Genomic DNA, 144,179 nt, shown 5'->3' on the forward strand with positions numbered 1-144,179 from the left:
CATATCTAGTGCAACTCAGTATTGGAAACTAAGTAAAACAGGAGCTTCTCTTAAGTCCAATACACTGTACTTGCTGGGAACAGACGCGAATGCTATTTGCACTGAGTATGGCCAGAATAGCATAACGGTGGTGTTCTTACCCTGAATGAACACTTGCTGTTAGAACTTGAAACTGAACATGATTCAACTGCATATAGGAAGTTTAACTGAAACATAGTGTGCCACACACGGAATACAATCTGCTTTTGAGAAACGGTCATTCTTGCACTCTCCTGTGTTTCCTTGAGGGCCAGTAGAGTGAGCTAGCTCAGAACAAAAGAACTGTATTTCCAACTCAAACGGGGCATATCTAGTTCAACTTAGTATTGGAAACTAAGTAAAACAGGAGCTTCTCTTCAGTCCAATACACTGTACTAGATGGGAACAGACGTGAAAGCTATTGGCACTGTGTATGGGCAGAATAGCACAAGAGTGGTGTTCCTACACTGAATGGACACTTTCTGCTAGAACTTCAAACTGAACATGATTCAAGTCTGTTGAGGAAGTTTAATAGATCCCAAGTGACACACAAGGAAAACACTCTGCTTTTGAGAACCGGGCATTCTTGAACTCTCCTGTGTTTCCTATTTGGCCAGTAGAGTGAGCTAGCTCAGAACAAAAGAATTGTGCTTGCTACACAAACGCGGCATATCTAATTCAACTCAGTATTGGAAACTAAGTCAAACAGGAGCTTCTCTTCAGTCCAATACACTGTACTTCCTGGGAACAGACGCGAATACTATTTGCACTGTATGGCCAGAATAGCACAAGAGTGGTGTTGTTACGCTGAATGGACACTTGCTCCTAGGACTTGAAGCTGAACGTGATTCAACTCCATTTTGGAAGTTTAATTGAACCCTAGTGTGCCACACAAGGAAAACACTCTTCTTTTGAGAAACGGGCATTCTTGCACTCTCCTGTGTTTCCTATTTGGCCAGTAGAGTGAGCTAGCTCAGAAAAAAATAACTGTGCTTTCTACACAAACGGGGCATATCTAGTTCAACTCATTATTGGAAACTAAGTAAAACAGGAGCTTCTCTTCAGTCCAATACACTGTACTTGCTGAGAACAGACGCGAATGCTATTGGCACTGTGTATGGGCAGAATAGCACAAGAGTGGTGTTCTTACCGTGAATGGACACTTGCTGCTAGAACTTGAAACTGAACGCGACTCAACTCCGTTTAGGAAGTTTAATTGAACCCTAGTGTGCCACACAAGGAGCTTGTGCCACTTTCCTTGTGTGGCACAAGTGTGGTGTTCTTACCCTGAATTAACACTTGCTGCTAGGACTTGAACCTGAACGTGAATCAACTCCCTTTAAGAAGTTTAATAGAACCCTAGTGTGCCCCACAAGGAAAACACTCTGTTTTTGAGAAACGGGAATTCTTGCACTCTCCTGTGTTTCCTATAGGGCCAGTAGAGTGAGATAGCTCAGAACAAAAGAACTGTGCTTCCTACCCAAATGGGGCATATCTAGTTCAACTCAGTATTGGAAATTAAGTAAAACAGGAGCTTCTTTTCAGTCCAATACACTGTACTTGCTGGGAACAGACGCGAATGCTATTTGCACTCAGTGGCGTTCTTACCCTGAATTTCCACGTAGTTGCTAGAATTTGAAATAGACGTGATTCAACTCACTTTAGGAAGTTTAATTGAACCCTAGTGTGTCTTGCTGGGAACAGACAGGAATGCTATTAGCACTGTGTATGGCCAGAATAGCACAAGAGTGGTGTTCTTACCCTGAATGAACACTTGCTGCTAGAACTTGAACCTGAACATGATTCAACTCCGTTAAGGAAGTTTAATTGAACCCTAGTGTGCCAAAAAGGAAAACACTCTGCTTTTGAGAAACGGGCATTCTTGCATTCTCCTGTGTTTCCTATAGTGTAAGTAGAGTGTGCTAGCTCAGAACAAAAGAACTGTGAGTCCTACACAAACGGGGCATATCTAGTTCAACTCAGTAGTGGAAACTATGTCAAACAGGAGCTTCTCTTCAGTCCAATACACTGTACTTGCTGGGAACAGACATGAATGCTATTTGCAGTGTGTGTTGCCAGAATAGCACAAGAGTGGTGTTCTTACCCTGAATGAACACTTGCTGCTAGAACTTGAAACTGAAAGTGATTCAACTCAGTTTAGGAAGTTGAATTGAAAACTAGTGTGCCACACAAGGAAAATACTCTGCTTTTCAGAAAAGGGCATTCTTGCACTCTCATGTGTTTCCTATAGGGCCAGTAGAGTAAGCTAGCTCAGAACAAAAGAACTGTGAGTCCTCACAAATGGGGCATATCTAGTTCAACTCAGTATTGGAAACTAAGTCAAACAGGAGCTTCTCTTCAGTCCAATATACTATACTTGCTGGGAACAGACAGGAATGCTATTGGAACTGTGTATGGCCAGAATAGCACACGAGTGGTGATCTTACCTGAACGAACACTTGCTGCCTGTTCTTAAACTGAACAGGATTCAACTCGGTTTAGGAAGTTTAATTGAACCCTAGTGTGCGACACAAGGAAAACACTCTGATTTTGAGAAACGGTCATTCTTGTACTCTATTGTGTTTCTTATAGGGCCAGTACAGTGAGCTAGCTCAAAACAAAAGAACTGTGCTTTCGAAACAAACGGGGCCTATCTAGTTCAACTCAGTATTGGAAACTAAGTAAAACAGGAGCTTCTCTTCAGTCCAATACACTGTACTTGCTGGGAACAGACTCGAATGCTATTAGCACTGTGTATGGCCAGAATAGCACACGACTGGTGTTCTTACCCTGAATGAACACGTGTTGCTAGAACTTGAAACTGATCGTGATTCAACTGCGTTTAGAAGTTTAATTGAACCCAAGTGTGCCACACAAGGAAAACACTCTGCTTTTGAGAAACGGGCATTCTTGCACTCTCCTGTGTTTCCTATAGGGCAAGTAGAGTGTGCTAGCTCAGAACAAAAGAACTGTGAGTCCTACACAAATGGGACATATCTAGTTCAACTCAGTACTGGAAACTAAGTCAAACAGGAGCTTCTCTTCAGTCCAATACACTGTACTTGCAGGGAACAGACATGAATGCTATTTGCACAGTGTATGGCCAGAATAGTACAAGAGTCATGTTCGTACCCTGAATGAACACTTGCTGCTAGAACTTGAAACTGAATGTGATTCAACTCCGTTTATGAAGTTTAATTGAACCCTTGTGTTCCACTAAAGAAAGCACTCTGTTATTGAAAACGGGTATTCTTGCACTCTCCTGTGTTTCCTATATGGCAGTAGAGTGAGCTAGATAAGAACAAAAGAACTGTGCTTCCTACACACACGGGGCTTATCGAGTTAAACTCAGTATTGGAAACTAAGTAAAACAGGAGATTCTCTTCAGTCCATTATACTGTACTTGCTCGGAACACAAGCAAATGGTATTTGCACTGTGTATGGCCAGAATAGCACAAGAGTGGTGTTCTTACCCTGAATGAACACTTTTGCTAGAACGTGAAACTGAACGTGATTCAACTCCTTTTAGGAAGTTTAACTGAACCCTAGTGTGCCACTCAAGGAAAACACTGTTTTTGAGAAACGGGCATTCTTCCACTCTCCTGTGTTTCCTATAGGGCCAGTATAGTGAACTAGCTCAGAACACACGTACTGTGCTTCCTACACAAACGGGGCATATCTAGTTCAACTCAGTATTGGAAACTAAGTAAAACAGGAGCTTCTCTTAAGTCCAATACACTGTACTTGTTGGGAAGAGACACGAATGCTAATGGCACTGTGTATGTCCAGAATAGTACAAGAGTGGTGTTCTTACCCTGAATGAACACTTGCTGCTAGAACTTGAAACTGAACGTGATTCAACTCCATTGAGGAAGTTTAATTGAACCCTAGTGTGCCACACAAGGAACCAATCTGCTTTTGAGAAACGGGCATTCTTGCACTCTCCTGTGTTTACTATAGTGCCAGTAGAGTGAGCTAGCTCATAATAACAGAACTGTGCTTCCTACACAAACGGGGCATATGTAGTTCAACTCAGTATTGGAAACTAGGTTAAACAGGAGCTTCTCTTCATTCCAATACACTGTACTTGCTGGGAACACACCTGAATGCTCTTGGCAATGTTTATGGCCAGAAGAGCATAAGAGTGGTGTTCTTACCCTGAATTTCCACTTAGTGCTAGAACTTGAAATAGACGTGATTCAACTCACTTTAGGAAGTTTAATTGAACCCTAGTGTGTCTTGCTGGGAACAGACAGGAATGCTATTTGCACTGTGTATGGCCAGAATAGCACAAGAGTCATGTTCTTACCTTGAATGAACACTTGCTGCTAGAACTTGAAACTGAATGTGATTCAACTCCGTTTATGAAGTTTAATTGAACCCTAGTGTGCCACTAAAGAAAGCACTCTGTTATTGAGAAACGGGTATTCTTGCACTCTCTTGTGTTTCCTATAGGGCTGTAGAGTGAGCTAGATAGGAACAAAAGAACTGTGCTTCCTACACACACGGGACATATCTAGATCAACTCAGTATTGGAAACTAAGTAAAACAGGAGATTCTCTTCAGTCCAATATACTGTACTTGCTCGGAACACACACAAATGCTATTTGCACTGTGTATGGTCAGAATAGCACAAGAGTGGTGTTCTTACCCTGAATGAACACTTTTGCTAGAACATGAAACTGAACGTGATTCAATTCCTTTTAGGAAGTTTAACTGAACCCTAGTGTGCCACTCAAGGAAAACACTGTTTTTGAGAAACGGGCATTCTTCCACGCTCCTGTGTTTCCTAAAGGGCCAGTAGAGTGAACTAGCTCAGAACACACGTACTGTGCTTCCTACACAAACGGGGCATATCTAGTTCAACTCAGTTTTGGAAACTAAGTAAAACAGGAGATTCTCTTAAGTCCAATACACTGTACTTGCTGGGAACACACGTGAATGCTCTTGGCAATGTGTATGGCCAGAAGAGCACAAGAGTGGTGTTCTTACCCTGAATGAACACTTGCTGCTAGAACTTGAACCTGAACATGATTCAACTCCGTTAAGGAAGTTTAATTGAACCCTATTGTGTCTTGCTGGGAACAGACAGGAATGCTATTAGCACTGTGTATGGCCAGAATAGCACAAGAGTGGTGTTCTTACCCTGAATGAACACTTGCTGCTAGAACTTGAACCTGAACATGATTCAACTCCGTTAAGGAAGTTTAATTGAACCCTAGTGTGCCACAAAAGAAAAAAAACACTCTGCTTTTGAGAAACGGGCATTCTTGCATTCTCCTGTGTTTCCTATAGTGTAAGTAGAGTGTGCTAGCTCAGAACAAAAGAACTGTGAGTCCTACACAAACGGGGCATATCTAGTTCAACTCAGTAGTGGAAACTATGTCAAACAGGAGCTTCTCTTCATTCCAATACACTGTACTTGCTGGGAACAGACATGAATGCTATTTGCAGTATGTGTTGCCAGAATAGCACAAGAGTGGTGTTCTTACCCTGAATGAACACTTGCTGCTAGAACTTGAAACTGAAAGTGATTCAACTCAGTTTAGGAAGTTTAATTGAACCCTAGTGTGCCACACAATGAAAACACTCTCATTTTGAGAAACGGGCATTCTTGCACTCTCCCGTGTTTTCTATAGGGCCAGTAGAGTGAGCTAGCTCAGAACAAAGAACTGTGCTTTCTACACAAAGGGGCATATCTAGTTCAACTCAGTATTGGAAACTAAGTAAAACAGGAGCTTCTCTTCAGTCCATTATACTGTACTTGCTCGGAACAGACGCAAATTCTATTTGCACTGTGTATGGCCAGAATAGCACAAGAGTGGTGTTCTTACCCTGAATGAACACTTGCTGCTAGAACATGAACCTGAACGTGATTCAACTCCGTTTAGGAAGTTTAATTGAAAACTAGTGTGCCACACAAGGAAAACACTCTGTTTTCAGAAACGGGCATTCTTGCACTCTCATGAGTTTCCTATAGGGCCAGTAGAGTAAGCTAGCTCAGAAAAAAAGAACTGTGAGTCCTCACAAATGGGGCATATCTAGTTCAACTCAGTATTGGAAACTAAGTCAAACATGAGCTTCTCTTCAGTCCAATATACTGTACTTGCTGGGAACAGACAGGAATGCTATTGGAACTGTGTATGGCCAGAATAGCACACGAGTGGTGATCTTACCTGAACGAACACTTGCTGCCTGTTCTTAAACTGAACAGGATTCAACTCGGTTTAGGAAGTTTAATTCAAGCCTAGTGTGCCACACAAGGAAAACACTCTGCTATTGAGAAATGTGCACTCTTGCACTCTCCTGTGTTTCCTAGAGGGCCAGTACAGTGATCTCGCTCAGAAAAAAAGAACTCTGCTTCATACACAAACGGGACCTATCTAGTTCAACTCAGTATTGGAAACTAAGTAAAACAGGAGCTTCTCTTCAGTCCAATACACTGTATTTGCTGGGAACAGACGCGAGTGCTATTTGCACTGTTTATGGCCAGAAGAGCACAAGAGTGGTGTTCTTACCCTGAATGAACACTTGTTGCTAGAACTTGAAACTGAACGTGATTCAACTCCGTTTAGGAAGTTTAATTGAACCCAAGTGTGCCACACAAGGAAAACACTCTGCTTTTGAGAAACGGGCATTCTTGCATTCTCCTGTGTTTCCTATAGGGCAAGTAGAGTGTGCTAGCTCAGAACAAAAGAACTGTGAGTCCTAAACAAATGGGACATATCTAGTTCACCTCAGTACTGGAAACTAAGTCAAACAGGAGTTTCTCTTCAGTCCAATACACTGTACTTGCAGGGAACAGACATGAATGCTATTTGCACTGTGTATGGCCAGAATAGCACAAGAGTCCTGTTCTTACCTTGAATGAACACTTGCTCCTAGAACTTGAAACTGAATGTGATTCAACTCCTTTATGAAGTTTAATTGAACCCTAGTGTGCCACTAAAGAAAGCACTCTGTTATTGAGAAACGGGTATTCTAGCACTCTCCTGTGTTTCCTATAGGGCAGTAGAGTGAGCTAGATAAGAACAAAAGAACTGTGCTTCCTACACACACGGGGCATATCTAGTTCAACTCAGTATTGGAAACTAAGTAAAACAGGAGATTCCCTTCAGTCCAATATACTGTACTTGCTCGGAACACACGCAAATGCTATTTGCACTGTGTATGGCCAGAATAGCACAAGAGTGGTGTTCTTACCCTGAATGAACACTTTTTCTAGAACATGAAACTGAACGTGATTCAACTCCTTTTAGGAAGTTTAACTGAACCCTAGTGTGCCACTCAAGGAAAACACTGTTTTTGAGAAACGGGCATTCTTCCATGCTCCTGTGTTTCCTAAAGGGCCAGTAGAGTGAACTAGCTCAGAACACAGGTACTGTGCTTCCTACACAAACGGGGCATATCTAGTTCAACTCAGTATTGGAAACTAAGTAAAACAGGAGATTCTCTTAATTCCAATACACTGTACTTGTTGGGAAGAGACACAAATGCTAATGGCACTGTGTATGTCCAGAATAGTACAAGAGTGGTGTTCTTACCCTGAATGAACACTTGCTGCTAGAACTTGAAACTGAACGTGATTCAAACCCATTGAGGAAGTTTAATTGAACCCTAGTGTGCCACACAAGGAACCAATCTGCTTTTGAGAAACGGGCATTCTTGCACTCTCCTGTGTTTCCTATAGGGCCAGTAGAGTGAGCTAGCTCATAATAAAAGAACTGTGCTTCCTACACAAACGGGGCATATGTAGTTCATCTCAGTATTGGAAACTAGGTAAAACACGAGCTTCTCTTCAGTCCAATACACTGTACTTGCTGGGAACCGACTCGAATGCAATTCGCAATGTGTATGGCCATAATAGCACAATAGTGGTGTTCTTACCCTGAATGAACACTTGCTGCTAGTTCTTGAAACTGAACATGATTCACCTCGGTTTAGGAAGTTTAATTGAACCCTAGTGTGTCACACAAGGAAAACACTCTGCTTTTAAGAAACGGGAATTCTTGCACTCTCCTGTGTTTCCTATAGGGCCAGTACAGTAAGCTACCTCAGAACAAAAGAACTGTGCTTCCTACACAAATGGGGCCTATCTAGTTCAACTCAGAATTGGAAACTAAGTAAAACAGGAGCTTCTCTTCAGTCCAATACACTGTACTTGCTGGGAACACACGTGAATGCTCTTGACAATGTGTATGGCCAGAAGAGCACAAGAGTGGTGTTCTTACCCTGAATTTCCACTTGGTGCTAGAACTTGAAATAGACGTGATTCAACTCACTTTAGGAAGTTTAATTGAACCCTAGTGTGTCTTGCTGGGAACAGACAGGAATGCTATTAGCACTGTGTATGGCCAGAATAGCACAAGAGTGGAGTTCTTACCCTGAATGAACACTTGCTGCTAGAACTGGAACCTGAACATGATTCAACTCCGTTAACGAAGTTTAATTGAACCCTAGTGTGCCACAAAAGGAAAACACTCTGCTTTTGAGAAACGGGCATTCTTGCATTCTCCTGTGTTTCCTATAGTGTAAGTAGAGTGTGCTAGCTCAAAACAAAAGAACTGTGAGTCATACACAAACGGGGCATATCTAGTTCAACTCAGTAGTGGAAACTATGTCTAACAGGAGCTTCTCTTCAGTCCAATACACTGTACTTGCTGGGAACAGACATGAATGCTATTTGCAGGATGTGTTGCCAGAATAGCACAAGAGTGGTGTTCTTACCCTGAATGAACACTTGCTCCTAGAACTTGAAACTGAAAGTGATTCAACTCAGTTTAGGAAGTTTAATTGCACCCTAGTGTGCCACACAAGGAAAACACTCTCATTTTGAGAAACCGGCATTCTTGCACTCTCCCGTGTTTTCTATAGGGCCAGTAGAGTGAGCTAGCTCAGAACAAAGAACTGTGCTTTCTACACAAAGGGCCATATCTAGGCAACTCAGTACTGGAAACTAAGTAAAACAGGAGCTTCTCTTCAGTCCAATATACTGTACTTGCTCGGAACAGACGCAAATTCTATTTGCACTGTGTATGGCCAGAATAGCACAAGAGTGGTGTTCTTACCCTGAATGAACACTTGCTGCTAGAACATGAAACTGAACGTGATTCAACTCCGTTTAGGAAGTTGAATTTAAAACTAGTGTGCCACACAAGGAAAACACTCTGCTTTTCAGAAACGGGCATTCTTGCACTCTCATGTGTTTCCTATAGGGCCAGTAGAGTAAGCTAGCTCAGAGCAAAAGAACTGTGAGTCCTCACAATTGGGGCATATCTAGTTCAACTCAGTATTGGAAACTAAGTCAAACAGGAGCTTCTCTTCAGTCCAATATACTGTACTTGCTGGGAACAGACAGGAATGCTATTGGAACTGTGTATGGCCAGAATAGCACACGAGTGGTGATCTTACCTGAACGAACACTTGCTGCCTGTTCTTAAACTGAACAGGATTCAACTCGGTTTAGGAAGTTTAATTCAACCCTAGTGTGCCACACAAGGAAAACACTCTGCTTTTGAGAAATGGGCACTCTTGCACTCTCCTGTGTTTCCTAGAGGGCCAGTACAGTGATCTAGCTCAGAACAAAAGAACTCTGCTTCATATACAAATGGGGCCTATCTAGTTCAACTCAGTATTGGAAACTAAGTAAAACAGGAGCTTGTCTTCAGTCCAATACACTGTACTTGCTGAGAACAGACGCGAATGCTATTGGCACTGTGTATGGCCAGAAGAGCACAAGAGTGGTGTTCTTACCCTGAATGAACACTTGTTGCTAGAACTTGAAACTGAACATGATTCAACTCCGTTTAGGAAGTTTAATTGAACCCTAGTGTGCCACACATGGAAAACACTCTGCTTTTGAGAAACGGGCATTCTTGCACTCTCCTGTGTTTATTATAGGGCAAGTAGAGTGTGCTAGCTCAGTACAAAAGAACTGTGAGTCCTACATAAATGGGACATATCTAGTTCAACTCAGTACTGGAAACTAAGTCAAACAGGAGCTTCTCTTCAGTCCAATACACTGTACTTGCAGGGAACAGACGTGAATGCTATTTGCACTGTGTATGGCCAGAATAGCACAAGAGTCATGTTCTTACCTTGAATGAACACTTGCTGCTAGAACTTGAAACTGAACGTGATTCAACTCCGTTTAGGAAGTTTATTTGAACCCTAGTGTACCACACAAGGAAAACACTCTGCTTTAGAGAAACGTGCTTTCTTGCACTCTCCTGTGTTTCCTATAGGGCCTGTAGAGTGAGCTAGCTCAGAAATACAGAACAGTGTTTCTTCCACAAAAGGTGCATATCTATTTCAACTCAATATTAGAAACTATGTAAAACAGGAGTTTCTCTTCAGTCCAATACACTGTACTTGAAGGGAACAGACGCGAATGCTATTTGCACTGAGTATGGCCAGAATAGCACAAGAGTGTTGTTCTTACCCTGAATGATCAATTGCAGCTAGGACTTGAAACTGAACGTGATTCAACTCCGTTTAGGAAGTTTAATTTTACCCTAGTGTGCCACACAATGAAAACACTCTGCTTTTGAGAAACGGGCATTCTTGCACTCTCCTGTGTTTCCTATAGGGCCAGTAGAGTGAGCTAGCTGAGAACAAAAGAACTGTGCTTCCTACACAAACGGGGCATATCTAGTTCAATTCAATATTGGAAACTAATTAAAACCGGAGCTTCTCTTCAGTCCAATACACTGTACTTGCTGGGAACAGTCGCCAATGATATTGGAACTGTGTATGGCCAGAATAGCACAAGAGTGGTATTCTAACCCTGAATGAACACTTGCTGCTAGAACATGAAACTGTACGTGATTCAACTCCGTTTAGGATGTTTAATTGAACCCTCGTGTGCCACACAAGTAAAACACTCTGCTTTTGAGAATCGGGCGTTCTTGCACTCTCCTGTGTTATCTATAGGGCCAGTACAGTGAGCTAGCTCAGAACAAAAGAACTGTGCTTACTACACTAACGGGGCATATCTATTTCAACTCAGTATTGGAAACTAAGTAAAACAGGAGCCTCTCTTCATTCCACTGTACTTTCTGGGAACAGATAAGAATGCTATTGGCCCTGTGTATGGCCAGAATAGCACGAGAGTTGTGTTCTTACTCTGAATGAACATTTGCTGCTACAACTTGAAACTGAACGTGATTCAACACTGTTTAGGAAGTTTAATTGAACCCTAGTTTGCCACACAAGTTAAACACTCCGCTTTTGAGAAACGGGCATTCTTGCACTCTCCTGTGTTTCCGATAGGGCCAGTAGAGTGATCTAGCTCAGAATAAAAGAACTGTGCTTCCTACACAAACGAGGCATATCTAGTTCAACTCAGTATTGGAAACTAAGTCAAAGGGAGCTTCTCTTCAGTCCAATACACTGTATTTTCTGGGAACAGATAAGAATGCTATTTGCACTGTGTATGGCCAGAATGGCACAAGAGGGGTGTTCTTTCCCTGAATGAACACGTGCGGCTAGAACCTGAAACTGAACGTGATTCAACTCCGTTTAGGAAGTTTAATTCAACCCTAGTGTGCCACACAAGAAAAAAATCTGCTTTTGAGAAACAGGCATTTTTGCACTCCTCTGTGTTTCCTATAGGGCCAGTAGAATGAGCTAGCTCAGAACGACAGAACAGTGTTTCTTCCACAAAAGGGGCATATCTATTTCAACTCAATTTTAGAAACTATATAAAACGGGAGTTTCTCTTCAGTCCAATACAGTGTACTTGCTGGGAACAGACGTGAATGCTATTCGCACTGAGTATGGCCAGAATAGCACAAGAGTGTTGTTCTTACCCTGAATGATCAATTGCAGTTGGACTTGAAACTGAACGTGATTCAACTCCGTTTAGGAATTTTAATTGTACCCTAGTGTGCCACAAAATGAAAACACTCTGCTTTTGAGAAACAGGCATTCTTCCACTCTCCTGTGTTTCCTATAGGGCCAGTAATGTGAGCTAGCTCAGAACAAAAGAACTGTGCTTCCTACACAAACGGGGCATATCTATTTCAACTCAATATTGGAAACTAAGTAAAACAGGAGTCTCTTCAGTCCAATACAATGTACTTGCTGGGAACAGACACGAATGCTATTTGCACTGTATCTGGCCAGAATAGCACAAGAGTTATGTTCTTACCCTGAATGCGCACTAGCTGCTAGAACATGAAACTGAACGTGATTCAATTCCACTTAGAAGTTTAATTGAACATTATAGTGCCACACAAGGAAAACACTCTGATTTGAGAAACGGGCATTCTTGTACTCTCCTATGTTTCCTATAGGGCCAGTACAGTGAGCTACCTCAGAACAAAAGAACTGTGCTTCCTACACAAACGGGGCATATCTAGTTAAACTTAGTATTGGAAACTAAGTAAAATAGGAGCTTCTCTTCAATCCAATACACTGTATTTGCTGGGAACAGACGCGTATGCTATTGGTACTGTATATGGACAGAATAGCACAAGAGTGGTGTTCTTACCCTGACTGAACACTTCCTTATAGAACTTGAAACTGAACGTGATTCAACTCCGTTTAGGAAGTAAAACTGAACCCTAGTGTGCCACACAAGGAAAACACTCTGCTTTTGAGAAACGGTCATTCTTGTACTCTCCAGTGTTTCCTATAGGGCCAGTAGAAAAAGCTAGCTCAGAACAATAGAACTGTGCATCCTACACAAACGGGACATATCTAGTTTAACTCAGTATTGGAAACTAAGTAAAACAGGAGCTTCTCTTCAGTCCAATACACTGTACTTGCTGGGAAGAGACGCGAAAGCTATTGGAACTCTGTATGGCCAGAATAGCACAAGAGTGGTATTCTTACCCTGAATGAACACTTGCTGTTAGAACTTGAAACTGAACGTGATTCAACTCCGTTTAGCATGTTTAATTGAACAATAGTGTGCCACACAAGGAAAACACTCTGCTTTTGAGAAAAGTTCATTCTTGATCTCTCCTGTGTTTCCTTTAGGGCTAGTTGATAGAGCTAGCTCAGAACTAAAGAACTGGGTTTTCCACAAAAGGGGTATATCTATTTCAACTCAGTCGTAGAAACTATGTAAAACAGGAGCTTCTCTTCAGTCCAAAACAATGTACTTGCTGGCTAGAGACACGAATGCTATTTGCACTGAGTATGGCCAGAATAGCACAGGAGGGTTGTTCTTAAACTGAATGAACACTTGCAGCTAGGACTTGAAACTGAACATGATTCAATTACTTTTAGGATGTTTAATTGTACCCTTCTGTGCCACACAAAAAAAAAACACTCTCCTTTTGAGAAACGGGCATTCTTGCACTCTCCTGTGTTTCTAAAGGGCGAGTAGAGTGAGCTAGCTCAGAACAAAGAACTGTTCTGAGAACACAAACGGGGAATATCTAGTTCAACTCAGTATGGGAAACTAAGTAAAACAGGAGCTTCTCTTCAGTCCAATACACTGTACTTGCTGGGAAGAGATGCGAATGCTATTTGCACTGTGTATGTCCAGAATAGCACGAGAGTAGTGTTCTTACCCTGAATGAACACTTGCTGCTAGAACTTGAAACTGAACGTGATTCAACACCGTTTAGGAAGTTTAATTGAACCCTAGTGTGCCACACAAGGAAAAAACTCTACTTTTGCAAAAAGGGAATTCTTGCTCTCTCCTGTGTTTCCTATAGGATGAGTAGAGTGAGCTAGCTCAGAACAAAGAACTGTGCTTCCTCCACAAACGGGGCATATCTAATTCAACTCAGTTTTGTAAACTAAGTAAAACAGGAGCTTCTCTTCAGTCCAATACACTCTACTTGCTGGGAAGAGGTGCGAATGCTATTTGCACTGTGTATGGCCAGAATAGCACAAGAGTGTGTTCTTACCCTGAATGAACACGTGCTCCTAGAACTTGAAACTGAACGTGATTCAACACCGTTTAGGAAGTTTAATTGAACCCTAGTGTGCCTCACAAGGTAAACACTCTGCTTTTGAGAATCGGGCATTCTTGCACTCTCCTGTGTTATCTATAGGGCCAATAGAGTGATCTAGCTCAGAACAAAGAACTGTGCTTACTACACAAACGGGGCATATCTATTTCAACTCAGTATTGGAAACTAAGTAAAACAGGAGGCTCTCTTCATTCCACTGTACTTTCTGGGAACAGATAAGAAAGCTATTGGCCCTGTGTATGGCCAGAATAGCACGAGAGTTGTGTTCTTACACTGAATGAACATTTGCTGCTACAACTTGAAACTGAACGAGATTCAACCCTGTTTAGGAAGTTTAATTGAACCCTAGTTTGCCACACAAGTTAAACACTCCGCTTTTGAGAAACGGGCATTCTTGCACTCTCCTGTGTTTCCGATAGGGCCACTAGAGTGATCTAGCTCAGAATAAAAGAACTGTGCTTCCTACACAAACTGTGCATATCTAGTTTAACTCAGTATTGGAAACTAAGTCAAAGGGAGCTTCTCTTCAGTCCAATACACTGTATTTGCTGGGAACAGATACGAATGCTATTTGCACTGTGTATGGCCAGAATAGCACAAGAGTGGTGTTCTTTCCCTGAATGAACACGTGTGGCTAGAACCTGAAAATGAACCTGATTCAACTCCGTTTAGGGAGTTTAATTCAACCGTAGTGGGCCACACAAGAAAAAACTCTGCTTTTGAGAAACAGGCATTTTTGCACTCTCCTGTGTTTCCTATAGGGCCAGTAGAATGATCTAGCACAGAACAAAGAACTGTGTTTCTGACACAAACGCAGCATATATAGTTCAACTCAGTATTGGAAACTAAGTAAAACAGAAGCTTCACTTTGTTCCAATACACTGTATTTGCTGGGAACAGACGCTAATGCTATTGGTACTGTATATGTCCAGAATAGCCCAAGAGTGGTGTTCTAACCCTGAATGAACACTTGCTGCTAGAACTTGAAACTGAACGTGATTCAACTCCGTTTAGGAAGTTTAATTGAACCCTAGTGTACCACACAAGGAAAACACTCTGCTTTAGAGAAACGTGCTTTCTTGCACTCTCCTGTGTTTCCTATAGGGCCAGTACAGTGAGCTAGCTCAGAAATACAGAACAGTGTTTCTTCCACAAAAGGGGCATATCTATTTCTAATCAATATTAGAAACTATGTAAAACGGGAGTTTCTCTTCAGTCCAAAACACGGTACTTGCTGGGAACAGACGCGAATGCTATTGGCACTGTGTATGACCAGAAATAGCATGAGAGTTGTGTTCTTACTCTGAATGAACATTTGCTGCTACAACTTGAAAATGAACGTGATTCAATTCTGTTAGGAAGTTTAATTGAACCCTAGTTTGCCACACAAGTTAAACACTCCGCTTTTGAGAAACGGGCATTCTAGCTCTCTCCTGTGTTTCCGATAGGGCCAGTAGAGTGATCTAGCTCAGAACAAAAGAACTGTGCTTCCTACACAAACGGTGCATATCTAGTTCAACTCAGTATTGGAAACTAAGTCAAAGGGAGCTTTTCTTCAGTCCAATACACTGTATTTGCTGGGAACAGATACGAATGGTATTTGCACTGTGTATGGCCAGAATAGCACAAGAGTGTGTTCTTACCCTGAATTAACACTTGCTGCTAGAACTTGAAACTGAACGTGATTTAACTCCGTTTAGGAAGTTTAATTGAACCCTAGTGTGCCAAAAGGAAAACAATCTTCCTTTGAGAAACGGGTATTCTTGCACTCTCCTGTGTTTTCTATACGGCAAGTAGAGTTAGCTAGATCAGAACAAAGAACTGTGCTTACTACACAACGAGGCATATCAAGTTGAACTCTGTATTGGAAACTAAGTAAAACAGGAATGTCTCTTCAGTCCAATAAACTGTACTTGCTGCAAACAGGCACGATTGCTATTTGCCCTGTGTATGAGCAGAATAGGACAAGAGTGGTGTTCTTACCCTGAATGAACACTTGCTGCTAGGACTTGAAACTGAACAAGATTCAATTCCGTTTAGGAAGTTTAATTGTACCCTACTGTGCCACACAATGAAAACACTCTGCTTTTGAGAATCAGGCATTCTTGCACTCTCCTGTGTTTCCTATAGGGCGAGTAGAGTGAGCTAGCTCAGAACAAAAGAACTGTGCTTCCTACACAAACGGGGCATATCTAGTTCAACTCAGTATTGGAAACTAAGTAAAACAGGAGCTTCTCTTCAACACAAGGAAAACACTCTGCTTTTGAGAAACGGGCATTCTTGCACTCTCCTGTGTTTCCTATAGGGCAAGTACAGTGAGCTAGCTCAGAACAAAGAACTGTGCTTACTACACAAACTATGTATGGCCAGAATAGCACAAGAGTTGTGTTCTTACCATGAATGAACACTTGCTGCTAGAACTTGAAACTGAACGTGATTCAACTCCGTTTAGGAAGTTTTATTGAAGCCTAGTGCACCACACAAGGAAAACATTCTGATTTTGAGAAACGGGCATTATTGCACTTTCCTGTGTTTCTTATAGGGCCAGAAATGTGAGCTGGCTCAAAACAAAAGAACTGTGCTTACAACACAAACGGGGGATATCTAGTTCAACTCAGTATTGGAAATGAAGTAAAACAGGAGTTTCTCTTCAGTCCAATGCACTGTACTTGTTGGGAACAGATGTGAATGCTATTAGCACTGAGTATGGTCAGAATAGCACAAGAGTGGTGTTCTTACCCTGAATGAACACTTGCTGCCAAAACCTGAAACTGAACGTGATTCAACTCCGTTTAGGAAGTTTAATTGAACCCTAGTGTGCCATTCAAGGAAAACACTCTGCTTTTGAGAAACGGGCATTCTTGCACTCTCATGTGTTTCCTATATGGCCAGTAGAGTGAACTAGCTCAGAAAAAAGAACTGTGCTTACTACAAAAACAGGGCATATCTACTTCAACTCAGTATTGGAAACTAAGTCAAACAGGAGTTTCTCTTCAGTCCAATACACTGTACTTGCTGGGAACAGACACGAATGCTATTTGAACTGTGTATGGCCAGAATAGCACAAGAGTTGTTTTCTTACCCTCAATGAACACTTGCTGCTAGAACTTGAAACTGAACGTGATTCAACTCTGTTTAGGAAGTTTAATTAAACCCTAGTGTGCCACAAAAGGAAAACATTCTTTTGAGAAACGGGTATTATTGCACTCTCCTGTGTTTCCTATAGGGCCAGTAGAGTGACCTAACTCAGAAAAAAAGAACTGTGCTTTCTAAAAAACGGGGCATATCTAGTTCAACTCAGTATTGTAACCTAAGTAAAACAGGAGATTCTCTTCAGTCCAATACACTGTACTTGCTGGGAACAGAGATAAATGCTATGTGCACTGAGTATGGCCAGAATAGCACAGAGTGGTGTTCTTACCCTGAATGCACACTTGCTGCTAGGATTTCAAAATTAACGTGATTCAACTCCGTTTAGGAAGTTTAATTGAACCCTAGTGTGCAATGCAATTAAAACACTCTGCTTTTGAGAAACAGGCATTCTTGTACTCTCCTGTGTTTCGTATAGGGCCAGTAGAGTGTGCTAGCTCAGAATAAAAGAATTGTGTGATCAACACAAACTGGGAATAACTAGTTCAATTCAGTAGATGATATTAAGTAAAACAGGAGGTTCTCTTCAGTCCAATACACTGTACTTGCTGGGAACAGACGCGAATGCTATTTGTACTGTGTATTGCCAGAATAGCACAAGAGTGGTATTCTTACCCTGAATGCACACTTGCTGCTAGGACTTGAAACTGAACGTGTTTCAACTCCGTTTATGAAGTTTAATTGAACCCTAGTATGCCACACAAAAAAAACACTCTGCTTTTGAGAAAAGGGCATTCTTGAACTCTCCTGTGTTTCCTCGAGGGCCAGTAGAGTGAGCTAGCTCAGACCAAAAGAACTGTTCTTCGTACACACACGGGGCATATATAGTTCAACTCAGTATTTGAAACTAAGCAAAACAGGAGCTTCTATTCATTCCAATACACTGTCCTTGCTGTGAACAGACAGGAATGCTATTTGCAATGTGTATGGCCAGAATGGCACAAGAGTGGTGTTCTTACCCTGAATTACCACTTAGTGCTAGAACTTGAAACTAAACATGATTCAACTCCATTTAGGAAGTTCATTTGAACCTTAGTGTGCCACATCATGCAAACACTCTGATTTTGAGAAACGGGCATTCTTGCACTATCCTGTGTTTCCTATAGGGCCAGTAGTGTGAGCTAGCTCAGCAGAAAAGAACTGTGCTTCCAACACAAAGGGGGCATATCTAGTTCATCTCAGTATTGGAAATTAAGAGAAACAGGAGTTTCTCTTCAGTCCAATGCACTGTACTTGCTGGGAACAGACGTGAATGCAATTAGCACTGAGTATGACCAGAATAGCACAAGAGTGGTGTTCTTACCCTGAATGAACACTTGCTGCTAGAACTTGAAACCTAACGTGATTCAACTCAGTTTAGGAATTTTAATTGAACACTAGTGTGCCACACAAGGAAAACACTCTACTTTTGAGAATTGGGCCTTCTTGCACTCTCCTGTGTTTCCTACAGGGTCAGTAGAGTGACCTCGGTCAGAAAAAAAGACTGTGCTTCCTACACAAACGGGACGAATCTCGTTCAACTCAGTATTGGAAACTAAGTCAAACAGGAGCTTCTCTTCAGTCCAATAACTGTATAGGCTGGGAACAGACACGAAAGCTGTTGGTACTGTATATGGCTTGAATAGCCCAAGAGTGCTGTTCTTACCCTGAATGAACACTTACTGCTTGAACTTGAAACTGAACGTGATTCAACTCCGTTTAGGAAGTTTAATTGAACCCTAGTGTGCCATACAAGGAAAACACTCTGCTTTTGAGAAATGGCATTCTTTCTCCTCCTGTGTTTCCTATAGGGCCAGTAGAGTGACCTAGCTCAGAACAAAAGAACTATGCTTCCTACACAAACGCGGCATATCTAATTCAACTCAGTATTGTAAACTAAGTAAAAGAGGAGCTTCTCTTCAGTCCAATACACTGTACTTGCTCCGAACAGACGCGAGTGCTATTGGCACTGTGTATGACCAGAATACCACAGAGTTGTGTTCTTACCCTGAATGAACACTTGCTGCTAGAACTTGAATCTGAATGTGATTCAACTCCTTTAAGGATGTTTAATTGAACCCTAGTGTGCCACACAAGGAAAACATTCCTTTTTTGAGAAACGGGCATTAATGCACTCTCCTGTGTTTCCTATAGGGCCAGGAGAGTGAAGTAGCTCAGAACAAAAGAACTGTGCTTCCTACACAAACGGGGCATATCTAATTAAACTCAGTATTGGAAACTATAAAACAGGAGCTTCTCTTCAGTCCAATACACTGTACTTGCTGGGAACAGAGATAAATGCTATTTGTACTGAGTATGGCCAGAATAGCACGAGAGTTGTGTTCTTACCCTGAATGAAAACTTGGTGCTAGACTTGAAATTGAACGTGATTCAACTCCGTTTAGGAAGTTGAATTGAACCCTAGTGTGCCACACAAGGAAAACACTCTGCTTTTTGGAAACGGGCATTCTTGCCCTCTCCTGTATTTCCTATAGTGCCAGTACAGTGAGCTAGCTCAGAACAAACAAACGTTGCTTCCTACACAAACGGGCAATATCTAGTTCAAATAAGTATTGTAAACTATAAAACAGGACCTTCTCTTCAGTCAAATACACTGTACTTTCTGGGAACAGACACGAATGCTATTGGCACTGTGTATGGCCAGAATACCACAAGAGTGGTGTTCTTACTCTGAATGAACACTTGCTGAAGGAACTTAAAACTGAACGTGATTCAACTCCGTTTAGGAAGTTTCATTGAAAGCCAATATGTCACACACGAAAACACTCTGCTTTTGAGAAACGGGCCTATTTATATTCTCGTGTTTCCTATAGGCCAGTAGAATGTGCTAGCTCAGAACAAAAGAACTGTGCTTCCTACAAAAACGGGGCATATCTAGTTCAACTCAGTATTGGAAACTAAGTAAAACAGGAGCTTCTCTTCAGTCCAATACACTGTACTTGCTGGGAACAGACGCGAATGGTACTGACACTGTGTATGGCCAGAATAGCACAAGAGTGGTGTTCTTACACTTAATGAACACTTGCTGCTAGAACTTGAAACTGACCGTGATTCAACTCCGTTTAGGAAGTTTAATTGAACCCTAGTGTGACACACAAAGAAAACACCCTGCATTTGACAAATGTGCATTCTTGCACTCTCATGCGTTTCCTATTGGGCCAGTACAGTGAGCTAGCTCAGAACAAAAGAACTGTGCTTCCTACACAAACAGGGCATATCTAGTTCAACTCAGTATTGGAAAGTAAGTAAAACAGGAGGTTCTCTTCAGTCCAATACACTGTACTTGCTGGGAACAGACGCGAATCCTATTGGCACTGTGTAGGCCGCGAATAGCACAAGAGTGCTGTTCTTAAAATGAATGAACACTTGCTGCTATAACTTGAAATTGAACGTGATTCCACTCTGTTTAGGAAGTTTAATTGAACCCTAGTGTGCCACAAAAGGAAAACACTCTGCTTTTGAGAAACGGGCATTCTTGCACTCTCCTGTGTTTCCAATAGGGACAGTAAAGGGAGCTAGCTCAGAATAAAAGAACTGTGCTTCCTAAAAAAACGGGGCATATCTAGTTTAACTCAGTATTGTAAACTAAGTAAAACAGGCCCTTCTCTTCAGTCCAATACACTGTACTTTCTAGGAACAGACACGTATGCTATTGGCAGTGTGTATATCCAGAATAGCACAAGAGTGGTGTTCTTACCCTGTGAACACTTGCTGCTAGAACTTGATACTGAACGTGATTCAATTCCGATTAGGAAGTTTAATTGAACCCTAGTGTGCCACACAAGGAAAACACTCTGCTTTTGAGAAACGGGCATTCTTGCACTCTCCTGTGTTTCCTATTTTGCCCGTAGGGTGAGCTAGCTCACAACAAAAGAACTGTGCTTTCTACACTAACGCGGCATATCTAGTTCAACTCAGTATTGGAAACTAAATAAAACAGGAGCTTCTCTTCAGTCCAATACACTGTACTTGCTGAGAACAGACGCGAATTCTATTGGTTCTGTGTATGTGCAGAATAGCACAAGAGTGGTGTTCTTACCCTGAATGGACACGTGCTGTTAGAAATTGAAACTGAACGTGACTCAACTCCGTTTAGGAAGTTTAATTGAACCCTAGTGTGCAACACAAGGAGATTGTGCCACTTTCCTCGTGTGGCACAAGAGTGGTGTTCTTACAATGAATGATCACTTTCTGCTAGTACGTGAACCTGAACGTGATTCAACTCCGTTTAGGAAGTTTTATTGACCTCTATGTGCCTCCCAAGGAAAACACTCTGCTTTTGAGAAACGTGCTTTCTTGGTCTCTCCTGTGTTTCCTTGATGGCCAGTACAGTGAGCTAGCTCAGAACAAAATAACTGCGTTTTCTACCAAAACGGGGCATATCTAGTTCAACTCAGTATTGGAAACTAAGGAAAACAGGAGGTTCTCTTCAGTCCAATACACTGTACCTGCTGGGAACAGACACGAATGCTATCTGCACTGTGTATATCCAGAATAGCACAAGAGTGGTGTTCTTACTCTGAATGAACACTTGCTGCTAGATCTTGAAACTGAACGTGATTCAATTCCGATTAGGAAGTTTACTTGAATCCGACTGTGCCACAAAAGGAAAACACTCTGCTTTTGAGAAATGGGCATTCATGTACTCTCCTGTGTTTCCTATAGTGCCAGTAGAGTATGGTATCTCAGAACAAAAGAACTGTGAGTCCTACACAAACAGGGCCAATCTAATTCAACTCAGTATTGGAAACTAAGTCAAACAGGAGCTTCTCTTCAGTCCAATACACTGTACTTGCAGAGAACAGACGCGAAATCTATTGGCACTGTGTATGGGCAGAATAGCACAAGAGTGGTGTTCTTACCCTGAATGGACACTTGCTGTTAGAACTTTTAACTGAATGTGACTCAACTCCGTTTAGGAAGTTTAATTGAACCCTATTGTGCCAAACAAGGAAAACACTCTGCTTTTGAGAAACGGACTTTCTTGCACTCTCCTGTGTTTCCTTGAGGGCCAGTACAGTGACCTAGCTCAGAACAAAAGAATTGTGTTTCCTACACAAACGGGGCATATCTAGTTCAACTCAGTATTGGAAACTAAGTACAACCGGAGGTTCTCTTCAGTCCAATACACAGTACTTGCTGGGAAAAGACGTGAACGCTATTGGCACTGAGTAAGACCAGAATAGCACTACAGTGGTGTTCTTACCCTGAATGAACACTTGCTGCTAGGACATGAAAATGAAGGTGATTCAACACCGTTTAGGAAGTTGAATTGAACCCTAGTGTGCCACACAAGGAAAACACTCTGCTTTTGAGAAACGGGCAATCTTGCACTCTCCTGTGTTTCCTATTGGGCCGGTAGAGTGAGATAGCTCAGAACAAAAGAACTGTGCTTCCTAAACAAACGGGGCATATCTAGTTCAAGTCAATATTGGAAACTAAGTTAAACAGGAGCTTCTCTTAATTCCAATACACTGTACTTGTTGGGAATAGACATGAATGCTATTTGCACTGAGTATGTACAGAATAGCACAAGAGTGGTGTTCCTACCCTGAACGAACACTACCTGGTAGAACTTGAAACTGAACATGATTCACCTCCGTTTAGGAAGTTTAATTGAACCCGAGTGTGCCACACAAGGAAAACACTCTGCTTTTGAGAACCGTGCTTTCTTGCACTCTCTTGTGTTTCCTTGAGGGCCAGTACAGTGAGCTAGCTCATAACAAAATAACTGTGTTTCCTACACAAACGGGGCATATCTAGTTCAAGTCAGTATTGGAAACTAAGTAAAACAGGAGGTTCTCTTCAGTCCAATACACTGTATTGCTGGGAACAGACACGAATGCTATTGGCACTGTGTATATCCAGAATAGCACAAGAGTGGTGTTCTTACCCTGTGAACACTTGCTGCTAGAACGTGAAACTGAACGTGATTCAATTACGATTAGGAAGTTTAATTGAACCCTAGTGTGCCACACAAGGAAACTACTTGCTTTTGAGAAACGGGCTTTCTTGCACTCTCCTGTGTTTCCTGGAGGGCCAAAACAGTGAGCTATCTCAGAACAAACGAATTGTGTTTTGTACTCAAACGGGGCATATCTAGTTCAACTCAGTATTGGAAACTAAGTCAAACAGTAGTATCTCTGCAGTCTAATACATTGTACTTGCTGGGAACAGACGTGAAAGCTATTGGCACTGTGTATGACCAGAATAGTACAAGAGTGGTGTTCTTACACTGAATGGACACTTTCTGCTAGTACTTGAAACTGAACGTGATTCAACTCCTTTGAGGAAGTTTTATTGAAACCTAGTGTGCCACATAAGTAAAACACTGTGCTTTTGAGAAAAGGGCATTCTTGCACTCTCCTGTGTTTCTTATTTGGCCAGTAGAGTGAGCTAGCTCACAACAAAAGAACTGTGCTTTCTACACAAACGGGGCATATCTAGGTCAACTCAGTATTGGAAACTAAGTAAAACAGGAGCTTCTCTTCAGTCCAATACACTGTACTTGCTGAGAACAGACGCGAAAGCTATTGTCACTGTGTATGGGCAGAATAGCACAAGAGTGGTGTTCTTACCCTGAATGGACACTTGCTGCTAGAACTTGAAACTGAACGTGACTCAACTCCGTTTAGGAAGTTTAATTGAACCCTAGTGTGCAACACAAGGAGATTGTGCCACTTTCCTTGTGTGGCACAAGAGTGGTATTCTTACCCTGAATGAACACTTTCTGCTAGGACTTGAACCTGAACTTGATTCAACTCCGTTTAGGAGGTTTTATTGAATTCTATGTGCCACACAAGGAAAACACTCTGCTTTTGAGAAACGTGCTTTCTTGCACTCTCCTGTGTTTCCTTGAGGGCCAGTACAGTGAGCTAGCTCAGAAAAAAATAACTGTGTTTTCTACACAAACGGGGCATATCTAGTTCAACTCAGTATTGGAAACTAAGGAAAACAGGAGGTACTCTTCAGTCCAATACACTGTACCTGCTGGGAACAGACACGAATGCTATTGGCACTGTGTATATCCAGAATAGCACAAGAGTGGTGTTCTTACCCTGAATGAACACTTGCTGTTAGAACTTGAAACTGAACGTGATTCAATTCCAATTAGGAAGTTTACTTGAATCCTAGTGTACCACACAAGGAAAACACTCTGCTTTGGAGAAATGGGCATTCATGCACTCTCCTGTGTTTCCTATAGGGCCAGTAGAGTATGGTAGCTCAGAAAAAAAGAACTGTGAGTCCTACACAAACAGGGCCTATCTAATTCAACTCAGTATTTGAAACTAAGTCAAACAGGAGCTTCTCTTCAGTCCAATACACTGTACTTGCTGGGAAAAAACGCGAATGCTATTAGCACTGTGTATGACCAGAATAGCACAAGAGTGGTGTTCTTACCTTGAATGAACACTGGCTGCTAGAACTTGAAACTGAACGTGATTCAACTCCGATTATGAAGTTTAATTGAACCCTAGTGTGCCACACAAGGGAAACACTCTGCTTTTGAGAAACGGACATTCTTGCACTTTCCTGTGTTTCCTATAGGGCCAGTAGAGTGAGATAGCTCAGAACGAAAGAACTGTGCTTCCTACACAAACGTGGCATATCTAGTTCAACTCAGTATTGGAAACTAAGTAAAACAGGAGCTTCTCTTCAGTCCAATAGACTGTATTTGGGGGGAACATACGCGAATGCAATTTGCACTGAGTATGGCCAGACTATCACAAGAGTGGTGTTCTTACCCTGAATGAACACTTGCTTCTAGAACTTGAAACTGAACGTGATTCAACTCCTTTGAGGAAATTTAAATGAACCCTAGTGTGCTGCATAAGTAAAACACTCTGCTTTTGAGAAACGGGCTTTCATGCACTCCCCTGTGTTTCCTATTTGGCCAGTAGAGTGAGCTAGCTCAGAACAAAAGAACTGTGCTTGCTACACAAACGCGGCATATCTAATTCAACTCAGTATTGGAAACTAAGTCAAACAAGAGCTTCTCTTCAGTCAAATACACTGTACTTCCTGGGAACAGACGCGAATGCTATGTGTACTGTGTATGGCCAGAATAGCACAAGAGTGGTGTTCTGACACTGAATGGACACTTGCTGCTAGGCCTTGAACTCTGTTTAGGGAGTTTAATTGAAGCCTAGTGTGCCACAAAGGAAAACACTCTGCTTTTGAGAAACGGGCATTCTTGCTCTCTCCTGTGTTTCCTATAGGGCCAGTAGAGTGAGCTAGCTCAGAACAAAAGAACTGTGCGTCCTACACAAACGGGGCATATCTAGTTCAAGTCAGTATTGGAAATTAAGTAAAACAGGAGGTTCTCTTCAGTCCTATACACAGTACTTGCTGGGAACAGACACGAATGCTATTGGCACTGTGTATATGCAGAATAGCACAAGAGTTGTGTTATTGCCCTGAATGGACACTTGCTAGAACTTGAAACTGAACGTGATTCAACTCCAATTAGGAAGTTTAATTGAATCCTAGTGTGCCACAAAGTAAAACACTCATTTTGAGAAACGGGCATTCTTGCACACTCCTGTGTTTCCTATTTGGCCAGTAGAGTTGGCTAGCTCAGACAAAAAGAACTGTGCTTTCTACACAAACGGGGCATATCTAGTTCAACTCAGTATTGGAAACTAAGTAAAACAGGCGCTTCTCCTCAGTCCAATACACTGTACTTGCTGAGAACAGACGAGAATGCTATTGGCACTGTGTATGGCCAGAATAGCACACGAGTGGTGTTCTTACCCTGAATGGACACTTGCTGCTAGAACTTGAAACTCAACATGACTCCACTCGGTTTAGGAAGTTTAATTGAACCCTAGTGTGCCACACAAGGAGCTTGTTCCACTTTCCTTGTGTGGCACAAGAGTGGTGTTGTTACCCTGAATGAACACTTGCTGCTAGGACTTGAACCTGAACGTGTTTCAACTCCGTTTAAGAAGTTTAATTGAGGCAGGGCGGTGGTGGCGCACGCCTTTAATCCCAGCACTCGGTAGGAAGAGCCAGGCTGATCTCTGTGAGTTCGAGGCCAGCCTGGGCTACCAAGTGAGCTCCAGGAAAGGCACAAAGCTACGCAGAGAAACCCTGTCTCGAAAAAACAAACAAAAAAAAAGAAGTTTAATTGAACCCTAGTGTGTCTCACAAGGAAAACACTCTGCTTTTGAGAAACGGGCATTCTTGCACTCTCCTGTGTTTCCCATAGGGCCAATAGAGTGAGATAGCCAGAACAAAAGAACTGTGCTTCCTATACAAACGGGGCATATCTAGTGCAACTCAGTATTGGAAACTAAGTAAAACAGGAGCTTCTCTTAAGTCCAATACACTGTACTTGCTGGGAACAGACGCGAATGCTATTTGCACTGAGTATGGCCAGAATAGCATAACGGTAGTGTTCTTACCCTGAATGAACACTTGCTGTTAGAACTTGAAACTGAACATGATTCAACTGCATATAGGAAGTTTAACTGAAACATAGTGTGCCACACACGGAATACAATCTGCTTTTGAGAAACGGTCATTCTTGCACTCTCCTGTGTTTCCTTGAGGGCCAGTAGAGTGAGCTAGCTCAGAACAAAAGAACTGTATTTCCAACTCAAACGGGGCATATCTAGTTCAACTTAGTATTGGAAACTAAATAAAACAGGAGCTTCTCTTCAGTCCAATACACTGTACTAGATGGGAACAGACGTGAAAGCTTTTGGCACTGTGCATGGCCAGAATAGCACAAGAGTGGTGTTCCTACACTGAATGGACACTTTCTGCTAGAACTTCAAACTGAACATGATTCAAGTCTGTTGAGGAAGTTTAATAGATCCCTAGTGACACACAAGGAAAACACTCTGCTTTTGAGAACCGGGCATTCTTGAACTCTCCTGTGTTTCCTATTTGGCCAGTAGAGTGAGCTAGCTCAGAACAAAAGAATTGTGCTTGCTACACAAACGCGGCATATCTAATTCAACTCAGTATTGGAAAAGGAGTCAAACAGGAGCTTCTCTTCAGTCCAATACACTGTACTTCCTGGGAACAGACGCGAATACTATTTGCACTGTATGGCCAGAATAGCACAAGAGTGGTGTTCTTACGCTGAATGGACACTTGCCTCTAGGACTTGAAGCTGAACGTGATTCAACTCCGTTTTGGAAGTTTAATTGAACCCTAGTGTGCCACACAAGGAAAACACTCTGCTTTTGAGAAACGGGCATTCTTGCACTCTCCTGTGTTTCCTATTTGGCCAGTAGAGTGAGCTAGCTCAGAAAAAAATAACTGTGCTTTCTACACAAACGGGGCATATCTAGTTCAACTCATTATTGGAAACTAAGTAAAACAGGAGCTTCTCTTCAGTCCAATACACTGTACTTGCTGGGAACAGACGCGAATGCTATTTGCACTCAGTGGTGTTCTTACCCTGAATTTCCACTTAGTGCTAGAAGTTGAAATAGACGTGATTCAACTCACTTTAGGAAGTTTAATTGAACCCTAGTGTGTCTTGCTGGGAACATACAGGAATGCTATTAGCACTGTGTATGTCCAGAATAGCACAAGAGTGGTGTTCTTACCCTGAATGTACACTTGCTGCTAGAACTTGAACCTGAACATGATTCAACTCCGTTAAGGAAGTTTAATTGAACCCTAGTGTGCCACAAAAGGAAAACACTCTGCTTTTGAGAAACGGGCATTCTTGCATTCTCCTGTGTTTCCTATAGTGTAAGTAGAGTGTGCTAGCTCAGAACAAAAGAACTGTGAGTCCTACACAAACGGGGCATATCTAGTTCAACTCAGTCATGGAAACTATGTCAAACAGGAGCTTCTCTTCAGTCCAATACACTGTACTTGCTGGGAACAGACATGAATGCTATTTGCAGTGTGTGTTGCCAGAATAGCACAAGAGTGGTGTTTTTACCCTGAATGAACACTTGCTGCTAGAACTTGAAACTGAAAGTGATTCAACTCAGTTTAGGAAGTTGAATTGAAAACTAGTGTGCCACACAAGGAAAATACTCTGCTTTTCAGAAAAGGGCATTCTTGCACTCTCATGTGTTTCCTATAGGGCCAGTAGAGTAAGCTAGCTCAGAACAAAAGAACTGTGAGTCCTCACAAATGGGGCATATCTAGTTCAACTCAGTATTGGAAACTAAGTCAAACAGGAGCTTCTCTTCAGTCCAATATACTGTACTTGCTGGGAACAGACAGGAATGCTATTGGAACTGTGTATGGCCAGAATAGCACACGAGTGGTGATCTTACCTGAACGAACACTTGCTGCCTGTTCTTAAACTGAACAGGATTCAACTCGGTTTAGGAAGTTTAATTCAACCCTAGTGTGCGACACAAGGAAAACACTCTGATTTTGAGAAACTGGCATTCTTGTACTCTATTGTGTTTCTTAGAGGGCCAGTACAGTGAGCTAGCTCAAAACAAAGAACAGTGCTTTCGACACAAACGGGGCCTATCTAGTTCAACTCAGTATTGGAAACTAAGTAAAACAGGAGCTTCTCTTCAGTCCAATACACTGTACTTTCTGGGAACAGACTCGAATGCTATTAGCACTGTGTATGGCCAGAATAGCACACGACTGGTGTTCTTACCCTGAATGAACATTGTTGCTAGAACTTGAAACTGATCGTGATTCAACTCTGTTTAGGAAGTTTAATTGAACCCAAGTGTGCCACACAAGGAAAACACTCTGCTTTTGAGAAACGGGCATTGTTGCACTCTCCTGTGTTTCCTATAGGGCAAGTAGAGTGTGCTAGCTCAGAACAAAAGAACTGTGAGTCCTACACAAATGGGACATATCTAGTTCAACTCAGTACTGGAAACTAAGTCAAACAGGATTTTCTCTTCAGTCCAATACACTGTACTTGCAGGGAACAGACGTGAATGCTATTTGCACAGTGTATGGCCAGAATAGTACAAGAGTCATGTTCGTACCCTGAATGAACACTTGCTGCTAGAACTTGAAACTGAATGTGATTCAACTCCGTTTATGAAGTTTAATTGAACCCTTGTGTGCCACTAAAGAAAGCACTCTGTTATTGAAAACGGGTATTCTTGCACTCTCCTGTGTTTCCTATAGGGCAGTAGAGTGAGCTAGATAAGAACAAAAGAACTGTGCTTCCTACACACACGGGGCTTATCTAGTTCAACTCAGTATTGGAAACTAAGTAAAACAGGAGCTTCTCTTCAGTCCAATATACTGTACTTGCTCGGAACACACGCAAATGCTATTTGTACTGTGTATGGCCAGAATCGCACAAGAGTGGTGTTCTTACCCTGAATGAACACTTTTGCTAGAACATGAAACTGAACGTGATTCAACTCCTTTTAGGAAGTTTAACTGAACCCTAGTGTGTCACTCAAGGAAAACACTGTTTTTGAGAAACGGGCATTCTTCCACTCTCCTGTGTTTCCTATAGGGCCAGTATAGTGAACTAGCTCAGAACACACGTACTGTGCTTCCTACACAAACGGGGCATATCTAGTTCAACTCAGTATTGGAAACTAAGTAAAACAGGAGCTTCTCTTAAGTCCAATACACTGTACTTGTTGGGAAGAGACACGAATGCTAATGGCACTGTGTATGTCCAGAATAGTACAAGAGTGGTGTTCTTACCCTGAATGAACACTTGCTGCTAGAACTTGAAACTGAACGTGATTCAACTCTATTGAGGAACTTTAATTGAACCCTAGTGTGCCACACAAGGAACCAATCTCCTTTTGATAAACGGGCATTCTTGCACTCTCCTGTATTTACTATAGGGCCAGTAGAGTGAGCTAGCTCATCATAACAGAACTGTGCTTCCTACACAAACGGGGCATATGTAGTTCAACTCAGTATTGGAAACTAGGTTAAACAGGAGCTTCTCTTCATTCCAATACACTGTACTTGCTGGGAACACACGTGAATGCTCTTGGCAATGTGTATGGCCAGAAGAGCACAAGAGTGGTGTTCTTACCCTGAATTTCCACTTAGTGCTAGAACTTGAAATAGACGTGATTCAACTCACTTTAGGAAGTTTAATTGAACCCTAGTGTGTCTTGCTGGGAACAGACAGGAATGCTATTTGCGCTGTGTATGGCCAGAATAGCACAAGAGTCATGTTCTTACCATGAATGAACACTTGCTGCTAGAACATGAAACTGAATGTGATTCAACTCCGTTTATGAAGTTTAATTGAACCCTAGTGTGCCACTAAAGAAAGCACTCTGTTATTGAGAAACGGGTATTCTTGCACTCTCTTGTGTTTCCTATAGAGCTGTAGAGTGAGCTAGATAGGAACAAAAGAACTGTGCTTCCTACACACACGGGACATATCTAGTTCAACTCAGTATTGGAAACTAAGTAAAACAGGAGATTCTCTTCAGTCCAATATACTGTACTTGCTCGGAACACACGCAAATGCTATTTGCACTGTGTATGGCCAGAATAGCACAAGAGTGGTGTTCTTACCCTGAATGAACACTTTTGCTAGAACATGAAACTGAACGTGATTCAACTCCTTTTAGGAAGTTTAACTGAACCCTAGTGTGCCACTCAAGGAAAACACTGTTTTTGAGAAACGGGCATTCTTCCACGCTCCTGTGTTTCCTAAAGGGCCAATAGAGTGAACTAGCTCAGAACACACGTACTGTGCTTCCTACACAAACGGGGCATATCTAGTGCAACTCATTATTGGAAACTAAGTAAAACAGGAGCTTCTCTTAAGTCCAATACACTGTACTTGCTGGGAACAGACGCGAATGCTATTTGCACTGAGTATGGCCAGAATAGCATAACGGTAGTGTTCTTACCCTGAATGAACACTTGCTGTTAGAACTTGAAACTGAACATGATTCAACTGCATATAGGAAGTTTAACTGAAACATAGTGTGCCACACAAGGAAAACACTCTGCTTTTGAGACACGGGCATTCTTGCATTCTCCTGTGTTTCCTATTTGGCCAGTAGAGTGAGCTAGCTCAGAAAAAAATAACTGTGCTTTCTACACAAACGGGGCATATCTAGTTCAACTCATAATTGGAAACTCAGTAAAACAGGAGCTTCTCTTCAGTCCAATACACTGTACTAGATGGGAACAGATGTGAAACATATTGGCATTGTGTATGGCCAGAATAGCACAAGAGTGGTGTTCCTACACTGAATGGACACTTTCTGCTAGAACTTCAAACTGAACATGATTCAAGTCTGTTGAGGAAGTTTAATAGATCCCTAGTGACACACAAGGAAAACACTCTGCTTTTGAGAACCGGGCATTCTTGAACTCTCCTGTGTTTCCTATTTGGCCAGTAGAGTGAGCTAGCTCAGAACAAAAGAATTGTGCTTCCTACACAAACGCGGCATATCTAATTCAACTCAGTATTGGAAAAGAAGTCAAACAGGAGCTTCTCTTCAGTCCAATACACTGTACTTCCTGGGAACAGACGCGAATACTATTTGCACTGTATGGCCAGAATAGCACAAGAGTGGTGTTCTTATGCTGAATGGACACTTGCTCCTAGGACTTGAAGCTGAACGTGATTCAACTCCGTTTTGGAAGTTTAATTGAACCCTAGTGTGCCACACAAGGAAAACACTCTGCTTTTGAGAAACGGGCATTCTTGCACTCTCCTGTGTTTCCTATTTGGCCAGTAGAGTGAGCTAGCTCAGAAAAAAATAACTGTGCTTTCTACACATACGGGGCATATCTAGTTCAACTCAGTAGTGGAAACTAAGTAAAACAGGAGCTTCTCTTCAGTCCAATACACTTCATGAAGAAGGTAGAGGCGTGTGTAGAGGAAAAGACAAGAAAATTGGAAGAACGCTGTAAACAACTAGAGGAAAGGGCAAACAAATTAGAAGAAAACAATAAAGCCCTCCAAGAAAACAATAAAGTCCTGGAAGAAAACATTAAAATCCTGGAAGAAAACAATAAAGCACTGAAAGAAAACCATGAAAAAGCAATGAAACAAACAAAGGAAACAGTCCAAGATCTGAAAAGGGAAATTGAAAAAATGAAAAAGACACAAACAGAGGGAATGCTGGAAATAGAAAACCTGAGTAAAAGATCAGAAACTTCGGATGCAAGTATAACCAACAGAATGCAAGAGATGGAAGAGAGGATTTCTGGCATTGAAGATACAGTAGAAGAAATAGTTCCATCAGTCGAAGGAAACACTAAAGCCAACAAAGTCATGAACCAAAATGTCCAAGAAATCTGGGACACCATAAAAAGACCAAACTTACGAATTATAGGGATAGAAGAAGGTGAAGAATACCAACTCAAAGGCACAGAAAATATATTCAACAAAATTATAGAAGAAAACTTTCCCAACTTAAAGAAGGAAATGCCTATGAAGATACAAGAAGCCTATAGAACACCAAACAGACTAGACCCCCAAAAAAAGTCCCCTCGACACATAATAATTAAACAACTAAATGTACAGAATAAAGAAAGAATATTAAGAGCAGCCAAGGAAAAAGGCCAAGTGACCTATAAAGGTAAACCCATCAGAATAACACCCGATTTCTCAATGGAGACTTTGAAAGCCAGAAGGACCTGGACAGATGTAATCCAGACACTAAGAGACCATGGATGTCAGCCCAGACTAATATACCCAGCAAAACTTTCAATCATCATAGACGGAAGGAACAAGACATTCGAAGACAAAACCAGATTTAAACAATACCTATCCACAAACCCAGCCCTACAGAAAGCACTAGAAGGAAAATTCCAACCGAGGGAAGTCAGATACACACTTGAAAACACAGGCAATAGATAAAGCCACAACAGTAAACCCCAAAGAAGAGAAGTACACACACACTACCACCAAAAATAACAGAGATGAAGAATCACTGGTCATTAATATCCCTTAATATCAACGGACTTAATTCACCTATAAAAAGACATAGACTTACAGAATGGATACGAAAGCAGGACCCATCCTTCTGCTGCATACAAGAAACACATCTCAAATTCAAAGATAGACACTACCTAAGAATAAAAGGCTGGGAAAAGACTTTTCAATCAAATGGTCTTAAGAAACAAGCAGGGGTAGCCATCCTGATATCCAACAAAATAGACTTCAAACTAAAATCAATCAAAAGAGATCAAGAAGGACATTACATCCTCGTCACAGGAAAGATCGACCAAGATGAAGTTTCAATTCTGAACATATATGCCCCAAACATAAGAGCACCCACATATGTAAAAGAAACATTACTAAAGCTTAAACCACATATAAAACCCCACACATTAATAGTGGGAGATCTCAACACCCCACTTTCACCACTGGACAGATCTCCCAAATCGAAACTTAACAGAGAAATAAAGGACTTAACTGATGTCATGACCCAATTGGACCTAATAGATATCTACAGAACATTCCATCCTAACAAGAAAGAATATACTTTCTTCTCAGCACCCCATGGAACTTTCTCTAAAATCGACCACATACTTGGCCACAAAGCAAATCTCAACAGATACAAAACAATTAGAATAACCTCCTGTGTTCTATCAGATCACCATGGTTTAAAGCTAGATTTCAACAACAACAAAAACTACAGAAAACCTACAACCTCATGGAAACTGAATAATGCTCAACTGAATCACCAATGGGTTAAGGAAGAAATAAAGAAAGAAATTAAAGACTTCCTAGAGATCAATGAAAATGAAGACACCACATACCCAAACTTATGGGACACTATGAAAGCAGTGCTAAGAGGGAAATTCATAGCACTAAATGCCCACATAAAGAAGTTGGAGAAATCGCACACTAGTGAATTAACAGCACGTCTGAAAGCTCTAGAACAAGAAGAAGCAAAGTCTCCCAGGAAGAATAGACGCCAGGAAATTATCAAAGTGAGAGGTGAAATTAATAAATTAGAAACTAAGAGCATAATACAAAAAATTAATGAAACAAAGAGTTGGTTCTTTGAGAAAATCAACAAGATAGACAAGCCCTTATCCAAACTAACCAAAAGACAGAGAGAGAGAATCCAAATCAACAAAATCAGAAATGAAAAGGGGGACATAACAACAGACATTGAGGAAATCCAGAGAATTATAAGGTCATATTTCAAAAACCTCTACTCCACAAAACTGGAAAACCTAAAAGAAATGGACATTCTTCTGGATAGATACCACATACCTAAGTTTAATCAAGACCAGATAAACTATTTAAATAGTCCAATAACCCCTAAGGAAATAGAAACAGTCATTAAAGGTCTCCCACCAAAAAAAGCCCAGGACCAGATGGTTTCAGTGCAGAATTCTACCAGATCTTCAAAGAAGAGTTAATACCAATACTCTCTAAATTGTTCCACATAATAGAAACAGAAGGAACATTACCAAACTCCTTCTATGAGGCTACAATTACCCTGATTCCTAAACCAAACAAGGATGCAACAAAGAAAGAGAACTACAGACCGATCTCCCTCATGAACATTGATGCAAAAATACTCAATAAAATACTGGCAAACAGACTCCAAGAACACATCAGAACGATTATCCACCATGATCAAGTAGGCTTCATCCCAGGGATGCAAGGGTGGTTCAACATACGAAAGTTCATTAATGTAATACACCATATAAACAAACTCAAAGAAAAAAACCACATGATCATCTCACTAGATGCAGAAAAGGCATTTGACAAAATCCAACACCCCTTCATGATAAAAGTCTTGGAGCGATCAGGAATACAGGGAACATACCTAAACATAATAAAGGCAATATATAGCAAACCAACAGCCAACATCAAATTAAATGGAGAGAAACTCAAAGCAATTCCACTAAAATCAGGAACGAGACAAGGCTGTCCACTCTCCCCATACTTATTCAATATAGTACTTAAAGTTCTAGCCAGAGCAATAAGACAACATAAGGAGATTAAGGGGATTCAAATTGGAAAGGAAGAAGTCAAGCTTTCCCTATTTGCAGACGACATGATAGTATACTTGAGTGACCCCAAAGATTCCACCCAGGAATTGATAAAGCTTATAAACACCTTCAGCAACATAGCAGGATACAAAATCAACTCAAAAAAATCAGTAGCCCTCCTATATACAATGGACAAAGAAGCTGAGAAGGCAATTAGAGATACATCACCCTTCACAATAGCCAAAAATGACATAAAATACCTTGGGGTAACACTAACCAAGCAAGTGAAGGACCTATATGACAAGAACTTTAAGTCCCTGAAAAAAGAAATTGAAGAAGATCTCAGAAAATGGAAAGATCTTCCATGCTCATGGATAGGCAGGGTTAACATAGTAAAAATGGCAATCTTACCAAAAGCAATTTACAGATTCAATGCAATCCCCATCAAAATACCAACACAATTCTTCACAGATCTGGAAAGAACAATACTCAACTTCATATGGAAAAACAAAAAACCCAGGATAGCTAAAAGAAACCTGTACAATAAAACAACTTCTGGAGGCATCACAATCCCCGACTTCAAGCTCTACTATAGAGCTACAGTAATAAAAACAGCCTGGTATTGGCATAAAAACCGACATGTGGACCAATGGAATCGAATTGAAGACCCTGACATTAACCCACACACCTATGGACATATAATTTTTGACAAAGAAGCCAAAAGTGTACAATGGAAAAAAGAAAGCATCTTCAACAAATGGTGCTGGCATAACTGGATATCAGCGTGTAGAAGGCTGCAAATAGATCCATATCTGTCACCGTGCACAAAACTTAAGTCCAAGTGGATCAAAGACCTCAACATAAATCCAGCTACTCTGAACCTGCTAGAAGAAAAAGTAGGAAATAGTCTTGAACGCCTTGGCATAGGAGATCACTTCCTAAATATAACACCAGTAGCGCAGACACTGAGACAAACAATCAATCAATGGGACCTCTTGAAACTGAGAAGCTTTTGTAGAGCAAAGGATACGGTCAACAAGGCAAAGCGACAGCCTACAGAATGGGAAAAGATCTTCACCAACCCCACATCTGACAGAGGACTGATATCCAGAATATATAAGGAACTCAAGAAATTAGACATCAAAAGGACCAACAGTCCAATTGAGAAATGGGCTTTAGAACTAAACAGAGAATTCTCAACAGAGGAATCCCAAATGGCTGAAAGACATTTAAGGAATTGCTCAACTTCCCTAATCATCAGGGAAATGCAAATCAAGACAACTCTGAGATACCACCTTACGCCTGTCAGAGTGGCTAAGATCAAAAACACTGAAGACACTTTATGCTGGAGAGGATGTGGAACTAGGGGAACTCTCCTCCACTGCTGGTGGGAATGCAAGCTTGTACAACCACTTTGGAAATCAATATGGCGCTTTCTTAGAAAATTGGGAATCAATCTCCCCCAAGATCCAGCTATACCACTCCTGGGCATATACCCAAGAAATGCTCAATCATACCACAAGAGCACTTGCTCAGCTATGTTCATATCAGCATTGTTTGTAATAGCCAAAATCTGGAAACAACCTAGATGCCCTTCAACTGAAGAATGGATAAATAAATTGTGGCACATATACACAATGGAATACTACTCAGCAGAGAAAAACAACGACATCACACGGTTTGCAGGCAAATGGATGGATCTAGAAAAAATCATCCTGAGTGAGGTAACCCAGACTCAGAAAGACAAATATGGTATGTACTCACTCATAGGAAGATGCTAGATGTGGAACAAGGATGACTAGACTGCTACTCACATCACCAGTGAGGCTACCTGGAAAACGGGACCCCAAAAAAGACACGGAGAAATGGACAAGATCTACATGAATAGCCTGGTCATGAGTGGGAACAATGAAGGGCGACAGTCGAGGGAAAGAGTGGGAGATCCTAGCTGGATCAAGAAAAGAGAGGGAGAACAAGGAATAGGAGACCATGGTAAATGAAGACCACATGGGAAGGTGAGAAGGGGAGGAAGCAGAGAGCTAGGGAGGCCCACGGAGATCCACAAAGATACCCCCTCAAAAGACTGCTGGCAATGGTCGCGAGACGGCAGGAACTGACCTACTCTGGTGATGGAATGGCCAGACACCCAAATAGTGATGCCATAAACCCCATCCAAGGACTGAGGAATCTGAAGGCAGACATCCACGGCTGGGCCCCTGGTGGAGCACTGGGAGTCTAATTAGTGAGTATGAAGAGGATTTATATGAGCGAGAATTGTTGAAGCCAAGGTTGGATAAAGCACCGGGATAAATAACCAAATGAATGGAAGCACAGGATCTATGAACCAAAGGCTGAGGGGCCCCCAACTGGATCAGGCCACCTGAACGGGTGAGACAGTCAGTTGGCTTGATCTGTTTGGGAGGCAGCTGTGCATTGGTGCCAGGTCCTGGGCTCGTTGCATGAGTTGACTGTTTGAATCCTGGGACTTATGCAGGGACACTTGGCTCGGTCTGAGAGGGGGGAATGGACCTGCCTGGACTGAGTCTACCAGGTCAACCCCGGTCCTCGGGGTAGACCTTGATCTGGAGGAGGTGGGAATGGGGGGTGGGCTGGGGGGAGGGGTGGGCGAGAGGGGGAGAACAGGGGATTCTGTGGCTATTATGTTGAACTGAATGGTGTTGTAAAATAATAATAATAATAATAAAAAAAAAACCAAAAAAAAAAAAAAAAAAAGAACATGACTCTTGTGCTATTCTGGCCATACACAGTGCAAATAGCATTCACGTCTGTTCCCTGCAAGTACAGTGTATTGGACTGAAGAGAAGCTCCTGTTTGACTTAGTTTCCAGTACTGAGTTGAACTAGATATGTCCCATTTATGTAGGACTCACAGTTCTTTTGTTCTGAGCTAGCACACTCTACTTGTCCTATAATAAACACAGGAGAGTGCAAGAATGCCCGTTTCTCAAAAGCAGAGTGTTTTCCATGTGTGGCACACTTGGGATCAATTAAACTTCCTGAACGGAGTTGAATCACATTCAGTTTCAAGTTCTAGCAACAAGTGTTCATCCAGGGTAAGAACACCACTCGTGTGCTATTCTGGCCATACACAGTGCTAATAGCATTCGAGTCTGTTCCCAGCAAGTACAGTGTATTGGACTGAAGAGAAGCTCCTGATTTACTTAGTTTCCAATACTGAGTTGAACTAGATAGGCCCCGTTTGTGTCGAAAGCACAGTTCTTTTGTTTTGAGCTAGCTCACTGTACTGGCCCTCTAAGAAACACAGGAGAGTACAAGAATGCCCGTTTCTCAAAAGCAGAGTGTTTTCCTTGTGTGGCACACTAGGGTTCAATTAAACTTCCTAAACGGAGTTGAATCATGTTGAGTTTCAAGTTCTAGCAACAAGTGTTCATTCAGGGTAAGAACACCACTCTTGTGCTCTTCTGGCCATACACAGTTCCAATAGCATTCGCGTCTGTTCTCAGCAAGTACAGTGTATTGGACTGAAGAGAAGCTCCTGTTTTACTTAGGTTCCAATACTGAGTTGAACTAGATAGGCCCCGTTTGTGTAGGACTCACAGTTCTTTTGTTCTGAGCTAGCTCACTGTACTGGCCCTCTAAGAAACACAGGAGAGTACAAGAATGCCCGTTTCTCAAAAGCAGAGTGTTTTCCTTGTGTGGCACACTAGGGTTCAATTAAACTTCCTAAACGGAGTTGAATCATGTTCAGTTTCAAGTTCTAGCAACAAGTGTTCATTCAGGGTAAGAACACCCTCTTGTGCTCTTCTGGCCATACACAGTTCCAATAGCATTCGCGTCTGTTCTCAGCAAGTACAGTGTATTGGACTGAAGAGAAGCTCCTGTTTGACTTAGTTTCCAATACTGAGTTGAACTAGATATGCCCCAATTGTGAGGACTCACAGTTCTTTTGCTCTGAGCTAGCCTACTCTACTGGTCCTATAGGAAACACATGAGAGTGCAAGAATGCCAGTTTCTGAAAAGCAGAGTGTTTTCCTCGTGTGGCACACTAGTTTTCAATTCAACTTCCTAAACGGAGTTGAATCACGTTCAGTTTCATGTTCTAGCAGCAAGTGTTCATTCAGTGTAAGAACACCACTCTTGAGCTATTCTGGCCATACACAGTGCAAATAGAATTTGCGTCTCTTCCGAGCAAGTACAGTATATTGGACTGAAGAGAAGCTCCTGTTTTACTTAGTTTCCAATACTGAGTTGAACTAGATATGCCCCTTTGTGTAGAAAGCACAGTTCTTTGTTCTGAGCTAGCTCACTCTACTGGCCCTATAGAAAACACGGGAGAGTGCAAGAATGCCCGTTTCTCAAAATGAGAGTGTTTTCCTTGTGTGGCACACTAGGGTTCAATTAAACTTCCTAAACTGAGTTGAATCACTTTCAGTTTCAAGTTCTAGCAGCAAGTGTTCATTCAGGGTAAGTACACCACTCTTGTGCTATTCTGGCAACACACAGTGCAAATAGCATTCATGTCTGTTCCCAGCAAGTACAGTATATTGGACTGAAGAGAAGCTCCTGTTTGACATAGTTTCCACTACTGAGTTGAACTAGATGTGCCCCGTTTGTGTAGGACTCACAGTTCTTTTGTTCTGAGCTAGCACACTCTACTTATACTATAGGACACACAGGAGAATGCAAGAATGCCCGTTTCTCAAAAGCAGAGTGTTTTCCTTTTGTGGCACACTAGGGTTCAATTAAACTTCCTTAACGGAGTTGAATTATGTTCAGGTTCCAGTTCTAGCAGCAAGTGTTCATTCAGGGTAAGAACACCACTCTTGTGCTATTCTGGCCATACACAGTGCTAATAGCATTCCTGTCTGTTCCCAGCAAGACACACTAGGGTTCAATTAAACTTCCTAAAGTGAGTTGAATCACGTCTATTTCAAGTTCTAGCACCAAGTGGAAATTCAGTGTAAGAACACCACTCTTGTGCTCTTCTGGCCATACACATTGCCAAGAGCATTCACGTGTGTTCCCAGCAAGTACAGTGTATTGGACTGAAGAGAAGCTCCTGTTTTACTTAGTTTCCAATTCTGAGTTGAACTAGATAGGCCCCATTTGTTTAGGAAGCACAGTTCTTTTGTTCTGAGGTAGCTTACTGTACTGGCCCTATAGGAAACACAGGAGAGTGCAAGAATTTCCGTTTCTCAAAAGCAGAGTGTTTTCATTGTGTGACACACTAGGGTTCAATTAAACTTCCTAAACCGAGTTGAATCATGTTCAGTTTCAAGAACTAGCAGCAAGTGTTCATTCAGGGTAAGAACACCACTCTTGTGCTATTCTGGCCATACACAGTGCGAATTGAATTCGAGTCTGTTCCCAGCAAGTACAGTGTATTGGACTGAAGAGAAGCTACTGTTTTACCTAGTTTCCAATACTGAGTTGAACTACATATGCCCCGTTTGTGTAGGAAGCACAGTTCTTTTATTATGAGCTAGCTCACTCTACTGGCCCTATAGGAAACACAGGAAACTGCAAGAATGCCCGTTTCTCAAAAGCAGATTGGTTCCTTGTGTGGCACACTAGGGTTCAATTAAACTTCCTCAATGGAGTTGAATCACGTTCAGTTTCAAGTTCTAGCAGCAAGTGTTCATTCAGGGTAAGAACACCACTCTTGTACTATTCTGGACATACACAGTGCCATTAGCATTCGTGTCTCTTCCCAACAAGTACAGTGTATTGGACTTAAGAGAATCTCCTGTTTTACTTAGTTTCCAATACTGAGTTGAACTAGATATGCCCCGTTTGTGTAGGAAGCACAGTACGTGTGTTCTGAGCTAGTTCACTCTACTGGCCCTTTAGGAAACACAGGAGCATGGAAGAATGCCCGTTTCTCAAAAACAGTGTTTTCCTTGAGTGGCACACTAGGGTTCAGTTAAATTTCCTAAAAGGAGTTGAATCACGTTCCGTTTCATGTTCTAGCAAAAGTGTTCATTCAGGGTAAGAACACTACTCTTGTGCTATTCTGGCCATACACAGTGCAAATAGCATTTGCGTGTGTTCCGAGCAAGTACAGTATATTGGACTGAAGAGAATCTCCTGTTTTACTTAGTTTCCAATACTGAGTTGAAGTAGATATGCCCCGTGTGTGTAGGAAGCACAGTTCTTTTGTTCTTATCTAGCTCACTCTACTGCCCTATAGGAAACACAGGAGAGTGCAAGAATACCCGTTTCTCAATAACAGAGTGCTTTCTTTAGTGGCACACTAGGGTTAAATTAAACTTCATAAACGGAGTTGAATCATATTCAGTTTCAAGTTCTAGCAGCAAGTGTTCATTCAAGGTAAGAACATGACTCGTGTGCTATTCTGGCCATACACAGTGCTAATAGCATTCGAGTCTGTTCCCAGCAAGTACAGTGTATTGGACTGAAGAGAAGCTCCTGTTTTACTTAGTTTCCAATACTGAGTTGAACTAGATAGGCCCCGTTTGTGTAGGAAGCACAGTTCTTTTGTTTTGAGCTAGCTCACTGTACTGGCCCTCTAAGAAACACAGGAGAGTACAAGAATGCCCGTTTCTCAAAAGCAGAGTGTTTTCCATGTGTGGCACACTAGTTTTCAATTCAACTTCCTAAACGGAGTTGAATCACGTTCAGTTTCATGTTCTAGCAGCAAGTGTTCATTCAGTGTAGAAAGCACAGTTCTTTGTTCTGAGCTAGCTCACTCTACTGGCCCTATAGAAAACACGGGAGAGTGCAAGAATGCCCGTTTTCCTTTTGTGGCACACTAGGGTTCAATTAAACTTCCTTAACTGTATTTGCTCGGAACAGACGCAAATGCTATTTGCACTGAGTATGGCCAGAATAGCACAAGAGTGGTGTTTTTACCCAGAATGACTACTTGCTGTTAGAAATTGAAACTGAACGTGATTCAACTCCGTTTAGGAAGTTTAATTGAACCCTAGTGTGCCACACAAGGAAAACATTCTGCTTTTGAGAAACGGGCATTCTTGCATTCTCCTGTGTTTCCTATAGTGTAAGTAGAGTGTGCTAGCTCAGAACAAAAGAACTGTGAGTCCTATACAAACGGGGCATATCTAGTTCAACTCAGTATTGGAAACTATGTCAAACAGGAGCTTCTCTTCAGTACAATACACTGTACTTGCTGGTAACAGACATGAATGCTATTTGCACTGTGTGTTGCCAGAATAGCACAAGAGTGGTGTTCTTACCCTGAATGAACACTTGTGCTAGAACTTGAAACTGAACGTGATTCAACTCCTTTTAGGAAGTTTAACTGAACCCGAGTGTGCCACTCAAGGAAAACACTCTGTTTTTGAGAAACGGGCATTCTTGCACTCTCCCGTGTTTCCTATAAGGCCAGTAGAGTGAGCTAGCTCAGAACACACGTACTGTGCTTCCTACACAAACAGGGCATATCTAGGTCAACCCAGTATTGGAAACTAATAAAACAGGAGCTTCTCGTCAGTCAAATACACTGTAATTGCTGGGAACAGACACGAATGCTATTGGCACTGTGTATGGCCAGAATAGCACAAGAGTGGTGTTTTTACCCTGAATGAACTCTTGTTGCTAGAACTTGAAACTGAACGTGATTCAACTCCGTTTAGGAAGCTTAATTGAACGCTAGTGTGCCACACGAGGAAAACACTCTGCTTTTGAGAAAAGAGCATTCTTGCACTCTTCCGTGTTTTCTATAGGGCGAGTAGAGTGAGCTAGCTCAGAACAAAGAACTGTGCTTACTACACAAAGGGGCATATCTAGTTCAACTCAGTATTGGAAACTAAGTAAAACAGGAGCTTCTCTTCAGTCCAATATACTGTACTTGCTCGGAACACACGCAAATGCTATTTGCACTGTGTATGGCCAGAATAGCACAAGAATGGTGTTCTTACCCTGAATTAACACTTTTGCTAGAACTTGAAACTGAACGTGATTCAACTCCTTTTAGGAAGTTTAACTGAACCCTACTGTGCCACTCAAGGAAAACACTCTGTTTTTGAGAAACGGCATTCTTGCACTCTCTCGTGTTTCCTATAAGGCCAGTAGAGTGAGCTAGCTCAGAACACACGTACTGTGCTTCCTACACAAACGGGGCATATCTAGGTCAACCCAGTATTGGAAACTAAGTAAAACAGGAGCTTCTCGTCAGTCAAATACACTGTAATTGCTGGGAACAGACACAAATGCTATTGGCACTGTGTATGGCCAGAATAGCACAAGAGTGGTGTTTTTACCCTGAATGAACTCTTGTTGCTAGAACTTGAAACTGAACGTGATTCAACTCCGTTTAGGAAGCTTAATTGAACGCTAGTGTGCCACACAAGAAAAACTCTCTGCTTTTGAGAAAAGAGAATTCTTGCTCTCTCCTGTGTTTCCTATACGGCCAGTAGAGTGAGCGATCTCAGAACAAAGAACGGTGCTTTCAACACAAACATTGCATATCTAGTTCAACTCGGTATTGGAAACTAAGTAAAACAGGAGCTTCTTTCAGTCCAACGTACTTGCTGGGAACAGACACGAATGCTATTTGCACTGTGTATGGCCAGAATAGCACAAGAGTGGAGTTCTTACCTGAATGAACACTTGCTGCTAGAACTTGAACCTGATCATGATTCAACTCGGTTTAGGAAGTTTAATTGAACCCTAGTGTGCCACACAAGGAAAACACTCTGCTTTTGAGAAAAGGGCATTCTTGCACTCTCCTGTGTTTCCTATAGTGTAAGTAGAGTGTGCAAGCTCAGAACAAAAGAACTGTGAGTCCAACACAAACGTGGCATATCTAGTTCAACTCAGTATTGGAAACTAAGGAAAACAGGAACTTCTCTTCAGTCCAATACACTGTACTTGCTGGGAACACACGTGAATGCTCTTGGCAATGTGTATGGCCAGAAGAGCACAAGAGTGGTGTTCTTACCCTGAATTTCCACTTAGTGCTAGAACTTGAAATAGACGTGATTCAACTCACTTTAGGAAGTTTAATTGAACACTAGTGTGTCTTGCTGGGAACAGACAGGAATGCTATTAGCACTGTGTATGGCCAGAAAAGCACAAGAGTGGTGATCTTACCCTGAATTAACACTTAATGCTTGAACTTGAAACTGAATGTGATTCAACTCCGTTTAGGAAGTTGTATTTAACCCGATTTGGCCTTACAAGACAAACACTCTGCTTTTGAGAAACAGGCACTCTTGCACTCTACTGTGTTACCTATAGGACCAGTACAGTCAGCTAGCTCAGAACAAAAGAACTGTGCTTCCTACACAAACGGGGCATATCTAGTTCAACTCAGTATTGGAAACTAAGTAAAACAGGAGCTTCTCTTCAGTACAATATACTGTACTTACACGGAACAGACGCAAATGCTATTTGCACTGAGTATGGCCAGAATAGCACAAGAGTGGTGTTTTTACCTAGAATGAATACTTGCTATTAGAACTTGAAACTGAACGTGATTCAACTCCGTTAAGGAAGTTTAATTGAACCGTAGTGTGCCACACAAGGAAAACATTCTGCTTTTGAGAAACGGGCATTCTTGCATTCTCCTGTGTTTACTATAGTGTAAGTAGAGTGTGCTAGCTCAGAACAAAAGAACTGTGAGTCCTACACAAACGGGGCATATCTAGTTCAACTCAGTATTGGAAAATATGTCAAACAGGAGCTTCTCTTCAGTACAATACACTGTACTTGCTGGTAACAGACATGAATGCTATTTGCACTGTGTGTTGCCAGAATAGCACAAGAGTGGTGTTCTTACCCTGAATGAACACTTGTTGCTAGAAAATGAAACTGAAAGTAATTCAACTCAGTTTAGGAAGTTTAATTGAACCCTAGTGTGCCACACAAGGAAAACACTCTCATTTTGAGAAACGGGCATTCTTGCACTCTCCCGTGTTTTCTATAGGGCCAGTAGAGTGAGCTAGCTCAGAACAAAGAACGGTTCTTACTACACAAAGGGGGCATATCTAGTACAACTCAGTATTGGAAACTAAGTAAAACAGGAGCTTCTCTTCAGTAAAATATACTGTACTTGCTCGGAACAGACGCAAATGCTATTTGCACTGAGTATGGCCAGAATAGCACAAGAGTGGTGTTTTTACCCAGAATGAATACTTGCTGTTAGAACTTGAATCTGAACGTGATTCAACTCCGTTTAGGAAGTTTAATTGAACCCTAGTGTGCCACACAAGGAAAACACTCTGCTTTTTGAGAAACGGGCATTCTTGCACTCTCCTGTGTGTCCAATAGGTCAACGAGTGTGCTAGCTCAGAACAAAAGAACGGTGAGTCCTACACAACGGGACATATCTAGTTCAACTCAGTATTGGAAACTAAGTCAAACAGGATCTTCTCTTCAGTCCAATATACTGTACTGGTTGGGAACAGACGTGAATGCTATTTGCACTGTGTATGACCAGAATAGCACAAGAGTGGTGTTCTTACCCTGAATGAACACTTGGTGCTAGAACTTGAAACTGAACGTGATTCAACTCCGTTTAGGAAGTTTAATTGAACAGTATTGTGCCACACAAGGAAAACACTCTGCTTTAGAAAACGGGCATTCTTGCACCCTCCTATGTTTCCTATAGGGACAGTAGAGTGAGATAGCTCATAACAAAAGAACTGTTCTTCCTACACAAACGGGGCATATCTAGTTCAACTCAGTATTGGAAACTAAGTCAAACAGGAGCTTCACTTCAGTCCAATACACTGTACTTGCTGGGAACAGCAGGAATGCTATTGGCACTGTGTATGGCCAGAATAGCACAAGAGTGGTGTTCTTACCTGAATGAACACTTGCTGCCTGTACTTAAACTGAACAGGATTCAACTCGGTTTAGGAAGTTTAATTTAACCCTAGTGTGCCACACAAGGAAAACACTCTGCTTTTGAGAAACAGGCATTCTTGTACTCTCCTGTGTTTCTTAGAGGGCCAGTACAGTGAGCTAGCTCAAAACAAAAGAACTGTGCTTTCGACACAAACGGGGCCTATCTAGTTCAACTCCGTATTGGAAACTACGTAAAACAGGAGCTTCTCTTCAGTCCAATACCCTGTACTTGCTGGGAACAGACCCGAATAATATTGGCACTGGTTATGGCCAGAATAGCACAAGAGTGGTGTTCTTTCCCTGAATGAACACTTGCTGCTAGAACTTCAATTTGAACGTGATTCAATTCGGTTTAGATAGTTTAACTGAACTCTAGTGTGCCACACAAGGAAAACACTCTGCTTTTGAGATACGGGCATTCTTGAACTATCCTGTGTTTCCTATAGGGCCAGTACAGTGAACTAGCTCAGAACAAAAGAACTGTGCTTCCTACACAAACGGGGCAATCTAGTTCAACTCAGTATTGGAAACTAAGTAAAACAGGAGTTTCTCTTCAGTCCAAGACACCGTACTTGCTGAGACCAGACTCAAATGCTATTGGCACTGTGTATGGCCAGAATAGCACAAGAGTGGTGTTCTTAACGTGAATGAACACTTGTTGCTAGAACATGAAACTGAATGTGATTCAACTCCGTTTAGGACGTTTTATTGAACCCTAGTGTGCCACACAAGGAAACGAATCTGCTTTTGAAAAACTGGCATTCTTGAACTCTCCTGTGTTTCCTATAGGGCCAGTACAGTAAGCTACCTGAGAACAAAAAACTGTGCTACCTACACAAACGGGGCATATCTAGTTCAACTCAGTATTATAATCTATGTCAAACACGAACTTCTCTTCAGTCCAATACACTGTACTTACTGGAAAGAGACAAGAATGCTATTTGTACTCTGTATGGCAAGAATAGCACAAGAGTGGTGTTCTTACACTGAAACAGGAGCTTCTCTTCAGTCCAATACACTGTACTTGCTAAAAACAGAGACGAATGCTATTGGCACTGTGTAGGGCCACAAGTGTGGTATTCTTACCCTGAATGAACACTTGCTGCTGGAACTTGAAAATGAACGTAATTCAACTGCGTTTAGGAAGTTTAATTGAACCCTAGTGTTCCACACAAGGAAAACACTCTGCTTTTGAGGAACGGGCATTCTTGCACTCTCCTGTGTTTCCTATAGGGCGAGTAGAGTGCGCTAGCTCAGTCAAAAGAACTGTGCTTCCTACACAAAGGGGCATATCTAGTTCAACTCAGAATTGTAAACTAAGTAAAACAGGAGCTTCTCTTCAGTCCAATACACTGTACTTGCTGGGGAGAGATGCGAATGCTATTTGCACTGTGTATGGCCAGAATAGCACAAGAGTGGTGTTCTTACCCTGAATGAACACGTGCTGCTAGTACTTGAAACTGAACGTGATTCAAATCCGTTTAGGAAGTTTAATTGTACCCTGTGTGTCACACAAGGAAAACACTCTGCTTTTGAGAAACACACATTCTTGCACTCTCCTGTGTTTCCTATAGGGCCAGTAGAGTGAGCTAGCTCACAACTAAAAACTGTGCTTCCTGCACAACTGGGGCATATCTATTTCAGCTCAATATTGAAAAATAAGTAAAACATGAGCTTCTCTTCATTCCAATACACTGTACTTGCTGGGAAGAGAAGCGAATGCTATTTGCACTGCGTATGGTCAGAATAGCACGAGTGGTGTGTTCTTTCCCTGAATGAACACTTGCTGCTACAACTTGAAACTGAACGTGATTCAACTCCGTTTAGGAAGTTTAATTGAACCCTAGTGTGCAACACAAGGAAAACACTCTGCTTTTGAGAAAGCGGCATTCTTGCAATCTCCTGTGTTTCCTAAAGGGCCCCTACAGTGACCTAGCTCAGAACAAAAGAACTGTGCTTCCTACACAATCCGGGCATATCTAGTTCAACTCAGTATTGGAAACTAAGTCAAACAGGAGCTAATCTTCAGTCCAATACACTGTACTTACTGGGATAGACAGAAATGCTATTGATAATGTGTAGGGCCACAAGAGTGGTGTTCTTACCCTGAATGAACACTTGCTGCTCGAACTTGAAACTGAACATGATTCAACTCCGTTTAGGAAGTTTAACTGAACCCTAGTGGGCCACACATGGAAAACACTCTGCTTTTGAGAAACGCGCATTTTTATACTCTCCTGTGTTTCCTATAGGGCCGGTAGAGTGAGCTAGCTCAGAAAAAAAGAACTGTGCTTCCTACACAAACGGGGCATAGCTAGTTCAACTCAGTATTGTAAACTAAGTAAAACAGGAGTTTCTCTTCAGTCCAATACACTGTACTTGCTGGGAACAGACACGAATGCTATTGGCATTGTGTATGGCCACAACAGCATAAGAGTGGTGTTTTTACCCTGAATGAACACTTGCTGCTAGAACTAGAAACTGAACATGATTCAACTCCGTTTAGGAAGTTTAATTGAACCCTAGTGGGCCAAACAAGGAAAACACTCTGCTTTTGAGAAAAGGGCATTATTGCTCTGTCCTGTGTTTCTTATAAGGCGAGTAGTGTGAGCTAGCTCAGAACAAAAGAACTGTGCTTCCTACACAAACGGGGCATATCTAGTTCAACTCAGTATTGTAAACTAAGTAAAACAGGAGCTTCTCTTCAGTCCAATACACTGTACTTGCTGGGAACAGAAGCAAATGCTATTGGCACTGTGTATGGACAGAATAGCACAAGAGTGGTGTTCTTAACCTGAATGAACACTTGGTGCTAGAACTTGAAACTGAATGTGATTCAACTCTGTTGATGAAGTTTAATTGGACCCTAGTGTGCCACACAAGAAAACACTCTGCTTTTGAGAAACGGGCATCATTGTACTCTGCTGTGTTTCCTATAAGGCCGGTAGAGTGAGCTACCTCAGAACAAAAGAATTGTGCTTCCTACACAAACAGGGCATAGCTAGTTCAACTCAGTATTGTAAACTAAGTAAAACAGGAGCTTCTCTTCAGTCCAATACACTGTACTTGCCGGGCAGAGATGTGAATGCTATTTGCGCTGTTTATGGCCAGAATAACACGACAGTGGTGTTCTTAACGTGAATGAACACTTGCTGCTAGAACTTGAAACTGAACGTGATTCAACTCCGTTTAGGAAGTTTAATTGAACCCTAGTGTGCCACAAAAGGAAAACACTCTGATTTTGAGAAAAGGGCATTCTTGCTCTCTCCTGTGTTTCCTATAGGGCGAGTGGAGTGAGCTAGCTCAGACCAAAAGAACTGTGCTTTCTGCACAAACGGGGCATATAGTTCAACTCCGTATTGGAAACGAAGTAAAACAAGAGCTTCTCTTCAGTCCAATACACTGTACTTGCTCGGAACAGAAGCGAATGCTATTGGCACTGTGTATGGCCAGAATAGCACAATAGTGGTTTTCTTACCCTGAATGAACACTTGCTGCTAGAACTTGAAACTGAATGTGATTCAACTCCGTCGAGGAAGTTTAATTGGACCCTAGTGTGCCACACAAGGGAAACATTCTGCTTTTGAGAAACGGGCATTCTTGCACTCCCCTGTGTTTCCTATAGGGCAAGTAGATTGAGCTAGCTCTGAACAAAAGAACTGTGCTTCCTACACAAACGCGGCATATCTAGTTCAACTCAGTATTGGAAACGAAGTCAAACAGGAGCTTCTCTTCAGTCCAATACACTGTACTTGCTAAAAACAGAGACGAATGCTATTGGCACTGTGTAGGGCCACAAGTGTGGTATTCTTACCCTGAATGAACACTTGCTGCTGGAACTTGAAAATGAACGTAATTCAACTGCGTTTAGGAAGTTTAATTGAACCCTAGTGTTCCACACAAGGAAAACACTCTGCTTTTGAGGAACGGGCATTCTTGCACTCTCCTGTGTTTCCTATAGGGCTAGTAGTGTGAGCTAGCTCACAACAAAAGAACTGTGCTTCCTACACAAACGGGGCATATCTAGTTCAACTCAGTATTGTAAACTAAGTAAAACAGGAGCTTCTCTTCAGTTCAATAAACTGTACTTGCTGGGAAGAGATACGAATGTTATTGGCAGTGTGTATGGCCAGAATAGCAGGAGTGTGGGGTTGTTACCCTGAATGAATACTTGCTGCTAGAACTTGAAACAGAACGTGATTCAACTCCGTTTAGGAAGTTTAATTGAACCCTAGTGTGCCACACAAGGAAAACACTCTGCTTTTGAGAAAAGGGCATTTTTGCACTCTCCTGTGTTTCCTAGAGGGCAAGTAGAGTGAGTTAACTCAGAAAAAATGAACTGTGCTTCCTACACAAACTCGGCCTATCTAGTTCAACTCAGCATTGGAAACTAAGTCAAACAGGGGCTTCTCTCAGTCCAATACACTGTACTTGCTGGGAACAGACGCGAATGCTATTGGAATTGTATGGCCAGAATAGCACAAGAGTGGTGTTCTTACCCTGAATGAACAGTTGCTGCTAGAACTTGAAACTGAACGTAATTCAACTTCGTTTAGGAAGTTTAATTGAACCCTAGAGTTCCACACAAGGAAAACCCTCTACTTTTGAGTAACGGGCATTCTTGCACTCTCCTGTGTTTCCTATAGGGCCAGTAGAGAGAGCTAGCTCAGATCAAAAGAACTGTGCTTCCTACACAAACGGGGCATATCTAGTTGAACTCAGTATTGGAAACTAAGTCAAACAGGAGATTTTCTTCATTCCAATACACTGTACTTGCTGGGAACAGAAGCAAATGCTATTGGCACTGTGTATGGCCAGAATAGCACAAGAGTGGTGTTCTTAGCCTGAATGAACACTTAGTGCTAGAACATGAAACTGAACATGATTCAACTCCGTTTAGGAAGTTTAATTGAAACCCAGTGTTCCACCCAAGGAAAACACTCTGCTTTTGAGAAACGGGCATTCTTGCACTCTCCTGTGTTTCGTATAGGGCCAGTAGAGTGAACTAGCTCAGAGCGAAAGATATGTGGTTCCTACACAAACACGGCATATCTAGTTCAACTCAGTATTGGAAACTAAGTAAATCAGGAGATTCTCTTCAGTCCAATACACTGTACTTGCTGGGAAGAGACGCGAATTCTATTTGCTCTGTTATTGACAGAATAGCACAAGAGTGGTGTTCTAATCCTGATTGAACACTTGCTGCTAGAATTGAAAATGAACGTGATTCAACTACATTAAGAAGTTTAACTGAACAGTAGTGTGCCACACAAGGAAAACACTCTGCTTTTGAGAAAAGGGCATTCTTGCTCTCTCCTGTGTTTCCTATAGGGCGAGTAGATTGAGCAAGCTCAGAAAAAAAGGAACTGTGCTTCCTGCAAAATGGGTCATATAGTTCAACTCAGTATAGGAAACGATGTAAAACAGGAGCTTCTCTTCAGTCCAATACACTGCACTTGCGGGGAAGAGACACGAATGCTATTGGCACTGTGTATGGCCAGAATAGCACAAGAGTGGTGTTCTTACCATGAATGAACCCTTGCTGCTCGACCTTGAAACTGAACGTGATTCAACTCCGTTTAGGAAGTTTAATTGAACCCTAGTGTGCCACACAAAGAAAACACTCTGCTTTTGAGAAAAGGCATTCTTGCTTTCTCTGTGTTTCCTATAGGGCGAGTAGAGTGCGCTAGCTCAGTCAAAAGAACTGTGCTTCCTACACAAAGGGGCATATCTAGTTCAACTCAGAATTGTAAACTAAGTAAAACAGGAGCTTCTCTTCAGTCCAATACACTGTACTTGCTGGGGAGAGATGCGAATGCTATTTGCACTGTGTATGGCCAGAATAGCACAAGAGTGGTGTTCTTACCCTGAATGAACACGTGCTGCTAGTACTTGAAACTGAACGTGATTCAAATCCGTTTAGGAAGTTTAATTGTACCCTGTGTGTCACACAAGGAAAACACTCTGCTTTTGAGAAACATACATTCTTGCACTCTCCTGTGTTTCCTATAGGGCCAGTAGAGTGAGCTAGCTCACAACTAAAAACTGTGCTTCCTGCACAACTGGGGCATATCTATTTCAGCTCAAAATTGAAAAATAAGTAAAACAGGAGCTTCTCTTCAGTCCAATACACTGTACTTGCTGGGAAGAAAAGCGAATGCTATTTGCACTGCGTATGGTCAGAATAGCACGAGTGGTGTGTTCTTACCCTGAATGAACACTTGCTGCTACAACTTGAAACTGAACGTGATTCAACTCCGTTTAGGAAGTTTAATTGAACCCTAGTGTGCAACACAAGGAAAAAACTCTGCTTTTGAGAAAGCGGCATTCTTGCAATCTCCTGTGTTTCCTAAAGGGCCCCTACAGTGACCTAGCTCAGAACAAAAGAACTGTGCTTCATACACAATCCGGGCATATCTAGTTCAACTCAGTATTGGAAACTAAGTCAAACAGGAGCTTCTCTTCAGTCCAATACACTGTACTTACTGGGATAGACAGAAATGCTATTGATAATGTGTAGGGCCACAAGAGTGGTGTTCTTACCCTGAATGAACACTTGCTGCTCGAACTTGAAACTGAACATGATTCAACTCCGTTTAGGAAGTTTAACTGAACCCTAGTGGGCCACACATGGAAAACACTCTGCTTTTGAGAAACGCGCATTTTTATACTCTCCTGTGTTTCCTATAGGGCCGGTAGAGTAAGCTAGCTCAGAAAAAAAGAACTGTGCTTCCTACACAAACGGGGCATAGCTAGTTCAACTCAGTATTGTAAACTAAGTAAAACAGGAGCTTCTCTTCAGTCCAATACACTGTACTTGCTGGGAACAGACACGAATGCTATTGGCATTGTGTATGGCCACAACAGCATAAGAGTGGTGTTTTAACCCTGAATGAACACTTGCTGCTAGAACTAGAAACTGAACATGATTCAACTCCGTTTAGGAAGTTTAATTGAACCCTAGTGGGCCAAACAAGGAAAACACTCTGCTTTTGAGAAAAGGGCATTATTGCTCTGTCCTGTGTTTCTTATAAGGCGAGTAGTGTGAGCTAGCTCAGAACAAAAGAACTGTGCTTCCTACACAAACGGGGCATATCTAGTTCAACTCAGTATTGTACACTAAGTAAAACAGGAGCCTCTCTTCGGTCCAATACACTGTACTTGCTGGGAACAGAAGCAAATGCTATTGGCACTGTGTATGGACAGAATAGCACAAGAGTGGTGTTCTTAACCTGAATGAACACTTGGTGCTAGAACTTGAAACTGAATGTGATTCAACTCTGTTGATGAAGTTTAATTGGACCCTAGTGTGCCACACAAGAAAACACTCTGCTTTTGAGAAACGGGCATCATTGTACTCTCCTGTTTTTCCTATAGGGCCGGTAGAGTGAGCTAGCTCAGAACAAAAGAATTGTGCTTCCTACACAAACAGGGCATAGCTAGTTCAACTCAGTATTGTAAACTAAGTAAAACAGGAGCTTCTCTTCAGTCCAATACACTGTACTTGCCGGGCAGAGATGTGAATGCTATTTGCGCTGTTTATGGCCAGAATAACACGAGAGTGGTGTTCTTAACGTGAATGAACACTTGCTGCTAGAACTTGAAACTGAACGTGATTCAACTCCGTTTAGGAAGTTTAATTGAACCCTAGTGTGCCACAAAAGGAAAACACTCTGATTTTGAGAAAAGGGCATTCTTGCTCTCTCCTGTGTTTCCTATAGGGCGAGTGGAGTGAGCTAGCTCAGACCAAAAGAACTGTGCTTTCTGCACAAACGGGGCATATAGTTCAACTCCGTATTGGAAACGAAGTAAAACAAGAGCTTCTCTTCAGTCCAATACACTGTACTTGCTCGGAACAGAAGCGAATGCTATTGGCACTGTGTATGGCCAGAATAGCACAATAGTGGTTTTCTTACCCTGAATGAACACTTGCTGCTAGAACTTGAAACTGAATGTGATTCAACTCCGTCGAGGAAGTTTAATTGGACCCTAGTGTGCCACACAAGGAAAACATTCTGCTTTTGAGAAACGGGCATTCTTGCACTCCCCTGTGTTTCCTATAGGGCAAGTAGATTGAGCTAGCTCTGAACAAAAGAACTGTGCTTCCTACACAAACGCGGCATATCTAGTTCAACTCAGTATTGGAAACGAAGTCAAACAGGTGCTTCTCTTCAGTCCAATACACTGTACTTGCTAAAAACAGAGACGAATGCTATTGGCACTGTGTAGGGCCACAAGTGTGGTATTCTTACCCTGAATGAACACTTGCTGCTGGAACTTGAAAATGAACGTAATTCAACTGCGTTTAGGAAGTTTAATTGAACCCTAGTGTTCCACACAAGGAAAACACTCTGCTTTTGAGGAACGGGCATTCTTGCACTATCCTGTGTTTCCTATAGGGCTAGTAGTGTGAGCTAGCTCACAACAAAAGAACTGTGCTTCCTACACAAACGGGGCATATCTAGTTCAACTCAGTATTGGAAACTAAGTAAAACAGGAGCTTCTCTTCAGTTCAATAAACTGTACTTGCTGGGAAGAGATACGAATGTTATTGGCAGTGTGTATGGCCAGAATAGCAGGAGTGTGGGGTTGTTACCCTGAATGAATACTTGCTGCTAGATCTTGAAACAGAACGTGATTCAACTCCGTTTAGGAAGTTTAATTGAACCCTAGTGTGCAACATAAGGAAAACACTCTGGTTTTGAGAAAAGGGCATTTTTGCACTCTCCTGTGTTTCCTATAGGGCAAGTAGAGTGAGTTAACTCAGAAAAAATGAACTGTGCTTCCTACACAAACTCGGCCTATCTAGTTCAACTCAGTATTGGAAACTAAGTCAAACAGGGGCTTCTCTTCAGTCCAATACACTGTACTTGCTGGGAACAGACACGAATGCTATTGACACTGTGTAGGGCCACAAGAGTGGTGTTCTTATCCAGAATGAACACTTGCTGCTCGAACTTGAAACTGAACATGATTCAACTCCATTTAGGAAGTTTAATTTAACCCTAGTGGGCCAAAGAAGAAAACACTCTGCTTTTGAGAAAAGGGCATTCTTGCTCTCTACTGTGTTTCCTATAGGGCGAGTAGAGTGAGCAAGCTCAGAAAAAAAGGAACTGTGCTTCCTGCACAAATGGGTCATATAGTTCAACTCAGTATAGGAAACGATGTAAAACAGGAGCTTCTCTTCAGTCCAATACACTGCACTTGCGGGGAAGAGACACAAATGCTATTGGCACTGTTTATGGCCAGAATAGCACAAGAGTGGTGTTCTTACCATGAATGAACCCTTGCTGCTCGACCTTGAAACTGAACGTGATTCAACTCCGTTTAGGAAGTTTAATTGAACCCTAGTGTGCGATACAAGGAAAACACTCTGCTTTTGATAAACGGGCATTCTTGCAATCTCCTGTGTTTCCTAAGGGGCCCCTACAGTGACCTAGCTCAGAACAAAAGAACTGTCCTTCCTACACAAACGGAGCACATCTAGTTCAACTCAGTATTGTAAACTAAGTAAAACAGGAGCTTCTCTTCAGTCCAATACACTGTACTTGCTAAGAACAGACGCGAATTCTTTTGGAACTGTGTATGGCCAGAATATCACAAGAGTGGTGTTCTTACCCTGAAAGAACACTTCCTGATAGAACTTGAAACTGAACGTGATTCAACTCTGTTTAGGAATTTTAATTTAACCCTAGTGTGCCACACAAGGAAAACACTCTGCTTTTGAGAAACGGCCATTCTTACAATCTCCTGTGTTTACTATAGGGCCCTTACAGTGACCTAGCTCAGAACAAAAGAATTGTGTTTCCTACACAAACGGAGCATACCTAGTTCAACTCAGTATTGGAAACTAAGTAAGACAGGAGCTTCTCTTCAGTACAATACACTGTACTTGCTGGGAACAGACGCGAATGCTATTGGAATTGTATGGCCAGAATAGCACAAGAGTGGTGTTCTTGCCCTGAATGAACAGTTGCTGCTAGAACTTGAAACTGAACGTAATTCAACTTCGTTTAGGAAGTTTCATTGAACCCTAGAGTTCCACACAAGGAAAACCCTCTACATTTGAGTAACGGGCATTCTTGCACTCTCCTGTGTTTCCTATAGGGGCAGTAGAGAGAGCTAGCTCAGATCAAAAGAACTGTGATTCCTACACAAACGGGGCATATCTAGTTGAATTCAGTATTGGAAACTAAGTCAAACAGGAGATTTTCTTCATTCCAATACACTGTACTTGCTGGGAACAGAAGCAAATGCTATTGGCACTGTGTATGGCCAGAATAGCACAAGAGTGGTGTTCTTAGCCTGAATGAACACTTAGTGCTAGAACATGAAACTGAACATGATTCAACTCCGTTTAGCAAGTTTAATTAAAACCCAGTGTGCCACACAAGGAAAACACTCTGCTTTTGAGAAACGGGCATTCTTGCACTCTCCTGTGTTTCGTATAGGGCCAGTAGAGTGAACTAGCTCAGAGCAAAAGAACTGTGGTTCCTACACAAAAGGGGCATATCTATATCAACTCAGTATTTTAAACTAAGGAAATCAGGAGATTCTCTTCAGTCCAATACACTGTACTTGCTGGGAAGAGACGCGAATTCTATTTGCTCTGTGTATTGACAGAATAGCACAAGATTGGTGTTGTAATCCTGATTGAACACTTGCTGCTAGAAATTGAAAATGAACGTGATTCAACTACATTAAGAAGTTTAACTGAACAGTAGTGTGCCACACAAGGAAAATACTCTGCTTTTGAGAAAAGGGCATTCTTGCTCTCTCCTGTGTTTCCTATAGGGCGAGTAGAGTGAGAAAGCTCAGAACAAAGGAACTGTGCTTCCTGCACAAACGGGTCATATAGTTTAACTCAGTATAGGAAACGATGTAAAACAGGAGCTTCTCTTCAGTCCAATACACTGCACTTGCGGGGAAGAGACACGAATGCTATTGGCACTGTATATGGCCAGAATAGCACAAGAGTGGTGTTCTTAAACTGAATGAACACTTGCACGAGAGTAGTGTTCTTACCCTGAATGAACACTTCCTGCTCGAACTTGAAACTGAACGTGATTCAACTCCGTTTAGGAAGTTTAATTGAAGCCTAGTGTGCCACACAAGGAAAACACTCTGCTTTTGAGAAAAGGGCATTCTTGCTCTCTCCAGTTTTTCCTATAGGGGGAGTAGAGTGAGCTAGCTCAGAACAAAAGAACTGTGCTTCCTACAAAAGCGGGACATATCTAGTTCAACTCAGTATTGTAAACTAAGTAAAACAGGAGCTTCTCTTCAGTCCAATACACTGTACTTGCTGGGAACTAACGTGAATGCTATTTGCACTGTGTATGGCCAGAATAGCACGAGAGTTGTGTTCTTACCCTGAATGAACACTTGCTGCTAGAACTTGAAACTGAACGTGATTCAACTCCTTTTAGGAAGTTTATTTGAACCCTAGTGTGCCACACAAGGAAAACATTCTGCTTTTGAGAAACGGGCATTATTGCACTCTCCTGTGTTTCCTATAGGGCCAGTAGAGTGAGCTATCTCAGAACAAAAGAACTGTGCTTCCTACACAAACGGGGCATATCTAGTTCAACTCAGTATTGGAAACTAAGTCAAACAGGAGCTTCTCTTCAGTCCAATACACTGTAATTGCTGGGAACAGACGTGAATGCCATTTGCAATGAGTATGGCCAGAATAGCACAAGACTGGTTTTCTTACCCTGAATGAACACTTGCTGCTAGAACTTCAAACTGAACCTGATTCAACTCCGTTTAGTAAGTTTCATTGAACCCTAGTGTGCCACACAAGAAAACACTCTGCTTTTGAGAAACGGGCATTCTTGCACTCTCCTATGTTTACTTTAGGGCCAGTACAATGAGCTCGCTCAGAACAAGGAACTGTGCTTACTACACAAATGGGGCATATCGAGTTCAACTCAGTATTGGAAACTACGTAAAACAGGAGCTTCTCTTCAGTCCAATACACTGTACTTGCTGGGAACAGACAAGAATGTTATTTGCACTGTGTATTACCAGAGTAGTACAAGAGTGGTGTTCTTACAAATGAACACTTGCTGATAGAAATTGAAACTGAACGTGATTCCACTACCTTTAGGATATTTAATTGAACCCTAGTGTGCTACCCAAGGAAAACACTCTGCTTTTGAGAAACGGGATTTCTTGCTCTCTCCTGTGTTTCCTATAGGGCCAGTAGAGTGTGCTAGCTCAGAACAAAAGAACTGTGCTTCCTACACAAACGGGGCATATCTAGTTCAACTCAGTATTGTAACCTAAGTAAAACAATAGCCTCTCCTCAGTCCAATACTCTGTACTTGCAGGGAACAGACGCGAATGCTATTGGCACAGTGTATGACCAGAATAGCACGAGAGTTGTGTTCTTACCCTGAATGAATACTTGCTGCTACAACTTGAAACTGAAATTGATTCAACTCCGTTTAGGAAGTTTAATTGAACCCTAGTGTGCCACACAAGGAAAACACTCTTCTTTTGAGAAAAGGGCATTCTTGCACTCTCCTGTGTTTCCTAGAGGGCCAGTAGAGTGAGCTAGCTCAGAACAAAAGAACTGTGCTTCCTAAACAAACGGGGCATATCTAGTTCAACTCAGTATTGTAACCTAAGTAAAACAATAGCCTCTCTTCAGTCCAATACACTGTACTTGCTGGGAACAGACGTGAATGCTATTGGCACTGTGTATGACCAGAATAGCACAAGAGTTGTGTTCTTACCCTGAATGAACACTTGCTGCCAGAACTTGAAACTGAACGTGATTCAACTCCATTTAGGAAGTTTAATTGAACCCTAGTGTGCCACACAAGGAAAACATTCTGCTTTTGAGAAATGGCCATTTTTGCTTTTGAGAAACGGGATTTCTTGCTCTCTCCTGTGTTTCCTATAGGGCCAGTAGAGTGAGCTAGATCAGAATAAAAGAACTGTGCTTCCAACACAAAGGGGCATATCTAGTTCAACTCAGTATTGGAAATTAAGGAAAACAGGAGTTTCACTTCAGTCCAATGCACTGTACTTGCTCGGAAGAGACGTGTATGCTATTAGCACTGAGTATGGCCAGAATAGCACAAGAGTAGTGTTCTTACCGTGAATGAACACTTGCTGCTAGAACGTGAAACTGAACCTGATTCAACTCAGTTTAGGAAATTTAATTGAACACTAGTGTTCCACACAAGGAAAACATTCTGCTTTTCAGAAACGGGCATTATTGCACTCTCCTGTGTTTCCTATAGGGCCAGTAGAGTGTGCTATCTCAGAACAAAAGAACTATGCTTCCTACACAAACGGGGCATATATAGTTCAACTCAGCATTGGAAACTAAGTCAAACAGGAGCTTGTCTTCAGTCCAATACACTGTATAGGCTGGGAACAGACACGAAAGCTATTGGTACTGTATATGGCTTGAATAGCCTAAGAGTGCTGTTCTTACCCTGAATGAACACTTTCTGCTAGAACTTGAAACTGAACGTTATTCAACTCCGTTTAGGAAGTTTAATTCAAACCTAGGGTGCCACAGAAGGAAAACACTCTGCTTTTGAGAAAAGGGCATTCTTGCTCTCTCCTGTGTTTCCTATAGGGGCAGTAGAGTGACCTAGCTCAGAACAAAAGAACTATGCTTCCTACACAAACAGGGCATATCTAGTTCAACTCAGTATTTTAAACTAAGTCAAACAGGAGCTTCTCTTCAATCCAATACACTGTAATTCCTTTGAACAGACGTGAATGTCATTTGCACTGAGTATGGCCAGAATAGCACAAGACTGGTGTTCTTACCCTGAATGAACACTTGCTGCTAGAACTTGAAACTGAACGTGATTCAACTCCATTTAGGCAGATTAATTGAACCCTAGTGTGCCACACAAGGAAAACACTCTGCTTTTGAGAAACGGGCATTCTTGCACTGTCCTGTGTTTCCTATATGGCCAGTAGCGTGAACTAGCTCAGAAAAAAGAAATGTGCTTACTACAAAAACAGGGCATATGTAGTTAAACTCAGTATTGGAAACTAAGTAAAAGAGGAGCTTCTCTTCATTCCAATACACTGTACTTACTGGGAAGAGATGCGAATGCTATTTGCACTGTGTAGCCAGAATAGTACGAATGTGGTGTTCTTACCCTGAATGAACACTTGCTGCTAGAACTGGAAACTGAACGTGATTCAACTCCGTTTAGGAAGTTTAATTGAACCCTAGTGTGCCAAACAAGGAAAACACTCAGCTTTTGAGAAAAGGGCATTCTTGCTCTCTCCTGTGTTTATTATAAGTCGAGTAGAGTGAGCTAGCTCAGAACAAAAGAACTGTGCTTCCTGGAGATACGGGGCATATCTAGTTCAACTCAGTATTGGAAACGAAGTAAAACAGGAGATTCTCTTCAGTCCAATACACTTTACTTTCTAGGAACAGAAGGGAATGCTGTTTGTACTGTGCATGGCCAGAATATCACAGGAGTGGTGTTCTTACACTCAATCAACACTTGCTGGTAGAACTTGAACCTGAATGTGATTCAACTCCGTTGAGGAAGTTTAAAAGGACCCTAGTGTGGCACACAATGAAAACACTCTGCTTTTGAGAAAAGGGCTTTCTTGCACTCTCCTGTGTTTCCTATAGGGCCAGTAGAGTGTGCTAGATCAGAACAAAAGAACTGCGAGTCCTACACAAACTGTGTATGTCTAGTTCAACTCAGTATTCGAAACTATGTCAAAAAGGAGCTCCTCTTCTGTCCAATACACTGTATTCGTTGGGAAAATACGTGAAAGCTATTTAAACCGTGTATGGCCGGAATAGCACAAGAGTGGTGTTCTTACCCTGAATGAACACTTGCTGCTAGAACTTGAAACTGAACGTGATTCCACTCCGTTTAGGAAGTTTAATTGAACCCTAGTGTGTCACACAAGAAAACACTCTGCTTTTGAGAAACGGGCATTCTTGCACTCTCCTGTGTTTCCTATAGGGCCAGTACAGTGAGCTAGCTCAGAACAAAAGAACTGTGCTTCATACACAAACGGGACAAATCTCGATGAACTCAGTATTGGAAACTAAGTCAAACAGGAGCTTCTCTTCAGTCCAATACACTGTATTGGCTGGGAACAGACACGAATGCTATTTGCACTGTGTATGGCCGGAATACCACAAGACTGGTTTTCTTACCCTGAATGAACACTTGCTGCCAAAACTTGAAACTGAACGTGATTCAACTCCGTTTAGGAAGTTTAATTGAACACTAGTGTGCCACACAAGAAAACACTCTGCTTTTGAGAAACGGGCATTCTTGCACTCTCCTATGTTTACTATAGGGCCAGTACAGTGAGCTCGCTCAGAACAAGGAACTGTGCTTACTACACAAATGGGGCCTATCTAGTTCAACTCAGTATTGGAAACTACGTAAAACAGGAGCTTCTCTTCAGTCCAATACACTGTACTGGCTGGGAACAGACACAAATGCTATTTGCACTGTGTATGGCCAGAATAGTACAAGAGTGGTGTTCTTACAAAGGAACACTTGCTAATAGAAATTGAAACTGAACGTGATTCAACTCCGTGTAGGAGGTTTAATTGAAAAATAGTGTGCCACACAAGGAAAACACTAGCTTTTATGAAAAAGGCATTCTTGCTCTCTCCTGTGTTTCCTAAAGAGCAAGTAGAGTGACCTAGCTCAGAACAAGAGAACTGTGCTTCCTACTCTAACGGGGCATATCTAGTTCAACACAGTATAGGTAACTAAGTCAAACAGGAGCTTGTCTTCAGTCCAATACACTGTGTTGCTGGGAATAGATACGAATGCTACTGGCACTGTGTATGACCAGAACAGTGCAAGAGTGATGTTCGTACCCTTAATGAACACTTGCTGCTACGACTCGAAATTGAACGTGATTCAACTCCGTTTAGGAAGTTTAATTGAATCCTAGTGTTCCACACAAAGAAAACACTCTGCTTTTGAGAAACGGGCATTCTTGCACTCTCATGTGGTTCCTTTAGGGCCAGTAGAGTGAGCTAGCTCAGAACAAAAGAACTGTGCTTCCTACACAAACGGGGCATATCTAGTTCAACTCAGAATTCGAAACTTAGTCAAACAGGAGCTTCTGTTCATTCCAATACACTGAACTTGCTGGGAACATTGGTGAATGGTATTTAGACCGTGTATGGCCAGAATAGCACAAGAGTGGTTTTCTTACCCTGAATGAACTGTTGCTCTTAGAACTTGAAAGTGAACGTGATTCAGCTCCGTTTAGGAAGTTTAATTGAACCCTAGTGTGCCACACAAGAAAACACTCTGCTTTTGAGAAACGGGCATTCTTGCACTCTCCTGTGTTTCCTAAAGGGCCACTACAGTGACCTAGCTCAGAACCAAAGAACTGTGCTTCCTATACACACGGGGCATAGCTATTTCAACTGAGTATTGGAAACTAAGTAAAACACGAACTTCTCTTCAGTCAAATACACTGTACTTGCTGAGAACAGATGCGAATGCTATTTGCACTGAGTATGGCCAGAAAAGCACCAGAGTGGTGTTCTTACCCTGAATGAACACTTGCTGCTATAAATTGAAACCTAATGTGATTCAACACCGTTTATGAAGTTTAATTGAACACTTGTGTGCCACACAAGGAAAACACTCTGCTTTTGAGAATCGGGCCTTCTTGCACTCTCATGTGGTTCCTATAGGGCCAGTAGCGTGAGCTAGCTCAGAACAAAAGAACTGTGCTTCCTACACAAACGGGGCAAATCTAGTTCAACTCAGTATTGTAAACTAAGTAAAACAGGAGCTTCTCTTCAGTTCAATACACTGTACTTGCTGGGAACAGACGTGAATGCCATTTGCCCTGAGTATGGCCAGAATAGCACAAGACTGGTGTTCTAACCTCAATGAACACTTGCTGCTAGAACTTGAAACTGAACGTGATTCAACTCTGTTTTTGAAGTTTAATTGAACCCTAGTGTGCCACACCAAAAAAAAAAAAAAAACACTCGGCTTTTGAGAAACAGGCATTCTTGCACTCTCCTGTGTTTCCTATAGGGCCAGTAGAGTTAACCAATTCAGAAAAAAAAACTGTGCTTACTACAAAAACAAGGCATGTCTAGTTCAACTCAGTGCTGGAGACTAAGTAAAACAGCAGCTTCTCTTCAGTCAAATACAATGTACTTTCTGGGAACAGACGCGAATGCTATTTGTTCTGTGTATGCCCAGAATGCACAAGAGTGGTGTTCTTACCCTGAATGAACACTTGCTGCTAGAACTTGAAACTGAACGTGATTGAACTACGTTTAGGAAGTTTAATTGAACACTAGTGTGCCACACAAGGAAAACACTCTTCTTTTGAGAAACGGGCATTCTTGCACTTTCCTGTGTTTCCTATAGGGCCAATAGAGTGTGCTTGCTCAGAACAAAAGAACTGTGAGTCCTACACAAACGGGGCATATCTAGTTCAACTCAGAATTCGGAACTTAGTCAAACAGGAGCTTCTCTTCATTTCAATACACTGTACTTGCTGGGAAGATACGTGAATGCTATGTAAACCGTGTATGGCCAGAATAGCACAAGAGTAGTGTTCTTACCCTGAATGAACAGTTCCTGCTAGAACTTGAAACTGAACGTGATTCAACTCCGTTTAGGAGGTTTAATTGAAAAATAGTGTGCCACACAAGGAAAACACTAGCTTTTATGAAAAAGGCATTCTTGCTCTCTCCTGTGTTTCCTATAGCGCCAGTAGAGTGACCTAGCTCAGAAGAACAGAAATGTGCTTCCTACACAAACGGGGCATATCTAGTTCAACTCAGTATTGTTAACTAAGCCAAACAGGAGCTTCTCTTCAGTCCAATACACTGTACTTGCTGGGAAAAGACACGAATGCGACTGGCACTGTGTATGACCAGAATAGTACAAGAGTGGTGTTCTTACCCTGAATAAACACTTGCTGCTAGGACTTGAAACTGAACGGGATTCAACTCCGTTTAGCAAGTTTAATTGAATCCTAGTGTGCCACACAATGAAAACACTCTGCTTTTGATAAACGGGCATTCTTGCACTCTCCTGTGTTTCCATTAGGGTCAGTAGAGGGACCTAGCTCAGAACAAAAGAACTGTGCTTCCTACACAAACGGGGCATATCTAGTTCAACTCAGTATTGTAAACTAAGTAAAACAGGAACTTCTCTTCATTCCAATACACTGTACTTGCTGGGAACAGACGTGAATGCCATTTGCCCTGAGTATGGCCAGAATAGCACAAGACTGGTGTTCTTACCCTCAATGAACACTTGCTGCTAGGACTTGAAACTGAACGGGATTCAACTCCGTTTAGGAAGTTTAATTGAACCCTAGTGTGCCACACAAGGAAAACACCCTGCCTTTGAGAAAGGGGCATTCATGCACTCTCCTGTGTTTCCTACAGGTCCAGAAGAGTGAGCTAACACAGAACAAAAGAACTGTGCATCCTACACAAAGTGGGCATATCTAGTTCAACTCAGTATTGGAAACTAAGTCAAACAGGAGCTTCTCTTCAGTCCAATACACTGTACTTGCTGGGAACAGACAGGAATGCTATTTGAACTGTGTATGGCCAGAATAGCACAAGAGTTGTGTTCTTACCCTCAATGAACACTTGCTTCTAGAACTTGAAACTGAACGTGATTCAACTCCGTTTAGGAAGTTTAATTGAACCCTAGGGTGCCACACAAGGAATACATTCTGCTTTTGTTTTACGGTCATTATTGCACTCTCCTGTGTTTCCTATAGGGCCAGTAGAGTGAGCTAGCTCAGAACAAAAGAACTTTGCTTCCTACACAAGCGGGGCATATCTAGTTCAACTCAGTATTGGCAACTAAGTGAAAGAGGTGCTTATCTTCAGTCCTATACACTGTACTTGGTGGGAACAGAAGCGAATGCTATTTGCACAGAGTATGGCCAGAATAGCACAAGATTGGTGTTCTTACGCTGAATGAACACTAGCTGCTAGAACTTGAAACCTAATGTCATTCAATACCGTTTAGGAAGTTTAATTGAACACTTGTGTGCCACACAAGGAAAACACACTGCTTTTGAGAATCGCGCCTTCTTGTACTATCCTGTGTTTCCTATAGGGCCAGTAGAGTGAGCTAGCTCAGAACAAAAGAACTGTGCTTCCTACAAAAACGGAACATATCTCATTCAACTCAGTATTGGAAACTAAGCCAAACAGAAATTCTCTTCAGTTCGATACACTGTATTTGCTGGGTACAGACGCGAATGCTCTTGGTAATGTATATGGCGAGAATAGCACAAGAGTGGTGTTCTTACCCTGAATGACACTTGCTGCTAGAACTTGAAACTGAATGTGATTCTACTCCGTTTAGGAAGTTTAGTTGAACAATAGTGTGCCACACAAGAAAACACTCTGCTTTAAGAAAAAGGCAGTCTTGCACTCTCCTGTGTTTCCTATAGGGCCAGTAGAGCGAGCTAGCTCAGAACCAAAGAACTGTGCTTCCTACACAAACGGGGCAAATCTAGTTCAACTCAGTATTGTAAACTAAGTAAAACAGGAGCTTCTCTTCAGTTCAATACACTGTACTTGCTGGGAACAGACGTGAATGCCATTTGCCCTGAGTATGGCCAGAATAGCACAAGACTGGTGTTCTAACCTCAATGAACACTTGCTGATAGAACTTGAAACTGAACGTGATTCAACTCTGTTTTTGAAGTTTAATTGAACCCTAGTGTGCCACACACACAAAAAAAAAAACACTCGGCTTTTGAGAAACAGGCATTCTTGCACTCTCCTGTGTTTCCTATAGGGCCAGTAGAGTTAACCAATTCAGAAAAAAAACTATGCTTACTACAAAAACAAGGCATGTCTAGTTCAACTCAGTGCTGGAGACTAAGTAAAACAGCAGCTTCTCTTCAGTCAAATACAATGTACTTTCTGGGAACAGACGCGAATGCTATTTGTTCTGTGTATGCCCAGAATGCACAAGAGTGGTGTTCTTACCCTGAATGAACACTTGCTGCTAGAACTTGAAACTGAACGTGATTGAACTACGTTTAGGAAGTTTAATTGAACACTAGTGTGCCACACAAGGAAAACACTCTTCTTTTGAGAAACGGGCATTCTTGCACTTTCCTGTGTTTCCTATAGGGCCAATAGAGTGTGCTTGCTCAGAACAAAAGAACTGTGAGTCCTACACAAACGGGGCATATCTAGTTCAACTCAGAATTCGGAACTTAGTCAAACAGGAGCTTCTCTTCATTTCAATACACTGTACTTGCTGGGAAGATACGTGAATGCTATGTAAACCGTGTATGGCCAGAATAGCACAAGAGTAGTGTTCTTACCCTGAATGAACAGTTCCTGCTAGAACTTGAAACTGAACGTGATTCAACTCTGTTTAGGAAGTTTAATTGAACCCTAGTGTGCCACACAAGGAACACATTCTGCTTTTGAGAAACGGGCATTATTGCACTCTCCTGTGTTTCCTATAGGGCCAGTACAGTGAGCTAGCTCAGAACAAAAGAACTGTGCTTGCTACACAAAAGGGGCATATCTAGTTCAACTCAGTATTGGAAACTAATTCAAACAGGAGCTTCTCTTCAGTCCAGTACACTGCACATGCGGGGAACACACCCGAATGCTATTGGCATTGTGTATGGCCAGAATAGCACAAGAGTGGTGTTCTTACCCTGAAGGAACACTTGCTGCTAGAACTTGAAACCTATCATGATTCAACTCCGTTTAGGAAGTTTAATTGAACACTTGTGTGCCACACAAGGAATACATTCTGCTTTTGCGAAACGGGCATTATTGCACTCTCATGTGTTTCCTATAGGGCCAGTAATTGAGCTAGCTCAGAACAAAAGAACTGTGCTTCCTACACAAACTGGGCTTATTTGGTTCAACTCAGTATTGGAAACTAAGTCAAACAGGAGCTTCTCTTCAGTCCAGTACACTGCACATGCAGGGAACAGACGCGAATGCTATTGGCATTGTGTATGGCCAGAATAGCACAAGAGTGGTATTCTTACCCTGAATGAACACTTGCTGCTAGCACTTGAAACTGAACGTGATTCAACTTCGTTTAGGAGGTTTAATTGAAAAATAGTGTGTCACTCAAGGAAAACCTGGCTTTTATGAAAAAGGCATTCTTGCTCTCTCCTGTGTTTCCTATAGAACCAGTAGAGTGACCTAGCTCAGAACAACAGAAATGTGCTTCCTACACTAACGGGGCATATCTAGTTCAACTCAGTATTGGTAACTAAGTCAAACAGGAGCTTCTCTTCAGTCCAATACACTGTACTTGCTGGGAACGAACACGAATGCTATTCGCACTATGAATGTCCAGAATAGCACAAGAGTGGTATTCTTACCCTTCTTGAACACTTACTGCTAGAACTTGAAACTGAACGTGATTCAACTCCGTTTAGGAGGTTTAATTGAAAAATAGTGTGCCACACAAGAAAAATACTAGATTTTATGAAAAAGGCATTCTTGCTCTCTCCTGTGTTTCCTATAGCGCCAGTAGAGTGACCTAGCTCAGAAGAACAGAAATGTGCTTCCTACACAAACGGGGCATATCTAGTTCAACTCAGTATTGGTAACTAAGTCAAACAGGAGCTTCTGTTCAGTCCATTACACTGTATTTGCTGGGAACACACGCGAATGCTACTGCTACTGTATATGGCGAGATTAGCGCAAGAGTGGTGTTCTTTCCTTGAATGAACACTTGGTGCTAGATCTTCAAACTGAACGTGATTCAACTCCGTTTAGGAAGTTTAGTTGAACAATAGTGTGCCACACAAGAAAACACTCTGCTGTGAGAAAAAGGCAGTCTTGCACTCTCCTGTGTTTCCTATAGGGCCAGTAGAGCGAGCTAGCTCAGAACCAAAGAACTGTGCTTCCTAAACAAACGGGGCATATCTAGTTCAACTCAGTATTGGAAACTAACTAAAACAGGAGCTTCTCTTCAGTCCAGTACACTGTACTTGCTGGGAACAGACACGAATGCTATTGGCACTGTATATGACCAGAAAAGCAGGAGAGTGGTGTTCTTACCCTGAAAGAACACTTGCTGCTAGAACTTGAATATGAATATGATTCAACTCTGTATAGCATGTTTAACTGAAGAGTAGTGTGCCCCACAAGGAAAACACTCTGCTTTTGAGAAACGGGCTTTCTTGAACTCTCCTGTGTTTCCTATAGGGCAAGTAAGTGAGCTAGCTCAGAACAAAAGAACAGTGCTTCCTACACAAAGGGGTCATATCTAGTTCAACTCAGTATTGGAAACTAAGTAAAACATGAGCTTCTCTTCAGTCCAATACACTGTACTTGCTGGGAACAGACACGAATGCTATTGGCACTGTGTATGACCAGAATAGCACGAGAGTTGTGTTCTTACCCTGAATGAACACTTGCTGCTAGAACTTGAAACTGAACGTGATTCAACTCCGTTTAGCAAATTTAATTGAAACCTAGTGTTCCACACAAGGAAAACATTCTGCTTTTGAGAAACAGGCATTATTGCACTCTCCTGTGTTTCCTATAGGACCAGTAGAGTGACCTAGCTCAGAACAAAAGAACTATGCTTCCTACACAAACGGGGCATATCTAGTTCAACTCAGTATTCGAAACTAAGTCAAACAAGAGCTTCTCTTCAGTCAAATACACTTTACTTGCTGGGAACATACGTGAATGCTATTTAAACAGTGTATGGCCAGAATAGCACAAGAGTGGTGTTCTTACCCTGAATGAACACTTGCTGCTAGAACGTGAAACTGCACGTGATTCAACTCCGTTTAGGAAGTTTAATTGAACCCTAGTGTGCCACACAAGAAAACACTCTGCTTTTGAGAAACGGGCATTCTTGCAATCTCCTATGTTTCCAATAGTGCCAGTAGAATGAGCTCGCTCAGAACAAAGAACTGTCCTTACTACTCAAACGGGGCATATCTAGTTCAACTCAGTATTCGAAACTAAGTCAAACAGGAGCTTCTCTTCAGTCCAATACACTGTACTTGCTGGGAACGAACACGAATGCTATTCGCACTATGAATGTCCAGAATAGCACAAGAGTGGTATTCTTACCCTGAATGAACACTTGCTGCTAGCATTTGAAACTGAACGTGATTCAACTCCGTTTAGGAGGTTTAATTGAAAAATAGTGTGCCACACAAGGAAAACACTAGCTTTTATGAAAAAGGCATTCTTGCTCTCTCCTGTGTTTCCTATAGCGCCAGTAGAGTGACCTAGCTCAGAAGAACAGAAATGTGCTTCCTACACAAACGGGGCATATCTAGTTCAACTCAGTATTGTTAACTAAGCCAAACAGGAGCTTCTCTTCAGTCCAATACACTGTACTTGCTGGGAAAAGACACGAATGCGACTGGCACTGTGTATGACCAGAATAGTACAAGAGTGGTGTTCTTACCCTGAATAAACACTTGCTGCTAGGACTTGAAACTGAACGGGATTCAACTCCGTTTAGCAAGTTTAATTGAATCCTAGTGTGCCACACAAGGAAAACACTCTGCTTTTGATAAACGGGCATTCTTGCACTCTCCTGTGTTTCCATTAGGGTCAGTAGAGGGACCTAGCTCAGAACAAAAGAACTGTGCTTCCTACACAAACGGGGCATATCTAGTTCAACTCAGTGTTGTAAACTAAGTAAAACAGGAACTTCTCTTCATTCCAATACACTGTACTTGCTGGGAACAGACGTGAATGCCATTTGCCCTGAGTATGGCCAGAATAGCACAAGACTGGTGTTCTTACCCTCAATGAACACTTGCTGCTAGGACTTGAAACTGAACGGGATTCAACTCCGTTTAGGAAGTTTAATTGAACCCTAGTGTGCCACACAAGGAAAACACCCTGCCTTTGAGAAAGGGGCATTCATGCACTCTCCTGTGTTTCCTACAGGTCCAGAAGAGTGAGCTAACACAGAACAAAAGAACTGTGCATCCTACACAAAGTGGGCATATCTAGTTCAACTCAGTATTGGAAACTAAGTCAAACAGGAGCTTCTCTTCAGTCCAATACACTGTACTTGCTGGGAACAGACAGGAATGCTATTTGAACTGTGTATGGCCAGAATAGCACAAGAGTTGTGTTCTTACCCTCAATGAACACTTGCTTCTAGAACTTGAAACTGAACGTGATTCAACTCCGTTTAGGAAGTTTAATTGAACCCTAGGGTGTCACACAAGGAATACATTCTGCTTTTGTGAAACGGTCATTATTGCACTCTCCTGTGTTTCCTATAGGGCCAGTAGAGTGAGCTAGCTCAGAACAAAAGAACTTTGCTTCCTACACAAGCGGGGCATATCTAGTTCAACTCAGTATTGGCAACTAAGTGAAAGAGGTGCTTATCTTCAGTCCTATACACTGTACTTGGTGGGAACAGAAGCGAATGCTATTTGCACAGAGTATGGCCAGAATAGCACAAGATTGGTGTTCTTACGCTGAATGAACACTAGCTGCTAGAACTTGAAACCTAATGTCATTCAATACCGTTTAGGAAGTTTAATTGAACACTTGTGTGCCACACAAGGAAAACACACTGCTTTTGAGAATCGCGCCTTCTTGTACTATCCTGTGTTTCCTATAGGGCCAGTAGAGTGAGCTAGCTCAGAACAAAAGAACTGTGCTTCCTACAAAAACGGGACATATCTCATTCAACTCAGTATTGGAAACTAAGCCAAACAGAAATTCTCTTCATTTCGATACACTGTATTTGCTGGGTACAGACGCGAATGCTCTTGGTAATGTATATGGCGAGAATAGCACAAGAGTGGTGTTCATACCCTGAATGACACTTGCTGCTAGAACTTGAAACTGAATGTGATTCTACTCCGTTTAGGAAGTTTAGTTGAACAATAGTGTGCCACACAAGAAAACACTCTGCTTTGAGAAAAAGGCAGTCTTGCACTCTCCTGTGTTTCCTATAGGGCCAGTAGAGCGAGCTAGCTCAGAACCAAAGAACTGTGCTTCCTACACAAACGGGGCAAATCTAGTTCAACTCAGTATTGTAAACTAAGTAAAACAGGAGCTTCTCTTCAGTTCAATACACTGTACTTGCTGGGAACAGACGTGAATGCCATTTGCCCTGAGTATGGCCAGAATAGCACAAGACTGGTGTTCTAACCTCAATGAACACTTGCTGATAGAACTTGAAACTGAACGTGATTCAACTCTGTTTTTGAAGTTTAATTGAACCCTAGTGTGCCACACACAAAAAAAAAAACACTCGGCTTTTGAGAAACAGGCATTTTTGCACTCTCCTGTGTTTCCTATAGGGCCAGTAGAGTTAACCAATTCAGAAAAAAAACTATGCTTACTACAAAAACAAGGCATGTCTAGTTCAACTCAGTGCTGGAGACTAAGTAAAACAGCAGCTTCTCTTCAGTCAAATACAATGTACTTTCTGGGAACAGACGCGAATGCTATTTGTTCTGTGTATGCCCAGAATGCACAAGAGTGGTGTTCTTACCCTGAATGAACACTTGCTGCTAGAACTTGAAACTGAACGTGATTGAACTACGTTTAGGAAGTTTAATTGAACACTAGTGTGCCACACAAGGAAAACACTCTTCTTTTGAGAAACGGGCATTCTTGCACTTTCCTGTGTTTCCTATAGGGCCAATAGAGTGTGCTTGCTCAGAACAAAAGAACTGTGAGTCCTACACAAACGGGGCATATCTAGTTCAACTCAGAATTCGGAACTTAGTCAAACAGGAGCTTCTCTTCATTTCAATACACTGTACTTGCTGGGAAGATACGTGAATGCTATGTAAACCATGTATGGCCAGAATAGCACAAGAGTAGTGTTCTTACCCTGAATGAACAGTTCCTGCTAGAACTTGAAACTGAACGTGATTCAACTCCGTTTAGGAAGTTTAATTGAACCCTAGTGTGCCACACAAGGAACACATTCTGCTTTTGAGAAACGGGCATTATTGCACTCTCCTGTGTTTCCTATAGGGCCAGTACAGTGAGCTAGCTCAGAACAAAAGAACTGTGCTTGCTACACAAAAGGGGCATATCTAGTTCAACTCAGTATTGGAAACTAATTCAAACAGGAGCTTCTCTTCAGTCCAGTACACTGCACATGCTGGGAACACACCCGAATGCTATTGGCATTGTGTATGGCCAGAATAGCACAAGAGTGGTGTTCTTACCCTGAAGGAACACTTGCTGCTAGAACTTGAAACCTATCATGATTCAACTCCGTTTAGGAAGTTTAATTGAACACTTGTCTGCCACACAAGGAATACATTCTGCTTTTGCGAAACGGGCATTATTGCACTCTCATGTGTTTCCTATAGGGCCAGTAATTGAGCTAGCTCAGAACAAAAGAACTGTGCTTCCTACACAAACTGGGCATATTTGGTTCAACTCAGTATTGGAAACTAAGTCAAACAGGAGCTTCTCTTCAGTCCAGTACACTGCACATGCAGGGAACAGACGCGAATGCTATTGGCATTGTGTATGGCCAGAATAGCACAAGAGTGGTATTCTTACCCTGAATGAACACTTGCTGCTAGCACTTGAAACTGAACGTGATTCAACTTCGTTTAGGAGGTTTAATTGAAAAATAGTGTGTCACTCAAGGAAAACCTGGCTTTTATGAAAAAGGCATTCTTGCTCTCTCCTGTGTTTCCTATAGAACCAGTAGAGTGACCTAGCTCAGAACAACAGAAATGTGCTTCCTACACTAACGGGGCATATCTAGTTCAACTCAGTATTGGTAACTAAGTCAAACAGGAGCTTCTCTTCAGTCCAATACACTGTACTTGCTGGGAACGAACACGAATGCTATTCGCACTATGAATGTCCAGAATAGCACAAGAGTGGTATTCTTACCCTTCTTGAACACTTACTGCTAGAACTTGAAACTGAACGTGATTCAACTCCGTTTAGGAGGTTTAATTGAAAAATAGTGTGCCACACAAGAAAAATACTAGATTTTATGAAAAAGGCATTCTTGCTCTCTCCTGTGTTTCCTATAGCGCCAGTAGAGTGACCTAGCTCAGAAGAACAGAAATGTGCTTCCTACACAAACGGGGCATATCTAGTTCAACTCAGTATTGGTAACTAAGTCAAACAGGAGCTTCTGTTCAGTCCATTACACTGTATTTGCTGGGAACACACGCGAATGCTACTGCTACTGTATATGGCGAGATTAGCGCAAGAGTGGTGTTCTTTCCTTGAATGAACACTTGGTGCTAGATCTTCAAACTGAACGTGATTCAACTCCGTTTAGGAAGTTTAGTTGAACAATAGTGTGCCACACAAGAAAACACTCTGCTGTGAGAAAAAGGCAGTCTTGCACTCTCCTGTGTTTCCTATAGGGCCAGTAGAGCGAGCTAGCTCAGAACCAAAGAACTGTGCTTCCTAAACAAACGGGGCATATCTAGTTCAACTCAGTATTGGAAACTAACTAAAACAGGAGCTTCTCTTCAGTCCAGTACACTGTACTTGCTGGGAACAGACACGAATGCTATTGGCACTGTATATGACCAGAAAAGCAGGAGAGTGGTGTTCTTACCCTGAAAGAACACTTGCTGCTAGAACTTGAATATGAATATGATTCAACTCTGTATAGCATGTTTAACTGAAGAGTAGTGTGCCCCACAAGGAAAACACTCTGCTTTTGAGAAACGGGCTTTCTTGAACTCTCCTGTGTTTCCTATAGGGCAAGTAAGTGAGCTAGCTCAGAACAAAAGAACAGTGCTTCCTACACAAAGGGGTCATATCTAGTTCAACTCAGTATTGGAAACTAAGTAAAACATGAGCTTCTCTTCAGTCCAATACACTGTACTTGCTGGGAACAGACACGAATGCTATTGGCACTGTGTATGACCAGAATAGCACGAGAGTTGTGTTCTTACCCTGAATGAACACTTGCTGCTAGAACTTGAAACTGAACGTGATTCAACTCCGTTTAGCAAATTTAATTGAAACCTAGTGTTCCACACAAGGAAAACATTCTGCTTTTGAGAAACAGGCATTATTGCACTCTCCTGTGTTTCCTATAGGACCAGTAGAGTGAACTAGCTCAGAACAAAAGAACTATGCTTCCTACACAAACGGGGCATATCTAGTTCAACTCAGTATTCGAAACTAAGTCAAACAAGAGCTTCTCTTCAGTCAAATACACTTTACTTGCTGGGAACATACGTGAATGCTATTTAAACAGTGTATGGCCAGAATAGCACAAGAGTGGTGTTCTTACCCTGAATGAACACTTGCTGCTAGAACGTGAAACTGCACGTGATTCAACTCCGTTTAGGAAGTTTAATTGAACCCTAGTGTGCCACACAAGAAAACACTCTGCTTTTGAGAAACGGGCATTCTTGCAATCTCCTATGTTTCCAATAGTGCCAGTAGAATGAGCTCGCTCAGAACAAAGAACTGTCCTTACTACTCAAACGGGGCATATCTAGTTCAACTATGTATTCGAAACTAAGTCAAACAGGAGCTTCTCTTCAGTCCAATACACTGTACTTGCTGGGAACGAACACGAATGCTATTCGCACTATGAATGTCCAGAATAGCACAAGAGTGGTATTCTTACCCTGAATGAACACTTGCTGCTAGCACTTGAAACTGAACGTGATTCAACTCCGTTTAGGAGGTTTAATTGAAAAATAGTGTGCCACACAAGGAAAACACTAGCTTTTATGAAAAAGGCATTCTTGCTCTCTCCTGTGTTTCCTATAGCGCCAGTAGAGTGACCTAGCTCAGAAGAACAGAAATGTGCTTCCTACACAAACGGGGCATATCTAGTTCAACTCAGTATTGTTAACTAAGCCAAACAGGAGCTTCTCTTCAGTCCAATACACTGTACTTGCTGGGAAAAGACACGAATGCGACTGGCACTGTGTATGACCAGAATAGTACAAGAGTGGTGTTCTTACCCTGAATAAACACTTGCTGCTAGGACTTGAAACTGAACGGGATTCAACTCCGTTTAGCAAGTTTAATTGAATCCTAGTGTGCCACACAAGGAAAACACTCTGCTTTTGATAAACGGGCATTCTTGCACTCTCCTGTGTTTCCATTAGGGTCAGTAGAGGGACCTAGCTCAGAACAAAAGAACTGTGCTTCCTACACAAACGGGGCATATCTAGTTCAACTCAGTATTGGAAACTGAGTAAAACAGGAACTTCTCTTCATTCCAATACACTGTACTTGCTGGGAACAGACGTGAATGCCATTTGCCCTGAGTATGGCCAGAATAGCACAAGACTGGTGTTCTTACCCACAATGAACACTTGCTGCTAGGACTTGAAACTGAACGGGATTCAACTCCGTTTAGGAAGTTTAATTGAACCCTAGTGTGCCACACAAGGAAAACACCCTGCCTTTGAGAAAGGGGCATTCTTGCACTCTCCTGTGTTTCCTACAGGTCCAGAAGAGTGAGCTAACACAGAACAAAAGAACTGTGCTTCCTACACAAAGTGGGCATATCTAGTTCAACTCAGTATTGGAAACTAAGTCAAACAGGAGCTTCTCTTCAGTCCAATACACTGTACTTGCTGGGAACAGACAGGAATGCTATCTGAACTGTGTATGGCCAGAATAGCACAAGAGTTGTGTTCTTACCCTCAATGAACACTTGCTTGTAGAACTTGACACTGAACGTGATTCAACTCCGTTTAGGAAGTTTAATTGAACCCTAGGGTGCCACACAAGGAATACATTCTGCTTTTGTGAAACGGTCATTATTGCACTCTCCTGTGTTTCCTATAGGGCCAGTAGAGTGAGCTAGCTCAGAACAAAAGAACTTTGCTTCCTACACAAGCGGGGCATATCTAGTTCAAATCAGTATTGGCAACTAAGTGAAAGAGGTGCTTATCTTCAGTCCTATACACTGTACTTGGTGGGAACAGAAGCGAATGCTATTTGCACAGAGTATGGCCAGAATAGCACAAGATTGGTGTTCTTACCCTGAATGAACACTAGCTGCTAGAACTTGAAACCTAATGTCATTCAACTCCGTTTAGGAAGTTTAATTGAACACTTGTGTGCCACACAAGGAAAACACACTGCTTTTGAGAATCGGGCCTTCTTGTACTCTCCTGTGTTTCCTATAGGGGGAGTAGAGTGAGCTAGCTCAGAACAAAAGAACTGTGCTTCCTACAAAAAAGGGACATATCTAGTTCAACTCAGTATTGGAAACTAAGCCAAACAGAAGATTCTCTTCAGTCCGATACACTGTATTTGCTGGGTACAGACGCGAATGCTATTGGTAATGTATATGGCGAGAATAGCACAAGAGTGGTGTTCTTACCCTGAATGACACTTGCTGCTAGAACTTGAAACTGAATGTGATTCTACTCCGTTTAGGAAGTTTAATTGAACCCTAGTGTGCCACACAAGGAAAACACCCTGACTTTGAGAAAGGGGCATTCTTGCACTCTCCTGTGTTTCCTATAATTCCAGTAGACAGAGCTGGCTCAGAACAAAAGAACTGTGCTTCCTGCACAAACGGTGAATATCTAGTTCAACTCAGTATTGGAAACTAAGTCTAACAGGAGCTTCTCTTCAGTCCAATACACTGTACTTGTTGGGAACAGACAGGAATGATATTTGACCTGTGTATGGCCAGAATAGCACAAGAGTTGTGTTCTTACCCTGTATGAACACTTGCTGCTAGAACTTGAAACTGAACGTGATACAACTCCATTTAGGATGTTTAATTGAACCCTAGTGTGCCACACAAGGAAAACATTCTGCTTTTGAGAAACGGTCATTATTGCACTCTCCTGTGTTTCCTATAGGGCCAGTAGAGTGAGCTAGCTCAGAACAAAAGAACTTTGCTTCCTACACAAGCGGGGCATATCTAGTTCAACTCAGTATTGGAAACTAAGTAAAAGAGGTGCTTATCTTCAGTCCAATACACTGTACTTGCTGGGAACAGAAGCGATGCTATTTGCACTGAGTATGGCCAGAATAGCACAAGATTGGTGTTCTTACCCTGAATGAACACTTGCTGCTAGAACTTGAAACCTAACGTCATTCAACTCCGTTTAGGAAGTTTAATTGAACACTTGTGTGCCACACAAGGAAAACACACTGCTTTTGAGAATCGGGCCTTCTTGCACTCTCCTGTGTTTCCTATAGGGCCAGTAGAGTGAGCTAGCTCAGAACAAAAGAACTGTGCTTCCTACAAAAACGTGACATATCTCCTTCAACTCAGTATTGGAAACTAAGTAAAACAGGAGCTTCTCTTCAGTCCAATACACTGTACTTGCTGGGAACACACACGAATGCTATTTGCACTGTGTACGGCCACAATATTACAAGAGTGGTGTACTTACCCTGAAGGAACACTTGCTGATAGGACTTGAAACTGAACGTATTCAACTCCGTTTAGGAAGAATAATTAAACCCTGGTGTGCCTCAAAAGGAAAACTATCTTCTTTTGAGAAAGGGGCATTCTTGCACTCTCCTGTGTTTCCTATAGGGCTAGTAGCGAGAGCTTACTCAGAACAAAAGAACTTTGCTTCCTGCACAAACGGGGCATATCTAGTTCAACTCAGTATTGGAAACTAATTCAAACAGGAGCTTCTCTTCAGTAAAATACACTGTACTTGCTGGGAACAGACAGGAACGGTATTTGAACTGTGTATGGCCAGAATAGCACAAGAGTTGTGTTCTTACCCTGAAGGAACACTTCCTGATAGAACTGAAACTGAACGGGATTCAACTCCGTTTAGCAAGTTTAATTGACACCTAGTGTTCCACACAAGGAAAACATTCTGCTTTTGAGAAACAGGCATTATTGCACTCTCCTGTGTTTCCTATAGGACCAGTAGAGTGACCTAGCTCATAACAAAAGAACTATGCTTCCTACACAAACGGGGCATATCTAGTTCAACTCAGTATTCGAAACTAAGTCAAACAAGAGCTTCTCTTCAGTCAAATACACTTTACTTGCTGGGAACATACGTGAATGCTATTTAAACAGTGTATGGCCAGAATAGCACAAGAGTGGTGTTCTTACCCTGAATGAACACTTGCTGCTAGAACGTGAAACTGCACGTGATTCAACTCCGTTTAGGAAGTTTAATTGAACCCTAGTGTGCCACACAAGAAAACACTCTGCTTTTGAGAAACGGGCATTCTTGCAATCTCCTATGTTTCCAATAGTGCCAGTAGAATGAGCTCGCTCAGAACAAAGAACTGTCCTTACTACTCAAACGGGGCATATCTAGTTCAACTCAGTATTCGAAACTAAGTCAAACAGGAGCTTCTCTTCAGTCCAATACACTGTACTTGCTGGGAACGAACACGAATGCTATTCGCACTATGAATGTCCAGAATAGCACAAGAGTGGTATTCTTACCCTGAATGAACACTTGCTGCTAGAACTTGAAACTGAACGTGATTCAACTCCATTTAGGAGGTTTAATTGAAAAATAGTGTGCCACACAAGGAAAACACTAGCTTTTATGAAAAAGGCATTCTTGCTCTCTCCTGTGTTTCCTATAGCGCCAGTAGAGTGACCTAGCTCAGAAGAACAGAAATGTGCTTCCTACACAAACGGGGCATATCTAGTTCAACTCAGTATTGTTAACTAAGCCAAACAGGAGCTTCTCTTCAGTCCAATACACTGTACTTGCTGGGAAAAGACACGAATGCGACTGGCACTGTGTATGACCAGAATAGTACAAGAGTGGTGTTCTTACCCTGGATGAACACTTGCTGCTAGGACTTGAAACTGAACGGGATTCAACTCCGTTTAGGAAGTTTAATTGAATCCTAGTGTGCCACACAAGGAAAACACTCTGCTTTTGATAAACGGGCATTCTTGCACTCTCCTGTGTTTCCATTAGGGTCAGTAGAGGGACCTAGCTCAGAACAAAAGAACTGTGCTTCCTACACAAACGTGGCATATCTAGTTCAACTCAGTATTGTAAACTAAGTAAAACAGGAACTTCTCTTCATTCCAATACACTGTACTTGCTGGGAACAGACGTGAATGCCATTTGCCCTGAGTATGGCCAGAATAGCACAAGACTGTTGTTCTTACCCTCAATGAACACTTGCTGCTAGGACTTGAAACTGAACGGGATTCAACTCCGTTTAGGAAGTTTAATTGAACCCTAGTGTGCCACACAAGGAAAACACCCTGCCTTTGAGAAAGGGGCATTCTTGCACTCTCCTGTGTTTCCTACAGGTCCAGAAGAGTGAGCTAACACAGAACAAAAGAACTGTGCATCCTACACAAAGTGGGCATATCTAGTTCAACTCAGTATTGGAAACTAAGTCAAACAGGAGCTTCTCTTCAGTCCAATACACTGTACTTGCTGGGAACAGACAGGAATGCTATTTGAACTGTGTATGGCCAGAATAGCACAAGAGTTGTGTTCTTACCCTCAATGAACACTTGCTTCTAGAACTTGACACTGAACGTGATTCAACTCTGTTTAGGAAGTTTAATTGAACCCTAGGGTGCCACACAAGGAATACATTCTGCTTTTGTGAAACGGTCATTATTGCACTCTCCTGTGTTTCCTATAGGGCCAGTAGAGTGAGCTAGCTCAGAACAAAAGAACTTTGCTTCCTACACAAGCGGGGCATATCTAGTTCAACTCAGTATTGGCAACTAAGTGAAAGAGGTGCTTATCTTCAGTCCTATACACTGTACTTGGTGGGAACAGAAGCGAATGCTATTTGCACAGAGTATGGCCAGAATAGCACAAGATTGGTGTTCTTACGCTGAATGAACACTAGCTGCTAGAACCTGAAACCTAATGTCATTCAATACCGTTTAGGAAGTTTAATTGAACACTTGTGTGCCACACAAGGAAAACACACTGCTTTTGAGAATCGCGCCTTCTTGTACTATCCTGTGTTTCCTATAGGGCCAGTAGAGTGAGCTAGCTCAGAACAAAAGAACTGTGCTTCCTACAAAAACGGGACATATCTCATTCAACTCAGTATTGGAAACTAAGCCAAACAGAAATTCTCTTCAGTTCGATACACTGTATTTGCTGGGTACAGACGCAAATGCTCTTGGTAATGTATATGGCGAGAATAGCACAAGAGTGGTGTTCTTACCCTGAATGACACTTGCTGCTAGAACTTGAAACTGAATGTGATTCTACTCCGTTTAGGAAGTTTAGTTGAACAATAGTGTGCCACACAAGAAAACACTCTGCTTTGAGAAAAAGGCAGTCTTGCACTCTCCTGTGTTTCCTATAGGGCCAGTAGAGCGAGCTAGCTCAGAACCAAAGAACTGTGCTTCCTACACAAACGGGGCAAATCTAGTTCAACTCAGTATTGTAAACTAAGTAAAACAGGAGCTTCTCTTCAGTTCAATACACTGTACTTGCTGGGAACAGACGTGAATGCCATTTGGCCTGAGTATGGCCAGAATAGCACAAGACTGGTGTTCTAACCTCAATGAACACTTGCTGCTAGAACTTGAAACTGAACGTGATTCAACTCTGTTTTTGAAGTTTAATTGAACCCTAGTGTGCCACACACAAAAAAAAAACACTCGGCTTTTGAGAAACAGGCATTCTTGCACTCTCCTGTGTTTCCTATAGGGCCAGTAGAGTTAACCATTTCAGAAAAAAAACTGTGCTTACTACAAAAACAAGGCATGTCTAGTTCAACTCAGTGCTGGAGACTAAGTAAAACAGCAGCTTCTCTTCAGTCAAATACAATGTACTTTCTGGGAACAGACGCGAATGCTATTTGTTCTGTGTATGCCCAGAATGCACAAGAGTGGTGTTCTTACCCTGAATGAACACTTGCTGCTAGAACTTGAAACTGAACGTGATTCAACTCCGTTTAGGAAGTTTAATTGAACCCTAGTGTGCCACACAAGGAACACATTCTGCTTTTGAGAAACGGGCATTATTGTACTCTCCTGTGTTTCCTATAGGGCCAGTACAGTGAGCTAGCTCAGAACAAAAGAACTGTGCTTGCTACACAAAAGGGGCATATCTAGTTCAACTCAGTATTGGAAACTAATTCAAACAGGAGCTTCTCTTCAGTCCAGTACACTGCACATGCTGGGAACACACCCAAATGCTATTGGCATTGTGTATGGCCAGAATAGCACAAGAGTGGTGTTCTTACCCTGAATGAACACTTGCTGCTAGAACTTTAAACCTAACATCATTGAACTCCATTTAGGAAGTTTAAATGAACACTTGTTTGCCACACAAGGAAAAAACTCTGCTTTTGAGAATTGGGCCTTCTTGCACTCTCCTGTGTTTCCGATAGCGCCAGTAGAGTGAGCTAGCTCAGAACAAAAGAACTGTGCTTCCTACAGAAACGGGACATATCTCGTTCAACTCAGTCTTGGAACCTAAGTCAAACAGAAGGTTCTCTTCAGTCCAATACACTGTATTTGTTGGGAACACACGCGAATGCTATTGGCATTGTGTATGGCCAGAATAGCACAAGAGTGGTGTTCTTACCCTGAAGGAACACTTGCTGCTAGAACTTGAAACCTATCATGATTCAACTCCGTTTAGGAAGTTTAATTGAACACTTGTGTGCCACACAAGGAATACATTCTGCTTTTGAGAAACGGGCATTATTGCACTCTCATGTGTTTCCTATAGGGCCAGTAATTGAGCTAGCTCAGAACAAAAGAACTGTGCTTCCTACACAAACTGGGCATATTTGGTTCAACTCAGTATTGGAAACTAAGTCAAACAGGAGCTTCTCTTCAGTCCAGTACACTGCACATGCAGGGAACAGACGCGAATGCTATTGGCATTGTGTATGGCCAGAATAGCACAAGAGTGGTATTCTTACCCTGAATGAACACTTGCTGCTAGCACTTGAAACTGAACGTGATTCAACTTCGTTTAGGAGGTTTAATTGAAAAATAGTGTGTCACTCAAGGAAAACCTGGCTTTTATGAAAAAGGCATTCTGGCTCTCTCCTGTGTTTCCTATAGAACCAGTAGAGTGACCTAGCTCAGAACAACAGAAATGTGCTTCCTACACTAACGGGGCATATCTAGTTCAACTCAGTATTGGTAACTAAGTCAAACAGGAGCTTCTCTTCAGTCCAATACACTGTACTTGCTGGGAACGAACACGAATGCTATTCGCACTATGAATGTCCAGAATAGCACAAGAGTGGTATTCTTACCCTTCTTGAACACTTACTGCTAGAACTTGAAACTGAACGTGATTCAACTCCGTTTAGGAGGTTTAATTGAAAAATAGTGTGCCACACAAGAAAAATACTAGATTTTATGAAAAAGGCATTCTTGCTCTCTCCTGTGTTTCCTATAGCACCAGTAGAGTGACCTAGCTCAGAAGAACAGAAATGTGCTTCCTACACAAACGGGGCATATCTAGTTCAACTCAGTATTGGTAACTAAGTCAAACAGGAGCTTCTGTTCAGTCCATTACACTGTATTTGCTGGGAACACACGCGAATGCTACTGCTACTGTATATGGCGAGATTAGCGCAAGAGTGGTGTTCTTTCCTTGAATGAACACTTGGTGCTAGATCTTCAAACTGAACGTGATTCAACTCCGTTTAGGAAGTTTAGTTGAACAATAGTGTGCCACACAAGAAAACACTCTGCTGTGAGAAAAAGGCAGTCTTGCACTCTCCTGTGTTTCCTATAGGGCCAGTAGAGCGAGCTAGCTCAGAACCAAAGAACTGTGCTTCCTAAACAAACGGGGCATATCTAGTTCAACTCAGTATTGGAAACTAACTAAAACAGGAGCTTCTCTTCAGTCCAGTACACTGTACTTGCTGGGAACAGACACGAATGCTATTGGCACTGTATATGACCAGAAAAGCAGGAGAGTGGTGTTCTTACCCTGAAAGAACACTTGCTGCTAGAACTTGAATATGAATATGATTCAACTCTGTATAGCATGTTTAACTGAAGAGTAGTGTGCCCCACAAGGAAAACACTCTGCTTTTGAGAAACGGGCTTTCTTGAACTCTCCTGTGTTTCCTATAGGGCAAGTAAGTGAGCTAGCTCAGAACAAAAGAACAGTGCTTCCTACACAAAGGGGTCATATCTAGTTCAACTCAGTATTGGAAACTAAGTAAAACATGAGCTTCTCTTCAGTCCAATACACTGTACTTGCTGGGAACAGACACGAATGCTATTGGCACTGTGTATGACCAGAATAGCACGAGAGTTGTGTTCTTACCCTGAATGAACACTTGCTGCTAGAACTTGAAACTGAACGTGATTCAACTCCGTTTAGCAAATTTAATTGAAACCTAGTGTTCCACACAAGGAAAACATTCTGCTTTTGAGAAACAGGCATTATTGCACTCTCCTGTGTTTCCTATAGGACCAGTAGAGTGACCTAGCTCAGAACAAAAGAACTATGCTTCCTACACAAACGGGGCATATCTAGTTCAACTCAGTATTCGAAACTAAGTCAAACAAGAGCTTCTCTTCAGTCAAATACACTTTACTTGCTGGGAACATACGTGAATGCTATTTAAACAGTGTATGGCCAGAATAGCACAAGAGTGGTGTTCTTACCCTGAATGAACACTTGCTGCTAGAACGTGAAACTGCACGTGATTCAACTCCGTTTAGGAAGTTTAATTGAACCCTAGTGTGCCACACAAGAAAACACTCTGCTTTTGAGAAACGGGCATTCTTGCAATCTCCTATGTTTCCAATAGTGCCAGTAGAATGAGCTCGCTCAGAACAAAGAACTGTCCTTACTACTCAAACGGGGCATATCTAGTTCAACTATGTATTCGAAACTAAGTCAAACAGGAGCTTCTCTTCAGTCCAATACACTGTACTTGCTGGGAACGAACACGAATGCTATTCGCACTATGAATGTCCAGAATAGCACAAGAGTGGTATTCTTACCCTGAATGAACACTTGCTGCTAGAACTTGAAACTGAACGTGATTCAACTCCGTTTAGGAGGTTTAATTGAAAAATAGTGTGCCACACAAGGAAAACACTAGCTTTTATGAAAAAGGCATTCTTGCTCTCTCCTGTGTTTCCTATAGCGCCAGTAGAGTGACCTAGCTCAGAAGAACAGAAATGTGCTTCCTACACAAACGGGGCATATCTAGTTCAACTCAGTATTGTTAACTAAGCCAAACAGGAGCTTCTCTTCAGTCCAATACACTGTACTTGCTGGGAAAAGACACGAATGCGACTGGCACTGTGTATGACCAGAATAGTACAAGAGTGGTGTTCTTACCCTGAATAAACACTTGCTGCTAGGACTTGAAACTGAACGGGATTCAACTCCGTTTAGCAAGTTTAATTGAATCCTAGTGTGCCACACAAGGAAAACACTCTGCTTTTGATAAACGGGCATTCTTGCACTCTCCTGTGTTTCCATTAGGGTCAGTAGAGGGACCTAGCTCAGAACAAAAAAACTGTGCTTCCTACACAAACGGGGCATATCTAGTTCAACTCAGTATTGTAAACTAAGTAAAACAGGAACTTCTCTTCATTCCAATACACTGTACTTGCTGGGAACAGACGTGAATGCCATTTGCCCTGAGTATGGCCAGAATAGCACAAGACTGTTGTTCTTACCCTCAATGAACACTAGCTGCTAGGACTTGAAACTGAACGGGATTCAACTCCGTTTAGGAAGTTTAATTGAACCCTAGTGTGCCACACAAGGAAAACACCCTGCCTTTGAGAAAGGGGCATTCATGCACTCTCCTGTGTTTCCTACAGGTCCAGAAGAGTGAGCTAACACAGAACAAAAGAACTGTGCATCCTACACAAAGTGGGCATATCTAGTTCAACTCAGTATTGGAAACTAAGTCAAACAGGAGCTTCTCTTCAGTCCAATACACTGTACTTGCTGGGAACAGACAGGAATGCTATTTGAACTGTGTATGGCCAGAATAGCACAAGAGTTGTGTTCTTACCCTCAATGAACACTTGCTTCTAGAACTTGACACTGAACGTGATTCAACTCTGTTTAGGAAGTTTAATTGAACCCTAGGGTGCCACACAAGGAATACATTCTGCTTTTGTGAAACGGTCATTATTGCACTCTCCTGTGTTTCCTATAGGGCCAGTAGAGTGAGCTAGCTCAGAACAAAAGAACTTTGCTTCCTACACAAGCGGGGCATATCTAGTTCAACTCAGTATTGGCAACTAAGTGAAAGAGGTGCTTATCTTCAGTCCTATACACTGTACTTGGTGGGAACAGAAGCGAATGCTATTTGCACAGAGTATGGCCAGAATAGCACAAGATTGGTGTTCTTACGCTGAATGAACACTAGCTGCTAGAACTTGAAACCTAATGTCATTCAATACCGTTTAGGAAGTTTAATTGAACACTTGTGTGCCACACAAGGAAAACACACTGCTTTTGAGAATCGCGCCTTCTTGTACTATCCTGTGTTTCCTATAGGGCCAGTAGAGTGAGCTAGCTCAGAACAAAAGAACTGTGCTTCCTACAAAAACGGGACATATCTCATTCAACTCAGTATTGGAAACTAAGCCAAACAGAAATTCTCTTCAGTTCGATACACTGTATTTGCTGGGTACAGACGCAAATGCTCTTGGTAATGTATATGGCGAGAATAGCACAAGAGTGGTGTTCTTACCCTGAATGACACTTGCTGCTAGAACTTGAAACTGAATGTGATTCTACTCCGTTTAGGAAGTTTAGTTGAACAATAGTGTGCCACACAAGAAAACACTCTGCTTTGAGAAAAAGGCAGTCTTGCACTCTCCTGTGTTTCCTATAGGGCCAGTAGAGCGAGCTAGCTCAGAACCAAAGAACTGTGCTTCCTACACAAACGGGGCAAATCTAGTTCAACTCAGTATTGTAAACTAAGTAAAACAGGAGCTTCTCTTCAGTTCAATACACTGTACTTGCTGGGAACAGACGTGAATGCCATTTGCCCTGAGTATGGCCAGAATAGCACAAGACTGGTGTTCTAACCTCAATGAACACTTGCTGATAGAACTTGAAACTGAACGTGATTCAACTCTGTTTTTGAAGTTTAATTGAACCCTAGTGTGCCACACACAAAAAAAAAACACTCGGCTTTTGAGAAACAGGCATTCTTGCACTCTCCTGTGTTTCCTATAGGGCCAGTAGAGTTAACCATTTCAGAAAAAAAACTGTGCTTACTACAAAAACAAGGCATGTCTAGTTCAACTCAGTGCTGGAGACTAAGTAAAACAGCAGCTTCTCTTCAGTCAAATACAATGTACTTTCTGGGAACAGACGCGAATGCTATTTGTTCTGTGTATGCCCAGAATGCACAAGAGTGGTGTTCTTACCCTGAATGAACACTTGCTGCTAGAACTTGAAACTGAACGTGATTCAACTCCGTTTAGGAAGTTTAATTGAACCCTAGTGTGCCACACAAGGAACACATTCTGCTTTTGAGAAACGGGCATTATTGTACTCTCCTGTGTTTCCTATAGGGCCAGTACAGTGAGCTAGCTCAGAACAAAAGAACTGTGCTTGCTACACAAAAGGGGCATATCTAGTTCAACTCAGTATTGGAAACTAATTCAAACAGGAGCTTCTCTTCAGTCCAGTACACTGCACATGCTGGGAACACACCCAAATGCTATTGGCATTGTGTATGGCCAGAATAGCACAAGAGTGGTGTTCTTACCCTGAATGAACACTTGCTGCTAGAACTTTAAACCTAACATCATTGAACTCCATTTAGGAAGTTTAAATGAACACTTGTGTGCCACACAAGGAAAAAACTCTGCTTTTGAGAATTGGGCCTTCTTGCACTCTCCTGTGTTTCCGATAGCGCCAGTAGAGTGAGCTAGCTCAGAACAAAAGAACTGTGCTTCCTACAGAAACGGGACATATCTCGTTCAACTCAGTCTTGGAACCTAAGACAAACAGAAGGTTCTCTTCAGTCCAATACACTGTATTTGTTGGGAACACACGCGAATGCTATTGGCATTGTGTATGGCCAGAATAGCACAAGAGTGGTGTTCTTACCCTGAAGGAACACTTGCTGCTAGAACTTGAAACCTATCATGATTCAACTCCGTTTAGGAAGTTTAATTGAACACTTGTGTGCCACACAAGGAATACATTCTGCTTTTGAGAAACGGGCATTATTGCACTCTCATGTGTTTCCTATAGGGCCAGTAATTGAGCTAGCTCAGAACAAAAGAACTGTGCTTCCTACACAAACTGGGCATATTTGGTTCAACTCAGTATTGGAAACTAAGTCAAACAGGAGCTTCTCTTCAGTCCAGTACACTGCACATGCAGGGAACAGACGCGAATGCTATTGGCATTGTGTATGGCCAGAATAGCACAAGAGTGGTATTCTTACCCTGAATGAACACTTGCTGCTAGCACTTGAAACTGAACGTGATTCAACTTCGTTTAGGAGGTTTAATTGAAAAATAGTGTGTCACTCAAGGAAAACCTGGCTTTTATGAAAAAGGCATTCTGGCTCTCTCCTGTGTTTCCTATAGAACCAGTAGAGTGACCTAGCTCAGAACAACAGAAATGTGCTTCCTACACTAACGGGGCATATCTAGTTCAACTCAGTATTGGTAACTAAGTCAAACAGGAGCTTCTCTTCAGTCCAATACACTGTACTTGCTGGGAACGAACACGAATGCTATTCGCACTATGAATGTCCAGAATAGCACAAGAGTGGTATTCTTACCCTTCTTGAACACTTACTGCTAGAACTTGAAACTGAACGTGATTCAACTCCGTTTAGGAGGTTTAATTGAAAAATAGTGTGCCACACAAGAAAAATACTAGATTTTATGAAAAAGGCATTCTTGCTCTCTCCTGTGTTTCCTATAGCACCAGTAGAGTGACCTAGCTCAGAAGAACAGAAATGTGCTTCCTACACAAACGGGGCATATCTAGTTCAACTCAGTATTGGTAACTAAGTCAAACAGGAGCTTCTGTTCAGTCCATTACACTGTATTTGCTGGGAACACACGCGAATGCTACTGCTACTGTATATGGCGAGATTAGCGCAAGAGTGGTGTTCTTTCCTTGAATGAACACTTGGTGCTAGATCTTCAAACTGAACGTGATTCAACTCCGTTTAGGAAGTTTAGTTGAACAATAGTGTGCCACACAAGAAAACACTCTGCTGTGAGAAAAAGGCAGTCTTGCACTCTCCTGTGTTTCCTATAGGGCCAGTAGAGCGAGCTAGCTCAGAACCAAAGAACTGTGCTTCCTAAACAAACGGGGCATATCTAGTTCAACTCAGTATTGGAAACTAACTAAAACAGGAGCTTCTCTTCAGTCCAGTACACTGTACTTGCTGGGAACAGACACGAATGCTATTGGCACTGTATATGACCAGAAAAGCAGGAGAGTGGTGTTCTTACCCTGAAAGAACACTTGCTGCTAGAACTTGAATATGAATATGATTCAACTCTGTATAGCATGTTTAACTGAAGAGTAGTGTGCCCCACAAGGAAAACACTCTGCTTTTGAGAAACGGGCTTTCTTGAACTCTCCTGTGTTTCCTATAGGGCAAGTAAGTGAGCTAGCTCAGAACAAAAGAACAGTGCTTCCTACACAAAGGGGTCATATCTAGTTCAACTCAGTATTGGAAACTAAGTAAAACATGAGCTTCTCTTCAGTCCAATACACTGTACTTGCTGGGAACAGACACGAATGCTATTGGCACTGTGTATGACCAGAATAGCACGAGAGTTGTGTTCTTACCCTGAATGAACACTTGCTGCTAGAACTTGAAACTGAACGTGATTCAACTCCGTTTAGCAAATTTAATTGAAACCTAGTGTTCCACACAAGGAAAACATTCTGCTTTTGAGAAACAGGCATTATTGCACTCTCCTGTGTTTCCTATAGGACCAGTAGAGTGACCTAGCTCAGAACAAAAGAACTATGCTTCCTACACAAACGGGGCATATCTAGTTCAACTCAGTATTCGAAACTAAGTCAAACAAGAGCTTCTCTTCAGTCAAATACACTTTACTTGCTGGGAACATACGTGAATGCTATTTAAACAGTGTATGGCCAGAATAGCACAAGAGTGGTGTTCTTACCCTGAATGAACACTTGCTGCTAGAACGTGAAACTGCACGTGATTCAACTCCGTTTAGGAAGTTTAATTGAACCCTAGTGTGCCACACAAGAAAACACTCTGCTTTTGAGAAACGGGCATTCTTGCAATCTCCTATGTTTCCAATAGTGCCAGTAGAATGAGCTCGCTCAGAACAAAGAACTGTCCTTACTACTCAAACGGGGCATATCTAGTTCAACTATGTATTCGAAACTAAGTCAAACAGGAGCTTCTCTTCAGTTCAATACACTGTACTTGCTGGGAACGAACACGAATGCTATTCGCACTATGAATGTCCAGAATAGCACAAGAGTGGTATTCTTACCCTGAATGAACACTTGCTGCTAGAACTTGAAACTGAACGTGATTCAACTCCGTTTAGGAGGTTTAATTGAAAAATAGTGTGCCACACAAGGAAAACACTAGCTTTTATGAAAAAGGCATTCTTGCTCTCTCCTGTGTTTCCTATAGCGCCAGTAGAGTGACCTAGCTCAGAAGAACAGAAATGTGCTTCCTACACAAACGGGGCATATCTAGTTCAACTCAGTATTGTTAACTAAGCCAAACAGGAGCTTCTCTTCAGTCCAATACACTGTACTTGCTGGGAAAAGACACGAATGCGACTGGCACTGTGTATGACCAGAATAGTACAAGAGTGGTGTTCTTACCCTGAATAAACACTTGCTGCTAGGACTTGAAACTGAACGGGATTCAACTCCGTTTAGCAAGTTTAATTGAATCCTAGTGTGCCACACAAGGAAAACACTCTGCTTTTGATAAACGGGCATTCTTGCACTCTCCTGTGTTTCCATTAGGGTCAGTAGAGGGACCTAGCTCAGAACAAAAAAACTGTGCTTCCTACACAAACGGGGCATATCTAGTTCAACTCAGTATTGTAAACTAAGTAAAACAGGAACTTCTCTTCATTCCAATACACTGTACTTGCTGGGAACAGACGTGAATGCCATTTGCCCTGAGTATGGCCAGAATAGCACAAGACTGGTGTTCTTACCCTCAATGAACACTTGCTGCTAGGACTTGAAACTGAACGGGATTCAACTCCGTTTAGGAAGTTTAATTGAACCCTAGTGTGCCACACAAGGAAAACACCCTGCCTTTGAGAAAGGGGCATTCATGCACTCTCCTGTGTTTCCTACAGGTCCAGAAGAGTGAGCTAACACAGAACAAAAGAACTGTGCATCCTACACAAAGTGGGCATATCTAGTTCAACTCAGTATTGGAAACTAAGTCAAACAGGAGCTTCTCTTCAGTCCAATACACTGTACTTGCTGGGAACAGACAGGAATGCTATTTGAACTGTGTATGGCCAGAATAGCACAAGAGTTGTGTTCTTACCCTCAATGAACACTTGCTTCTAGAACTTGAAACTGAACGTGATTCAACTCCGTTTAGGAGGTTTAATTGAAAAATAGTGTGCCACACAAGAAAAATACTAGATTTTATGAAAAAGGCATTCTTGCTCTCTCCTGTGTTTCCTATAGCACCAGTAGAGTGACCTAGCTCAGAAGAACAGAAATGTGCTTCCTACACAAACGGGGCATATCTAGTTCAACTCAGTATTGGTAACTAAGTCAAACAGGAGCTTCTGTTCAGTCCATTACACTGTATTTGCTGGGAACACACGCGAATGCTACTGCTACTGTATATGGCGAGATTAGCGCAAGAGTGGTGTTCTTTCCTTGAATGAACACTTGGTGCTAGATCTTCAAACTGAACGTGATTCAACTCCGTTTAGGAAGTTTAGTTGAACAATAGTGTGCCACACAAGAAAACACTCTGCTGTGAGAAAAAGGCAGTCTTGCACTCTCCTGTGTTTCCTATAGGGCCAGTAGAGCGAGCTAGCTCAGAACCAAAGAACTGTGCTTCCTAAACAAACGGGGCATATCTAGTTCAACTCAGTATTGGAAACTAACTAAAACAGGAGCTTCTCTTCAGTCCAGTACACTGTACTTGCTGGGAACAGACACGAATGCTATTGGCACTGTATATGACCAGAAAAGCAGGAGAGTGGTGTTCTTACCCTGAAAGAACACTTGCTGCTAGAACTTGAATATGAATATGATTCAACTCTGTATAGCATGTTTAACTGAAGAGTAGTGTGCCCCACAAGGAAAACACTCTGCTTTTGAGAAACGGGCTTTCTTGAACTCTCCTGTGTTTCCTATAGGGCAAGTAAGTGAGCTAGCTCAGAACAAAAGAACAGTGCTTCCTACACAAAGGGGTCATATCTAGTTCAACTCAGTATTGGAAACTAAGTAAAACATGAGCTTCTCTTCAGTCCAATACACTGTACTTGCTGGGAACAGACACGAATGCTATTGGCACTGTGTATGACCAGAATAGCACGAGAGTTGTGTTCTTACCCTGAATGAACACTTGCTGCTAGAACTTGAAACTGAACGTGATTCAACTCCGTTTAGCAAATTTAATTGAAACCTAGTGTTCCACACAAGGAAAACATTCTGCTTTTGAGAAACAGGCATTATTGCACTCTCCTGTGTTTCCTATAGGACCAGTAGAGTGACCTAGCTCAGAACAAAAGAACTATGCTTCCTACACAAACGGGGCATATCTAGTTCAACTCAGTATTCGAAACTAAGTCAAACAAGAGCTTCTCTTCAGTCAAATACACTTTACTTGCTGGGAACATACGTGAATGCTATTTAAACAGTGTATGGCCAGAATAGCACAAGAGTGGTGTTCTTACCCTGAATGAACACTTGCTGCTAGAACGTGAAACTGCACGTGATTCAACTCCGTTTAGGAAGTTTAATTGAACCCTAGTGTGCCACACAAGAAAACACTCTGCTTTTGAGAAACGGGCATTCTTGCAATCTCCTATGTTTCCAATAGTGCCAGTAGAATGAGCTCGCTCAGAACAAAGAACTGTCCTTACTACTCAAACGGGGCATATCTAGTTCAACTATGTATTCGAAACTAAGTCAAACAGGAGCTTCTCTTCAGTCCAATACACTGTACTTGCTGGGAACGAACACGAATGCTATTCGCACTATGAATGTCCAGAATAGCACAAGAGTGGTATTCTTACCCTGAATGAACACTTGCTGCTAGAACTTGAAACTGAACGTGATTCAACTCCGTTTAGGAGGTTTAATTGAAAAATAGTGTGCCACACAAGGAAAACACTAGCTTTTATGAAAAAGGCATTCTTGCTCTCTCCTGTGTTTCCTATAGCGCCAGTAGAGTGACCTAGCTCAGAAGAACAGAAATGTGCTTCCTACACAAACGGGGCATATCTAGTTCAACTCAGTATTGTTAACTAAGCCAAACAGGAGCTTCTCTTCAGTCCAATACACTGTACTTGCTGGGAAAAGACACGAATGCGACTGGCACTGTGTATGACCAGAATAGTACAAGAGTGGTGTTCTTACCCTGAATAAACACTTGCTGCTAGGACTTGAAACTGAACGGGATTCAACTCCGTTTAGCAAGTTTAATTGAATCCTAGTGTGCCACACAAGGAAAACACTCTGCTTTTGATAAACGGGCATTCTTGCACTCTCCTGTGTTTCCATTAGGGTCAGTAGAGGGACCTAGCTCAGAACAAAAAAACTGTGCTTCCTACACAAACGGGGCATATCTAGTTCAACTCAGTATTGTAAACTAAGTAAAACAGGAACTTCTCTTCATTCCAATACACTGTACTTGCTGGGAACAGACGTGAATGCCATTTGCCCTGAGTATGGCCAGAATAGCACAAGACTGGTGTTCTTACCCTCAATGAACACTTGCTGCTAGGACTTGAAACTGAACGGGATTCAACTCCGTTTAGGAAGTTTAATTGAACCCTAGTGTGCCACACAAGGAAAACACCCTGCCTTTGAGAAAGGGGCATTCATGCACTCTCCTGTGTTTCCTACAGGTCCAGAAGAGTGAGCTAACACAGAACAAAAGAACTGTGCATCCTACACAAAGTGGGCATATCTAGTTCAACTCAGTATTGGAAACTAAGTCAAACAGGAGCTTCTCTTCAGTCCAATACACTGTACTTGCTGGGAACAGACAGGAATGCTATTTGAACTGTGTATGGCCAGAATAGCACAAGAGTTGTGTTCTTACCCTCAATGAACACTTGCTTCTAGAACTTGAAACTGAACGTGATTCAACTCCGTTTAGGAAGTTTAATTGAACCCTAGGGTGCCACACAAGGAATACATTCTGCTTTGGTGAAACGGTCATTATTGCACTCTCCTGTGTTTCCTATAGGGCCAGTAGAGTGAGCTAGCTCAGAACAAAAGAACTTTGCTTCCTACACAAGCGGGGCCTATCTAGTTCAACTCAGTATTGGCAACTAAGTGAAAGAGGTGCTTATCTTCAGTCCTATACACTGTACTTGGTGGGAACAGAAGCGAATGCTATTTGCACAGAGTATGGCCAGAATAGCACAAGATTGGTGTTCTTACGCTGAATGAACACTAGCTGCTAGAACTTGAAACCTAATGTCATTCAATACCGTTTAGGAAGTTTAATTGAACACTTGTGTGCCACACAAGGAAAACACACTGCTTTTGAGAATCGCGCCTTCTTGTACTATCCTGTGTTTCCTATAGGGCCAGTAGAGTGAGCTAGCTCAGAACAAAAGAACTGTGCTTCCTACAAAAACGGGACATATCTCATTCAACTCAGTATTGGAAACTAAGCCAAACAGAAATTCTCTTCAGTTCGATACACTGTATTTGCTGGGTACAGACGCGAATGCTCTTGGTAATGTATATGGCGAGAATAGCACAAGAGTGGTGTTCTTACCCTGAATGACACTTGCTGCTAGAACTTGAAACTGAATGTGATTCTACTCCGTTTAGGAAGTTTAGTTGAACAATAGTGTGCCACACAAGAAAACACTCTGCTTTGAGAAAAAGGCAGTCTTGCACTCTCCTGTGTTTCCTATAGGGCCAGTAGAGCGAGCTAGCTCAGAACCAAAGAACTGTGCTTCCTACACAAACGGGGCAAATCTAGTTCAACTCAGTATTGTAAACTAAGTAAAACAGGAGCTTCTCTTCAGTTCAATACACTGTACTTGCTGGGAACAGACGTGAATGCCATTTGCCCTGAGTATGGCCAGAATAGCACAAGACTGGTGTTCTAACCTCAATGAACACTTGCTGATAGAACTTGAAACTGAACGTGATTCAACTCTGTTTTTGAAGTTTAATTGAACCCTAGTGTGCCACACAAAAAAAAAAAAAACACTCGGCTTTTGAGAAACAGGCATTTTTGCACTCTCCTGTGTTTCCTATAGGGCCAGTAGAGTTAACCAATTCAGAAAAAAAACTATGCTTACTACAAAAACAAGGCATGTCTAGTTCAACTCAGTGCTGGAGACTAAGTAAAACAGCAGCTTCTCTTCAGTCAAATACAATGTACTTTCTGGGAACAGACGCGAATGCTATTTGTTCTGTGTATGCCCAGAATGCACAAGAGTGGTGTTCTTACCCTGAATGAACACTTGCTGCTAGAACTTGAAACTGAACGTGATTGAACTACGTTTAGGAAGTTTAATTGAACACTAGTGTGCCACACAAGGAAAACACTCTTCTTTTGAGAAACGGGCATTCTTGCACTTTCCTGTGTTTCCTATAGGGCCAATAGAGTGTGCTTGCTCAGAACAAAAGAACTGTGAGTCCTACACAAACGGGGCATATCTAGTTCAACTCAGAATTCGGAACTTAGTCAAACAGGAGCTTCTCTTCATTTCAATACACTGTACTTGCTGGGAAGATACGTGAATGCTATGTAAACCGTGTATGGCCAGAATAGCACAAGAGTAGTGTTCTTACCCTGAATGAACAGTTCCTGCTAGAACTTGAAACTGAACGTGATTCAACTCCGTTTAGGAAGTTTAATTGAACCCTAGTGTGCCACACAAGGAACACATTCTGCTTTTGAGAAACGGGCATTATTGCACTCTCCTGTGTTTCCTATAGGGCCAGTACAGTGAGCTAGCTCAGAACAAAAGAACTGTGCTTGCTACACAAAAGGGGCATATCTAGTTCAACTCAGTATTGGAAACTAATTCAAAAAGGAGCTTCTCTTCAGTCCAGTACACTGCACATGCTGGGAACACACCCGAATGCTATTGGCATTGTGTATGGCCAGAATAGCACAAGAGTGGTGTTCTTACCCTGAAGGAACACTTGCTGCTAGAACTTGAAACCTATCATGATTCAACTCCGTTTAGGAAGTTTAATTGAACACTTGTGTGCCACACAAGGAATACATTCTGCTTTTGAGAAACGGGCATTATTGCACTCTCATGTGTTTCCTATAGGGCCAGTAATTGAGCTAGCTCAGAACAAAAGAACTGTGCTTCCTACACAAACTGGGCATATTTGGTTCAACTCAGTATTGGAAACTAAGTCAAACAGGAGCTTCTCTTCAGTCCAGTACACTGCACATGCAGGGAACAGACGCGAATGCTATTGGCATTGTGTATGGCCAGAATAGCACAAGAGTGGTATTCTTACCCTGAATGAACACTTGCTGCTAGCACTTGAAACTGAACGTGATTCAACTTCGTTTAGGAGGTTTAATTGAAAAATAGTGTGTCACTCAAGGAAAACCTGGCTTTTATGAAAAAGGCATTCTGGCTCTCTCCTGTGTTTCCTATAGAACCAGTAGAGTGACCTAGCTCAGAACAACAGAAATGTGCTTCCTACACTAACGGGGCATATCTAGTTCAACTCAGTATTGGTAACTAAGTCAAACAGGAGCTTCTCTTCAGTCCAATACACTGTACTTGCTGGGAACGAACACGAATGCTATTCGCACTATGAATGTCCAGAATAGCACAAGAGTGGTATTCTTACCCTTCTTGAACACTTACTGCTAGAACTTGAAACTGAACGTGATTCAACTCCGTTTAGGAGGTTTAATTGAAAAATAGTGTGCCACACAAGAAAAATACTAGATTTTATGAAAAAGGCATTCTTGCTCTCTCCTGTGTTTCCTATAGCGCCAGTAGAGTGACCTAGCTCAGAAGAACAGAAATGTGCTTCCTACACAAACGGGGCATATCTAGTTCAACTCAGTATTGGTAACTAAGTCAAACAGGAGCTTCTGTTCAGTCCATTACACTGTATTTGCTGGGAACACACGCGAATGCTACTGCTACTGTATATGGCGAGATTAGCGCAAGAGTGGTGTTCTTTCCTTGAATGAACACTTGGTGCTAGATCTTCAAACTGAACGTGATTCAACTCCGTTTAGGAAGTTTAGTTGAACAATAGTGTGCCACACAAGAAAACACTCTGCTGTGAGAAAAAGGCAGTCTTGCACTCTCCTGTGTTTCCTATAGGGCCAGTAGAGCGAGCTAGCTCAGAACCAAAGAACTGTGCTTCCTAAACAAACGGGGCATATCTAGTTCAACTCAGTATTGGAAACTAACTAAAACAGGAGCTTCTCTTCAGTCCAGTACACTGTACTTGCTGGGAACAGACACGAATGCTATTGGCACTGTATATGACCAGAAAAGCAGGAGAGTGGTGTTCTTACCCTGAAAGAACACTTGCTGCTAGAACTTGAATATGAATATGATTCAACTCTGTATAGCATGTTTAACTGAAGAGTAGTGTGCCCCACAAGGAAAACACTCTGCTTTTGAGAAACGGGCTTTCTTGAACTCTCCTGTGTTTCCTATAGGGCAAGTAAGTGAGCTAGCTCAGAACAAAAGAACAGTGCTTCCTACACAAAGGGGTCATATCTAGTTCAACTCAGTATTGGAAACTAAGTAAAACATGAGCTTCTCTTCAGTCCAATACACTGTACTTGCTGGGAACAGACACGAATGCTATTGGCACTGTGTATGACCAGAATAGCACGAGAGTTGTGTTCTTACCCTGAATGAACACTTGCTGCTAGAACTTGAAACTGAACGTGATTCAACTCCGTTTAGCAAATTTAATTGAAACCTAGTGTTCCACACAAGGAAAACATTCTGCTTTTGAGAAACAGGCATTATTGCACTCTCCTGTGTTTCCTATAGGACCAGTAGAGTGACCTAGCTCAGAACAAAAGAACTATGCTTCCTACACAAACGGGGCATATCTAGTTCAACTCAGTATTCGAAACTAAGTCAAACAAGAGCTTCTCTTCAGTCAAATACACTTTACTTGCTGGGAACATACGTGAATGCTATTTAAACAGTGTATGGCCAGAATAGCACAAGAGTGGTGTTCTTACCCTGAATGAACACTTGCTGCTAGAACGTGAAACTGCACGTGATTCAACTCCGTTTAGGAAGTTTAATTGAACCCTAGTGTGCCACACAAGAAAACACTCTGCTTTTGAGAAACGGGCATTCTTGCAATCTCCTATGTTTCCAATAGTGCCAGTAGAATGAGCTCGCTCAGAACAAAGAACTGTCCTTACTACTCAAACGGGGCATATCTAGTTCAACTATGTATTCGAAACTAAGTCAAACAGGAGCTTCTCTTCAGTCCAATACACTGTACTTGCTGGGAACGAACACGAATGCTATTCGCACTATGAATGTCCAGAATAGCACAAGAGTGGTATTCTTACCCTGAATGAACACTTGCTGCTAGAACTTGAAACTGAACGTGATTCAACTCCGTTTAGGAGGTTTAATTGAAAAATAGTGTGCCACACAAGGAAAACACTAGCTTTTATGAAAAAGGCATTCTTGCTCTCTCCTGTGTTTCCTATAGCGCCAGTAGAGTGACCTAGCTCAGAAGAACAGAAATGTGCTTCCTACACAAACGGGGCATATCTAGTTCAACTCAGTATTGTTAACTAAGCCAAACAGGAGCTTCTCTTCAGTCCAATACACTGTACTTGCTGGGAAAAGACACGAATGCGACTGGCACTGTGTATGACCAGAATAGTACAAGAGTGGTGTTCTTACCCTGAATAAACACTTGCTGCTAGGACTTGAAACTGAACGGGATTCAACTCCGTTTAGCAAGTTTAATTGAATCCTAGTGTGCCACACAAGGAAAACACTCTGCTTTTGATAAACGGGCATTCTTGCACTCTCCTGTGTTTCCATTAGGGTCAGTAGAGGGACCTAGCTCAGAACAAAAAAACTGTGCTTCCTACACAAACGGGGCATATCTAGTTCAACTCAGTATTGTAAACTAAGTAAAACAGGAACTTCTCTTCATTCCAATACACTGTACTTGCTGGGAACAGACGTGAATGCCATTTGCCCTGAGTATGGCCAGAATAGCACAAGACTGTTGTTCTTACCCTCAATGAACACTTGCTGCTAGGACTTGAAACTGAACGGGATTCAACTCCGTTTAGGAAGTTTAATTGAACCCTAGTGTGCCACACAAGGAAAACACCCTGCCTTTGAGAAAGGGGCATTCATGCACTCTCCTGTGTTTCCTACAGGTCCAGAAGAGTGAGCTAACACAGAACAAAAGAACTGTGCATCCTACACAAAGTGGGCATATCTAGTTCAACTCAGTATTGGAAACTAAGTCAAACAGGAGCTTCTCTTCAGTCCAATACACTGTACTTGCTGGGAACAGACAGGAATGCTATTGAACTGTGTATGGCCAGAATAGCACAAGAGTTGTGTTCTTACCCTCAATGAACACTTGCTTCTAGAACTTGAAACTGAACGTGATTCAACTCCGTTTAGGAAGTTTAATTGAACCCTAGGGTGCCACACAAGGAATACATTCTGCTTTGGTGAAACGGTCATTATTGCACTCTCCTGTGTTTCCTATAGGGCCAGTAGAGTGAGCTAGCTCAGAACAAAAGAACTTTGCTTCCTACACAAGCGGGGGCCTATCTAGTTCAACTCAGTATTGGCAACTAAGTGAAAGAGGTGCTTATCTTCAGTCCTATACACTGTACTTGGTGGGAACAGAAGCGAATGCTATTTGCACAGAGTATGGCCAGAATAGCACAAGATTGGTGTTCTTACGCTGAATGAACACTAGCTGCTAGAACTTGAAACCTAATGTCATTCAATACCGTTTAGGAAGTTTAATTGAACACTTGTGTGCCACACAAGGAAAACACACTGCTTTTGAGAATCGCGCCTTCTTGTACTATCCTGTGTTTCCTATAGGGCCAGTAGAGTGAGCTAGCTCAGAACAAAAGAACTGTGCTTCCTACAAAAACGGGACATATCTCATTCAACTCAGTATTGGAAACTAAGCCAAACAGAAATTCTCTTCAGTTCGATACACTGTATTTGCTGGGTACAGACGCGAATGCTCTTGGTAATGTATATGGCGAGAATAGCACAAGAGTGGTGTTCTTACCCTGAATGACACTTGCTGCTAGAACTTGAAACTGAATGTGATTCTACTCCGTTTAGGAAGTTTAGTTGAACAATAGTGTGCCACACAAGAAAACACTCTGCTTTGAGAAAAAGGCAGTCTTGCACTCTCCTGTGTTTCCTATAGGGCCAGTAGAGCGAGCTAGCTCAGAACCAAAGAACTGTGCTTCCTACACAAACGGGGCAAATCTAGTTCAACTCAGTATTGTAAACTAAGTAAAACAGGAGCTTCTCTTCAGTTCAATACACTGTACTTGCTGGGAACAGACGTGAATGCCATTTGCCCTGAGTATGGCCAGAATAGCACAAGACTGGTGTTCTAACCTCAATGAACACTTGCTGATAGAACTTGAAACTGAACGTGATTCAACTCTGTTTTTGAAGTTTAATTGAACCCTAGTGTGCCACACAAAAAAAAAAAAAACACTCGGCTTTTGAGAAACAGGCATTTTTGCACTCTCCTGTGTTTCCTATAGGGCCAGTAGAGTTAACCAATTCAGAAAAAAAACTATGCTTACTACAAAAACAAGGCATGTCTAGTTCAACTCAGTGCTGGAGACTAAGTAAAACAGCAGCTTCTCTTCAGTCAAATACAATGTACTTTCTGGGAACAGACGCGAATGCTATTTGTTCTGTGTATGCCCAGAATGCACAAGAGTGGTGTTCTTACCCTGAATGAACACTTGCTGCTAGAACTTGAAACTGAACGTGATTGAACTACGTTTAGGAAGTTTAATTGAACACTAGTGTGCCACACAAGGAAAACACTCTTCTTTTGAGAAACGGGCATTCTTGCACTTTCCTGTGTTTCCTATAGGGCCAATAGAGTGTGCTTGCTCAGAACAAAAGAACTGTGAGTCCTACACAAACGGGGCATATCTAGTTCAACTCAGAATTCGGAACTTAGTCAAACAGGAGCTTCTCTTCATTTCAATACACTGTACTTGCTGGGAAGATACGTGAATGCTATGTAAACCGTGTATGGCCAGAATAGCACAAGAGTAGTGTTCTTACCCTGAATGAACAGTTCCTGCTAGAACTTGAAACTGAACGTGATTCAACTCCGTTTAGGAAGTTTAATTGAACCCTAGTGTGCCACACAAGGAACACATTCTGCTTTTGAGAAACGGGCATTATTGCACTCTCCTGTGTTTCCTATAGGGCCAGTACAGTGAGCTAGCTCAGAACAAAAGAACTGTGCTTGCTACACAAAAGGGGCATATCTAGTTCAACTCAGTATTGGAAACTAATTCAAAAAGGAGCTTCTCTTCAGTCCAGTACACTGCACATGCTGGGAACACACCCGAATGCTATTGGCATTGTGTATGGCCAGAATAGCACAAGAGTGGTGTTCTTACCCTGAAGGAACACTTGCTGCTAGAACTTGAAACCTATCATGATTCAACTCCGTTTAGGAAGTTTAATTGAACACTTGTGTGCCACACAAGGAATACATTCTGCTTTTGAGAAACGGGCATTATTGCACTCTCATGTGTTTCCTATAGGGCCAGTAATTGAGCTAGCTCAGAACAAAAGAACTGTGCTTCCTACACAAACTGGGCATATTTGGTTCAACTCAGTATTGGAAACTAAGTCAAACAGGAGCTTCTCTTCAGTCCAGTACACTGCACATGCAGGGAACAGACGCGAATGCTATTGGCATTGTGTATGGCCAGAATAGCACAAGAGTGGTATTCTTACCCTGAATGAACACTTGCTGCTAGCACTTGAAACTGAACGTGATTCAACTTCGTTTAGGAGGTTTAATTGAAAAATAGTGTGTCACTCAAGGAAAACCTGGCTTTTATGAAAAAGGCATTCTTGCTCTCTCCTGTGTTTCCTATAGAACCAGTAGAGTGACCTAGCTCAGAACAACAGAAATGTGCTTCCTACACTAACGGGGCATATCTAGTTCAACTCAGTATTGGTAACTAAGTCAAACAGGAGCTTCTCTTCAGTCCAATACACTGTACTTGCTGGGAACGAACACGAATGCTATTCGCACTATGAATGTCCAGAATAGCACAAGAGTGGTATTCTTACCCTTCTTGAACACTTACTGCTAGAACTTGAAACTGAACGTGATTCAACTCCGTTTAGGAGGTTTAATTGAAAAATAGTGTGCCACACAAGAAAAATACTAGATTTTATGAAAAAGGCATTCTTGCTCTCTCCTGTGTTTCCTATAGCGCCAGTAGAGTGACCTAGCTCAGAAGAACAGAAATGTGCTTCCTACACAAACGGGGCATATCTAGTTCAACTCAGTATTGGTAACTAAGTCAAACAGGAGCTTCTGTTCAGTCCATTACACTGTATTTGCTGGGAACACACGCGAATGCTACTGCTACTGTATATGGCGAGATTAGCGCAAGAGTGGTGTTCTTTCCTTGAATGAACACTTGGTGCTAGATCTTCAAACTGAACGTGATTCAACTCCGTTTAGGAAGTTTAGTTGAACAATAGTGTGCCACACAAGAAAACACTCTGCTGTGAGAAAAAGGCAGTCTTGCACTCTCCTGTGTTTCCTATAGGGCCAGTAGAGCGAGCTAGCTCAGAACCAAAGAACTGTGCTTCCTAAACAAACGGGGCATATCTAGTTCAACTCAGTATTGGAAACTAACTAAAACAGGAGCTTCTCTTCAGTCCAGTACACTGTACTTGCTGGGAACAGACACGAATGCTATTGGCACTGTATATGACCAGAAAAGCAGGAGAGTGGTGTTCTTACCCTGAAAGAACACTTGCTGCTAGAACTTGAATATGAATATGATTCAACTCTGTATAGCATGTTTAACTGAAGAGTAGTGTGCCCCACAAGGAAAACACTCTGCTTTTGAGAAACGGGCTTTCTTGAACTCTCCTGTGTTTCCTATAGGGCAAGTAAGTGAGCTAGCTCAGAACAAAAGAACAGTGCTTCCTACACAAAGGGGTCATATCTAGTTCAACTCAGTATTGGAAACTAAGTAAAACATGAGCTTCTCTTCAGTCCAATACACTGTACTTGCTGGGAACAGACACGAATGCTATTGGCACTGTGTATGACCAGAATAGCACGAGAGTTGTGTTCTTACCCTGAATGAACACTTGCTGCTAGAACTTGAAACTGAACGTGATTCAACTCCGTTTAGCAAATTTAATTGAAACCTAGTGTTCCACACAAGGAAAACATTCTGCTTTTGAGAAACAGGCATTATTGCACTCTCCTGTGTTTCCTATAGGACCAGTAGAGTGACCTAGCTCAGAACAAAAGAACTATGCTTCCTACACAAACGGGGCATATCTAGTTCAACTCAGTATTCGAAACTAAGTCAAACAAGAGCTTCTCTTCAGTCAAATACACTTTACTTGCTGGGAACATACGTGAATGCTATTTAAACAGTGTATGGCCAGAATAGCACAAGAGTGGTGTTCTTACCCTGAATGAACACTTGCTGCTAGAACGTGAAACTGCACGTGATTCAACTCCGTTTAGGAAGTTTAATTGAACCCTAGTGTGCCACACAAGAAAACACTCTGCTTTTGAGAAACGGGCATTCTTGCAATCTCCTATGTTTCCAATAGTGCCAGTAGAATGAGCTCGCTCAGAACAAAGAACTGTCCTTACTACTCAAACGGGGCATATCTAGTTCAACTATGTATTCGAAACTAAGTCAAACAGGAGCTTCTCTTCAGTCCAATACACTGTACTTGCTGGGAACGAACACGAATGCTATTCGCACTATGAATGTCCAGAATAGCACAAGAGTGGTATTCTTACCCTGAATGAACACTTGCTGCTAGAACTTGAAACTGAACGTGATTCAACTCCGTTTAGGAGGTTTAATTGAAAAATAGTGTGCCACACAAGGAAAACACTAGCTTTTATGAAAAAGGCATTCTTGCTCTCTCCTGTGTTTCCTATAGCGCCAGTAGAGTGACCTAGCTCAGAAGAACAGAAATGTGCTTCCTACACAAACGGGGCATATCTAGTTCAACTCAGTATTGTTAACTAAGCCAAACAGGAGCTTCTCTTCAGTCCAATACACTGTACTTGCTGGGAAAAGACACGAATGCGACTGGCACTGTGTATGACCAGAATAGTACAAGAGTGGTGTTCTTACCCTGAATAAACACTTGCTGCTAGGACTTGAAACTGAACGGGATTCAACTCCGTTTAGCAAGTTTAATTGAATCCTAGTGTGCCACACAAGGAAAACACTCTGCTTTTGATAAACGGGCATTCTTGCACTCTCCTGTGTTTCCATTAGGGTCAGTAGAGGGACCTAGCTCAGAACAAAAAAACTGTGCTTCCTACACAAACGGGGCATATCTAGTTCAACTCAGTATTGTAAACTAAGTAAAACAGGAACTTCTCTTCATTCCAATACACTGTACTTGCTGGGAACAGACGTGAATGCCATTTGCCCTGAGTATGGCCAGAATAGCACAAGACTGGTGTTCTTACCCTCAATGAACACTTGCTGCTAGGACTTGAAACTGAACGGGATTCAACTCCGTTTAGGAAGTTTAATTGAACCCTAGTGTGCCACACAAGGAAAACACCCTGCCTTTGAGAAAGGGGCATTCATGCACTCTCCTGTGTTTCCTACAGGTCCAGAAGAGTGAGCTAACACAGAACAAAAGAACTGTGCATCCTACACAAAGTGGGCATATCTAGTTCAACTCAGTATTGGAAACTAAGTCAAACAGGAGCTTCTCTTCAGTCCAATACACTGTACTTGCTGGGAACAGACAGGAATGCTATTTGAACTGTGTATGGCCAGAATAGCACAAGAGTTGTGTTCTTACCCTCAATGAACACTTGCTTCTAGAACTTGAAACTGAACGTGATTCAACTCCGTTTAGGAAGTTTAATTGAACCCTAGGGTGCCACACAAGGAATACATTCTGCTTTGGTGAAACGGTCATTATTGCACTCTCCTGTGTTTCCTATAGGGCCAGTAGAGTGAGCTAGCTCAGAACAAAAGAACTGTGCTTCCTACACAAACTGGGCATATTTGGTTCAACTCAGTATTGGAAACTAAGTCAAACAGGAGCTTCTCTTCAGTCCAGTACACTGCACATGCAGGGAACAGACGCGAATGCTATTGGCATTGTGTATGGCCAGAATAGCACAAGAGTGGTATTCTTACCCTGAATGAACACTTGCTGCTAGCACTTGAAACTGAACGTGATTCAACTTCGTTTAGGAGGTTTAATTGAAAAATAGTGTGTCACTCAAGGAAAACCTGGCTTTTATGAAAAAGGCATTCTTGCTCTCTCCTGTGTTTCCTATAGAACCAGTAGAGTGACCTAGCTCAGAACAACAGAAATGTGCTTCCTACACTAACGGGGCATATCTAGTTCAACTCAGTATTGGTAACTAAGTCAAACAGGAGCTTCTCTTCAGTCCAATACACTGTACTTGCTGGGAACGAACACGAATGCTATTCGCACTATGAATGTCCAGAATAGCACAAGAGTGGTATTCTTACCCTTCTTGAACACTTACTGCTAGAACTTGAAACTGAACGTGATTCAACTCCGTTTAGGAGGTTTAATTGAAAAATAGTGTGCCACACAAGAAAAATACTAGATTTTATGAAAAAGGCATTCTTGCTCTCTCCTGTGTTTCCTATAGCGCCAGTAGAGTGACCTAGCTCAGAAGAACAGAAATGTGCTTCCTACACAAACGGGGCATATCTAGTTCAACTCAGTATTGGTAACTAAGTCAAACAGGAGCTTCTGTTCAGTCCATTACACTGTATTTGCTGGGAACACACGCGAATGCTACTGCTACTGTATATGGCGAGATTAGCGCAAGAGTGGTGTTCTTTCCTTGAATGAACACTTGGTGCTAGATCTTCAAACTGAACGTGATTCAACTCCGTTTAGGAAGTTTAGTTGAACAATAGTGTGCCACACAAGAAAACACTCTGCTGTGAGAAAAAGGCAGTCTTGCACTCTCCTGTGTTTCCTATAGGGCCAGTAGAGCGAGCTAGCTCAGAACCAAAGAACTGTGCTTCCTAAACAAACGGGGCATATCTAGTTCAACTCAGTATTGGAAACTAACTAAAACAGGAGCTTCTCTTCAGTCCAGTACACTGTACTTGCTGGGAACAGACACGAATGCTATTGGCACTGTATATGACCAGAAAAGCAGGAGAGTGGTGTTCTTACCCTGAAAGAACACTTGCTGCTAGAACTTGAATATGAATATGATTCAACTCTGTATAGCATGTTTAACTGAAGAGTAGTGTGCCCCACAAGGAAAACACTCTGCTTTTGAGAAACGGGCTTTCTTGAACTCTCCTGTGTTTCCTATAGGGCAAGTAAGTGAGCTAGCTCAGAACAAAAGAACAGTGCTTCCTACACAAAGGGGTCATATCTAGTTCAACTCAGTATTGGAAACTAAGTAAAACATGAGCTTCTCTTCAGTCCAATACACTGTACTTGCTGGGAACAGACACGAATGCTATTGGCACTGTGTATGACCAGAATAGCACGAGAGTTGTGTTCTTACCCTGAATGAACACTTGCTGCTAGAACTTGAAACTGAACGTGATTCAACTCCGTTTAGCAAATTTAATTGAAACCTAGTGTTCCACACAAGGAAAACATTCTGCTTTTGAGAAACAGGCATTATTGCACTCTCCTGTGTTTCCTATAGGACCAGTAGAGTGACCTAGCTCAGAACAAAAGAACTATGCTTCCTACACAAACGGGGCATATCTAGTTCAACTCAGTATTCGAAACTAAGTCAAACAAGAGCTTCTCTTCAGTCAAATACACTTTACTTGCTGGGAACATACGTGAATGCTATTTAAACAGTGTATGGCCAGAATAGCACAAGAGTGGTGTTCTTACCCTGAATGAACACTTGCTGCTAGAACGTGAAACTGCACGTGATTCAACTCCGTTTAGGAAGTTTAATTGAACCCTAGTGTGCCACACAAGAAAACACTCTGCTTTTGAGAAACGGGCATTCTTGCAATCTCCTATGTTTCCAATAGTGCCAGTAGAATGAGCTCGCTCAGAACAAAGAACTGTCCTTACTACTCAAACGGGGCATATCTAGTTCAACTATGTATTCGAAACTAAGTCAAACAGGAGCTTCTCTTCAGTCCAATACACTGTACTTGCTGGGAACGAACACGAATGCTATTCGCACTATGAATGTCCAGAATAGCACAAGAGTGGTATTCTTACCCTGAATGAACACTTGCTGCTAGAACTTGAAACTGAACGTGATTCAACTCCGTTTAGGAGGTTTAATTGAAAAATAGTGTGCCACACAAGGAAAACACTAGCTTTTATGAAAAAGGCATTCTTGCTCTCTCCTGTGTTTCCTATAGCGCCAGTAGAGTGACCTAGCTCAGAAGAACAGAAATGTGCTTCCTACACAAACGGGGCATATCTAGTTCAACTCAGTATTGTTAACTAAGCCAAACAGGAGCTTCTCTTCAGTCCAATACACTGTACTTGCTGGGAAAAGACACGAATGCGACTGGCACTGTGTATGACCAGAATAGTACAAGAGTGGTGTTCTTACCCTGAATAAACACTTGCTGCTAGGACTTGAAACTGAACGGGATTCAACTCCGTTTAGCAAGTTTAATTGAATCCTAGTGTGCCACACAAGGAAAACACTCTGCTTTTGATAAACGGGCATTCTTGCACTCTCCTGTGTTTCCATTAGGGTCAGTAGAGGGACCTAGCTCAGAACAAAAAAACTGTGCTTCCTACACAAACGGGGCATATCTAGTTCAACTCAGTATTGTAAACTAAGTAAAACAGGAACTTCTCTTCATTCCAATACACTGTACTTGCTGGGAACAGACGTGAATGCCATTTGCCCTGAGTATGGCCAGAATAGCACAAGACTGGTGTTCTTACCCTCAATGAACACTTGCTGCTAGGACTTGAAACTGAACGGGATTCAACTCCGTTTAGGAAGTTTAATTGAACCCTAGTGTGCCACACAAGGAAAACACCCTGCCTTTGAGAAAGGGGCATTCATGCACTCTCCTGTGTTTCCTACAGGTCCAGAAGAGTGAGCTAACACAGAACAAAAGAACTGTGCATCCTACACAAAGTGGGCATATCTAGTTCAACTCAGTATTGGAAACTAAGTCAAACAGGAGCTTCTCTTCAGTCCAATACACTGTACTTGCTGGGAACAGACAGGAATGCTATTTGAACTGTGTATGGCCAGAATAGCACAAGAGTTGTGTTCTTACCCTCAATGAACACTTGCTTCTAGAACTTGAAACTGAACGTGATTCAACTCCGTTTAGGAAGTTTAATTGAACCCTAGGGTGCCACACAAGGAATACATTCTGCTTTGGTGAAACGGTCATTATTGCACTCTCCTGTGTTTCCTATAGGGCCAGTAGAGTGAGCTAGCTCAGAACAAAAGAACTTTGCTTCCTACACAAGCGGGGCCTATCTAGTTCAACTCAGTATTGGCAACTAAGTGAAAGAGGTGCTTATCTTCAGTCCTATACACTGTACTTGGTGGGAACAGAAGCGAATGCTATTTGCACAGAGTATGGCCAGAATAGCACAAGATTGGTGTTCTTACGCTGAATGAACACTAGCTGCTAGAACTTGAAACCTAATGTCATTCAATACCGTTTAGGAAGTTTAATTGAACACTTGTGTGCCACACAAGGAAAACACACTGCTTTTGAGAATCGCGCCTTCTTGTACTATCCTGTGTTTCCTATAGGGCCAGTAGAGTGAGCTAGCTCAGAACAAAAGAACTGTGCTTCCTACAAAAACGGGACATATCTCATTCAACTCAGTATTGGAAACTAAGCCAAACAGAAATTCTCTTCAGTTCGATACACTGTATTTGCTGGGTACAGACGCGAATGCTCTTGGTAATGTATATGGCGAGAATAGCACAAGAGTGGTGTTCTTACCCTGAATGACACTTGCTGCTAGAACTTGAAACTGAATGTGATTCTACTCCGTTTAGGAAGTTTAGTTGAACAATAGTGTGCCACACAAGAAAACACTCTGCTTTGAGAAAAAGGCAGTCTTGCACTCTCCTGTGTTTCCTATAGGGCCAGTAGAGCGAGCTAGCTCAGAACCAAAGAACTGTGCTTCCTACACAAACGGGGCAAATCTAGTTCAACTCAGTATTGTAAACTAAGTAAAACAGGAGCTTCTCTTCAGTTCAATACACTGTACTTGCTGGGAACAGACGTGAATGCCATTTGCCCTGAGTATGGCCAGAATAGCACAAGACTGGTGTTCTAACCTCAATGAACACTTGCTGATAGAACTTGAAACTGAACGTGATTCAACTCTGTTTTTGAAGTTTAATTGAACCCTAGTGTGCCACACAAAAAAAAAAAAAACACTCGGCTTTTGAGAAACAGGCATTTTTGCACTCTCCTGTGTTTCCTATAGGGCCAGTAGAGTTAACCAATTCAGAAAAAAAACTATGCTTACTACAAAAACAAGGCATGTCTAGTTCAACTCAGTGCTGGAGACTAAGTAAAACAGCAGCTTCTCTTCAGTCAAATACAATGTACTTTCTGGGAACAGACGCGAATGCTATTTGTTCTGTGTATGCCCAGAATGCACAAGAGTGGTGTTCTTACCCTGAATGAACACTTGCTGCTAGAACTTGAAACTGAACGTGATTGAACTACGTTTAGGAAGTTTAATTGAACACTAGTGTGCCACACAAGGAAAACACTCTTCTTTTGAGAAACGGGCATTCTTGCACTTTCCTGTGTTTCCTATAGGGCCAATAGAGTGTGCTTGCTCAGAACAAAAGAACTGTGAGTCCTACACAAACGGGGCATATCTAGTTCAACTCAGAATTCGGAACTTAGTCAAACAGGAGCTTCTCTTCATTTCAATACACTGTACTTGCTGGGAAGATACGTGAATGCTATGTAAACCGTGTATGGCCAGAATAGCACAAGAGTAGTGTTCTTACCCTGAATGAACAGTTCCTGCTAGAACTTGAAACTGAACGTGATTCAACTCCGTTTAGGAAGTTTAATTGAACCCTAGTGTGCCACACAAGGAACACATTCTGCTTTTGAGAAACGGGCATTATTGCACTCTCCTGTGTTTCCTATAGGGCCAGTACAGTGAGCTAGCTCAGAACAAAAGAACTGTGCTTGCTACACAAAAGGGGCATATCTAGTTCAACTCAGTATTGGAAACTAATTCAAAAAGGAGCTTCTCTTCAGTCCAGTACACTGCACATGCTGGGAACACACCCGAATGCTATTGGCATTGTGTATGGCCAGAATAGCACAAGAGTGGTGTTCTTACCCTGAAGGAACACTTGCTGCTAGAACTTGAAACCTATCATGATTCAACTCCGTTTAGGAAGTTTAATTGAACACTTGTGTGCCACACAAGGAATACATTCTGCTTTTGAGAAACGGGCATTATTGCACTCTCATGTGTTTCCTATAGGGCCAGTAATTGAGCTAGCTCAGAACAAAAGAACTGTGCTTCCTACACAAACTGGGCATATTTGGTTCAACTCAGTATTGGAAACTAAGTCAAACAGGAGCTTCTCTTCAGTCCAGTACACTGCACATGCAGGGAACAGACGCGAATGCTATTGGCATTGTGTATGGCCAGAATAGCACAAGAGTGGTATTCTTACCCTGAATGAACACTTGCTGCTAGCACTTGAAACTGAACGTGATTCAACTTCGTTTAGGAGGTTTAATTGAAAAATAGTGTGTCACTCAAGGAAAACCTGGCTTTTATGAAAAAGGCATTCTTGCTCTCTCCTGTGTTTCCTATAGAACCAGTAGAGTGACCTAGCTCAGAACAACAGAAATGTGCTTCCTACACTAACGGGGCATATCTAGTTCAACTCAGTATTGGTAACTAAGTCAAACAGGAGCTTCTCTTCAGTCCAATACACTGTACTTGCTGGGAACGAACACGAATGCTATTCGCACTATGAATGTCCAGAATAGCACAAGAGTGGTATTCTTACCCTTCTTGAACACTTACTGCTAGAACTTGAAACTGAACGTGATTCAACTCCGTTTAGGAGGTTTAATTGAAAAATAGTGTGCCACACAAGAAAAATACTAGATTTTATGAAAAAGGCATTCTTGCTCTCTCCTGTGTTTCCTATAGCGCCAGTAGAGTGACCTAGCTCAGAAGAACAGAAATGTGCTTCCTACACAAACGGGGCATATCTAGTTCAACTCAGTATTGGTAACTAAGTCAAACAGGAGCTTCTGTTCAGTCCATTACACTGTATTTGCTGGGAACACACGCGAATGCTACTGCTACTGTATATGGCGAGATTAGCGCAAGAGTGGTGTTCTTTCCTTGAATGAACACTTGGTGCTAGATCTTCAAACTGAACGTGATTCAACTCCGTTTAGGAAGTTTAGTTGAACAATAGTGTGCCACACAAGAAAACACTCTGCTGTGAGAAAAAGGCAGTCTTGCACTCTCCTGTGTTTCCTATAGGGCCAGTAGAGCGAGCTAGCTCAGAACCAAAGAACTGTGCTTCCTAAACAAACGGGGCATATCTAGTTCAACTCAGTATTGGAAACTAACTAAAACAGGAGCTTCTCTTCAGTCCAGTACACTGTACTTGCTGGGAACAGACACGAATGCTATTGGCACTGTATATGACCAGAAAAGCAGGAGAGTGGTGTTCTTACCCTGAAAGAACACTTGCTGCTAGAACTTGAATATGAATATGATTCAACTCTGTATAGCATGTTTAACTGAAGAGTAGTGTGCCCCACAAGGAAAACACTCTGCTTTTGAGAAACGGGCTTTCTTGAACTCTCCTGTGTTTCCTATAGGGCAAGTAAGTGAGCTAGCTCAGAACAAAAGAACAGTGCTTCCTACACAAAGGGGTCATATCTAGTTCAACTCAGTATTGGAAACTAAGTAAAACATGAGCTTCTCTTCAGTCCAATACACTGTACTTGCTGGGAACAGACACGAATGCTATTGGCACTGTGTATGACCAGAATAGCACGAGAGTTGTGTTCTTACCCTGAATGAACACTTGCTGCTAGAACTTGAAACTGAACGTGATTCAACTCCGTTTAGCAAATTTAATTGAAACCTAGTGTTCCACACAAGGAAAACATTCTGCTTTTGAGAAACAGGCATTATTGCACTCTCCTGTGTTTCCTATAGGACCAGTAGAGTGACCTAGCTCAGAACAAAAGAACTATGCTTCCTACACAAACGGGGCATATCTAGTTCAACTCAGTATTCGAAACTAAGTCAAACAAGAGCTTCTCTTCAGTCAAATACACTTTACTTGCTGGGAACATACGTGAATGCTATTTAAACAGTGTATGGCCAGAATAGCACAAGAGTGGTGTTCTTACCCTGAATGAACACTTGCTGCTAGAACGTGAAACTGCACGTGATTCAACTCCGTTTAGGAAGTTTAATTGAACCCTAGTGTGCCACAAAAGAAAACACTCTGCTTTTGAGAAACGGGCATTCTTGCAATCTCCTATGTTTCCAATAGTGCCAGTAGAATGAGCTCGCTCAGAACAAAGAACTGTCCTTACTACTCAAACGGGGCATATCTAGTTCAACTATGTATTCGAAACTAAGTCAAACAGGAGCTTCTCTTCAGTCCAATACACTGTACTTGCTGGGAACGAACACGAATGCTATTCGCACTATGAATGTCCAGAATAGCACAAGAGTGGTATTCTTACCCTGAATGAACACTTGCTGCTAGAACTTGAAACTGAACGTGATTCAACTCCGTTTAGGAGGTTTAATTGAAAAATAGTGTGCCACACAAGGAAAACACTAGCTTTTATGAAAAAGGCATTCTTGCTCTCTCCTGTGTTTCCTATAGCGCCAGTAGAGTGACCTAGCTCAGAAGAACAGAAATGTGCTTCCTACACAAACGGGGCATATCTAGTTCAACTCAGTATTGTTAACTAAGCCAAACAGGAGCTTCTCTTCAGTCCAATACACTGTACTTGCTGGGAAAAGACACGAATGCGACTGGCACTGTGTATGACCAGAATAGTACAAGAGTGGTGTTCTTACCCTGAATAAACACTTGCTGCTAGGACTTGAAACTGAACGGGATTCAACTCCGTTTAGCAAGTTTAATTGAATCCTAGTGTGCCACACAAGGAAAACACTCTGCTTTTGATAAACGGGCATTCTTGCACTCTCCTGTGTTTCCATTAGGGTCAGTAGAGGGACCTAGCTCAGAACAAAAAAACTGTGCTTCCTACACAAACGGGGCATATCTAGTTCAACTCAGTATTGTAAACTAAGTAAAACAGGAACTTCTCTTCATTCCAATACACTGTACTTGCTGGGAACAGACGTGAATGCCATTTGCCCTGAGTATGGCCAGAATAGCACAAGACTGGTGTTCTTACCCTCAATGAACACTTGCTGCTAGGACTTGAAACTGAACGGGATTCAACTCCGTTTAGGAAGTTTAATTGAACCCTAGTGTGCCACACAAGGAAAACACCCTGCCTTTGAGAAAGGGGCATTCATGCACTCTCCTGTGTTTCCTACAGGTCCAGAAGAGTGAGCTAACACAGAACAAAAGAACTGTGCATCCTACACAAAGTGGGCATATCTAGTTCAACTCAGTATTGGAAACTAAGTCAAACAGGAGCTTCTCTTCAGTCCAATACACTGTACTTGCTGGGAACAGACAGGAATGCTATTTGAACTGTGTATGGCCAGAATAGCACAAGAGTTGTGTTCTTACCCTCAATGAACACTTGCTTCTAGAACTTGAAACTGAACGTGATTCAACTCCGTTTAGGAAGTTTAATTGAACCCTAGGGTGCCACACAAGGAATACATTCTGCTTTGGTGAAACGGTCATTATTGCACTCTCCTGTGTTTCCTATAGGGCCAGTAGAGTGAGCTAGCTCAGAACAAAAGAACTTTGCTTCCTACACAAGCGGGGCCTATCTAGTTCAACTCAGTATTGGCAACTAAGTGAAAGAGGTGCTTATCTTCAGTCCTATACACTGTACTTGGTGGGAACAGAAGCGAATGCTATTTGCACAGAGTATGGCCAGAATAGCACAAGATTGGTGTTCTTACGCTGAATGAACACTAGCTGCTAGAACTTGAAACCTAATGTCATTCAATACCGTTTAGGAAGTTTAATTGAACACTTGTGTGCCACACAAGGAAAACACACTGCTTTTGAGAATCGCGCCTTCTTGTACTATCCTGTGTTTCCTATAGGGCCAGTAGAGTGAGCTAGCTCAGAACAAAAGAACTGTGCTTCCTACAAAAACGGGACATATCTCATTCAACTCAGTATTGGAAACTAAGCCAAACAGAAATTCTCTTCAGTTCGATACACTGTATTTGCTGGGTACAGACGCGAATGCTCTTGGTAATGTATATGGCGAGAATAGCACAAGAGTGGTGTTCTTACCCTGAATGACACTTGCTGCTAGAACTTGAAACTGAATGTGATTCTACTCCGTTTAGGAAGTTTAGTTGAACAATAGTGTGCCACACAAGAAAACACTCTGCTTTGAGAAAAAGGCAGTCTTGCACTCTCCTGTGTTTCCTATAGGGCCAGTAGAGCGAGCTAGCTCAGAACCAAAGAACTGTGCTTCCTACACAAACGGGGCAAATCTAGTTCAACTCAGTATTGTAAACTAAGTAAAACAGGAGCTTCTCTTCAGTTCAATACACTGTACTTGCTGGGAACAGACGTGAATGCCATTTGCCCTGAGTATGGCCAGAATAGCACAAGACTGGTGTTCTAACCTCAATGAACACTTGCTGATAGAACTTGAAACTGAACGTGATTCAACTCTGTTTTTGAAGTTTAATTGAACCCTAGTGTGCCACACAAAAAAAAAAAAAAAACACTCGGCTTTTGAGAAACAGGCATTTTTGCACTCTCCTGTGTTTCCTATAGGGCCAGTAGAGTTAACCAATTCAGAAAAAAAACTATGCTTACTACAAAAACAAGGCATGTCTAGTTCAACTCAGTGCTGGAGACTAAGTAAAACAGCAGCTTCTCTTCAGTCAAATACAATGTACTTTCTGGGAACAGACGCGAATGCTATTTGTTCTGTGTATGCCCAGAATGCACAAGAGTGGTGTTCTTACCCTGAATGAACACTTGCTGCTAGAACTTGAAACTGAACGTGATTGAACTACGTTTAGGAAGTTTAATTGAACACTAGTGTGCCACACAAGGAAAACACTCTTCTTTTGAGAAACGGGCATTCTTGCACTTTCCTGTGTTTCCTATAGGGCCAATAGAGTGTGCTTGCTCAGAACAAAAGAACTGTGAGTCCTACACAAACGGGGCATATCTAGTTCAACTCAGAATTCGGAACTTAGTCAAACAGGAGCTTCTCTTCATTTCAATACACTGTACTTGCTGGGAAGATACGTGAATGCTATGTAAACCGTGTATGGCCAGAATAGCACAAGAGTAGTGTTCTTACCCTGAATGAACAGTTCCTGCTAGAACTTGAAACTGAACGTGATTCAACTCCGTTTAGGAAGTTTAATTGAACCCTAGTGTGCCACACAAGGAACACATTCTGCTTTTGAGAAACGGGCATTATTGCACTCTCCTGTGTTTCCTATAGGGCCAGTACAGTGAGCTAGCTCAGAACAAAAGAACTGTGCTTGCTACACAAAAGGGGCATATCTAGTTCAACTCAGTATTGGAAACTAATTCAAAAAGGAGCTTCTCTTCAGTCCAGTACACTGCACATGCTGGGAACACACCCGAATGCTATTGGCATTGTGTATGGCCAGAATAGCACAAGAGTGGTGTTCTTACCCTGAAGGAACACTTGCTGCTAGAACTTGAAACCTATCATGATTCAACTCCGTTTAGGAAGTTTAATTGAACACTTGTGTGCCACACAAGGAATACATTCTGCTTTTGAGAAACGGGCATTATTGCACTCTCATGTGTTTCCTATAGGGCCAGTAATTGAGCTAGCTCAGAACAAAAGAACTGTGCTTCCTACACAAACTGGGCATATTTGGTTCAACTCAGTATTGGAAACTAAGTCAAACAGGAGCTTCTCTTCAGTCCAGTACACTGCACATGCAGGGAACAGACGCGAATGCTATTGGCATTGTGTATGGCCAGAATAGCACAAGAGTGGTATTCTTACCCTGAATGAACACTTGCTGCTAGCACTTGAAACTGAACGTGATTCAACTTCGTTTAGGAGGTTTAATTGAAAAATAGTGTGTCACTCAAGGAAAACCTGGCTTTTATGAAAAAGGCATTCTGGCTCTCTCCTGTGTTTCCTATAGAACCAGTAGAGTGACCTAGCTCAGAACAACAGAAATGTGCTTCCTACACTAACGGGGCATATCTAGTTCAACTCAGTATTGGTAACTAAGTCAAACAGGAGCTTCTCTTCAGTCCAATACACTGTACTTGCTGGGAACGAACACGAATGCTATTCGCACTATGAATGTCCAGAATAGCACAAGAGTGGTATTCTTACCCTTCTTGAACACTTACTGCTAGAACTTGAAACTGAACGTGATTCAACTCCGTTTAGGAGGTTTAATTGAAAAATAGTGTGCCACACAAGAAAAATACTAGATTTTATGAAAAAGGCATTCTTGCTCTCTCCTGTGTTTCCTATAGCGCCAGTAGAGTGACCTAGCTCAGAAGAACAGAAATGTGCTTCCTACACAAACGGGGCATATCTAGTTCAACTCAGTATTGGTAACTAAGTCAAACAGGAGCTTCTGTTCAGTCCATTACACTGTATTTGCTGGGAACACACGCGAATGCTACTGCTACTGTATATGGCGAGATTAGCGCAAGAGTGGTGTTCTTTCCTTGAATGAACACTTGGTGCTAGATCTTCAAACTGAACGTGATTCAACTCCGTTTAGGAAGTTTAGTTGAACAATAGTGTGCCACACAAGAAAACACTCTGCTGTGAGAAAAAGGCAGTCTTGCACTCTCCTGTGTTTCCTATAGGGCCAGTAGAGCGAGCTAGCTCAGAACCAAAGAACTGTGCTTCCTAAACAAACGGGGCATATCTAGTTCAACTCAGTATTGGAAACTAACTAAAACAGGAGCTTCTCTTCAGTCCAGTACACTGTACTTGCTGGGAACAGACACGAATGCTATTGGCACTGTATATGACCAGAAAAGCAGGAGAGTGGTGTTCTTACCCTGAAAGAACACTTGCTGCTAGAACTTGAATATGAATATGATTCAACTCTGTATAGCATGTTTAACTGAAGAGTAGTGTGCCCCACAAGGAAAACACTCTGCTTTTGAGAAACGGGCTTTCTTGAACTCTCCTGTGTTTCCTATAGGGCAAGTAAGTGAGCTAGCTCAGAACAAAAGAACAGTGCTTCCTACACAAAGGGGTCATATCTAGTTCAACTCAGTATTGGAAACTAAGTAAAACATGAGCTTCTCTTCAGTCCAATACACTGTACTTGCTGGGAACAGACACGAATGCTATTGGCACTGTGTATGACCAGAATAGCACGAGAGTTGTGTTCTTACCCTGAATGAACACTTGCTGCTAGAACTTGAAACTGAACGTGATTCAACTCCGTTTAGCAAATTTAATTGAAACCTAGTGTTCCACACAAGGAAAACATTCTGCTTTTGAGAAACAGGCATTATTGCACTCTCCTGTGTTTCCTATAGGACCAGTAGAGTGACCTAGCTCAGAACAAAAGAACTATGCTTCCTACACAAACGGGGCATATCTAGTTCAACTCAGTATTCGAAACTAAGTCAAACAAGAGCTTCTCTTCAGTCAAATACACTTTACTTGCTGGGAACATACGTGAATGCTATTTAAACAGTGTATGGCCAGAATAGCACAAGAGTGGTGTTCTTACCCTGAATGAACACTTGCTGCTAGAACGTGAAACTGCACGTGATTCAACTCCGTTTAGGAAGTTTAATTGAACCCTAGTGTGCCACACAAGAAAACACTCTGCTTTTGAGAAACGGGCATTCTTGCAATCTCCTATGTTTCCAATAGTGCCAGTAGAATGAGCTCGCTCAGAACAAAGAACTGTCCTTACTACTCAAACGGGGCATATCTAGTTCAACTATGTATTCGAAACTAAGTCAAACAGGAGCTTCTCTTCAGTCCAATACACTGTACTTGCTGGGAACGAACACGAATGCTATTCGCACTATGAATGTCCAGAATAGCACAAGAGTGGTATTCTTACCCTGAATGAACACTTGCTGCTAGAACTTGAAACTGAACGTGATTCAACTCCGTTTAGGAGGTTTAATTGAAAAATAGTGTGCCACACAAGGAAAACACTAGCTTTTATGAAAAAGGCATTCTTGCTCTCTCCTGTGTTTCCTATAGCGCCAGTAGAGTGACCTAGCTCAGAAGAACAGAAATGTGCTTCCTACACAAACGGGGCATATCTAGTTCAACTCAGTATTGTTAACTAAGCCAAACAGGAGCTTCTCTTCAGTCCAATACACTGTACTTGCTGGGAAAAGACACGAATGCGACTGGCACTGTGTATGACCAGAATAGTACAAGAGTGGTGTTCTTACCCTGAATAAACACTTGCTGCTAGGACTTGAAACTGAACGGGATTCAACTCCGTTTAGCAAGTTTAATTGAATCCTAGTGTGCCACACAAGGAAAACACTCTGCTTTTGATAAACGGGCATTCTTGCACTCTCCTGTGTTTCCATTAGGGTCAGTAGAGGGACCTAGCTCAGAACAAAAAAACTGTGCTTCCTACACAAACGGGGCATATCTAGTTCAACTCAGTATTGTAAACTAAGTAAAACAGGAACTTCTCTTCATTCCAATACACTGTACTTGCTGGGAACAGACGTGAATGCCATTTGCCCTGAGTATGGCCAGAATAGCACAAGACTGGTGTTCTTACCCTCAATGAACACTTGCTGCTAGGACTTGAAACTGAACGGGATTCAACTCCGTTTAGGAAGTTTAATTGAACCCTAGTGTGCCACACAAGGAAAACACCCTGCCTTTGAGAAAGGGGCATTCATGCACTCTCCTGTGTTTCCTACAGGTCCAGAAGAGTGAGCTAACACAGAACAAAAGAACTGTGCATCCTACACAAAGTGGGCATATCTAGTTCAACTCAGTATTGGAAACTAAGTCAAACAGGAGCTTCTCTTCAGTCCAATACACTGTACTTGCTGGGAACAGACAGGAATGCTATTTGAACTGTGTATGGCCAGAATAGCACAAGAGTTGTGTTCTTACCCTCAATGAACACTTGCTTCTAGAACTTGAAACTGAACGTGATTCAACTCCGTTTAGGAAGTTTAATTGAACCCTAGGGTGCCACACAAGGAATACATTCTGCTTTGGTGAAACGGTCATTATTGCACTCTCCTGTGTTTCCTATAGGGCCAGTAGAGTGAGCTAGCTCAGAACAAAAGAACTTTGCTTCCTACACAAGCGGGGCCTATCTAGTTCAACTCAGTATTGGCAACTAAGTGAAAGAGGTGCTTATCTTCAGTCCTATACACTGTACTTGGTGGGAACAGAAGCGAATGCTATTTGCACAGAGTATGGCCAGAATAGCACAAGATTGGTGTTCTTACGCTGAATGAACACTAGCTGCTAGAACTTGAAACCTAATGTCATTCAATACCGTTTAGGAAGTTTAATTGAACACTTGTGTGCCACACAAGGAAAACACACTGCTTTTGAGAATCGCGCCTTCTTGTACTATCCTGTGTTTCCTATAGGGCCAGTAGAGTGAGCTAGCTCAGAACAAAAGAACTGTGCTTCCTACAAAAACGGGACATATCTCATTCAACTCAGTATTGGAAACTAAGCCAAACAGAAATTCTCTTCAGTTCGATACACTGTATTTGCTGGGTACAGACGCGAATGCTCTTGGTAATGTATATGGCGAGAATAGCACAAGAGTGGTGTTCTTACCCTGAATGACACTTGCTGCTAGAACTTGAAACTGAATGTGATTCTACTCCGTTTAGGAAGTTTAGTTGAACAATAGTGTGCCACACAAGAAAACACTCTGCTTTGAGAAAAAGGCAGTCTTGCACTCTCCTGTGTTTCCTATAGGGCCAGTAGAGCGAGCTAGCTCAGAACCAAAGAACTGTGCTTCCTACACAAACGGGGCAAATCTAGTTCAACTCAGTATTGTAAACTAAGTAAAACAGGAGCTTCTCTTCAGTTCAATACACTGTACTTGCTGGGAACAGACGTGAATGCCATTTGCCCTGAGTATGGCCAGAATAGCACAAGACTGGTGTTCTAACCTCAATGAACACTTGCTGATAGAACTTGAAACTGAACGTGATTCAACTCTGTTTTTGAAGTTTAATTGAACCCTAGTGTGCCACACAAAAAAAAAAAAAACACTCGGCTTTTGAGAAACAGGCATTTTTGCACTCTCCTGTGTTTCCTATAGGGCCAGTAGAGTTAACCAATTCAGAAAAAAAACTATGCTTACTACAAAAACAAGGCATGTCTAGTTCAACTCAGTGCTGGAGACTAAGTAAAACAGCAGCTTCTCTTCAGTCAAATACAATGTACTTTCTGGGAACAGACGCGAATGCTATTTGTTCTGTGTATGCCCAGAATGCACAAGAGTGGTGTTCTTACCCTGAATGAACACTTGCTGCTAGAACTTGAAACTGAACGTGATTGAACTACGTTTAGGAAGTTTAATTGAACACTAGTGTGCCACACAAGGAAAACACTCTTCTTTTGAGAAACGGGCATTCTTGCACTTTCCTGTGTTTCCTATAGGGCCAATAGAGTGTGCTTGCTCAGAACAAAAGAACTGTGAGTCCTACACAAACGGGGCATATCTAGTTCAACTCAGAATTCGGAACTTAGTCAAACAGGAGCTTCTCTTCATTTCAATACACTGTACTTGCTGGGAAGATACGTGAATGCTATGTAAACCGTGTATGGCCAGAATAGCACAAGAGTAGTGTTCTTACCCTGAATGAACAGTTCCTGCTAGAACTTGAAACTGAACGTGATTCAACTCCGTTTAGGAAGTTTAATTGAACCCTAGTGTGCCACACAAGGAACACATTCTGCTTTTGAGAAACGGGCATTATTGCACTCTCCTGTGTTTCCTATAGGGCCAGTACAGTGAGCTAGCTCAGAACAAAAGAACTGTGCTTGCTACACAAAAGGGGCATATCTAGTTCAACTCAGTATTGGAAACTAATTCAAAAAGGAGCTTCTCTTCAGTCCAGTACACTGCACATGCTGGGAACACACCCGAATGCTATTGGCATTGTGTATGGCCAGAATAGCACAAGAGTGGTGTTCTTACCCTGAAGGAACACTTGCTGCTAGAACTTGAAACCTATCATGATTCAACTCCGTTTAGGAAGTTTAATTGAACACTTGTGTGCCACACAAGGAATACATTCTGCTTTTGAGAAACGGGCATTATTGCACTCTCATGTGTTTCCTATAGGGCCAGTAATTGAGCTAGCTCAGAACAAAAGAACTGTGCTTCCTACACAAACTGGGCATATTTGGTTCAACTCAGTATTGGAAACTAAGTCAAACAGGAGCTTCTCTTCAGTCCAGTACACTGCACATGCAGGGAACAGACGCGAATGCTATTGGCATTGTGTATGGCCAGAATAGCACAAGAGTGGTATTCTTACCCTGAATGAACACTTGCTGCTAGCACTTGAAACTGAACGTGATTCAACTTCGTTTAGGAGGTTTAATTGAAAAATAGTGTGTCACTCAAGGAAAACCTGGCTTTTATGAAAAAGGCATTCTGGCTCTCTCCTGTGTTTCCTATAGAACCAGTAGAGTGACCTAGCTCAGAACAACAGAAATGTGCTTCCTACACTAACGGGGCATATCTAGTTCAACTCAGTATTGGTAACTAAGTCAAACAGGAGCTTCTCTTCAGTCCAATACACTGTACTTGCTGGGAACGAACACGAATGCTATTCGCACTATGAATGTCCAGAATAGCACAAGAGTGGTATTCTTACCCTTCTTGAACACTTACTGCTAGAACTTGAAACTGAACGTGATTCAACTCCGTTTAGGAGGTTTAATTGAAAAATAGTGTGCCACACAAGAAAAATACTAGATTTTATGAAAAAGGCATTCTTGCTCTCTCCTGTGTTTCCTATAGCGCCAGTAGAGTGACCTAGCTCAGAAGAACAGAAATGTGCTTCCTACACAAACGGGGCATATCTAGTTCAACTCAGTATTGGTAACTAAGTCAAACAGGAGCTTCTGTTCAGTCCATTACACTGTATTTGCTGGGAACACACGCGAATGCTACTGCTACTGTATATGGCGAGATTAGCGCAAGAGTGGTGTTCTTTCCTTGAATGAACACTTGGTGCTAGATCTTCAAACTGAACGTGATTCAACTCCGTTTAGGAAGTTTAGTTGAACAATAGTGTGCCACACAAGAAAACACTCTGCTGTGAGAAAAAGGCAGTCTTGCACTCTCCTGTGTTTCCTATAGGGCCAGTAGAGCGAGCTAGCTCAGAACCAAAGAACTGTGCTTCCTAAACAAACGGGGCATATCTAGTTCAACTCAGTATTGGAAACTAACTAAAACAGGAGCTTCTCTTCAGTCCAGTACACTGTACTTGCTGGGAACAGACACGAATGCTATTGGCACTGTATATGACCAGAAAAGCAGGAGAGTGGTGTTCTTACCCTGAAAGAACACTTGCTGCTAGAACTTGAATATGAATATGATTCAACTCTGTATAGCATGTTTAACTGAAGAGTAGTGTGCCCCACAAGGAAAACACTCTGCTTTTGAGAAACGGGCTTTCTTGAACTCTCCTGTGTTTCCTATAGGGCAAGTAAGTGAGCTAGCTCAGAACAAAAGAACAGTGCTTCCTACACAAAGGGGTCATATCTAGTTCAACTCAGTATTGGAAACTAAGTAAAACATGAGCTTCTCTTCAGTCCAATACACTGTACTTGCTGGGAACAGACACGAATGCTATTGGCACTGTGTATGACCAGAATAGCACGAGAGTTGTGTTCTTACCCTGAATGAACACTTGCTGCTAGAACTTGAAACTGAACGTGATTCAACTCCGTTTAGCAAATTTAATTGAAACCTAGTGTTCCACACAAGGAAAACATTCTGCTTTTGAGAAACAGGCATTATTGCACTCTCCTGTGTTTCCTATAGGACCAGTAGAGTGACCTAGCTCAGAACAAAAGAACTATGCTTCCTACACAAACGGGGCATATCTAGTTCAACTCAGTATTCGAAACTAAGTCAAACAAGAGCTTCTCTTCAGTCAAATACACTTTACTTGCTGGGAACATACGTGAATGCTATTTAAACAGTGTATGGCCAGAATAGCACAAGAGTGGTGTTCTTACCCTGAATGAACACTTGCTGCTAGAACGTGAAACTGCACGTGATTCAACTCCGTTTAGGAAGTTTAATTGAACCCTAGTGTGCCACACAAGAAAACACTCTGCTTTTGAGAAACGGGCATTCTTGCAATCTCCTATGTTTCCAATAGTGCCAGTAGAATGAGCTCGCTCAGAACAAAGAACTGTCCTTACTACTCAAACGGGGCATATCTAGTTCAACTATGTATTCGAAACTAAGTCAAACAGGAGCTTCTCTTCAGTCCAATACACTGTACTTGCTGGGAACGAACACGAATGCTATTCGCACTATGAATGTCCAGAATAGCACAAGAGTGGTATTCTTACCCTGAATGAACACTTGCTGCTAGAACTTGAAACTGAACGTGATTCAACTCCGTTTAGGAGGTTTAATTGAAAAATAGTGTGCCACACAAGGAAAACACTAGCTTTTATGAAAAAGGCATTCTTGCTCTCTCCTGTGTTTCCTATAGCGCCAGTAGAGTGACCTAGCTCAGAAGAACAGAAATGTGCTTCCTACACAAACGGGGCATATCTAGTTCAACTCAGTATTGTTAACTAAGCCAAACAGGAGCTTCTCTTCAGTCCAATACACTGTACTTGCTGGGAAAAGACACGAATGCGACTGGCACTGTGTATGACCAGAATAGTACAAGAGTGGTGTTCTTACCCTGAATAAACACTTGCTGCTAGGACTTGAAACTGAACGGGATTCAACTCCGTTTAGCAAGTTTAATTGAATCCTAGTGTGCCACACAAGGAAAACACTCTGCTTTTGATAAACGGGCATTCTTGCACTCTCCTGTGTTTCCATTAGGGTCAGTAGAGGGACCTAGCTCAGAACAAAAAAACTGTGCTTCCTACACAAACGGGGCATATCTAGTTCAACTCAGTATTGTAAACTAAGTAAAACAGGAACTTCTCTTCATTCCAATACACTGTACTTGCTGGGAACAGACGTGAATGCCATTTGCCCTGAGTATGGCCAGAATAGCACAAGACTGGTGTTCTTACCCTCAATGAACACTTGCTGCTAGGACTTGAAACTGAACGGGATTCAACTCCGTTTAGGAAGTTTAATTGAACCCTAGTGTGCCACACAAGGAAAACACCCTGCCTTTGAGAAAGGGGCATTCATGCACTCTCCTGTGTTTCCTACAGGTCCAGAAGAGTGAGCTAACACAGAACAAAAGAACTGTGCATCCTACACAAAGTGGGCATATCTAGTTCAACTCAGTATTGGAAACTAAGTCAAACAGGAGCTTCTCTTCAGTCCAATACACTGTACTTGCTGGGAACAGACAGGAATGCTATTTGAACTGTGTATGGCCAGAATAGCACAAGAGTTGTGTTCTTACCCTCAATGAACACTTGCTTCTAGAACTTGAAACTGAACGTGATTCAACTCCGTTTAGGAAGTTTAATTGAACCCTAGGGTGCCACACAAGGAATACATTCTGCTTTGGTGAAACGGTCATTATTGCACTCTCCTGTGTTTCCTATAGGGCCAGTAGAGTGAGCTAGCTCAGAACAAAAGAACTTTGCTTCCTACACAAGCGGGGCCTATCTAGTTCAACTCAGTATTGGCAACTAAGTGAAAGAGGTGCTTATCTTCAGTCCTATACACTGTACTTGGTGGGAACAGAAGCGAATGCTATTTGCACAGAGTATGGCCAGAATAGCACAAGATTGGTGTTCTTACGCTGAATGAACACTAGCTGCTAGAACTTGAAACCTAATGTCATTCAATACCGTTTAGGAAGTTTAATTGAACACTTGTGTGCCACACAAGGAAAACACACTGCTTTTGAGAATCGCGCCTTCTTGTACTATCCTGTGTTTCCTATAGGGCCAGTAGAGTGAGCTAGCTCAGAACAAAAGAACTGTGCTTCCTACAAAAACGGGACATATCTCATTCAACTCAGTATTGGAAACTAAGCCAAACAGAAATTCTCTTCAGTTCGATACACTGTATTTGCTGGGTACAGACGCGAATGCTCTTGGTAATGTATATGGCGAGAATAGCACAAGAGTGGTGTTCTTACCCTGAATGACACTTGCTGCTAGAACTTGAAACTGAATGTGATTCTACTCCGTTTAGGAAGTTTAGTTGAACAATAGTGTGCCACACAAGAAAACACTCTGCTTTGAGAAAAAGGCAGTCTTGCACTCTCCTGTGTTTCCTATAGGGCCAGTAGAGCGAGCTAGCTCAGAACCAAAGAACTGTGCTTCCTACACAAACGGGGCAAATCTAGTTCAACTCAGTATTGTAAACTAAGTAAAACAGGAGCTTCTCTTCAGTTCAATACACTGTACTTGCTGGGAACAGACGTGAATGCCATTTGCCCTGAATATGGCCAGAATAGCACAAGACTGGTGTTCTAACCTCAATGAACACTTGCTGATAGAACTTGAAACTGAACGTGATTCAACTCTGTTTTTGAAGTTTAATTGAACCCTAGTGTGCCACACAAAAAAAAAAAAACACTCGGCTTTTGAGAAACAGGCATTTTTGCACTCTCCTGTGTTTCCTATAGGGCCAGTAGAGTTAACCAATTCAGAAAAAAAACTATGCTTACTACAAAAACAAGGCATGTCTAGTTCAACTCAGTGCTGGAGACTAAGTAAAACAGCAGCTTCTCTTCAGTCAAATACAATGTACTTTCTGGGAACAGACGCGAATGCTATTTGTTCTGTGTATGCCCAGAATGCACAAGAGTGGTGTTCTTACCCTGAATGAACACTTGCTGCTAGAACTTGAAACTGAACGTGATTGAACTACGTTTAGGAAGTTTAATTGAACACTAGTGTGCCACACAAGGAAAACACTCTTCTTTTGAGAAACGGGCATTCTTGCACTTTCCTGTGTTTCCTATAGGGCCAATAGAGTGTGCTTGCTCAGAACAAAAGAACTGTGAGTCCTACACAAACGGGGCATATCTAGTTCAACTCAGAATTCGGAACTTAGTCAAACAGGAGCTTCTCTTCATTTCAATACACTGTACTTGCTGGGAAGATACGTGAATGCTATGTAAACCGTGTATGGCCAGAATAGCACAAGAGTAGTGTTCTTACCCTGAATGAACAGTTCCTGCTAGAACTTGAAACTGAACGTGATTCAACTCCGTTTAGGAAGTTTAATTGAACCCTAGTGTGCCACACAAGGAACACATTCTGCTTTTGAGAAACGGGCATTATTGCACTCTCCTGTGTTTCCTATAGGGCCAGTACAGTGAGCTAGCTCAGAACAAAAGAACTGTGCTTGCTACACAAAAGGGGCATATCTAGTTCAACTCAGTATTGGAAACTAATTCAAAAAGGAGCTTCTCTTCAGTCCAGTACACTGCACATGCTGGGAACACACCCGAATGCTATTGGCATTGTGTATGGCCAGAATAGCACAAGAGTGGTGTTCTTACCCTGAAGGAACACTTGCTGCTAGAACTTGAAACCTATCATGATTCAACTCCGTTTAGGAAGTTTAATTGAACACTTGTGTGCCACACAAGGAATACATTCTGCTTTTGAGAAACGGGCATTATTGCACTCTCATGTGTTTCCTATAGGGCCAGTAATTGAGCTAGCTCAGAACAAAAGAACTGTGCTTCCTACACAAACTGGGCATATTTGGTTCAACTCAGTATTGGAAACTAAGTCAAACAGGAGCTTCTCTTCAGTCCAGTACACTGCACATGCAGGGAACAGACGCGAATGCTATTGGCATTGTGTATGGCCAGAATAGCACAAGAGTGGTATTCTTACCCTGAATGAACACTTGCTGCTAGCACTTGAAACTGAACGTGATTCAACTTCGTTTAGGAGGTTTAATTGAAAAATAGTGTGTCACTCAAGGAAAACCTGGCTTTTATGAAAAAGGCATTCTTGCTCTCTCCTGTGTTTCCTATAGAACCAGTAGAGTGACCTAGCTCAGAACAACAGAAATGTGCTTCCTACACTAACGGGGCATATCTAGTTCAACTCAGTATTGGTAACTAAGTCAAACAGGAGCTTCTCTTCAGTCCAATACACTGTACTTGCTGGGAACGAACACGAATGCTATTCGCACTATGAATGTCCAGAATAGCACAAGAGTGGTATTCTTACCCTTCTTGAACACTTACTGCTAGAACTTGAAACTGAACGTGATTCAACTCCGTTTAGGAGGTTTAATTGAAAAATAGTGTGCCACACAAGAAAAATACTAGATTTTATGAAAAAGGCATTCTTGCTCTCTCCTGTGTTTCCTATAGCGCCAGTAGAGTGACCTAGCTCAGAAGAACAGAAATGTGCTTCCTACACAAACGGGGCATATCTAGTTCAACTCAGTATTGGTAACTAAGTCAAACAGGAGCTTCTGTTCAGTCCATTACACTGTATTTGCTGGGAACACACGCGAATGCTACTGCTACTGTATATGGCGAGAATAGCGCAAGAGTGGTGTTCTTTCCTTGAATGAACACTTGGTGCTAGATCTTCAAACTGAACGTGATTCAACTCCGTTTAGGAAGTTTAGTTGAACAATAGTGTGCCACACAAGAAAACACTCTGCTGTGAGAAAAAGGCAGTCTTGCACTCTCCTGTGTTTCCTATAGGGCCAGTAGAGCGAGCTAGCTCAGAACCAAAGAACTGTGCTTCCTAAACAAACGGGGCATATCTAGTTCAACTCAGTATTGGAAACTAACTAAAACAGGAGCTTCTCTTCAGTCCAGTACACTGTACTTGCTGGGAACAGACACGAATGCTATTGGCACTGTATATGACCAGAAAAGCAGGAGAGTGGTGTTCTTACCCTGAAAGAACACTTGCTGCTAGAACTTGAATATGAATATGATTCAACTCTGTATAGCATGTTTAACTGAAGAGTAGTGTGCCCCACAAGGAAAACACTCTGCTTTTGAGAAACGGGCTTTCTTGAACTCTCCTGTGTTTCCTATAGGGCAAGTAAGTGAGCTAGCTCAGAACAAAAGAACAGTGCTTCCTACACAAAGGGGTCATATCTAGTTCAACTCAGTATTGGAAACTAAGTAAAACATGAGCTTCTCTTCAGTCCAATACACTGTACTTGCTGGGAACAGACACGAATGCTATTGGCACTGTGTATGACCAGAATAGCACGAGAGTTGTGTTCTTACCCTGAATGAACACTTGCTGCTAGAACTTGAAACTGAACGTGATTCAACTCCGTTTAGCAAATTTAATTGAAACCTAGTGTTCCACACAAGGAAAACATTCTGCTTTTGAGAAACAGGCATTATTGCACTCTCCTGTGTTTCCTATAGGACCAGTAGAGTGACCTAGCTCAGAACAAAAGAACTATGCTTCCTACACAAACGGGGCATATCTAGTTCAACTCAGTATTCGAAACTAAGTCAAACAAGAGCTTCTCTTCAGTCAAATACACTTTACTTGCTGGGAACATACGTGAATGCTATTTAAACAGTGTATGGCCAGAATAGCACAAGAGTGGTGTTCTTACCCTGAATGAACACTTGCTGCTAGAACGTGAAACTGCACGTGATTCAACTCCGTTTAGGAAGTTTAATTGAACCCTAGTGTGCCACACAAGAAAACACTCTGCTTTTGAGAAACGGGCATTCTTGCAATCTCCTATGTTTCCAATAGTGCCAGTAGAATGAGCTCGCTCAGAACAAAGAACTGTCCTTACTACTCAAACGGGGCATATCTAGTTCAACTATGTATTCGAAACTAAGTCAAACAGGAGCTTCTCTTCAGTCCAATACACTGTACTTGCTGGGAACGAACACGAATGCTATTCGCACTATGAATGTCCAGAATAGCACAAGAGTGGTATTCTTACCCTGAATGAACACTTGCTGCTAGAACTTGAAACTGAACGTGATTCAACTCCGTTTAGGAGGTTTAATTGAAAAATAGTGTGCCACACAAGGAAAACACTAGCTTTTATGAAAAAGGCATTCTTGCTCTCTCCTGTGTTTCCTATAGCGCCAGTAGAGTGACCTAGCTCAGAAGAACAGAAATGTGCTTCCTACACAAACGGGGCATATCTAATTCAACTCAGTATTGTTAACTAAGCCAAACAGGAGCTTCTCTTCAGTCCAATACACTGTACTTGCTGGGAAAAGACACGAATGCGACTGGCACTGTGTATGACCAGAATAGTACAAGAGTGGTGTTCTTACCCTGGATGAACACTTGCTGCTAGGACTTGAAACTGAACGGGATTCAACTCCGTTTAGGAAGTTTAATTGAATCCTAGTGTGCCACACAAGGAAAACACTCTGCTTTTGATAAACGGGCATTCTTGCATTCTCCTGTGTTTCCATTAGGGTCAGTAGAGGGACCTAGCTCAGAACAAAAGAACTGTGCTTCCTACACAAACGGGGCATATCTAGTTCAACTCAGTATTGTAAACTAAGTAAAACAGGAACTTCTCTTCATTCCAATACACTGTACTTGCTGGGAACAGACGTGAATGCCATTTGCCCTGAGTATGGCCAGAATAGCACAAGACTGGTGTTCTTACCCTCAATGAACACTTGCTGCTAGGACTTGAAACTGAACGGGATTCATCTCCGTTTAGGAAGTTTAATTGAACCCTAGTGTGCCACACAAGGAAAACACCCTGCCTTTGAGAAAGGGGCATTCTTGCACTCTCCTGTGTTTCCTACAGGTCCAGAAGAGTGAGCTAACACAGAACAAAAGAACTGTGCTTCCTACACAAAGTGGGCATATCTAGTTCAACTCAGTATTGGAAACTAAGTCAACAAGGAGCTTCTCTTCAGTCCAATACACTGTACTTGCTGGGAACAGACAGGAATGCTATCTGAACTGTGTATGGCCAGAATAGCACAAGAGTTGTGTTCTTACCCTCAATGAACACTTGCTTGTAGAACTTGACACTGAACGTGATTCAACTCCGTTTAGGAAGTTTAATTGAACCCTAGGGTGCCACACAAGGAATACATTCTGCTTTTGTGAAACGGTCATTATTGCACTCTCCTGTGTTTCCTATAGGGCCAGTACAGTGAGCTAGCTCAGAACAAAAGAACTTTGCTTCCTACACAAGCGGGGCATATCTAGTTCAAATCAGTATTGGCAACTAAGTGAAAGAGGTGCTTATCTTCAGTCCTATACACTGTACTTGGTGGGAACAGAAGCGAATGCTATTTGCACAGAGTATGGCCAGAATAGCACAAGATTGGTGTTCTTACCCTGAATGAACACTAGCTGCTAGAACTTGAAACCTAATGTCATTCAACTCCGTTTAGGAAGTTTAATTGAACACTTGTGTGCCACACAAGGAAAACACACTGCTTTTGAGAATCGGGCCTTCTTGTACTCTCCTGTGTTTCCTATAGGGGGAGTAGAGTGAGCTAGCTCAGAACAAAAGAACTGTGCTTCCTACAAAAAAGGGACATATCTAGTTCAACTCAGTATTGGAAACTAAGCCAAACAGAAGATTCTCTTCAGTCCGATACACTGTATTTGCTGGGTACAGACGCGAATGCTATTGGTAATGTATATGGCGAGAATAGCACAAGAGTGGTGTTCTTACCCTGAATGACACTTGCTGCTAGAACTTGAAACTGAATGTGATTCTACTCCGTTTAGGAAGTTTAGTTGAACAATAGTGTGCCACACAAGGAAAACACTCTTCTTTTGAGAAAAGGGCATTCTTGCACTCTCCTGTGTTTCCTATAATTCCAGTAGACAGAGCTGGCTCAGAACAAAAGAACTGTGCTTCCTGCACAAACGGTGAATATCTAGTTCAACTCAGTATTGGAAACTAAGTCTAACAGGAGCTTCTCTTCAGTCCAATACACTGTACTTGTTGGGAACAGACAGGAATGATATTTGACCTGTGTATGGCCAGAATAGCACAAGAGTTGTGTTCTTACCCTGTATGAACACTTGCTGCTAGAACTTGAAACTGAACGTGATACAACTCCATTTAGGATGTTTAATTGAACCCTAGTGTGCCACACAAGGAAAACATTCTGCTTTTGAGAAACGGTCATTATTGCACTCTCCTGTGTTTCCTATAGGGCCAGTAGAGTGAGCTAGCTCAGAACAAAAGAACTTTGCTTCCTACACAAGCGGGGCCTATCTAGTTCAACTCAGTATTGGAAACTAAGTAAAAGAGGTGCTTATCTTCAGTCCAATACACTGTACTTGCTGGGAACAGAAGCGAATGCTATTTGCACTGAGTATGGCCAGAATAGCACAAGATTGGTGTTCTTACCCTGAATGAACACTTGCTGCTAGAACTTGAAACCTAACGTCATTCAACTCCGTTTAGGAAGTTTAATTGAACACTTGTGTGCCACACAAGGAAAACACACTGCTTTTGAGAATCGGGCCTTCTTGCACTCTCCTGTGTTTCCTATAGGGCCAGTAGAGTGAGCTAGCTCAGAACAAAAGAACTGTGCTTCCTACAAAAACGTGACATATCTCCTTCAACTCAGTATTGGAAACTAAGTAAAACAGGAGCTTCTCTTCAGTCCAATACACTGTACTTGCTGGGAACACACACGAATGCTATTTGCACTGTGTACGGCCACAATATTACAAGAGTGGTGTACTTACCCTGAAGGAACACTTGCTGATAGGACTTGAAACTGAACGTATTCAACTCCGTTTAGGAAGATTAATTAAACCCTGGTGTGCCTCAAAAGGAAAACTATCTTCTTTTGAGAAAGGGGCATTCTTGCACTCTCCTGTGTTTCCTATAGGGCTAGTAGCGAGAGCTTACTCAGAACAAAAGAACTTTGCTTCCTGCACAAACGGGGCATATCTAGTTCAACTCAGTATTGGAAACTAATTCAAACAGGAGCTTCTCTTCAGTAAAATACACTGTACTTGCTGGGAACAGACAGGAACGGTATTTGAACTGTGTATGGCCAGAATAGCACAAGAGTTGTGTTCTTACCCTGAAGGAACACTTCCTGATAGAACTGAAACTGAACGGGATTCAACTCCGTTTAGCAAGTTTAATTGACACCTAGTGTTCCACACAAGGAAAACATTCTGCTTTTGAGAAACAGGCATTATTGCACTCTCCTGTGTTTCCTATAGGACCAGTAGAGTGACCTAGCTCAGAACAAAAGAACTATGCTTCCTACACAAACGGGGCATATCTAGTTCAACTCAGTATTCGAAACTAAGTCAAACAAGAGCTTCTCTTCAGTCAATTACACTTTACTTGCTGGGAACATACGTGAATGTTATTTAAACAGTGTATGGCCAGAATAGCACAAGAGTGGTGTTCTTACCCTGAATGAACACTTGCTGCTAGAACGTGAAACTGCACGTGATTCAACTCCGTTTAGGAAGTTTAATTGAACCCTAGTGTGCCACACAAGAAAACACTCTGCTTTTGAGAAACGGGCATTCTTGCAATCTCCTATGTTTCCAATAGTGCCAGTAGAATGAGCTCGCTCAGAACAAAGAACTGTCCTTACTACTCAAACGGGGCATATCTAGTTCAACTCAGTATTCGAAACTAAGTCAAACAGGAGCTTCTCTTCAGTCCAATACACTGTACTTGCTGGGAACGAACACGAATGCTATTCGCACTATGAATGTCCAGAATAGCACAAGAGTGGTATTCTTACCCTGAATGAACACTTGCTGCTAGAACTTGAAACTGAACGTGATTCAACTCCGTTTAGGAGGTTTAATTGAAAAATAGTGTGCCACACAAGGAAAACACTAGCTTTTATGAAAAAGGCATTCTTGCTCTCTCCTGTGTTTCCTATAGCGCCAGTAGAGTGACCTAGCTCAGAAGAACAGAAATGTGCTTCCTACACAAACGGGGCATATCTAGTTCAACTCAGTATTGTTAACTAAGCCAAACAGGAGCTTCTCTTCAGTCCAATACACTGTACTTGCTGGGAAAAGACACGAATGCGACTGGCACTGTGTATGACCAGAATAGTACAAGAGTGGTGTTCTTACCCTGGATGAACACTTGCTGCTAGGACTTGAAACTGAACGGGATTCAACTCCGTTTAGGAAGTTTAATTGAATCCTAGTGTGCCACACAAGGAAAACACTCTGCTTTTGATAAACGGGCATTCTTGCACTCTCCTGTGTTTCCATTAGGGTCAGTAGAGGGACCTAGCTCAGAACAAAAGAACTGTGCTTCCTACACAAACGTGGCATATCTAGTTCAACTCAGTATTGTAAACTAAGTAAAACAGGAACTTCTCTTCATTCCAATACACTGTACTTGCTGGGAACAGACGTGAATGCCATTTGCCCTGAGTATGGCCAGAATAGCACAAGACTGTTGTTCTTACCCTCAATGAACACTTGCTGCTAGGACTTGAAACTGAACGGGATTCAACTCCGTTTAGGAAGTTTAATTGAACCCTAGTGTGCCACACAAGGAAAACACCCTGCCTTTGAGAAAGGGGCATTCTTGCACTCTCCTGTGTTTCCTACAGGTCCAGAAGAGTGAGCTAACACAGAACAAAAGAACTGTGCATCCTACACAAAGTGGGCATATCTAGTTCAACTCAGTATTGGAAACTAAGTCAAACAGGAGCTTCTCTTCAGTCCAATACACTGTACTTGCTGGGAACAGACAGGAATGCTATTTGAACTGTGTATGGCCAGAATAGCACAAGAGTTGTGTTCTTACCCTCAATGAACACTTGCTTCTAGAACTTGACACTGAACGTGATTCAACTCTGTTTAGGAAGTTTAATTGAACCCTAGGGTGCCACACAAGGAATACATTCTGCTTTTGTGAAACGGTCATTATTGCACTCTCCTGTGTTTCCTATAGGGCCAGTAGAGTGAGCTAGCTCAGAACAAAAGAACTTTGCTTCCTACACAAGCGGGGCATATCTAGTTCAAATCAGTATTGGCAACTAAGTGAAAGAGGTGCTTATCTTCAGTCCTATACACTGTACTTGGTGGGAACAGAAGCGAATGCTATTTGCACAGAGTATGGCCAGAATAGCACAAGATTGGTGTTCTTACGCTGAATGAACACTAGCTGCTAGAACTTGAAACCTAATGTCATTCAATACCGTTTAGGAAGTTTAATTGAACACTTGTGTGCCACACAAGGAAAACACACTGCTTTTGAGAATCGCGCCTTCTTGTACTATCCTGTGTTTCCTATAGGGCCAGTAGAGTGAGCTAGCTCAGAACAAAAGAACTGTGCTTCCTACAAAAACGGGACATATCTCATTCAACTCAGTATTGGAAACTAAGCCAAACAGAAATTCTCTTCAGTTCGATACACTGTATTTGCTGGGTACAGACGCAAAATCTTGGTAATGTATATGGCGAGAATAGCACAAGAGTGGTGTTCTTACCCTGAATGACACTTGCTGCTAGAACTTGAAACTGAATGTGATTCTACTCCGTTTAGGAAGTTTAGTTGAACAATAGTGTGCCACACAAGAAAACACTCTGCTTTGAGAAAAAGGCAGTCTTGCACTCTCCTGTGTTTCCTAGAGGGCCAGTAGAGCGAGCTAGCTCAGAACCAAAGAACTGTGCTTCCTACACAAACGGGGCAAATCTAGTTCAACTCAGTATTGTAAACTAAGTAAAACAGGAGCTTCTCTTCAGTTCAATACACTGTACTTGCTGGGAACAGACGTGAATGCCATTTGGCCTGAGTATGGCCAGAATAGCGCAAGACTGGTGTTCTAACCTCAATGAACACTTGCTGCTAGAACTTGAAACTGAACGTGATTCAACTCTGTTTTTGAAGTTTAATTGAACCCTAGTGTGCCACACAAAAAAAAAAAAACACTCGGCTTTTGAGAAACAGGCATTCTTGCACTCTCCTGTGTTTCCTATAGGGCCAGTAGAGTTAACCATTTCAGAAAAAAAACTGTGCTTACTACAAAAACAAGGCATGTCTAGTTCAACTCAGTGCTGGAGACTAAGTAAAACAGCAGCTTCTCTTCAGTCAAATACAATGTACTTTCTGGGAACAGACGCGAATGCTATTTGTTCTGTGTATGCCCAGAATGCACAAGAGTGGTGTTCTTACCCTGAATGAACACTTGCTGCTAGAACTTGAAACTGAACGTGATTCAACTCCGTTTAGGAAGTTTAATTGAACCCTAGTGTGCCACACAAGGAACACATTCTGCTTTTGAGAAACGGGCATTATTGTACTCTCCTGTGTTTCCTATAGGGCCAGTACAGTGAGCTAGCTCAGAACAAAAGAACTGTGCTTGCTACACAAAAGGGGCATATCTAGTTCAACTCAGTATTGGAAACTAATTCAAACATGAGCTTCTCTTCAGTCCAGTACACTGCACATGCTGGGAACACACCCGAATGCTATTGGCATTGTGTATGGCCAGAATAGCACAAGAGTGGTGTTCTTACCCTGAATGAACACTTGCTGCTAGAACTTTAAACCTAACATCATTGAACTCCATTTAGGAAGTTTAAATGAACACTTGTGTGCCACACAAGGAAAAAACTCTGCTTTTGAGAATTGGGCCTTCTTGCACTCTCCTGTGTTTCCGATAGCGCCAGTAGAGTGAGCTAGCTCAGAACAAAAGAACTGTGCTTCCTACAGAAACGGGACATATCTCGTTCAACTCAGTCTTGGAACCTAAGTCAAACAGAAGGTTCTCTTCAGTCCAATACACTGTATTTGTTGGGAACACACGCGAATGCTATTGGCATTGTGTATGGCCAGAATAGCACAAGAGTGGTGTTCTTACCCTGAAGGAACACTTGCTGCTAGAACTTGAAACCTATCATGATTCAACTCCGTTTAGGAAGTTTAATTGAACACTTGTGTGCCACACAAGGAATACATTCTGCTTTTGAGAAACGGGCATTATTGCACTCTCATGTGTTTCCTATAGGGCCAGTAATTGAGCTAGCTCAGAACAAAAGAACTGTGCTTCCTACACAAACTGGGCATATTTGGTTCAACTCAGTATTGGAAACTAAGTCAAACAGGAGCTTCTCTTCAGTCCAGTACACTGCACATGCAGGGAACAGACGCGAATGCTATTGGCATTGTGTATGGCCAGAATAGCACAAGAGTGGTATTCTTACCCTGAATGAACACTTGCTGCTAGCACTTGAAACTGAACGTGATTCAACTTCGTTTAGGAGGTTTAATTGAAAAATAGTGTGTCACTCAAGGAAAACCTGGCTTTTATGAAAAAGGCATTCTTGCTCTCTCCTGTGTTTCCTATAGAACCAGTAGAGTGACCTAGCTCAGAACAACAGAAATGTGCTTCCTACACTAACGGGGCATATCTAGTTCAACTCAGTATTGGTAACTAAGTCAAACAGGAGCTTCTCTTCAGTCCAATACACTGTACTTGCTGGGAACGAACACGAATGCTATTCGCACTATGAATGTCCAGAATAGCACAAGAGTGGTATTCTTACCCTTCTTGAACACTTACTGCTATAACTTGAAACTGAACGTGATTCAACTCCGTTTAGGAGGTTTAATTGAAAAATAGTGTGCCACACAAGAAAAATACTAGATTTTATGAAAAAGGCATTCTTGCTCTCTCCTGTGTTTCCTATAGCGCCAGTAGAGTGACCTAGCTCAGAAGAACAGAAATGTGCTTCCTACACAAACAGGGCATATCTAGTTCAACTCAGTATTGGTAACTAAGTCAAACAGGAGCTTCTGTTCAGTCCATTACACTGTATTTGCTGGGAACACACGCGAATGCTACTGCTACTGTATATGGCGAGAATAGCGCAAGAGTGGTGTTCTTTCCTTGAATGAACACTTGGTGCTAGATCTTCAAACTGAACGTGATTCAACTCCGTTTAGGAAGTTTAGTTGAACAATAGTGTGCCACACAAGAAAACACTCTGCTTTGAGAAAAAGGCAGTCTTGCACTCTCCTGTGTTTCCTATAGGGCCAGTAGAGCGAGCTAGCTCAGAACCAAAGAACTGTGCTTCCTAAACAAACGGGGCATATCTAGTTCAACTCAGTATTGGAAACTAACTAAAACAGGAGCTTCTCTTCAGTCCAGTACACTGTACTTGCTGGGAACAGACACGAATGCTATTGGCACTGTATATGGCCAGAAAAGCAGGAGAGTGGTGTTCTTACCCTGAAAGAACACTTGCTGCTAGAACTTGAATATGAATATGATTCAACTCTGTATAGCATGTTTAACTGAAGAGTAGTGTGCCCCACAAGGAAAACACTCTGCTTTTGAGAAACGGGCTTTCTTGAACTCTCCTGTGTTTCCTATAGGGCCAGTAAGTGAGCTAGCTCAGAACAAAAGAACAGTGCTTCCTACACAAAGGGGTCATATCTTGTTCAACTCAGTATTGGAAACTAAGTAAAACATGAGCTTCTCTTCAGTCCAATACACTGTACTTGCTGGGAACAGACACGAATGCTATTGGCACTGTGTATGACCAGAATAGCACGAGAGTTGTGTTCTTACCCTGAATGAACACTTGCTGCTAGAACTTGAAACTGAACGTGATTCAACTCCGTTTAGCAAATTTAATTGAAACCTAGTGTTCCACACAAGGAAAACATTCTGCTTTTGAGAAACAGGCATTATTGCACTCTCCTGTGTTTCCTATAGGACCAGTAGAGTGACCTAGCTCAGAACAAAAGAACTATGCTTCCTACACAAACGGGGCATATCTAGTTCAACTCAGTATTCGAAACTAAGTCAAACAAGAGCTTCTCTTCAGTCAAATACACTTTACTTGCTGGGAACATACGTGAATGCTATTTAAACAGTGTATGGCCAGAATAGCACAAGAGTGGTGTTCTTACCCTGAATGAACACTTGCTGCTAGAACGTGAAACTGCACGTGATTCAACTCTGTTTAGGAAGTTTAATTGAACCCTAGTGTGCCACACAAGAAAACACTCTGCTTTTGAGAAACGGGCATTCTTGCAATCTCCTATGTTTCCAATAGTGCCAGTAGAATGAGCTCGCTCAGAACAAAGAACTGTCCTTACTACTCAAACGGGGCATATCTAGTTCAACTCAGTATTCGAAACTAAGTCAAACAGGAGCTTCTCTTCAGTCCAATACACTGTACTTGCTGGGAACGAACACGAATGCTATTCGCAGTATGAATGTCCAGAATAGCACAAGAGTGGTATTCTTACCCTGAATGAACACTTGCTGCTAGAACTTGAAACTGAACGTGATTCAACTCCGTTTAGGAGGTTTAATTGAAAAATAGTGTGCCACACAAGGAAAACACTAGCTTTTATGAAAAAGGCATTCTTGCTCTCTCCTGTGTTTCCTATAGCGCCAGTAGAGTGACCTAGCTCAGAAGAACAGAAATGTGCTTCCTACACAAACGGGGCATATCTAGTTCAACTCAGTATTGTTAACTAAGCCAAACAAGAGCTTCTCTTCAGTCCAATACACTGTACTTGCTGGGAAAAGACACGAATGCGACTGGCACTGTGTATGACCAGAATAGTACAAGAGTGGTGTTCTTACCCTGAATAAACACTTGCTGCTAGGACTTGAAACTGAACGGGATTCAACTCCGTTTAGCAAGTTTAATTGAATCCTAGTGTGCCACACAAGGAAAACACTCTGCTTTTGATAAACGGGCATTCTTGCACTCTGCTGTGTTTCCATTAGGGTCAGTAGAGGGACCTAGCTCAGAACAAAAGAACTGTGCTTCCTACAAAAACGTGGCATATCTAGTTCAACTCAGTATTGTAAACTAAGTAAAACAGGAACTTCTCTTCATTCCAATACACTGTACTTGCTGGGAACAGACGTGAATGCCATTTGCCCTGAGTATGGCCAGAATAGCACAAGACTGGTGTTCTTACCCTCAATGAACACTTGCTGCTAGGACTTGAAACTGAACGGGATTCAACTCCGTTTAGGAAGTTTAATTGAACCCTAGTGTGCCACACAAGGAAAACACCCTGCCTTTGAGAAAGGGGCATTCTTGCACTCTCCTGTGTTTCCTACAGGTCCAGAAGAGTGAGCTAACACAGAACAAAAGAACTGTGCTTCCTACACAAAGTGGGCATATCTAGTTCAACTCAGTATTGGAAACTAAGTCAAACAGGAGCTTCTCTTCAGTCCAATACACTGTACTTGCTGGGAACAGACAGGAATGCTATTTGAACTGTGTATGGCCAGAATAGCACAAGAGTTGTGTTCTTACCCTCAATGAACACTTGCTTCTAGAACTTGACACTGAACGTGATTCAACTTCGTTTAGGAAGTTTAATTGAACCCTAGGGTGCCACACAAGGAATACATTCTGCTTTTGTGAAACGGTCATTATTGCACTCTCCTGTGTTTCCTATAGGGCCAGTAGAGTGAGCTAGCTCAGAACAAAAGAACTTTGCTTCCTACACAAGCGAGGCATATCTAGTTCAACTCAGTATTGGCAACTAAGTGAAAGAGGTGCTTATCTTCAGTCCTATACACTGTACTTGGTGGGAACAGAAGCGAATGCTATTTGCACAGAGTATGGCCAGAATAGCACAAGATTGGTGTTCTTACCCTGAATGAACACTAGCTGCTAGAACTTGAAACCTAATGTCATTCAACTCCGTTTAGGAAGTTTAATTGAACACTTGTGTGCCACACAAGGAAAACACACTGCTTTTGAGAATCGGGCCTTCTTGTACTCTCCTGTGTTTCCTATAGGGCGAGTAGAGTGAGCTAGCTCAGAACAAAAGAACTGTGCTTCCTACAAAAAAGGGACATATCTAGTTCAACTCAGTATTGGAAACTAAGCCAAACAGAAGATTCTCTTCAGTCCGATACACTGTATTTGCTGGGTACAGACGCGAATGCTATTGGTAATGTATATGGCGAGAATAGCACAAGAGTGGTGTTCTTACCCTGAATGACACTTGCTGCTAGAACTTGAAACTGAAAGTGATTCTACTCTGTTTAGGAAGTTTAATTGAACCCTAGTGTGCCACACAAGGAAAACACTCTTCTTTTGAGAAAAGGGCATTCTTGTACTCTCCTGTGTTTCCTATAATTGCAGTAGACAGAGCTGGCTCAGAACAAAAGAACTGTGCTTCCTGCACAAACGGTGAATATCTAGTTCAACTCAGTATTGGAAACTAAGTCTAACAGGAGCTTCTCTTCAGTCCAATACACTGTACTTGTTGGGAACAGACAGGAATGATATTTGACCTGTGTATGGCCAGAATAGCACAAGAGTTGTTTTCTTACCCTGTATGAACACTTGCTGCTAGAACTTGAAACTGAACGTGATACAACTCCATTTAGGATGTTTAATTGAACCCTAGTGTGCCACACAAGGAAAACATTCTGCTTTTGAGAAACGGTCATTATTGCACTCTCCTGTGTTTCCTATAGGGCCAGTAGATTGAGCTAGCTCAGAACAAAAGAACTTTGCTTCCTACACAAGCGGGGCCTATCTAGTTCAACTCAGTATTGGAAACTAAGTAAAAGAGGTGCTTATCTTCAGTCCAATACACTGTACTTGCTGGGAACAGAAGCGAATGCTATTTGCACTGAGTATGGCCAGAATATCACAAGATTGGTGTTCTTACCCTGAATGAACACTTGCTGCTAGAACTTGAAACCTAACGTCATTCAACTCCGTTTAGGAAGTTTAATTGAACACTTGTGTGCCACACAAGGAAAACACACTGCTTTTGAGAATCGGGCCTTCTTGCACTCTCCTGTGTTTCCTATAGGGCCAGTAGAGTGAGCTAGCTCAGAACAAAAGAACTGTGCTTCCTACAAAAACGTGACATATCTCCTTCAACTCAGTATTGGAAACTAAGTAAAACAGGAGCTTCTCTTCAGTCCAATACACTGTACTTGCTGGGAACACACACGAATGCTATTTGCACTGTGTACGGCCACAATATTACAAGAGTGGTGTACTTACCCTGAAGGAACACTTGCTGATAGGACTTGAAACTGAACGTATTCAACTCCGTTTAGGAAGATTAATTAAACCCTGGTGTGCCTCAAAAGGAAAACTCTCTTCTTTTGAGAAAGGGGCATTCTTGCACTCTCCTGTGTTTCCTATAGGGCCAGTAGAGAGAGCTTAATCACAACAAAAGAACTTTGCTTCCTGCACAAACTGGGCATATCTAGTTCAACTCAGTATTGGAAACTAATTCAAACAGGAGCTTCTCTTCAGTAAAATACACTGTACTTGCTGGGAACAGACAGGAACGGTATTTGAACTGTGTATGGCCAGAATAGCACAAGAGTTGTGTTCTTACCCTGAAGGAACACTTGCTGATAGAACTGAAACTGAACGGGATTCAACTCCGTTTAGCAAGTTTAATTGAAACCTAGTGTTCCACACAAGGAAAACATTCTGCTTTTGAGAAACAGGCATTATTGCACTCTCCTGTGTTTCCTATAGGACCAGTAGAGTGACCTAGCTCATAACAAAAGAACTATGCTTCCTACACAAACGGGGCATATCTAGTTCAACTCAGTATTCGAAACTAAGTCAAACAAGAGCTTCTCTTCAGTCAAATACACTTTACTTGCTGGGAACATACGTGAATGCTATTTAAACAGTGTATGGCCAGAATAGCACAAGAGTGGTGTTCTTACCCTGAATGAACACTTGCTGCTAGAACGTGAAACTGCACGTGATTCAACTCCGTTTAGGAAGTTTAATTGAACCCTAGTGTGCCACACAAGAAAACACTCTGCTTTTGAGAAACGGGCATTCTTGCAATCTCCTATGTTTCCAATAGTGCCAGTAGAATGAGCTCGCTCAGAACAAAGAACTGTCCTTACTACTCAAACGGGGCATATCTAGTTCAACTCAGTATTCGAAACTAAGTCAAACAGGAGCTTCTCTTCAGTCCAATACACTGTACTTGCTGGGAACGAACACGAATGCTATTCGCACTATGAATGTCCAGAATAGCACAAGAGTGGTATTCTTACCCTGAATGAACACTTGCTGCTAGAACTTGAAACTGAACGTGATTCAACTCCGTTTAGGAGGTTTAATTGAAAAATAGTGTGCCACACAAGGAAAACACTAGCTTTTATGAAAAAGGCATTCTTGCTCTCTCCTGTGTTTCCTATAGCGCCAGTAGAGTGACCTAGCTCAGAAGAACAGAAATGTGCTTCCTACACAAACGGGGCATATCTAGTTCAACTCAGTATTGTTAACTAAGCCAAACAGGAGCTTCTCTTCAGTCCAATACACTGTACTTGCTGGGAAAAGACACGAATGCGACTGGCACTGTGTATGACCAGAATAGTACAAGAGTGGTGTTCTTACCCTGAATGAACACTTGCTGCTAGGACTTGAAACTGAACGGGATTCAACTCCGTTTAGGAAGTTTAATTGAATCCTAGTGTGCCACACAAGGAAAACACTCTGCTTTTGATAAACGGGCATTCTTGCACTCTCCTGTGTTTCCATTAGGGTCAGTAGAGGGACCTAGCTCAGAACAAAAGAACTGTGCTTCCTACACAAACGTGGCATATCTAGTTCAACTCAGTATTGTAAACTAAGTAAAACAGGAACTTCTCTTCATTCCAACCCACTGTACTTGCTGGGAACAGACGTGAATGCCATTTGCCCTGAGTATGGCCAGAATAGCACAAGACTGTTGTTCTTACCCTCAATGAACACTTGTTGCTAGGACTTGAAACTGAACGGGATTCAACTCCGTTTAGGAAGTTTAATTGAACCCTAGTGTGCCACACAAGGAAAACACCCTGCCTTTGAGAAAGGGGCATTCTTGCACTCTCCTGTGTTTCCTACAGGTCCAGAAGAGTGAGCTAACACAGAACAAAAGAACTGTGCATCCTACACAGAGTGGCCATATCTAATTCAACTCAGTATTGGAAACTAAGTCAAACAGGAGCTTCTCTTCAGTCCAATACACTGTACTTGCTGGGAACAGACAGGAATGCTATTTGAACTGTGTATGGCCAGAATAGCACAAGAGTTGTGTTCTTACCCTCAATGAACACTTGCTTCTAGAACTTGAAACTGAACGTGATTCAACTCCGTTTAGGAAGTTTAATTGAACCCTAGGGTGTCACACAAGGAATACATTCTGCTTTTGTGAAACGGTCATTATTGCACTCTCCTGTGTTTCCTATAGGGCCAGTAGAGTGAGCTAGCTCAGAACAAAAGAACTTTGCTTCCTACACAAGCGGGGCATATCTAGTTCAACTCAGTATTGGCAACTAAGTGAAAGAGGTGCTTATCTTCAGTCCTATACACTGTACTTGGTGGGAACAGAAGCGAATGCTATTTGCACAGAGTATGGCCAGAATAGCACAAGATTGGTGTTCTTACGCTGAATGAACACTAGCTGCTAGAACTTGAAACCTAATGTCATTCAATACCGTTTAGGAAGTTTAATTGAACACTTGTGTGCCACACAAGGAAAACACACTGCTTTTGAGAATCGCGCCTTCTTGTACTATCCTGTGTTTCCTATAGGGCCAGAAGAGTGAGCTAGCTCAGAAAAAAAGAACTGTGCTTCCTACAAAAACGGGACATATCTCATTCAACTCAGTATTGGAAACTAAGCCAAACAGAAATTCTCTTCAGTTCGATACACTGTATTTGCTGGGTACAGACGCGAATGCTCTTGGTAATGCATATGGCGAGAATAGCACAAGAGTGGTGTTCTTACCCTGAATGACACTTGCTGCTAGAACTTGAAACTGAATGTGATTCTACTCCGTTTAGGAAGTTTAATTGAACCCTAGTGTGCCACACAAGGAAAACACTCTTCTTTTGAGAAAAGGGCATTCTTGCACTCTCCTGTGTTTCCTATAATTCCAGTAGACAGAGCTGGCTCAGAACAAAAGAACTGTGCTTCCTGCACAAACGGTGAATATCTAGTTCAACTCACTATTGGAAACTAGGTCTAACAGGAGCTTCTCTTCAGTCCAATACACTGTACTTGTTGGGAACAGACAGGAATGATATTTGACCTGTGTATGGCCAGAATAGCACAAGAGTTGTGTTCTTACCCTGTATGAACACTTGCTGCTAGAACTTGAAACTGAACGTGATACAACTCCATTTAGGATGTTTAATTGAACCCTAGTGTGCCACACAAGGAAAACACTCTGCTTTTGAGAAACGGTCATTATTGCACTCTCCTGTGCTTCCTATAGGGCCAGTAGAGTGAGCTAGCTCAGAACAAAAGAACTTTGCTTCCTACACAAGCGGGGCATATCTAGTTCAACTCAGTATTGGAAACTAAGTAAAAGAGGTGCTTATCTTCAGTCCAATACACTGTACTTGCTGGGAACAGAAGCGAATGCTATTTGCACTGAGTATGGCCAGAATAGCACAAGATTGGTGTTCTTACCCTGAATGAACACTTGCTGCTAGAACTTGAAACTGAACGTGATTCAACTCCGTTTAGCAAGTTTAATTGAAACCTAGTGTTCCACACAAGGAAAACATTCTGCTTTTGAGTAACAGGCACTATTGCACTCTCCTGTGTTTCCTATAGGACCAGTAGAGTGACCTAGCTCATAACAAAAGAACTATGCTTCCTACACAAACGGGGCATATCTAGTTCAACTCAGTATTCGAAACTAAGTCAAACAAGAGCTTCTCTTCAGTCAAATACACTTTACTTGCTGGGAATATACGTGAATGCTATTTAAACAGTGTATGGCCAGAATAGCACAAGAGTGGTGTTCTTACCCTGAATGAACACTTGCTGCTAGAACGTGAAACTGCACGTGATTCAACTCCGTTTAGGAAGTTTAATTGAACCCTAGTGTGCCACACAAGAAAACACTCTGCTTTTGAGAAACGGGCATTCTTGCAATCTCCTATGTTTCCAATAGTGCCAGTAGAATGAGCTCGCTCAGA

The sequence above is a fragment of the Peromyscus maniculatus genome, chromosome 1 (genome assembly GCF_049852395.1).
Source record: "Peromyscus maniculatus bairdii isolate BWxNUB_F1_BW_parent chromosome 1, HU_Pman_BW_mat_3.1, whole genome shotgun sequence".
NCBI lineage: Eukaryota > Metazoa > Chordata > Mammalia > Rodentia > Cricetidae > Peromyscus > Peromyscus maniculatus.